The sequence below is a fragment of the Ascaphus truei genome, chromosome 6, assembly GCF_040206685.1.
Source record: "Ascaphus truei isolate aAscTru1 chromosome 6, aAscTru1.hap1, whole genome shotgun sequence".
In the NCBI taxonomy this organism is placed as follows: Eukaryota; Metazoa; Chordata; class Amphibia; order Anura; family Ascaphidae; genus Ascaphus; species Ascaphus truei.
In genome coordinates this window covers 66,446,863-66,560,956 of record NC_134488.1, presented here as the reverse complement: position 1 = coordinate 66,560,956, position 114,094 = coordinate 66,446,863, and the positions used below count along the sequence as shown (strand labels likewise).

The 114,094-nt window shown below is 46.1% G+C and overlaps 6 protein-coding genes across 12 annotated transcripts; 5 read left to right on the top strand and 1 right to left on the bottom strand.

The window, feature by feature from the left end:
- The first annotated feature begins 8,019 nt into the window (after nt 1-8,019).
- TMEM39B (transmembrane protein 39B) lies at nt 8,020-14,667 on the top strand. 2 transcript variants are annotated; one of them, XM_075604672.1, is made up of 9 exons: nt 8,020-8,177; nt 8,948-9,141; nt 9,793-10,012; nt 10,333-10,416; nt 10,505-10,659; nt 10,953-11,298; nt 12,508-12,695; nt 13,776-13,896; nt 14,334-14,667. In XM_075604672.1, exons 2-9 carry the CDS (start codon nt 9,014-9,016, stop codon nt 14,568-14,570), a joined length of 1,479 nt encoding a protein of 492 aa, XP_075460787.1. In that variant the 5' UTR covers nt 8,020-8,177; nt 8,948-9,013; the 3' UTR covers nt 14,571-14,667. The 2 variants fall into 2 exon arrangements, with proteins under 2 accessions (XP_075460787.1, XP_075460788.1); XM_075604673.1 differs by having other exon boundaries at nt 8,027-8,177; nt 8,972-9,141.
- Nucleotides 14,668-16,396: 1,729 nt separating this feature from the next.
- On the top strand, nt 16,397-26,693 carry KPNA6 (karyopherin subunit alpha 6). Of its 3 annotated transcripts, XM_075604671.1 has the most exons (15): nt 16,414-16,525; nt 17,477-17,533; nt 18,225-18,358; nt 18,875-18,967; nt 19,203-19,305; nt 19,740-19,834; nt 20,061-20,192; nt 20,505-20,593; nt 20,843-20,942; nt 21,226-21,389; nt 21,990-22,068; nt 23,727-23,852; nt 24,698-24,829; nt 24,931-25,105; nt 25,375-26,693. In XM_075604671.1, exons 3-15 carry the CDS (start codon nt 18,230-18,232, stop codon nt 25,560-25,562), a joined length of 1,605 nt encoding a protein of 534 aa, XP_075460786.1. In that variant the 5' UTR covers nt 16,414-16,525; nt 17,477-17,533; nt 18,225-18,229; the 3' UTR covers nt 25,563-26,693. The 3 variants fall into 3 exon arrangements, with proteins under 3 accessions (XP_075460785.1, XP_075460784.1, XP_075460786.1); XM_075604670.1 differs by lacking the exon at nt 17,477-17,533 and having other exon boundaries at nt 16,397-16,525; nt 19,206-19,305; XM_075604669.1 differs by lacking the exon at nt 17,477-17,533 and having other exon boundaries at nt 16,397-16,525.
- Nucleotides 26,694-43,610: 16,917 nt separating this feature from the next.
- Nucleotides 43,611-54,943, top strand: TXLNA (taxilin alpha). Of its 2 annotated transcripts, none has more exons than XM_075604667.1 (11): nt 43,611-43,735; nt 44,360-44,481; nt 45,894-46,190; nt 47,157-47,248; nt 47,367-47,537; nt 47,943-48,137; nt 48,513-48,632; nt 49,230-49,304; nt 49,669-49,761; nt 50,103-50,198; nt 50,887-54,943. In XM_075604667.1, the coding sequence occupies exons 2-11, from the start codon at nt 44,382-44,384 to the stop codon at nt 51,196-51,198; spliced, it is 1,551 nt and encodes a 516-aa protein (XP_075460782.1). In that variant the 5' UTR covers nt 43,611-43,735; nt 44,360-44,381; the 3' UTR covers nt 51,199-54,943. The 2 variants fall into 2 exon arrangements, with proteins under 2 accessions (XP_075460782.1, XP_075460783.1); XM_075604668.1 differs by lacking the exon at nt 43,611-43,735 and adding an exon at nt 43,778-43,798.
- Nucleotides 54,944-59,577: 4,634 nt separating this feature from the next.
- On the top strand, nt 59,578-78,498 carry CCDC28B (coiled-coil domain containing 28B). 3 transcript variants are annotated; one of them, XM_075604665.1, is made up of 6 exons: nt 59,578-59,966; nt 67,705-67,886; nt 71,492-71,655; nt 73,017-73,162; nt 75,530-75,552; nt 78,013-78,498. In XM_075604665.1, exons 2-6 carry the CDS (start codon nt 67,705-67,707, stop codon nt 78,101-78,103), a joined length of 606 nt encoding a protein of 201 aa, XP_075460780.1. In that variant the 5' UTR covers nt 59,578-59,966; the 3' UTR covers nt 78,104-78,498. The 3 variants fall into 3 exon arrangements, 2 of the variants coding, with proteins under 2 accessions (XP_075460780.1, XP_075460779.1); XM_075604664.1 differs by lacking the exon at nt 59,578-59,966 and adding an exon at nt 63,512-63,623; XR_012802198.1 differs by lacking the exons at nt 59,578-59,966; nt 78,013-78,498 and adding an exon at nt 63,493-63,623 and having other exon boundaries at nt 71,492-71,677.
- A 1-nt stretch (nt 78,499) lies between these two features.
- DCDC2B (doublecortin domain containing 2B) lies at nt 78,500-101,369 on the top strand. The gene is given in 16 exon segments (XM_075604662.1): nt 78,500-81,498; nt 83,776-83,919; nt 84,113-85,031; nt 85,306-85,427; nt 85,778-88,578; nt 88,580-88,624; nt 88,935-88,992; nt 92,322-92,398; nt 92,949-93,080; nt 94,087-94,233; nt 94,506-94,545; nt 94,975-95,043; nt 95,389-95,524; nt 95,896-95,999; nt 96,258-96,320; nt 98,422-101,369. Coding segments are annotated over 12 exon segments (1,152 nt in total). The 5' UTR covers nt 78,500-81,498; nt 83,776-83,919; nt 84,113-85,031; nt 85,306-85,427; nt 85,778-88,345; the 3' UTR covers nt 98,470-101,369.
- Nucleotides 99,888-101,404, bottom strand: LOC142497191 (ribosomal oxygenase 1-like). The gene has a single exon (XM_075604663.1). It carries the CDS (start codon nt 101,371-101,373, stop codon nt 100,405-100,407), a length of 969 nt encoding a protein of 322 aa, XP_075460778.1. The 5' UTR covers nt 101,374-101,404; the 3' UTR covers nt 99,888-100,404.
- Between the last annotated feature and the right edge of the window lie 12,690 nt (nt 101,405-114,094).

The window sequence follows — 114,094 nt, the reverse complement described above, 5'->3', positions numbered from 1 at the left end:
GGTTGTATTTACCGAATTTTTAGACCTGCTAAGGAACAGTTGATTGTTATTATGTCCTGATATGTAAAATCATGGAATTCAAAGAGGGTGTACTTTCTTTTTCACATGACTACTACTTCCTGGTAAAACGTTTTATAAATAAATAAATGTGACGTTACTTCTGCGATGACACGACGCGTTTAGCAGCCAGGTGGGTCGATCAGGGGTTAATTGGGGATGTGAGGCAATTGGAGCTGTGTAGCAATCTGAGGAGTGATGTGGGGCGTGAGGCAATCAGGCGGTGATTTTGTCATATAGGATTACCTCAGGCTTGTCTCTGCTAGGCGCCCCCGCAGCATGACACATGCTCTGACTGCATATCATACATGCAGTCTCTGCTCTGCAGTGTTCCTGTGCCACTGCTCAACATGTCTGTGACATGAGTGATCCGTGTGGTCCGTGGGTCACATGATGACGGTTCATGGGCCGTGTGTTTGACAGCTCTGAGTTAAACCGTTTTAATAAATAGGGTGAGAGGATAGCACCAAATATTTAGAAATATAAGTTAGAGAACAGGTCAGGGTACGGGGCCTATTTGAGAGATTTCATGCCTAATGTTAATTCTTCCTTAGTGATTAGCTGATTTACTTCCGCCAGAGATTTGCTTGTTAGTTTAGGGAGTTTAAAGAGAGAAATCTGACTTTGGTTTGTCCAAAGATTTATGGAGAGGTGTTTTATTGCCTTTATATAGTTCTGTGCAATATTTCTGAAAGTCATTCCCGATCAATTTAGGGTTCTGGAAAACTTGCCCTGATTGGAGCCTTATTGTAGTTATATTGCTCTCGCTGATTGTGAAATACAAACCTCCTGGCCAGCATAGTATCAGGCTTATTGCCTTTCTTGTTACATTTGGGATTTAGCCAACTCATGGCTTTTTCAGTGTGTTCATTAAGACATAGCTGCAATTCTCCTTTGAGCTTTTGCAGTTCTTCCAAGAGAGATTTATCATGTGATTGCTTATGAAGATTTTCAATTTCAATTTTGTAAAGTCTATATTTTTTTTTTTTGTGAGGCTATCTTGATCAATGTGCTTCTGAGCACTGCCTTATGGGCCACCAAAGGAGTGCCGGGCGACATGTTAGGTGTGTTGTTGGTCAGCATATATGAAAGAAGTCATCCTTCATGGATTGCAGAACCTCTGGGACAATCAGAAGGGAGTCATTCCTTCTCCCAAATCTGGGAGCATCTGGAGTTGTGAACCCCAGTGTCACAGTGGACTCCTGGAGCGGGTAGGACCTCGGTGGCCAGAACAGAAGGGGAGGCAAGGATTGTTGGGGTCACAGGCTGAGGTCAGAGGCAGGCGGCAAGTAGCGTGGTCGAGGTCACAGGCAGGGTTTGGTGCAGGCAGCAAGCAGGATCGTCGTGGTCACAGGCAGGGTTCAGCAACAGGAAGGCAGGAGCAGGGCAGGGGAGCAGGAACTGAGACTAGGGAACAGGGACTGAGACCAGGGAGCAGGGAACAAACAGGGACAAGCCAGATTACCAGCAAGGGCCTTTAATAATGTACAGGACTCCAACACGGAACAGGAAAAGAAGCATGGGCATAGGCATAAGGAGTCTGACAACAAAACAAAGGCAAGGGAGGAACAGGAAACAGGAACTATAAGGACAGAGGACAGGAGCAACAAGAAGAGACAGACAGGTGAACCCCAGAGCAGACAGAAACCAGCAGCACATCCGGTGGACAGAGACAGGAACTACGGCTAGGAGCTGGATGTCTAGGACAGCGGTGCGCAAACTGTGGGGCGCAAGATTATGTAGGGGGGGCGCGGGCTGCTTGCAGGGAAACCTGGGGGCGGGCAGAGCTGTGCATGGGCGTCCAGAAGCTGCGTGCTGCTGCTTCTATGTGTCTTGCAGAGGGGGCGGGGCTTCTCTCTGCACACAGACAGCCCCTCCTTCTCTTCCTGTCTGCTTCCCGCACCATGGGGGGTTGGGGGATCGGAGCATGTCGCCCCCCCAGGAGAAAGTGTGTGTGTGTGGGGGGATTGAGTTTGTGTGTGTGGGGGGATTGAGTTTGTGTGTGTGTGTGGGGGGTGATTGTGTGTGTGTGGGGGGGGATTGTGTGTGTGTGTGTGTGGGGGGTGGATTGAGTGTGTGTGGGGATTGAGTGTGTGTGGTGGGGGATTGAGTGTGTGTGTGTGTGTGTGTGTGTGTGTGTGTGTGTGTGTGTGTGTGTGTGTGTGTGTGTGTGTGTGTGTATTGAGTGTGTGAGTGTGTGGGGATTGAGTGTGTGGTGTGTGTGTGGGGGGGGGGAGGGGATTGTGTGTGTGGGTGGGGGGATTGCGTGTGTGTGTGTGGTGATTTGAGTGTGTGGGGATTGAGTTTGTGTGTGTGGGGGGGAGGCGTTGTGTGTGTGTGGGGGGGGAAAGGATTGTGTGTGTGTGTGGGGGGGGGAAAGGATTGTGTGTGTGTGTGGGGGGGGGGGTTGTGTGTGTGGGGAGTGTGTGGGGGGGGGATTGAGTGTGTGTGTGGGGGGGGAAGGATTGTGTGTGGGGGGGGGTTGTGTGTGTGTGTGTGTGTGTGTGGGGGGGGGATTGAGTGTGTGTGTGTGGTGATTGATTGAGTGTATGTGGTGAGTGTGTGTGTGTGTGGTGATTGATTGAGTGTATGTGGTGAGTGTGTATGTGGTGATTGATTGAGAGAGTGTGTGTTGTAATGCAGTAGTGCGCAAACTGGGGGGGCAATGAGGCGCAAGATTATTTAGGGGGCGCAGGCGGCGTGTGCCGAAAACTGGGTGCACGGGCCGGAAGACGCTGTGCGCGAGGGGCGGCCAAGAAGATGTGCACGGGCGGGCAGCCGAAGATGTGTGCGGGTGGCTGAACAGGATAGTGCAGGTGGTGGCAACGTGATGGTGTGTGAGCGCACGCGCAGGGGCTTCGGAGGTACGGGGAGGAGCACGCCCGAGCACGGTGAAGTCAAACGCCCCTCCTTCGGTGTCTGCCCTGCAATAGCGCTGTGTTCCTGCTCTCCTCCGCTGGCAACCTGCTTCGCTGCGATCCTCTGCAAGTGAGAGGGTAGGCTGCACCTATATCACTATATCAATCATACTATGAATGTACAGAAATAATGTAAAAAACCTGTGAAAACACAACATTGAAAACGGGAATAAATAAATAATACTGTAGGTAGGAGTTTGGATGACAATGGGGATAGCAAGACAAAAAGCATGGAGGGGAAGGAAGAAAAAAAAGGGGGGGAGAGGGAAGGGAGGTAGCAAAGAGGTGGATGTATGCCCCCCCAAAGTATTGCCTTTGTGCACGTACGCTCTCCCAAGCTTGGCGCTTGGGGAGACAAACAAAATTGACTTTGATGTGAGCTCAGCAGCAGTCAATACACACACAGACACACACACACTCAGACACACACACAAATAGCCCCGATCCATGCTTGCAAAATTAGGCCTTGCCCCCGCTGCCTGCTACAGCGTCCGCTGTGGCGGACGCTGCGCTCACGAGAGCCCTCCCCGCAATGGCGCCGGGCCCGCTGCGAGGGGGGGCCGCAGCGCTCGCGCGAGAGCTACTCCTGCTCTCAATAGAATTGAGAGCAGGACTCGCGTCGAGCGATTAGGCACGCCCCCTGGCGGTTCAGCCAATGAGGGCGAACATGCCGGGTGACGTCATGGCCGCGCCCCCGTCACTCCTCCGCCACGCCCCCCGGTCTCTGCTCCTGCAGTGAGCTGCAGACCGGGGAATCGCCGGAACGCGCAGCCAAAAGCGCGGGCGCGCATTAGAGCGCCGTGACCGGGGCCTTAGCCTTATGCAGGACACCCTGTGCTCATGCTTGAAGAGTTGATGTCACCGCTCTCAGCGGCAGCGTGGACGCAGCCTAATTTTGCAAGCACGAGCTGTTGAAATATGTAAGTATTTAAACATATTTGGATTTATATTGTATACCGTTTAATAAAGGTTTTTTTTTTTTTCATGTGATTTTGATTACATCAGGCAGGGGGGACCCCGAGAAATTTTATGGATGAAAAGGGGGGCTCGGCATAAAAAGTTTTCTCACCCCTGGTCTAGGAGACCCTGACACCAAGTAATTGTAGCTCAATTTGAGTGGTCTGACCAAGTTAAGTCATGAATTATAGCTGTGGACACCAATGGAAAATTGGAAGCTTCATTGAAAACATAGACCTGAGGGGGACCGGAGAAAAATGTATAATCTCAGTGGGAGGAGTGCAGATTACACTATATATTTGAACCAGATAAAATTATTTCAATAATGTATGTATGTCTTTATTTATATAGCGCCATTAATGTACATAGCGCTTCACAGCAGTAATACACGTGACAATCATATAAATAACAAATAATACAAATAACAGATCATGGGAATAAGTGCTTCAGTCATAAGAGTAACATTTCGGAAGAGGAGTCCCTACTCCAAAGAGCTTACAATCTAATTGGTAAAAGGAACATACAGAGATACAGTAGTAGGAGGGCATACTGGTAATTGCGTCTGCAGGGGGCAAAGCTTTATGTATCATGTGTATATTATTATTATTAGCCACTGTGCTACTCATATGCTTCTTTAAGAAAGTGTGTCTTAAGGTGGGTCTTAAAGGTGGTAGTCGGGTATATAGGGGAAGGGCATTCCAGAGGTGTGGGGCAGGCAGTGAGAAAGGTTTAAGGCGGGAGAGGGCTTTAGATACAAAGGGGGTAGATAGAAGGCATCCTTGAGCAGAGCACAAGAGTCGGGATGGTGCATAGCGAGAAATTAGGGCTCAGATGTGTGGGGGTTTGGGGGGTGAGAGAAGAGTATAAAGCTTTAAAAGTGAGGAGAATTGAGTGTGAGATGCAGGATTTAATAGGAAGCCAGGAGAGTGATTTCAGCAGGGGAGACGCTGAGACAGATTTAGGAATAAGTCAAGTGATTCTGGCAGCAGCGTTTAGGATAGATTGTAGGGGAGACAGGAAGGCCGGACAGCAGGAGGTTACAGTAGTCGAGACGGGAGAGAATGAGGGCCTGAGTCAGAGTTTTTGCATTCGAGCAACAGAGGAAAGGGCGTATCTTTGTAATATTGCGGAGGAAAAAACGACAGGTTTTTGATACATTTTGAATATGAGAGGAGAATGTGAGAAAGGAGTCGAGTGTGACCCCTAGGCAGCGTGCTTGGGCTACTGGGTGAATTATAGTACTACCAACAGTAATGTGGAAGGAGGTAGTAGGGTCAGGTTTGGGAGGAAGTATGAGCATAATCTCAAGACTTTTTGTATCTTTATTATCTGAGGTAGTATGTTGTGAGGCAGGCGGAGATTTGGACTTATCCATTGCATTGTTTAACATAAGATTAAAATCTCCTACAATGATAAGTAGTTCTAGAGGCATTAGGGGCATAGATATACCTAATGTGACATAGGATCCTAATAGTTTGCTCACCAGGATACAGTATCTGCCATCTTTATCAGATCTCAATAATTCTTTATCAAAGATCATATTGTTAGATAATGTATACAACAAAAGACAGGGGAGCCCAATGCTACATCCAATTGACAAAACATATATGGTAATAAGTATAAAGTTAAATACTTCAATAATAATATTTTTTTGGTTATTAAGTTAAACCCTCTGTGAGGACCGAAATGTCGGTATGTGTGCCACGTACTTCAATACAGCTTTTTTTAACTACTACCTTTGTGTGCTGTCTCGTTTTTCCTGCACGGCTCTCCAGTGAAAACATATACACACATACATATAAACATACACACATACATATACATACATAGGTGTGTGTGGTGGGTGTTGGGGTTTGAGCTTGCTGGGAATGTGTGTGTTAGGTCAGTGGTTCCCAAACTTTTTCGGTTCAAGGCAAGTCATTGAGTGAGCCACCTGTGCTGAAGCAGGGATATCCTTAAAACCTGACATGTTGGTGGCCCTTGAGGACCGAAGTTGTCAATTTAGGAAATAAAACTGCCTTAGTGGATCCATAACTGAAGGGTTTGATGCCCTGCATTGGGATACAGTAGGAATATAACCATTGGGGTAATTGGAAGGGACAATTTATGTGGAAACCATACACAGACCAGTAGGGGGATACCACATTCTAGTATCGAGGTTCGCTGTCTGGAAACGCAGCCTCGACCGGCTCAATGCCACTATTAATGAGCCACTGTAAGGAAAGCAGAAATGTACAAGAACACTTCTATAAAACACCTTCAGAGACTTAAAATACTGGGCAGTAATTAATGTAAAAGAAATACAGGACAGTGGAAACTTTCAGTATCATTATGGACATGTAGTAATATAGTTTACTAGCTATATATATATATATTTACCGCATTGAAGTCTATATCATAGATAACTGTTAAAAACAAAATTAAATCTTCACTATTACGTGAGGTGCAGCACCGTATGTGTATAAAACTTATTAAAGTATAAAAAGAGGACAGGAGATATGAGGACGGGAGCAACAGCATATATTTTACTTCTGCATACAAGGGAACATACCCACATATAGTTAATGCAGGCTGGGCTCGAGTGTATGTCGTTTTGTTCTTTGTTGGCAAAGTAATAATGAGGCCATCATTGGTCAAACAGATAAACAGAAGCAGCTGATAAATTCAGTATTCCCGGAGAAAAGCAAAACACTTCCTTTTCACAAGATTCAAATAAGTAAAACATTGACATTGACACCGACTAAATATTTCTATGGAGAACTCCTACCTCACACCTCTAAGACATCAGACCTTGCTATCCTCCTCTCCCTCTAAGGGCTGTTATATTTGTATAGAAGCACTGACTAACCTCAGCCATCGATAACTGCCATGCGCACGCACGGCGTAGCACGTGGCCACACTATATAACAGCCCTTGTATTCTGTATACTATACTGTAACTATCCCGCATGGATAGCCTTTTTGTTGGTCCAGAATGTCAATATTTCTGATACTTGAGGTGACATCTCTGCAGAAGTCAGCATTGGGTGCCTGAGGCTGCATCCATAGAGGGTACAGCCGTGCGGAGGCTGAGGTAAAGCGGGTTCTTTCCCTGGCCTCAGTACGCGCGCCGTCCGGGGGCGAACCGCTCACGTGACCGCCCTCTCGCGTGAGAAATCAGTTTTGACTGATTTCACGCACATCGCGCGCCCCCTCCCACTTCCGCGCGCACGCTGTATAGACGCAATCACTGCCTTTAGGCAGTCTGATCGCTCAGCGTGCGGACGCGCGGTCTGCCCCTGTATGGACGCAGCCTTGTGACCGGAGCGACGACCATTTAGCAAAATATCTGGTTATTGGCCTGTCGACGCATGAACTGCCTGGATATTTGTCTGGGTGTTGTCCCATGGACTAAAGACACACACACTGTGTGTGTATATATTGAACCTTCCACTGTGCCTGTGCTCACGTAGGGATGTGAAACTTGGACACAAAATGCGGAGATAATTCAGACGTTTAAGACAACTCAAAGAAGTGTGGAGAGATGTATCCTGGGTATTACCAAGTGCAACCCAAGTAATTTGTGAATTTGGCTGCAGCAAATTGTAGACGCAATGCGGGGGCGTGGCGGATGCGTCACGATGCTGGTTCGCCCTCATTGGCTGAACCCGCTGACGTCACTCGACAGCCGCATGAAAATACTAAATTTGTTGTATTTTCAAAACGTTGCCGCGTCAACGCGCCTCTTTGCCGGCAGGCACTGGGGTAACTTGCATAGCCCACTATAGAAAGAGTGCTTGCCGGGCGCGCGCATGCACGCAGCGACACGGCACCATAATCTCAGCCTAAGAGAGATTCAAGGACCAAGACTATGACCAAAGGTAAGATCGGAGGATGAAATCAGAACATTTGTGGGTGCAACATGGACAAGAGAGGCTTGTACCCTCAGTGCCTGGAAGATCATTAAGGAGGCCTTCATCCAGCAGTGGTTCATGATGATGATGGTGATGATGATTGATGATGATGATGATGATAGCTAGCCAATCCCCTCTGTCCTTGGCCCCGCCTCTCCATCTGGCAAGACACATGGTCTGCCTGCGCATGCTCAGTGGCTTATAGCCTTCCCCGTGTCATGCCCTGCCTCCATGTCGTCGTGCATGCGTCTGACCTAATCACGCCCAGCGCAAACCCCGCCCCTTCAACCGGGCCCTCTCTGCGCGCCCCCGTACCTCCCTGACACAGTGCGCGCTCCCGCAGGACAGCAGTGGTAAGTGACCGGCAGCGCGGGGCCGCGCCCGGGGGATACGGGGAGGGAGGCGGAGGCTGGGGAAATTGGAGCCTGTTACCTCCAGGGGGAGGGGCAATGACTGTCTGTTATCCCGGGGGAGGGGCAATTACTGCCTGTTACCCAGTAAGGAGTTAACATCAGTCTATATATCACTGATCTATAACCCCCTCCTGGGTGTCTTCTTGCTTTATACCACTCCTGGGGGTGAAATATCCCAAGGATGACCCACCTCTTGGGTCATTGCCTTATACCACTCCTGGGGGTGATATGTTCCAAGGGTGCCACATTGCATTATACCACTCCTGAGAGTGATATATCCTAAGGATGCCATCTTCTGGGTGCTTTGCTTTGCTTTACCACTACTGAGGGTGATAAAATCCTTGGATTCTCCTTCCTGGTGTCTGGGTGTATTAAACTACTCTTGGTGGTGATATATGCTGAGGATGCTCCTCCTGTGTGCTTTATTGCTTTATACCACTCTTGGTGATATATCCTGAAGGTGGCCCTCTCCTGTGTGCTTTATTATATTGTACCATTCCTGGGGGTGTTATATCCTGAGGGTCACCCCCATTAGATGCCTTATATCACTCTTGGGGGTGTTAAACTGAGGCTGACCCTTCCTGGGTGCCTTAATGCCTCTGCCCCTCTGGGCTATATAACTGGGGCAGCTGTAAATATGTCTGTGTTTCCTGTAATAGAGCGTGTTGTGTTTGCATGTGTGTCATACTCTGTCTTGCTTTATACTGCAGCATGCCGGTCTCCCACACATGCAGGAGCAGTGACCTCACTGGCTGGGACAGGAGTTGAGCCCAGACATGGCCGGCGGACGGAGGGGCCCTAACAGGACGTCCTACTGCCGGACCCCCCTTTGTGACCCGGGAGCAGCGGGGGGCCCTATGCATGGGGGGGCCTCATCTGTCAGTGGAATGAGATCTCGTGCCAGGTACAGCTAGCTACTCACTGAAACCTGCACTCAACCCTGAGCTGCCCTTGGGCCTGCAGTGCCTGATTGCATTTATACCACTCCACGTAATGTAACCTGAAGTGGTAACCTATATACTCTCATTTGTAACCCTACCTTGAGTGCCTTATTGCAGGTACTACTGCTAAGAGCGCTGATATAACATATATATCATTCCTTACAGAGTGCCTTATTACATTTCTAGCGCTTCTGTGTGTGGGTAACTCTTTCCTCCTTGGGATAAAGGAGTATCTTAGTGGTTAATGGCGGATTTGAAGCGAGTAATTCCGGGTTGAATCCCAGTTTCAGCTTCTTGTCTCAGAGTTCTATAAGAAAGCAATGTTATTACGTGTATTAAGTGTCAAATGCGGAGCTGAGGCTTCACTTTACTGCCCCTGCACAACACAACAACTGACCTGTCGTTTCAAAACAAGGGTAAATGTCAGACTGGTGGTGCTTTGCAGGTCTGTGTGGAAGGAGGGATACGTTTGAGTTTGATTTACTGGGCAGAAGAGCTTACAATCTCATTAACTTTCTCATTCTTTCCATTCTCTTCCTCAACCCCTCGCTCTCTTTCATTTCATCCACCTCTCTCCCGCCCTCCTTCTCGCCCCCACTCTCTTCCTTTCCCAGGAGTAGCTCTGGCACAGGCCTGTCCAGTCCCCCGCTGGCTGCACAGAACGTGCTCCCCCTGCGACACTGTAAGATCCCGGAGCTCCCCGTGGAGAGAAACCTCTTGTTTGAGCTGCAGCTATTTTTCTGTCACCTCATTGCCCTGTTCGTGCACTACATCAACATCTACAAGACCGTCTGGTGGTATCCACCCTCGCACCCCCCCTCACACACCTCCCTGGTGAGTGCCAAGCACACTGGGAACTTGGGAAAGGTGCTAAGGTGCCGTCCAGCTTCACAACAATGGTTTTAGCCTGTGATGTTTTAACGTTTGCGTTTCAATCCCATGTAACTTCTTGGCACTGTACAGTAGCACAAATATCACAAGACTTACAGAACATGCAGTCGTTCCAAAGTGGAAGTGATTAGGGTTATGTCTGTTTTTAACCCATTTGGGCCTGTATAAGAGATGCATTGCAAGCTGCTCTAGTGGTTTAATAGCCTGAGACCAGGACAGCACTTCTTTTAATCCCTGTCCTGCTGCCCTCTCCTTCCTTGCAGAACTTCCACCTAATTGACTTCAACGTGTTGACTCTCACCACCATTGTGCTGGCGAGGAGGCTGATCGGAGCCATTGTGAAGGAGGTGAGCACGACACATTGGGGGGGGAGGGGGGGAAGAGAAGGGTGGTAGAACAAAGCTCACTATCTGTGCCCCCCTAATCTGCCCGCAGGCCTCACAAGGCGGGAAGCCCTCGCTGCCACACTCGCTTCTCCTCGTGGTCACGCGTTTCGCGGTGCTGACGGGCACGGGCTGGAGTCTGTGTCGCTCCATTATCCACCTGTTCAGGACACACTCCTTCCTGAACCTGCTGTTCCTGTGCTACCCGTGAGTGTGTGAGAGCACGGACAGGCATGCTGCCAGCAACGTGCACACAATTACACTGCATATACACTACACACACTACATGTACACACACATTGCAAGCACACTGCATGTACTTACACACAATACATGCAACATATGTACAATGTGCAGCTACATCCAATATGCAATAACCCATCTGTCTCTGCGGGATCTGTGTATATGGGATTGTCTGTGTCACCCTAGAGACAGTAACTCTGTAGAGTCGGTGTGTACGGGACAGTCTGTCACCCAGTAACCCCCTGTGTCCTCCCCAGGTTCGGTATGTACATCCCCTTCCTGCAGCTGAGCTGTGACTTCCGCAAGTCTGGTCTCTTCTCCCCCATGTCCGGCCTGGGCCCCCGCGAAGGGGGAGAGCTGGGCTCCTCGGAGCGGGGAGGCCGGGACTACCTTACGGTCCTGCAGGAGACGTGGAAGCAACACACACGGCACATGTACAGCGTGGAGCCCCTGCCCACACACGCCTGCTGTCTGTCCCCAGACCTCATCCGCAGCGAGGTGCATTACCTGAAGCTGAACTTCAACTGGAGGGTTCGGGAGGTGCTGCTCAGCGCCATGCTCTCTGCCTACTATGTGGCCTTCGTACCCGTGTGGTTTGTGAAGGTACCAGCTGCCAACAACATGGGGAGGACACATTACCTCCTCCATCGTTTGTAACTCATTGTAAAGGGATTCAACCAATGTCCCCCATCTCCCCCCGGCGGGGCTCATTATGGTTCAAAGGGGGGCTGAGTGATAGCAGAGATATTTGCATTGTGAGAATTACAGAAGGTGGAAAAAGGAGATTATAGAGTGATAAAAAGAGAGCGATAGATGGCAGTTTACCTGCACCAATAACCCAGTTAATATGCACAGTTATGTGGAATCCATAATTGGGATGTTTTGGGGGACCCTGCCCCACTCTTTGGTCATCTTACTTTTTGCAGTGATTACAGAATTGGGGTGCTAAAAGGAAAAAAGTTGTTGGGGCGGGGGAGGCCTTTTCTTGAAAATATTGGATTAAACATACAGGACTCTGACCATGAGAGATGAATAATACATTCAGCAGGAGCACAGCTGGGGCGTTGCAATATCAAAGCAACTGGCATCCTGAGTCACAACTCTACATTACGACCTGCAAGTCCTAAGCACTGTTAACCATTTGCTGTCCGTTAGTTCATCAGCAGTTGGCTTTTTAGTTTATCTGTTGGCTAAGAAGTGAATACGCTGTCACTTCGGCCTTGCAGATCACTGTACACACCTTGTAATCTTCATCTTGTGTATCCAGTTATCAGATGTGTGCGTGGTTCCTGCAGGTTTGGTTCTACACATAAGTCTGCGAGGCTCTGTCCACATATAGTGTACAGCTGCATAAACCCTTTGTCACCGACTGTTTCTCATCTCTGCATTCTCTTTAACTTGCTGCTTCAAACCAGATGAAAATCATTAACATAAGAAAAACAGGAAGTTCAGCAACAGCTAAAGATTTACAGGGTTATTAAATAAAGTCTCCCGCCTGCAAAACTAAGGAATCCTACACCTTTATATGGGGAGTTTATTCTTCAATGGATGTGCTTCTGATATTGCCCCAGTTTTGTAGCCAGGAAATTTGGATATATAGAAGTTTATGTCCATGCTTCTGTCACGCGTGTAACTGCCTGTGAACAGTGTTTCAGTGCTTCTATCGCCTGTCACTTGTCCTGTGACCTGTATGTGTCATTGCTCCAACCTCGTGTGTGTCTCTCGCTGCTTCTGTATGAGTCACTGATCCTGTCACCTGTGTCTCCCTGCCCCTGTGCTCTGTGTCACTATCTCTCTTTTCCCCCTGCACAGAGCACACAATATTATGATAAGCGCTGGTCCTGTGAGCTCTTCCTGCAGGTCTCCCTCAGCACATCAGTCATCCTCACTCAGCACCTGCTGCCCGCGCGATACTGCGACCTCATGCACAAAGCAGCCGCTCACCTGGGCTGTTGGCAGAAAGTGGACCCCGCACTGTGCTCCAACGTGCTGCAGCATTCGTAAGGGAATCTCATTGTGTCGCACCCTCACACAGACACATGCGTGCACACACAGAAGCATGTAGGAAGGCGGTCACGCACATACACACGTACAGACGCACACAGTCACATGATTCGGTGCTGAGAGATCGCTCTAATATCCAAGGTAGCAGCCTGAGGCCCAGCGCAAAGGAGGACTTTTTCTATAATACAGCACCCTGAGTTATTCAAACCTGAGGGACATAGATTCAAATCTCTGGAGGATCAGCTCAGTGAGACAACACAGATTATTGAGGAATGTCCGCACATCTCTGCCATAAAATCCTGTGTTATGGCTCCTTATCCTTAAAGAGAAGGATTACCTCATTTACTGAATATTTAAGCTGGTGCCAATATGTTGCATAGTGAACGAGCTGAATCAGTAATGTAGTAACTGACAGTGAAGTCAGTGAACCTGGTACAAGTCTGTCACCTCTTCTTGTGACCCCAGACCAGTCACTTTCCCTCTCAGTGGCCCAGGCTCATGGTGCCTGCAAAATGTTATATACAGGGCTACGAACGGTTTCAGCACCCTATAAGAAAACACCATGATTATATTATGATTACTGCTGTAGCAGTGATGGGCTCAGTAAGAATAAATACAGTTTGCTCCCCTTTACTTGTCTTTTTATAAGCTCTGTCCCCCAGATTAACTGTGTGTAGCTTTGTTCACAGAATAAGGTAAAACACAGGCACTTTCCGATACGCACACACCCGCTTACTGCCAAAGTCAGGTACACACACGCGCACTGCCAAAGTCCGGTACACGCACTGCCAAAGTCCGGTACGTGCACACGCATGCCCTGTCAAAGTCTGGTACGCACACACACACTGCCAAAGTCTGGTACGCACACACACACACTGCCAAAGTCTGGTACGCACACACACACTGCCAAAGTCTGGTACGCACACACACACACTGCCAAAGTCTGGTACACACACACGCTGCCAAAGTCTGGTATGCACACACACAAACAGCCAAAGTCTGGAACGTGCACACACAGATACACATGCAGGTGTGTCCATGAACCCTTGCAATACGTGGCTATGTTTTTTTGGCAGGTGGATGGAGGAGTGCATGTGGCCACAGGGGGTGCTGGTCAAGCACAACAAGAATGTCTACAAAGCAATTGGTCACTACAATGTGGCCGTCCCCTCTGACGTGTCTCACTTCCGCTTCCATGTAAGTCTGACTGGGAACAGGGAACTACAAAACCAGCTTCATATGTGGAGGGGGGAGAAGTAAAGCAGAACTACAGCTTCTTGTGCAGGGAGTGTGTATGTTTGGGGAGAGAGGGGGGGAAAGCCAGAGCTCTGCAGCTCCATGTGCTAAGTGTTGGAGATAATGAGTTAAACGCAGGGTTTAGACTCTCTGCAGCTCCCTGGCTGGGAGTGGGAAAGAACAGAGGTGAAGTTATTAATGTTTCCTCTGTTTATTCTCACGCCCACCCCAGAGAACTGCAGAGATGCAGCACCAAAGCAATGTTTCACAGTGCTGAGCACCCAGTGTTTTCAATATGTTTTTGTTATTATTATGTATATTTATCATATCCATGTATTAATGATGATCATCTATTGTTAAGTAACCCACCTGGTCTGATTTTTCTCTGGTGTCTCCAGTTTTTCTTCAGTAACCCGCTGCGGGTCCTGAACTTTTTAATGGCGCTGGAGGGAGCTCTGATCTTTTACCAGCTCTACTCCCTCCTGTTCTCGGAGAAGTGGCATCACACCATCTCCTTGGCTCTCATCCTCTTCAGCAATTACTATGCCTTCTTCAAGCTGCTACGTGACCGCATCGTGCTGGGCAAAGCATATTCCTACACGGGCAGTTCGGAGCCAGAACAGAAGTTGAACTGATGCCCCCGTACCCTCCCTGCTCCAGAACTGTGTATTTTTGTTACAATTGCTTTGTTTTTGTGTAATTAAAAGGAAGAGCATATTTTTGTACTCTTGACATTTTGTATGTGTGTTTATTACATGCTGGGGGGGGGGGGGGGGGGTACAGGCTATGTGGGATGATCCTCCGATCTCCCAGGACAGGTTCAGCCAGGCCTGGTATTATAGTGACCTCACAGCTCTGTTTATCTGGGTCAGACTGAGCCAAATGTGGCATTTTATATTGTGACTCTACAGCTATGTTTATCTCTGAGATATAGATGTAGACGTATCTGTACCATGTTAGCCGAGCTTAATAATCAAAAATGAATAGACTATACCGTTCTGTGGCTAACGAAATGCTTTTATTTGTGCGAGCTTTCGAGATACCCTGATCTCTTGTTCCGGCGGTGTTACATTGGATAAAGCAAGAGAGGTTTTTACTCAAAAACAGTGCATCTTGGAATGTTATCCGTGACTGAAACCTATCCCTCCCCCCTGTGCAGTATGCGATTTACATCTTAAGTCATACATTGTATACTGCACATGGGGGAGGGATAGGCCTCAGTCACAGATACATTCCAGGATGCACTGTTTTTAAGTTAAACCCTTTTTTTGCTTTATCCAATGTAACACTGCCAGAAGAAGAGATCAGTGTATCTCGAAAGCTCGCACAAATAAAAGCATTTAGTTAGCCACAGAACGGTATTGTCTCGTAAACAAAATGATCACACGTAGTGGGTTAAACGTATCAGCAGAGGGGTAGTTGCTGCTCGGTAAAAGTAATTGATAAGTCAGTGAAGATCACAAAAAGTGATCAAAAATACCGGCACAGCACTAGAAGAACCAAACAATACAGGTTTATTTAGTCCAACATGTAGACAGACGTGTGTACATGTTGGACTAAATAAACCTTTATTGTTTTGATCTTCTAGTGCTGTTGCGGTATTTTTTATATATTTTTTAATTCATGTTCTGTTTCCGGGGCCAGGCTGATTGAGCTGCCTGAGCTGAAGCAGGGAAATCCATAAAAGCTGGCCTGAATGTGGCCCTTGAGGACTGAGTTTGAGGCACCTGATCTAGAGGATATATCACAGGAAGGGGTTAATAGAGCGATGCTCTGCAGTTTATAACAGGAAGGGTTACTAGAGTGATGATCTGCAGTATATAACAGGAATAATTAGGGGTTAATAGAGCGATGAACTGCAGTATATAACAGGAAGGTGTTAATAGAGCGATGTTCTGCAGTATATAACAGGAAGGAGTTAATAGAGCGATGCTCTGCAGTCTATAACAGGAAGGGGTTAATAGAGTGATGCTCTGCAGTATATAACAGGATGGGGTTAATAGAGCGGTGATCTGCAGTATATAACAGGAAGGGGTTAATAGAGTGATGTTCTGCAGTATATAACAGGAAGGGGGTAATAGAGTGATCTTCTGCAGTATATAACAGGAAGGGGTTAATAGTGATGCCCTGCAGTATATAACAGAAAGGTGTTATTATAGCGACGTGTTGCAGTTTTTAGCAGGAAGGCATTATTAGTGCATTGCTCTGCCGTATATAGCAGAAAGTGTTAATAGAGCAATTCTGTGCCGTATAGAGCGGGAAGGTGTAAATATAGTGATGATCTGCAGTATATAGTACTGCTGAGGTTAGTGGAGCAATGTTCTCCAGTATATAGCAGTGAAGTTGGTAATTGAGTGATGCTCTATAGTTCTCCCCCTTATGTGGTCCTGGCCCTTTAACCTTTTGACGCGCCCGCACAGCCCCCGGTGACGCGCACGCACAGCTCCCGGTGACGCGTACGCACAGCTCCCGGTGACGCGCACGCTTGTTCCGCGCCTTCCTAATAGTTTGTCCCCCGGCGGCCTCCGTCTGTCAGACATATTGTCCCAGAGGAGCCGGGAGAGACCCTGACACACCGGGGACAGCATGGGTGAGAGAGGGGACAGCTAATATATCCCAGGTGGTAGGAAAGAATACACAACCAGAGGCAGCACGGGCAACAGAGAGGCAGATCCAATCCCCACGGGTGGGAGACAGTGACCCCGCCCTAGTTACCCCTCTATAGGGAGGTGTGTGTGTGTGTGTGTGTGTGTGTGTGTGTGTGTGTGTGTGTGTGTGTGTGTGTGTGTGTGTGTGTGTCATGAGGGGTAGATATATATCTATATCGATATAGACCTGTCTAAGACATGCAAATGGGCACACAGTAATATTTATTTATATATATATATATATATATTTTTTTTTTATATATGGGTTTTTTTCAGGCAAAAGGTCACACGGTGTGCTCATTTGCATGTCATTTCCCATAATACCTTGCTGCAGAGGAAGCACTGTATGCTAGGTGATAATGGTGAAAGGCAGGGTTGCAGACCTGTTTTAAGATATGTGAATGTGCCCACACGTAATCTTTTTATATGCTATACGGTGCAGGTTTCTTGTTGCCCTTTTCACCCTCCATAACTTAAAATGTGATTGTGTGTGTCTATATATATATATATATATATATATATATATATATATTACTTTGTTTTGGGTTGCAGCGCTCAACGCTTAACATGGAGTCTGGGGTGGACGTGCTTCCACAAAATCCTAACACACCTGCGCATATTAGACTGTAACCTCTGTGGGACAGGTGCTTCACTTGTTATATGTGCACCTCTCAACCCTGTAACGCCTGATATGTCGTCAATTGCAGCTCTATATAGAAATAGATAGCCCTGGACGGGCTGTGTTTTTCTTGTGTTCGTCATATGCAACTTTTTATACGATTTCTACAGCGATTCTAACTTGTCTTTAGTTGTTGTCTTTAAACCTCCTTTATGGATCCTTGGTGAGAGCCTCCCTCTGTGGGACATGAACACTAACCCTATTTTTTTTGTAGGATAAGTGTGTATCTGCATCAAAGTACAACTTGATGCCATATTTAACTTGCATCGGGGTGAGCTGCTCTCCTTATACATATTATAACGTAAATCTGTTTACAGCTACTGGTTCAAAGAGGGAAGGATTATAAAAACATTTATATAATATTATTATTATTATTATTATTATTAATAATCAGACCATCCATTAGATAATGTTTTAGATCTTTCAAAATGACTACACCACAATAAAATAATGACCTTTTATTTCCTGTAGCTTTTTTTCTCCCAGTGGACCTCAGTGCGCTTCACAATGACAATTTAGCACACGGGATCCAGCGTTGTACATAGACATTTGCAGCTGCCCCATACAGTTTATGTATTGGTGTCTGACGGAGATCGCGCCTTGCACTGTGACTTTTTAACCTGGGCTCCCCTGCCACTCCTTCAGTGTGAACATTGTGCCAGTATTTATACCATTATGTACCCTACATATTTGTATTGCCTTTGCATAGAAGTGCGTCTCAGTGTGAAAAGTTGCTTTTACAGTAGCTGACTGAGCAACTGCAAAGGAATTAGCAGTAGCAGAGGGTCAGTGGCCCATCATAGGCTGGGTTTGATCCCGGGTGCTCGAGGTTATAAGCTTGGCTATAGAGTATATTTGGTGCTGTGCTGAATTATGTTACTTTCACACTTTGAGTGGGTTAGGAGGTCTTTCCTGCTCCCTGCACATAATAGAAGGTTGTTAACAGGCTGTGTGTGTTGCAGACACCATGGCGAGCCCGGGGAAGGACAACAGCCGCATGAAGAGCTACAAGAACAAAGCTCTGAACCCGGAGGAGATGCGCAGGAGGCGCGAGGAGGAGGGGATTCAGCTTCGCAAGCAGAAGCGGGAGCAGCAGGTATATACCAGTGATGTCTTTGCAATTTAGTGATGTCATGATGAAGCTAACACGGGGAGAGTAAAGTCTGAGCTGCGGCAGAGATATACATGGAGGAGAATACATGGAGGGAGCCTGGCACAGCCAGAGCTAGCTGGGGTTGAGATACAGTTTGTCCCTTACACCGCAGAGTCATATGGAGGGATATATGGCCATCAGGTCATACAAACATAGTACCCTGTGTACTGGACTGTTATTGGAATACATATCCTTCACAAATTCTAGCCTACATATCCTATCTGTCTATATGTGTCTGTAACGAGCCTGTGTATATATGTATATAGTGTGTGTGTGTGTGTGTGTGTGTGTGTATATAACTAGTCTGTCATGTATAACTGGTCTCTCTAGTTTATAAATGGTCTCCTCTATTGTGTGTGTGTGTTTGATCTATCTCTTCAGTTTTTGTGTAATGTCCCTACTCTCTCTAGTAGGTGTGTAATGTATGTGTAACCAGTCCCTGATGTCTCCCCCATGCAGCTATTTAAACGCAGAAATGTGGAGTTGGGCCCTGAAGATTCTCTGTTTGATGGGCCCCTCATGGACTCTTACGTCAGCTCCACGACTGTTGGGGTACGTCCTGCACTGAGGAGGCTGATCAGAATTGGGGTAGTAGACTGGGGGGAGGGAAGGGCTTTATCATTAAAGAAAGGGTTGACACAGAGCTCAGGCTCTGTATTGTTTGACGCAGATATACTCACTGCATGTGTCTCGCTCTCTGGACTTTCTCACTTCTCTCTTTCTGTGCTTCACCTGCTCTCCCTCTTCCCTGCCTTTTCCTACTCTGTGCTCTGCCTGGTCACCTCAGCAGGACAGTGTCATTACCCGGGAGATGGTTGGCATGCTGCTCTCTGATGACCCTGACCTGCAGTTGGCCACAACACAAAAGTTCCGCAAGCTGCTGTCTAAAGGTGAGAAAGAGGGGGGGGGGGGCATCCTGCCTGTGTCAGGATGGCGGAGTTGGGGCTGCCTGTGTCAGGTGCAGCCAACTGTGGGCCTTTAACACCTACCTCACCCACTCCAGAAATGTAACTTGGGGCAGAGCTGAACAGATCGCTCCTGGTGCAGACTCCTCGCTCACAGGCTGTGGGAGCAGTGTCTCCCTCTCCCCATGTGCCTGTGTTAATATTTTATATTTATATTCACTACGGGGACCTCTAAGAATGAGAATCTGATAAGTCATAGCTCTGACTAGCATCATTGTTCACAGTCCACGGACTCCCCCTCCTACTATTTTGTTTGAGCAAAAAATGACAAAAGCTGGCACTTGGTGTTGAGCCATTTTCCCCACTTCAAAGGCAGATAACTACCAGGGAACTACATAACTCGCCTCTTCGTGTTTCAGAACCAAACCCCCCTATAGACGAGGTGATAAACTCTCCAGGAGTGGTGGAAAGATTCGTGGAGTTCCTGAAAAAGAGCGAAAACTACACGCTACAGGTGGGGAGCAGGATTTTGGAGGGCTCGGGGGGAAGGTAAATGGGTGGCAGCGCTGGGTGGTTCCTGGGTTTGTGCGTAAGTGAAGGATCAGGATTTCGGTGGGTGGAGCATGTGACGTGGATGATGAGTGCGATGAAGGTGCGGGGAGTGCAGGATTCTGGAGGAGGTGTCGGGTGGGTGGCAGTGTGTGAACCAGTGAGTGACTCCCCTCCCTCTCTGCCGGCAGTTCGAAGCAGCCTGGGCCCTCACAAACATTGCGTCCGGGACCTCGCAGCAAACCAAGTTCGTGATTGAGGCCGGAGCAGTGCCAATCTTCATCCAACTGCTAAACTCAGACTATGAGGATGTGCAGGAGCAGGTCTGACTGTCCCCATGTCCACCAGCCCTCATCCTCTGTGCACCCCATCCTCCGTGACCCCCTTCCCCCCCAAGATGCTCTGGTCATTTCTATTCCTTTGCCCTCCATGGTCCTGTGTATCTATTGACATCTGCTCCCTGTCCTTATGTGCCCTTTTCTCTCCCTCTCTCTCGACTCAGTATGTCTTCTTACCCCTTTGTGACCCCACACTGCACCCTTTTGTGGGTACCCCCATCATTCTGTTGTCCCCCAGTGTATGGACCACCCCTTGGTTGTGACCTCGCTGTCCTTTCCTCTCTCGGTTTGTGCCAGGCTGTCTGGGCCCTGGGGAACATCGCAGGTGACAGCTCCGTGTGCAGAGACTATGTGCTGAACTGTGACATCCTCCCCCCTCTGCTCACGTGAGTGTGTGTGTGTGTGTGTGTGAGAGGGAGCACGGGAAAGGGAGAGACAGGGGAGGTTTCAGGTCTTCAGAGAAGGAAAGGGATACTAGGCAAGAAGGCATTTAGGGGTTGGGTTCGTATTGGGGACATGCAATAGGACACCACAGCGAACTACTACACTGCCAGTGCAATAAGGCACTCAGGAGTAGGATATGTGTCATCTGGTGGTTACAGGGGTTCTCCACTTAATGTACCCATCTCTCGCAGGCTCCTAACCAAATCCACCCGTCTCACCATGACCAGGAACGCAGTCTGGGCCCTGTCCAACCTGTGCCGAGGAAAGAGCCCCCCTCCTGACTTTGAAAAGGTCTGCCGCACCATCTCTTCCTTTCTGTCTTTCTCCCCTCTCTCTTTTTATTTATCTTTACATTTTCCCACCTACACACTTGCGATCTTGTCTAATTTCCCCCACTGTCTCTCAGCATGCCAATACTGTCTTCATCCACTATCCCGCGCTGTCCTCTATCTCCTGCTGTATCCATATTCCCTCTCGCCAAGTGTCTGTCTGCCCGTCGTCCTCTTTCTCACTCTGTGTGCTGTCTAAGTGCCTGCCCGTGTGCTCTCTCACTCTGCGCTCTCTCACTCTCCAGGTGTCTCAGTGCCTGCCTGTGCTGTCTCGCCTGCTGTTCAGCAGTGACTCAGACCTGCTAGCCGACGCATGCTGGGCGCTCTCTTATCTCTCAGACGGCCCCAATGAGAAGATCCAGGCGGTCATAGACTCAGGAGTTTGCCGCAGATTGGTGGAGCTCTTGATGTAAGTGCAGGAGAGGGGGGTACTGACCACATTACGCAGTTAGCAGTGACAAGCTTATTCCCGGTACTATTGCTTCCAGCACTCCACATCAGGATTACAGTACATGAAAGCACTTACCCACTCATCTTTCTCTGCCTTTTGAATGTTACACACACAACTTTTTTTTTAAATTAAACCCGTTCACTGCCATAGGGGTCTCTTAACAAATGTAGTCCAAGCTCAGACCCCACAGTTAGGAGAGATCTGCCCATTCCTGTCAGCAGTGTTATAAAGCACCAACCCTTCAAACCCGCACATACATTATTTTACATTGCAATAGTCATGTGGAAAAGAGAGCGCTCTCCTCCCACACTGCTCCCCAGCTTGGAAAATCGAGCAGATCGAAGATTCACCCTCTCCCCCCCCCCCCCCCCGTATGTAACGGATTGGACGCTCATTTTTAAGTCTCACAGAGGGAAAGTGTTTATAAAATAAAGGGCTGGGTCTGTGTTGGGGGGGCAGGAAGAAGACGTTGGGAAAGGGTGTTATTTTAATCCCAGACACCTTCCTCGCACCCTCCCTGTCCTTCCGTGCAGCTAATAATCCATCTCAATCGTTCAGGCACAACGACTACAAAGTAGCTTCTCCAGCCCTGAGGGCCGTCGGGAATATCGTAACGGGAGATGATATCCAGACACAGGTGAGAAGTGTGACGCGACATGCAATGAGGCTTCTCTCTAAGCTGTTAGTGTATGGCTCATAAGACACTGGTTGGCATAAGGTAATGTCCACCTCCTCAGGCCACGTGTTATAAGACTCCTGTGTAAGCTGTTTCAGAGCCACTGCCAGGGCAATAAAGCGCTTGGTCATGCGTTCTCAAGGTGATAACATCCAGAATGAGCTATATCGTGATAACCGTCTGTTTCCGGAGTGTTTGTTGTATTGTGGAATAGTAACCGCCTGACTTATTCCCGGTTTAGATTGCACTGACCATAGAAGCAGCACTTTTACATAATTCAAGACGTGTGAAGGCTGCACTGGGGTTTTATTTTGCTCTCCTTGGGTTCAATATAAAGATCAGTAACACAGCTTTTATTCATCCGCTGTTACCATGTTGCAGTACGAGTGCACAGACCATTGTAGGGATAAGAGCACCATTCATAGGGTTTCTATCTCTGCTCCAGGAAGCTAGCTGTCTAAGATGCTGTGTAGTAGATAGAGGTGGTTGTGATCGTCACTGTTGACCAGACTTTTAACGGGGATTGCTAAATTACGCAGGTTTATTCTGTCCGGAGCCGGGGAGCAACATGTACAACCCCAAAGCAATAACTTGCCACAACTCAGGTTAAACGGGGACTCCTAAGGGCTGGGTGCTACCGGAGCCAGCTTACATAGTATGCCGCCTTGATCCATCCAGAGTATCCCAATAAACAGTAGTCGACAAATCACCAAAAAATCTAGTTGCCGAACAAAAAAAATCTACTCGCCACCTAGTACCACACGTGTGCTGCTTGGGCCAATAGGAGCTCGCCACGATGTTAAATCCACTTGCCCGGGGCGTGCAAATGTATAGATTTGTCGAACACTGCAAATAACTGGTATGACCGCCTCTCGGTCCACAGTTAGTTATACCAGTCGGTCTCTTGACACAGAGACCAGCCCAGAACAACTGTGGAACCCTGATCGGCATCGACTTGTATAGAGTCCCGGCATCCATATGGAAACCAGAGTGCCGATCAATCAGCGGAGTCCTCTCCTCTGCTGAACCAATCAGTATCCGGGGACTCGACTAGATGGACCGATCAGGGCTGTGGGCGGTGACGGTGCTGAAGGACAGCCCCTGGGGGCGGGACTTCAGGAGCATGGGAAATTGGAACTGACCAATGGGAATCGGGCCTGGGTCGTACCCGTTCCCAATTACAGCTCCATATTTCCCACATGGGTAGACGCCTGGCTGCCGGGGAGAGAACAATTCTCTGCTTTGCAGTATGTATGTCCCCAGTAGGAGGGCTCACCCTACCCCCACTTTACCATTGTCCAGAGATACTGCACCTGGCCCAACACAAAGGCTAGCCCCTGACTCGCTGTGTGCTAGCCACTCAACCATTGTTGGTGGGCCAAGCATACAATGAGTCACATGGAAATTACACAGTACTCACCAATGCATAATAAATTACTATACACAGATTATCTAACTGGGGATAATGTTGTTATGGGGTTGGCAGCCATTTTGACTCTGTAACATAGGTCTCCATCTTGACGGGTAGGAGTAACGGGACGGGCTTAACCTTTTTAATATACTGTGCCCTGCTGCCCCTACCGTCGGTGATTAAATCTGACTTTCATCCTCCCTCACAGGTGATCCTGAACTGCTCAGCTCTTCCCTGCCTCCTGCATCTTCTGAGCAGCCCGAAGGAATCTATCCGCAAGGAAGCCTGCTGGACCATCTCTAACATCACAGCTGGTAACAGAAGCCAGATACAGGTAGTCTGACCCAGTGTGTCTGACGCTCGGTGGTGACACTGGCACCAATCTGTGTTTCTTTTTCCCCTCTGTCTCTGCTCTCAAGTTTCTCACTTCATCTCTCTCTCATTTTTGTTTTTCATTCCCTTTGCTTCTCATGGATTTCTCACTCGCTTGTGTTTACCAATCCCTCTCTTTTTATCGTCTTATGGTATTCTGGAGGCCAGGGTCATGTGTAAGATGATTAGCCCAGATAGATTCAACTCGGCCCTCTTTTCAAAGCACAACAAGTTCTGTTTCTTTTCTTTACTTTATTTGGGGAAAGCAGCATAAAGACAGGCACTTGTGAAGAGATGTTGGTGTTTAGATAATGTCTCTCTGTGGGTGCTTTGTAGTTAAGGACAGGTGAAAAGGGTAATCCTGCCACTAGAGCAGTTACAGCAGGGTACTCACTCAGCCGGTGGTGAAGGTGGAAAAGGAAGTCCCAATGTATGCTGGGTAGCAAGATAGCCTGGGGACAGACCATCTGTGGGCAGAGCAGAGGGGGAGAAAGCAGACTAGCTCATTTGAGAGAGAGGCTGGGGCTGCTATAGCAACTCACTGAAATATCTAAGGGAGCCACAACATGTAGCAATAATGTTGCATTTCTGATACAGCAAGCTGCTGGGACAGGGGAAATAACGCTGTGTCTATCACACGGGCACTGTGTGTGTGCACAGGGCAAACACATGCAACTGGGAATGAGAAACTGACGGGCAGAACTGCAAGAAAGGGGGGGGGGTGAAACAGAAATGTAGTTCTTGTTCCATGACATATGGGTTTCTTCCTTTTCTCTCGTGTGTTCCTCACCTCCCTCTCTCACACAGACTGTCGCTGATGCCAATATCTTCCCTGTCCTGATCGAGATCCTACAAAAAGCAGAGTTCCGTACTCGAAAAGAAGCGGCGTGGGCCATAACAAACGCCACGTCCGGGGGCACCCAGGAGCAGATCAGGTACCTCGCGGGGGCCTGTGACACACAGATACATGCATACATATAAAAATGAATATACATAGGATCCCAGCGGGTGTACTAAAGATGTCTGCCTGCCTTAGGTACCTTGTGAACCTGGGCTGCATTAAACCCCTGTGTGACCTTCTCACTGTCATGGACTCCAAAATCGTGCAAGTGGCTCTGAACGGGCTGGAGAACATCCTGCGGCTGGGGGAGCAGGAGGCCAAGCAAGGGGGCAATGGCATTAACCCATACTGCGGGCTGATCGAAGAGGCGTATGGTGAGTCGGGGGAGCGGGCAGAGCTAGGGGAGCACATAGTAATACAGGGTCTTCTTTCACTTTACCTTCCCCCCTCCAGTGTTTCTTTAAGGGTTTCATGTGTTTCATATCCACTCCAATATTTTAATTATAGAGGGTCTCGCTTTCTCTTCCCTCCCCCCCTTCAGTATTTTGATACTGGAGCATCTACTCTGTCCCCTTCTTACCTCTCTCCTATCCAGTATTTCTTAATAGAGGGTGTTACCCCTCTCTCCTCTCCTCCCACCCAGGTCTGGATAAAATAGAGTTCCTGCAGAGCCACGACAACCAGGAGATTTACCAGAAGGCCTTTGAGCTGATCGAGCATTACTTTGGGGTCGAGGAGGACGATGCCCAGCTGGCCCCGCAAGTGGACGAATCCCAACAGCAGTACATCTTCCAGCAGGCCGAGGCTCCTATGGAGGGATTCCAGCTGTAAGGCGTTGAGCGCAGGACACTTGCAGGCCCCGTCTTCCCCTCTGGATCTGCAGGGTGAGGGGGGGGAGGGATCAGGGAAAGCAGCGCCCCGTCCGGGGTCACATTACATATTTGTTTTTCGGGACGGTTTCTCTCCCCCCTCTTACACTGTCGCTTTGTTCCTGCATAAACTGCACGAGTGGTGAAAGCAATAGTTCTAGCGGGCACTCTGTGTCTGCGTTCCCACGGGATGTGTATAAACGCCACGCACTGACCTCCTTTTGGCGCTGGAATTACTTGGCTTTGCGCAAGTTGTCTTTTTTGGGGGGCTTTGGAGGGGGAGGTGGGGTTTAAAGAAAAAAAGACCTTCAGGAATTTGAAACGCGTTACAAATAAGTGCTTCGAGCGGCTGTTTTCCCCCTCCCCCCACAGAAGTGCTTACCGGCGCAAAAGAAAATGTACATCCTTGGTTTTCTGGTTTTTTTTTTTGTTTGTTTTGAAAAAAAAGAATTAGGTATTTAAAAAAACAAAAAAACAGCAGTGCGGGCCCCTGTGCTGGGGGTGGCGAGAGTTCACAGGCAGACAGATTCCTTTACCCACTCGGTATAATGGCTGAGAGCTGCTGGTATTTATTAAAAGTTGTGGATTCCTGCTGTGTCCTGCCTGACTTTGAATGTCATTACAGCAGATCAGGAGTTAGGTTGCCGTTGGGGTGTGGGGGAGGGTATAATAAAACCAGGATGGGGGCCTAGTGGCAGCACCAGCTCCTGAGTGCCTTATTACTCTAACCCCTTCACATTGCTGCCAACTCTGGAGAGGTTAAACCACTTTAGTGCCATGGGTGCAGTGTCTGTTGATAGTATGCAGGGCAGGTCTCTGTCATTTAAGGGTGTTAAAAGAAACTGATTAAAGGGTTGGTGAAGCCTCCTCTGATGCTTTAGTTAACAGCAATGTGTTGCTCACCTGGACTAGGCAGAGCTTGCAAAGGAGACTCTCTTTTTGTGAGGGTTGCACACCCTGTTTTGTTCCACTGCTGCAGTATCACTAACACCGGGACCCTGTCCTCTCTAACGCGTCGTCGCTGTGCCCTCAGCTGGTGTGAAATGCAGAAAACGATATATCTACTTGAATTAAACAGATATTTAGCTGGGTTTTTTCCTCTTTCCCGTGACTTTGATGTTATGTAGGTTTGTGACCAAGAGGTTTAGTGTGTGTGTGTGTGTGTGTGTGTGTGTGTGTGTGTGTGTGTGTGTGTGTGTGTGTGTGTGTGTGTCATATTGGTTCCCAGTTGAACCCGCCGCACAAGACCCTGTGACGGCAGAGGCCGTTCATATTGAAGGATCGGATAATCTGAAAATGTGTGTTCTGTTCTCTGAGGATACTATGGCTCTGCATATATTTCTAGCTGGTACTACTGGTACACAGCAGCTTCATGATGGGTGATCACCATCCTACTGTTGCCTAATCCAGAATAATACCCAATAGATAAGTAGGGCAGGTGTGGTCCAGAGGGAATCGGGCTCGTTGGGATCAGTGACTCCAATTCTTCTGATTAGGCATGTGGCCATAAGCTAAGGTGATGCTTTTACCGCGCCACAGCAGCAACGCTTTGATTGCACAGAAATTATCTCTCTTTTTTTTTTTTTAACACGTACAGGAAGCGGGCATGGTGACAACACGGCCTTATCCACCGGCACCCAAGGAAGTAGGTTACCGTCCCTGATAATGCTGCACTAACAACTTATTGTGCTTCTGCCCATCGTAGCCAATGAGGACACCCACTAGCACTCAGGCCTCTGTCTAAAGAAGTGCTGGGGCCTCACCTGCTACCAGGACTGCACAGACTCTCGCAAGAGCTGTGACTGACTACAAAAATGTACTACGGGTTCTGGGGACAGTGGGGCCTCCCCTCAAGCACAGGGTTTCCAGAAAGTACCCAAAAAACTAAAAAAAGGGCAGTGGGTAGCCCTACACAAAGCATGTCCGCTAGCAATCGGTACAGTCACAGGAGCTATTAAAGCGTTCAATATAGAAAGGTTTGGTACACAAAAGTATACAGGCATACCCCAGTTTAAGGACACTCACTTTAAGTACACTCGCGAGTAAGGACATATCGCCCAATAGGCAAACGGCAGCTCGCGCATGTGCCTGTGAGCACATTCTGAACAGCAATACCAGCTCCCTACCTGTACCGAAGCTGTGCGCAAGCGGGGAAACTATAGAGCCTGTTACACATGTGTTATTTACATCAGTTATGCGCGTATATGACGATAGCCGTACAGCACATGCATCGATAAGTGGGGAAAAAAGGTAGTGCTTCACTTTAAGTACATTTTCACTTTACATACATGCTCCGGTCCCATTGTGTACGTTAATGCGGGGTATGCCTGTAGTCATACAGCCAAGTAACAAAGAAAGTGAAAGGTACAGAGGAAATGGCTGCATGAATATGGGCTTGTGTGGAGCAGAGGGTGAAGGCTCATTGGGTCTTTGTAAGAAAGTCCTTGAAATGGTGAGAGGCCGGGATCCAATTTGCACAGTGGAAGTCTAGTGATTTGATCTCTCCAAGGCTGAGACTTGTATTAACGCCAAGTGAAGCCAACCAAGGGCCGAAGTGGGAACGCTGTCTCAGGCTGGGGCCACGGTGCCGCAGACCGTGCGGAGGCGTCCGCACGCTGAGCGATCAGATTGCCTAACGGCAGTGACCGCAGCATGCAGGAGGGGGCGCGCAAGAAACTGAGTTGAAACTGATTTCTTGGTGCGACTGGCCGGTCACGTGACCGGTTTGCCCAATGAGGGCGAACCAGGTCCCTGACGCCCCACGGATCTCCCCTGGCCACAAAACGCACCCGCTTCACACGGGTGACGTCACGGCTGCGCACACCGCGAAGGCTCCATGACCCCAGCCTCAGAGAGTGACGCCAGTCTTGTGGCTGCAGAGGGGCTGGCTGGAAATGGACAGTCTCAAAGCCCCCCTGGTGTATTACACAATGGCGAGTGTCTATTAAATACAGGGTACTAAGGTAGGTGTAAAAGGGGACAAGGCTGGCAGTGGGAATCACAGCGGGTATAGCTGAAACTTTAATTTGGGCGCTCGGCTGCTCCAACCGCTGGACATTCTGTGCAGAGGTTTTAACCTTTAGTTTAGGAGGGGTAACATTGTGCAGTATAGGGAGAAACGGCGGCTTTAGAGTTGGTAATGCAACACGTTTAGAGATTAAAGTTTAGACATTTAGAGAGTAAAGTCCCAAGCTGTTGCATGTTCTTGTAGATTACAAAAAGATCATTTTAAAGCAGCAATGCCACCATTTGGGGCAAAAACACTTTTTTTAAAGAGAATTTTGCATTGCTATTCCTAGATCTGGGGACCTGCCCCAGTTCCTGAGAGATGTGATGGTAAAATGAAACTAAAATCAAAGAGGGGTGCTGGTGTCATCCAATAGGAAGGCTCGATGTCATGCGCTGATGAAACACTGGCACATACAAAGGTAAATATTGCGGGAACCAGGAAAGTAATGTTCATATAGGAGATAGATGATATAATTTTTATATATATATATATATATACTTTTTTTAATTATTATAAATGTACTTTTGTACAGCAAAGAAAAAGAGCGCAAACCCAAACCACCCATTTAAATGTGATTTAATTAATACAAATTGATATCACCGTAAAGGGAGATGCAGCTGGCTGAAGGGTGTTTCTCAACACTCTTAGACGTCAGAGAAACACTTCAAAGCGCAAACTCCCCTCAGGCATGTAATTTAAAAAAGAACATAGTTCAAATGTGTAATACACAGAATTCAGTTGTGATAAATCTAGTGAGTGCCCACTCACGTGGTGGAGGTGATTTTCAAGCGTTTTCAGAATCTGACGGATATAGCAGGGACTCTCCTGGACCATAAACAGAAGAGGTGTGTGTGTATAGTGTAACAGTTTAATTAAAAAAAACACATGAGCAAAGAGCCCATTAAACTCACATGCTCCAAAAAGAACACGTATAATAGATCCCTTATGTTTATGGTCCAGGAGAGTTCCTGCTATATCCATCAGATTCTGAAAACTCTTGAAAATCAATGAATTGTATGTATATTTGTTTGCATTTGTGCTGCATCACTCCCTGTATTATCTTGTGTGTACATGAAATAATTTTTTCTAGTGGCATAATCCGTAGTACTATATTATCTTGAAGTCAGTGAGTGCTGGGACTTGTGTTTGTGGCTTGAAAATCACCTCCACCACGTGAGTAGGCACTCGCTAGATTTAGCACAACTGAATTCTATGTATTACACATTTGCAAAAAAAATAAACACAATCTCAGCAAGCTCAAAACCACAGGGCTTCTGAGCTTGCTGGGATTGTGTATTTATTCATTTTTATTTTCAACTGGTATCAGTTGTTTGGAGGTTAGTGACCCCTCCCCCCAGGGTTTAAACTCGCCCCTCCCCCCAGGGTTTAAGCTCGCCCCTCCCCCCAGGGTTTAAGCTCACCCCTCCTCCCCAGGGTTTAAGCTCGCCCCATTCCATTTTTTAAGTAGCAGGTTATTTCATGTTCCTGTGCAGGACAGACCCACTGCGGCCATTCTCCCTCCAGCAGAGGTAACTGAGAATTTTCACAGTGTTAGGACTTGCTTACTGGATATGCCTTGACGGGGCTTGCAGGCTTATAACGCTTTGGCCAAAGGGTTTAACTAAATGACCCTTTCCAGAATATTGAAGTATTTTTGTCACATTGGATTTAGCATTGGGCATTTCTGTCTTTGGTTGTATTGCACATTTGCACTATGTTCTCTTTCTTTTTTTAATTACATGCCTGAGGGGAGTTTGTGCTTTTGGAGTGTTTCTGTGAAATCTACTTTTGTGAATAATAACAGTAAAGAACCTTACCATATGCTCTGGCTGAACTTCATTCTGCTTAAAATAATCTAGTTAGTTACAGATGCTGTTTAAGGCTAAATCTTTGGGTCTGCCTATAGGATCTCTGTTTATCCCAATTCAGGGCAATTCACATTTCTTCCCAGGTGATCAGAAAGCTCATTTTTATCGGTAAGCAAAAAAGGTCTTCAACATAACCGTAAACCTTTTTTTTATCAGTTACAATTCATGGACAGTGTTATATTTATATTTTTTATGGGCATGTTCTTTCACGTAAATTGGAGTTAATGCCAAAATGGGTGCGATAATATGTACCGGCCCTTTATTATAGTGCACCTTGGAGCCAAATGGAAAAATACAACTTTAAAAAAAATATATATACGCACGCACGCACGCACGCACGCACGCACACACACACACACACACAAACATATACCATAATACTGAGTTAAGTTATGGTGAGTAAAAAAAGTGACAAAAACCCTCCACAGGAAAGCAAATATGCAAATACAACTGTATGCTCATCCGCATGTCTTAGGCAGGTCTGCAACCCCGCCTTTCCCCATTATCACCCAGCATACAGCACTTCCACTGCAGCAAGGGATTCTGGGAAATGACATGCAAATGAGCACACAGTGTCACTTTTTGCCTCTAAAACCATTTTTAACATGGTATAGCCTATCCCATAGCCTCTTTGCATACCCAGTTAAAATCAACCCCACACTGATGAGACCCATTAAGGTCGAAACAGCTGTCTGTGGGTGGTTTTCTGGGTATGCACCTTAACCCTGGCTGTGCACCTTAACCCTGGCTGTGCTCAAAGCTGTGACCATGCAGCAAGCTTAAGCCTATAGGGAACCATGTTAAAAATGGTTTTAGAGGCAAAAAGTGACACTGCGCTCATTTGCATGTCATTTCCCAGAATCCCTTGCTGCAGTGGAAGTGCTGTATGCTGGGTGATAATGGGGAAAGGCGGGGTTGCAGACCTGCCTAAGACATGCAGATGAGCATACAGTTGTATTTGTATATATATGTGTATATATATATATATATATATATATATATCAACTAAATATTCCTGTATATTCATTTGCATGTCTTAGACAGGTCTGCAACCCTGTCTTTCACCATAATCACCCAGCAAACAGCACTTCCACTGCAGCAAGGGATTCTGGGAAATGACATGCAAATGAGCACACAGTGCCACTTTTTATCTCATGCTCACATTACATGAGCAACCCTTAGGCTAAGGCCCCGGTCACGGTGCTTTTGGCTGCGCGTTCTGGCGATTCCCCGGTCTGCAGCTCACTGCAGGAGCAGAGACCGGGGGGGGGGGAGTGACGGGGGCGCGGCCATGACGTCACCCGGCAGGTTCGCCCTCATTGGCTGAACCGCCGGGGGGCGTGCCTAGCCGCTCGACGCGAGTTCCTGCTCTCAATTCTATTGAGAGCAGGAGTAGCTCTCGCGCGAGCACTGCGGCCCCCCCTCGCAGCGGGCCCGGCGCCATTGCGGGGAGGGCTCTCGTGAGCGCAGCGTCCGCCACAGCGGACGCTGTAGCAGGCAGCGGGGGCAAGGCCTTAGTCAATGCATGCTGCTTTAAACACAGCTTTTAAGCAAGGACTTGGGAGATGCAAAGTCAGTTAACCCACTCACAGACATGTTTCAACCTTGATGGGTATCATCAGTGTGAGGTTGGCTTGCTGACATTTGCTCAAATGAGATAAGAGTAGGTAATCACCACGACTATTAAGGTTATGGTGGGTAAAAAAAGTGACTAAAACCCTCCACAGTAAAGCATAAAGCAACTGTAAATATTCCTGTATATTCATTTGCATGTCTTAGACAGGTCTGCAGTGGAAGTGCTGTGTGCTGGGTGATAATGGTGAAAGACAGGGTTGCAGACCTGTCTAAGACATGCAAATGAATATACAGGAATATTTACAGTTGCTTTATGCTTTACTGTGGAGGGTTTTAGTAACTTTTTTTTACCCACCATAACCTTAATAGTCGTGATATAGATATAGATAATTTTTTTTTTTTTTTTTTTTTTTAAGGAATGGGAAAGAAATGAGTTAGCGCCTACTGTGTTCCTAAACTAATAATGATATGTCTAATTACATAATGCTGTGTATTAATGCTGATCAATAAGGAAATTGTGTGTGCAGCCGAACATATATTAATATTAAAACAACCTAATAACTCAATATTAAAAACCATTAAATAAATTCAATGAAAAAAAAATATAAGCCAGAATACTAAAGTATATTTGGCGAGATGTTTGTTACCTCGCTCAAGCCCCCAGATGGTGGTCGCGTGCTGCCTGGGAGTAAGTAGAATATACCAAAAAAAAGTGTACAGAGTACACAAAAGATCCCAAATAATAGCGCACCGCAGACCAGAGTGGTATTAAATCATGGTCCAGATTGTGCGACTAAACAAACATTTAAAATAACTTTATTACAAATAAATGGATAAAACCGTGAATATTCCTGAATCTCTAAAATTAGAGCGAAACAAGCCTCTAGCCGTAGAGTGTATGGGACCAAAAGGACCTAGGTGAAAAGCATCAACGTATATGTAATTGTATGGTACTTATCTGGTAAATCCAGAACTAGAACACTATCCTCTTGTAGAAATCGTGGGGGGTGAGATATTAATATATCAATTTATTAGCCCCGAGTGTGTACGAGGAAATGTTCCACCAAACGTGGATCTGATAGCATACTCCCTATAGATATCTGATAAACTAATAGATGACTGCTAGGTCTATACGGTAAGTAGGTATTGAAGTACACCTTAAATAATTACATGTACAGAACTGATGATATTCATGAATAGAAGGTGTGTGAATATAGGTACTGCCTATATCATGTACCTGTAATGATGTGCTGCAGTAGTGACCTTGTAGAGGTGCTGTACCTTTTGGATTACCTACATAATGGGTACAGATACATAAGACAAAAACTGTATCGAACTACTATAGCAAATGAGGTAGTATGAGTTCACTCCACTTCTCACAGGTACCATAGATAAATACCCACCCCGGAAGAAGTCGTGTTAGGCGATGAAACGTACGTCGGGTTATAGCCGACATGGTGCTATTTATATTTGTTACTATGCCTCTACCTGAGGGACCTTTGAACTAACCTGATCTACATGTCAGAACTTTTGCTGCTATATACTAATCTACTTTAGAAGTGTGTTTCCTACTTGTATACCTGTCTGATCGGTATACTAATTGATCTCACTGCCATTAGCTGCCACTACTTACTCTGTTCAGTATCCGGGAGTGTGGAGAGCCGTGGGGAGATGTATCTGACGACAGTGACCGATCGATACACAGAGTGACCACGTGACTCGGCGTAAGCCCTACCGGCATTCTAAGGGCACCAGCTTAAACAGCTATACCCTATAGTAATCCCCTTTCTTTGTAAATGATCGTAGTGCACAGCATATCGTTATAACACCACACTACTGCACTTACCTACCTCGCTGGTCACCCGATGCTGGGGCTGACTTGGGGGGGTATGCCCGGCACCTGACGCCGATCAGCGGTCACGTGAGCTTACGTGGTACTTTGGGGATATCCATTGAGCACTGTAACAACAAGAGTATATACAACAGCAACTCACCCTTGCCCTGCACTACTTGTAGCACACTGTCGTTTAGCAGATATCACTGTTTACCAGCATTGCGCATACAGTGTTCCTCAAGCTGCTACATTAAACACCATTTGGAACGTTAAGCTTCACAGACATCTACAGGGTTCCGGCTACAATCGGTATAAACAGCAGCACTCTATATTCGCTCTGCTGTGCCCTCAGCACACTACCATCTGGTATCTACTACCATATAAACAGTGTTCCCCAAACCACCTTACTATTCACCACACTGAGTGCACAGTCGCATATATGTCCTAAGAGTCAACAGTAATAAAGAGCAACAATCCTGCTCTGCATCAACAGATAGGTATTGGCTATGTCATCACCCTTAGAAGGTTTTACTAATGTACGCTAGATATTCACACATTTTGTTTGAGGAGGTACCCGGGCGCTATCTCTATGTAGTTTATCTGATGTGCAGAAGTATAAAAAGAGTGGTGTAATACTGCCTGTAAATGGTTTTCGAGTGGTATCCTCTCGTGACTCGGAACCCCAGCAGGATCTATCCAGGACCCTTATAGGTAATGAATACAAAAAGGATGGGGGAGCACAATGGTTGGAAACAGGCAGTGTTAGAGAACTGGTGATTGCTTTTTAAGGTGAAGCGGTTATATCTTGAGCGGATGTGTTAGCTCAGGTGTCTAATCTCTAATTGGAAGGATAGGCACACATGGGTGTACGTGTGTTGGTGTGAAGGTGAAATAAAATAAAGATATATAAAACTTACACGGCCTTGTGTAAGCCCTGTCACATCAAGGTTTCTTTGGGAGTCCCGTGTGCTTCTGATGAGGCTTTTCTTCTTGCGATGCGGGTTCTTCTTCTTGATGTAGCGGCCACTTACTTCGTTGATTCACAGTGCCACTCCAGGGGGATTTCCTCATAAACCAGTCCTGACGCCATCTCCCATACCACCGCGGAAGACTCAGGGATTCTATAAGCCAGCAGGTGCACCACACTACACTTCATGTAACAGGGGTCAGTGTCCACTTTAAGCCTCCACAACTGCTCCAGTCTTCTAATCCATCACCCTGTATGGCCTCCCTCTACTTCCCAATGTCTCTTATCTTTTCCCTCTCAAAGAAAAGATAAGAGACATTGGGAAGTAGAGGGAGGCCATACAGGGTGATGGATTAGAAGACTGGAGCAGTTGTGGAGGCTTAAAGTGGACACTGACCCCTGTTACATGAAGTGTAGTGTGGTGCACCTGCTGGCTTATAGAATCCCTGAGTCTTCCGCGGTGGTATGGGAGATGGCGTCAGGACTGGTTTATGAGGAAATCCCCCTGGAGTGGCACTGTGAATCAACGAAGTAAGTGGCCGCTACATCAAGAAGAAGAACCCGCATCGCAAGAAGAAAAGCCTCATCAGAAGCACACGGGACTCCCAAAGAAACCTTGATGTGACAGGGCTTACACAAGGCCGTGTAAGTTTTATATATCTTTATTTTATTTCACCTTCACACCAACACACGTACACCCATGTGTGCCTATCCTTCCAATTAGAGATTAGACACCTGAGCTAACACATCCGCTCAAGATATAACCGCTTCACCTTAAAAAGCAATCACCAGTTCTCTAACACTGCCTGTTTCCAACCATTGTGCTCCCCCATCCTTTTTGTATTCATTCACACATTTTGGCAATCTATAAGTGACACATGCGATCTATACTGCTGCTTAGCAGAGTCAACCTACACACTAAATACAAGTCTCACAGTGTTCTCAAAGTCTACTTACCACATTAATGGTGAGAATCTCTCCCTAAACTGAATACCCACACGGATGCAGCAACTTACCAAAATTTATTTTATTATACCACAGGCATCCACAAGACCAGCTGGGTATTTATCTATGGTACCTGTGAGAAGTGGAGTGAACTCATACTACCTCATTTGCTATAGTAGCTCGATACAGTTTTTGTCTTATGTATCTGTACCCACTATGTAGGTGATCCAAAAGGTACAGCACCTCTACAAGGTCACTACTGCAGCACATCATTACAGGTACATGATATAGGCAGTACCTATATTCATGAATATCATCAGTTCTGTACATCTGATCATTTAAGGTGTACTTCAATACCTACTTACCGTATAGACCTAGCAGTCATCTATTAGCATACTCCCTATAGATATCTGATAAACTATCAGATCCACGTTTGGTGGAACATTTCCTCTTACACACTCGGGGCTAATAAATTGATATATTAATATCTCACCCCCCACGATTTCTACAAGAGGATAGTGTTCTAGTTCTGGATTTACCAGATAAGTACCATACAATTACATATACGTTGATGCTTTTCACCTAGGTCCTTTTGGTCCCATACACTCTACGGATAGAGGCTTGTTTCGCTCTAATTTGAGATTCAGGAATATTCACGGTTTTATCCATTTATTTGTAATAAAGTTATGTTAAATGTTTGTTTAGTCGCACATTCTGGACCATGATTTAATACCACTCTGGTCTGCGGTGCGCTATTATTTGGGATCTTTTGTGTACTCTGTACACTCTTTTTTTGGTATAGAATACTAAAGTATATAGAATATATATAAAAAAAAAAAAAACAGTCCCAGGACACTGTCCTTCAGAGTCTTTGCAGCCTGATTTATAGGGATCACCAAATCCCTCAAGGGTATCTAGGAAAAAAGAAAACAGGTGCGCTCCTTGTGTATTAAAGTTTCACAATTTATGTAGGACTGTAACAATATAAAAAGTGCACTCACTAACAAAACTAGAACTTCAGCGTTGGAGATAAATCTCAAAGCCCAACACTTGCAGCACGGATCCAGCGGAGCTTCTGTAGTAGATTGGATGCCTCTCTCACTGTGCAAACAGGATGTGGAACCTCAACACACTCTCTGTGAACCGGATGTGATGGTTGCGCGCCGTCTGCCCTTCACTCTGGCTCCTCCGGCTACAGGCACTTCTCCAATATTCCCTGCTCCCTCGTGGTGTGGATCCACTGCTTGGGAAGCCCTCTGATTTAAAGGCTATATGTTCTAGTCTCTCTGTGTATGTGCAATAAAATCAAGAGTTGCCAATCCAAACACACCCTACGCGTTTCATCTGGGGCTACTCTCATTGGTCAACACATAGCTATTTAGAGATTGAGTAAACAATTGCACATAGATCTAGACTTAATTACTAATTGCAAGCAGGTAAGGATACTAAATATAATCTAATATAACTACCCTGCTAAAAGTTTGCAATGAAATCCAGTGTGGAATGGAACGGGGTCAACTCACTAGTGCAATATTCCTAGATTTTGCAAAGGCTTTTGATACTGTTGATCATGCTATCCTGCTTAATAAACTCCAGAGCTCTGGAATAGGGAAACATGCTTTAAACTGGTTTCAGTCCTACCTAACAGGTAGATCCCAACATGTGTCCATCTCTGGCTCTAACTCTAACCCCCTGGATATCACCTGTGGCGTCCCGCAAGGCTCTGTTCTGGGGCCCCTACTCTTCTCAGTGTTCATTAATGATCTTCCCACAGCTTGTCAGGAAGCCTCAACACACATGTATGCAGATGACACAATCCTATATGCACACAGCCATAGCCTCTCTGACCTTCAACACATACTTCAGTCTGACTTTTTGAGACTCGAAAACTGGATTTCCCACAATAAACTGTTTATAGACACTGACAAGACTGTAACAATTTTATTTGGGACCAAGACTAAATTTTTAAAGCTTCCAGCAACTTAGCTCCAGATTAGAACCAACACTAACACCACCCTAACTCCTGTTACTATTTTTAAATACCTGGGTATGTGGTTTGACACCCACTTAACATTCGGGATGCACATTGATACCCTGACAACCAAGACCTATGCAAAACTAGGGGTACTTTATAGGAACAATCCTCCCTAAGTCTCCTGGTCAGAAAACGTATCACACAGCAGATGCTAATGCCAATTATTGACTATGGAGACATAGTATATGGCTCGGCACCTCAAACCCACCTTAGCAAACTTGACACCCTCTACAATTCAATTTGTTGTTTTGTTCTCCAATGCAACTATAACACACATCACTGCGAAATGCTCAAAGAACTAGATTGGTCATCACTCGAGTCTAGGCGCAAAGTTCACCTTTCCTGTCTTGCCTTCAAATTCTTTATGGGCAAGCTACCCAGCTACCTGAACAAGCTCCTCACACCTACCACATGCAGCACCTATCACCTGAGATCAGACTCCAAAAGACTGTTCATGGTCCCAAGGCTCAACAAAGTATCCGGCCGTTCCTCCTTCTCTTACCGTGCACCCCAAAACTGGAACAACCTACCAGAGACTCTTACATCCACCACCAGTTTAAGTTCTTTCAAATCTAAGGCTGTCACACATCTTAATCTGGTCTGTAACTGTTTCATACGCCCATAATATATATTATCTTTAACTGTGAATGCAATGTCTTGTATATAATGTATACCCTGTACATTTATGTAACTGTATTTGTAACCATGTATTATTTGTCCTAACTCTGTGCCCAGGACACACTTGTAAATGAGAGGTAACTCTCAATGTATCACTTCCTGGTAAAATATTTTATAAATACATAAATAAATAATTGAACCCCTTGCATTACTGGAGAATGATATCTCTGATAGACAAGACCATATTAATGGAATCTTAATATAACTCGCATTCAAAGACCATTCTAATGATGATTTAGCAAGCACAAGTTTAATGAATAGGACAAAAAGAAACAATAAAGAGAATACTTAATTGATATATTGAATACTAGAATTGTTTGTGTGTCTGTGTATATATCTATATATATATATATATCTATATATCTATATACAATTGCTAAATAGATATTCCTAAATGAATATAATTTTATTTAAATGGAACTTAAAGTTTCCATTTTCATACACTTGGAAAAAGATGTTATTACAAAGACTATAAGAAGATGATGACAAAAGAGACTGATGGTGGCCATGACTTGCCAAAATACAACATACTTATAGTAATGATTATTATACGTGAAATGCAACTAACTATATACTAATCATATTAGTGTTAATGGATTATGTTATTTATTCTAATTATTAATTGTGTTCTAATTTTTTTTTTAAAATGTGATCTTATCTAATTTTTAACAATAAATGTAACTCCTAAATATAACAATACATTGTATTTAAAAATGTGATAATATATTAAATAATGACGGGCATCACTCTAAAGGGAACGAAGTGAACCTCATTCAAACCAGACCTCCAGAACGAACCCTCATGTAGAACCCAGATGTAGATGTCTAAATCACAGTACTGATATCAATACAGTCGTTAAGACCACTGGGATGCAATGGTCCCTAGAATATATACCCAATAGGTCTCTCTGATGCAAAGCTTTTTAAACCTATCACCCCCCATAAGGGAGGGTGAAATGGACTTGATTCCCATGATAGATAAAGTGCAAGGGTCTTTGTTATGTACAGTGCTGTAATGGTGTGACAGACTCTGCAAATGGAACCCATGTAGCACATTCCTCCGATGTTCGAGGAACCTTGTGCTCAATGCTCTTGATGTGCGGCCAATATATTGTAGCCGCACCGGTACGATATGAGATACACAACATACGTGCTCAAACAATCAATATTGATCATTAACCTCATATGTTGTGCCATTTGCAAACAATGTGAATGTTTGTCTTATTAATATGCCTGCACGTGATACACCAACTCCTTCCACAAGAAAAATTGCCCTTGAATTTTTTGTTGTCACCAGACTAATATTTTGTGGAGTTTTCAATTTGCTAGGGGCTAGAATGCTTTTTTAACATCTAGCTTTCCTAAAGACAATTGGAGCTCGTATAGGTAACATAGAACCTGTAATCGGATCATTCTGAATGATGCTTTAATGTCTATTGGAATTTTTTTTAATTTGATGGGCAAATTGATTAAATTGTGTAATAAATTTCGGAGTCGACTGTGCAATTGGTTACTCAATCTATAAATAGCTATGTGTTGACCAATGAGAGTATCCCCTGACAAAGTCATCATTGTCGAAGCGCGTAGGGTGTGCTTGGAGTGGCAAGTGCAGCAACTCTTGATTTTATTGCACATACAGGCAGAGATTAGAACGTATAGCCTTTACATGAGAGGGCAGCCCAAGCAGTGGATCCACACCACGAGGTGTTACGAGTGAGCTGGGACTATTGGCGGAGAAGTGCATGTAGCCGGAGGAGCTAGAGTGAAGGACGGACGGCGCGCAACCATCACATCCAGTTCACGGAGAGAGTGCTGAGGTTTCACATCCTGTTTGCACAGTGATAGAGGCATCCAATCTACTACAGAAGCTCCGCTGGATCCGTGCTGCAAGTGTTGGGGTTTGAGATTAATCTCATAAACGCTGAAGTTCTAGTTTTGTTTGTGAGTGCGCTTTTTATATTGTTACAGTCCTACATAAATTGTGAAACTTTAATACAGTAGGAGTGCGCCTGTTTTCTTTTTGTTTTTTCATATAATATATATATATATTTTCTTTCATACCTACAACGATGGCACTATAAACAATATAGTGAAAACTTAGTGAATAAGTGCTAGAACTAAACAACATACAATAATACCAAAATATTAAAAGTGAAAGTTCCAATGTCTCTGAAGTTCAAAGGCTGCCTAACCAGTCTACCTGGCTTCTCAAAAACAAGAAAGTACTTTTGAAGCAATTGACCTATATGGCACCAAAGATGACAATAATAGATGAGTTCTAGTCAAACCAAACCCTTAGGTAGATCCAGATGAACGCCGCCAACTTCTAGTGTTCAGAATTATCTTGATGCAGTCTCACTTGATCATATCACCAGACTGCCAATCAGAGAATGTCTGTTATATCAACTGTCATTATGATATAGAGTCCCAGGATGTTTTGAGCGAAGGTTCAATATAACAATTTTGTAAGTAGAACAGTTTCCATCAAGTGGACTTTCAAATGAACTTTAAATACACTCATTGAAAATGATTGGCAGGAGGTATAAAAAGCGGCCAGTACAGATCAGCTGCATCCCCTGATGAAGAGACACGTGGTCTTGAAACGCGTAGGGCTTTTTGACTCTCGGAGGACCCCGTAGCTGAACTCCCATCAGTGACGTCACCGTAGTAGCATCCGGGGAAGCAGCTGAGGAGCAATCCAAGAGGCGACAGCTGCATCACAGCCAATAGGGGCTGACACGGAGGCAGCTTCAGGATAAAATTGTGAGGAAAGCCTATATGTTACCAACAAAAGATCTCAAAAAGATCTTGAAGTTGAAAATATGAGAACGCGTGTATTTTGGATACAACACCCCTCTAAGTTGAATTCGACTTTTGATACTCATGCATTGTTTTTATGCTCAAAACATTGCCCCTGTGATAAAAAAGGCCACCCTTTTGTGGGTCTTATCTCCCACTCATCAATCTTTTGTGACATTTATGGTTGTGAGAGAGTGATTTTAAACCCAAATTAATCTGTGTATAAAATACCCTATAACTCTCTCCCTATAACCCCTAGAATAATGCTCCACTCGCCATTGCATTCGTATGATTTCCCCAAAGGCATAGATAGCAAAAGTGATATCGCAACTTTTAGTTTTGAGGGGGTAACAAATATCTGAGATATGCAACCCCGACACTCTGTCATATTTGGTATTGTTCCACACGCCTAATTTTGCCCGCCTCAAATCTATACATTTGATCCTTGTGAATTGCATCAGATTTTAATTAACATGCATATTAAACCTGTAAGGAAATGGAGAGGGCCCTTTTTGTCACCTTTTGTCTGCAAGCCAGAAAAGGTCTCACAAATTTGTATGATGCCTTTGAAGATACAAAGTCAGATCAGGTCAAATCTCTGGTACATCTTCACCAGTAGCACAACCAGGGGGGTGCAAGGGTGCATTTGCACACATCCCCCGCACCCACACAAGAATTGGTATTGCGCTTACAGACGTCCAGCGACTTCCCCACAGCAATTAAATTAATTGCTTAGGGAGAGAGTGAGGGGCCTTTGTACGAGAGCAGCCCTCCTCCGCGATATCGCGGCTTCATGGTGACGCATTGCCATGACAACACGATGCGACGTGATGCAGCGACGTGTTGCCTTGACAATGCGATCAGCAACGTCACGACATCTGTTCTCTCCCGAGCTCACTGTGGCTTAATGTGTAGAAACAGGCAGCTAAACTCATCTCCTTATCCAGCGTACAGAGTCTTCTTGAGTTTCTGAAAACTTTATTGGAGTACAAACAGAAAAGAAAAGGGGACTTGGGGGTAGCAGAATAAGGGTAAGGTAAAAAGACAAAACTATCCAAGGGGAGAACAGTTAGGGAATAACTACAAGCAATGGCTTCTGGCTTGAAAGGGAAGGATGCGTACCCAGACAAGCAGGAAATAAGGCTGGGAGAAACCAAGTGTGAGGGGTTCCCTGGATTATACCAAGTCAAAGGGGCCAGAAGAAGGGGTTGCTAGGCAACAGGCTGGGAAGCCAACTAGAAGTTACACAGTAACACAAACATACTAATCAGTAACTGCAGCAATAGGGCAAAGGAAAAACCCATACAGGGGACAGAACAACATTGATGGGAGGGGGGATGCGGGTAAAAACGGCACCCCCTAATCAGATGTTCTGTTTGCGCCCGTTCTGCACCCTGTCACCAGTCACTACAATTATAAACATATTGTTTATTCATTGTTTTATTGCCCATTCATGCAAAGACCATGTTGACCTGCCAACCCAGAGAACAGACAAACATGGAAGTGATGTCACAGAAACCATGCAGGAGATCAGATTGCTGTATTGTTAACACAACTGAGTTTTAAAAGTTAAAGGCATTAACGTGACAGTAGATCAGTTTAAACACGCTGCCTATCTGGAGGCTTCTTGAATGGTAACAACTTGCTAAGATCGGTGCTGCTGTCAACCTTGAGGAAAGGCGTCTCAAGACCCCAGAATATTTATTACACGTTTAGTAGTCTTATAATATATGACTTTGTTCGTTCAATATTTATTTACTTAGAATCACTTATTATAGTTAATGGCTGTATATGTTAATTAAATACACGCGTCTGTGTGGGGTCAATTGTGTTTGATTTCTTTTCTTTCATGAAGTCCTGAGCTCAAGTGACTCTGTACCTTTGATTGTAATGCAGTAATTAGAACTATACATATACTATATCTTTGTAAAAATGTTGCTTGAACTTTAAAAAATAAAGTTTACGAAAAAAAAAAGGACAGAGGTTATATTGTGTGCAGCAGGATGCACAGTTACAACATTATTGTATTTGACCAAGCCCAAGGTCAGATCACTTCCACATGACCTGCCACTTGCTAAGCAGTATTAAAGAACAGTCGTGGGCAGTACGCATGAAAAGCACGGTTTATGCTCGCAAGGCATGCCGGGAGTTGTAGTCTTTCCCTTCGCGTTCAGGAGCCCGCCCTTTTAAGGATCGGTTTCATTGCGGTTTCTAACACCAATCACAAGCTGTGCCGATCCCTGTGGCCAATCGCAGTACGGAAGAGGGACGAGCAGTTGGTCGCACCTCCTATGTCTGATTGGTTGGTTGGGATCAGTGGCCATATCTGATTGGCTGCGAAATTTCCGACTCCGGGCCTGGGTATTTGCCGTTGGCTTCCATAGTTAGAGCTTCCGGCACAGACTGAACAGGGGCAAGCAGCGGGGTGAGGAGAGGCCTGGGCCTCCGGGGGAGGGGCACCGAATATACGGGGGACGTGAGGGACTAAGTAACTGACACACAGCACAACTAATACACAACACATAACATACAGGTCCACAGCTATAAACAGCACACATAACACTGACTGACACACAGCACACATAACACACTGACTTATTGATCAATACACAACACTACTGATTTACTGACTGGCACACACCAATACACAACTGACACTGCTATACACAATGCAACCAACGTACTATCCGACACAGCACCACCAACACACAGCCCCACACAGCATTACACACAACTAACGCACTGGCCGACACAGCTATACAGTATACACAACTAATGCACTGGCTGACACACTACTATACACAATGCAACCAATGCACTATCCGACAAACTGCAATACACAATACTGTACAACCAATGCATTGTCCGATACACTGGTATTCACAACGCTACCAACTCACTGGCTGACCCTATTGTACCCAGTGCAACTGGCGCACTGCTATACCCAGCGCACAGACTGGCGCACTGCGGTACACTGCTTTACAACCACTTGCACACTCAGGTGTACACACTTGCTTATATTGTCCTGACAGCTGTGTTCTCCTTTCAGTTCCTGTATTCCAGAAGCAAACATGAAAGATCAGGATTCAGAGAGCTCAAAGGCCCTGCCTCTCCCCCAACAGCCACTGGGCACCACTGACACGTGCCACCCTGTGACTGCTGTGAAGGAAGGTGAGTGTCATCCACAGATGGCGTTCTGACACCAGATGGGGGCAGTCAACATACGGTGGGCTTACCAAAATCACAGTGTGCGTGTGTGTGTGCGCGCGCGCACATGTATTTGTTGTAAAGCGCCAACATACTGTATTGATCACTGCGTTACAGAGGGATGTTAAATGACAAACAGAAAAACATACCAAAGAAGTACAAATAAGTGAAAACAGATACAAAGAAGTAGTGAGGGCTCTGCCCCATAGCGCTTAAAAAGTAGAGGGAATGAGGGGTCGATATTGAAACAAAACGCATTGTTGGATGGAGTTTGGTCCAGCCGCACAGCTGATCCCAATAGAGGGGCGGGGGGTGGTTGGCATGTTGGAGGTGTGCCAAATAGGTGTTTTTAAAAGGTGAGGTTTTAAATGTCTGAAAGCTGTGGCAGAGTCTGGTGGTGCGTGGTAGGAAATTCCAACCACGAAGGCATGCAGGTGGGAGTAAGAGATGGTAATAAGGTAGGAGGAGAGGCGAATGTTGAGGGATATATTTGGGAATGAGGGCTGAGCTGTATTGTTCATTACATTGTAGGTCAGAGTTAGGGTTTTGCATTTTAATTCTAGAGAATACGGGAAGCTAGTGTTGGTATTTGCGTTGTGGAGCGGTGAGTGAGGTAGATTAATTTGTCAGCAGCATTGTGGATGTATTGGAGCTGGGACAGGCGAATGAGGGGAATGCCAACTGGGAAAAGGTTGTAATAGTCAAGGCGGGACAAGACTAAGTGAGTGAATTAGGATTTTGGTTGTTTTATGAATGAGAAAGGGGCATATCCTAGCAATATTTAGGTGGTAAAGGTGGCGGGACGTGGTGAGGGCTTGAATGTGAGGAATGAAGGAGAGATCAGAGTCAAAGATGCCCCGTATATAGCAGGTTTGATGTGTTGATAAGATTGTGGTATTATTGACAGTGAGGGAGACTTTGGGTGTAGGGGTGACAGTGCAAGGGGGAAAGAGTATTAGATCTGCTTTGGACATATTAAGCTTCAGGTAATGGTGGGACATCCAGGAGGAGATTGAAGAGAAGACAGTTGATGACACAGGCAAGAGAGGGAGCGGAGAGGTACATTTGAGTGTCATCGGCATAGAGATGTTTTTCTATTTTTGAAGAAATATTGATGTAAATAAAAAATCCTGTGGCAAGTTAGGGGTGCCACCTCTCCAGTTTTTCAGGGGAAAAAGAAAATATTTGCATGAAGAATATTCAGCTCCTAAATTTTATGTATTTTTAAATGAAAAGAGAGACATGCAGAGTTTATAGAATGGGGATTTACAAGCAACGTGGTTTTTTTTTTTTTCTCTTCAGAGCTTGGCACATCTGTGTATCTCAGTACTGATCACTGCATCTTTGTGATCAGCTGGTCTCTGTCTTCTTTACAGAGGAGGGAGCTGCGGGCCCTCATGCCGCCGTGTGTGATGTGTCTGAGGAGCTGAGCAGGCAGCTGGAGGACATCCTGAGTACATACTGCGTGGATGCTGGGCAGGAGGGGGCGACCGATCCCGATGAGACAGACAGGGGCCCCATCGAGTCGCCGACAAACGGAGTCTCCGAGCCCACCGGGCCAGAGATCAACGGGGAGAAGGAGGAGCTGAGGGTGGCAGAGGAGAGCAGAGTCGGCAACGACACGGACAAAGATCACAAGCGCTCGCAGGACAGGAAGAAAGCAAAGGGGCTCGGTGAGTACTACTGACCGTCGCACACACCAAGTGGGGCCGGCAATGAGTGTGCGCAATGTGAGTGTGCGCAATGTGAGTGTGCACACATCCTCATGATGCCGCAGTCTGTGCTTCAATAATAAAGATTCAATATTTTTCTTAGATCTTTGTACAGAGAAATTTGCAGACACAATGAGTGCCTTTCCCTGAAGAGCTTACAATCTAATTGTTGGTGCATGAAGCACAGGGAGTTAGTGACTTGCCCACGGTCACAAATGCGCTGGCACTGGGATTCAAACCACTGTCACCCACTGCAGTGACATTACCATTGAGCTGCTCCTTCAGATCAAAAAGCTGTGTGTGTGTGTGTGTGTGTGTGTGTGTGTGTATACATACGTACACGTTGAGGCTACATTTTAAAAGGGTGTCGCCTGCCTTTAAAAGTGAAAGTATTTACATATCTGAAATGAAGCCTGTACATAAGTTTCGTTTCTCCTGTCACTTCAAGGTATGTATGTATGTATGTATGTATGTATGTATGTATCATTTAGCGCTGCCCTTGAGACTCCCTCACTCTCCTGCCAGTCAAAGCCAATGACTAACTCTGCAGTGCCTTGTGGTGGGAGAGGAGCTTGATTTTTGACACAGGGCAGTGTCCCAATCAAGATGGGAAAACTTGATTAAGTTAGAAGCGCGGGTGTTGTCGAAGTGTCTCGGGTACCTGATATTCCCGGAAGATACGTACATTTCAGATGTATTACAGGGGTAATTTAGTACAAAACCGAGAAAAAGGCATCAGTAATAGAAGTAAATATTTGGTGGAAACAGCCTCTGTTGCAAAGAACTTACAATTGAAATGGTGTGTTTGGGAGTCGTACACACAGTGGGGATTGAACTGCATGTCCACACTGGTGGTACAGGACTTAAAAGGATGTCGCAGATGTGTTTTCTTTGAGATGTTGAATTGTCTTCTCTTCCATGTCCCAGGGAAGGAAATCACGCTGCTGATGCAGACTTTGAACACACTCAGCACACCGGAGGAGAAACTGACAGCATTGTGCAAGAAATACGCAGAGCTGGTGAGGGGGAGAGCAGAGATGGACGGGGGGAGGAGTTAACATAATACTTCGCCACAGGCGCTGTGACCATTGGTCGGTGATGCCTTTGTACGCCCTGACCTCTCGTATCTCCACACAGCTGGAAGAGCACAGGACGTCCCAGAAGCAGATGAGGATCCTACAGAAGAAGCAGACACTACTGATCCAGGAGAAGGACCAGCTCCGCAATGAGCACAGCAAGGCCATCCTGGCCCGCAGCAAACTGGAGAGTCTGTGCAGAGAGCTGCAGAGACACAACCGCACGCTGAAGGCAAGTATCAGCCCAACACTGCGGCACAGGCCTATGCACACGCACGGGCGCGCGCACAGTTGAACTGATTTCAAATCACAGTGTCGGCTCCTTGTGATCTTGGGCAAGTCCCTTTTTTATCTTTGTGTGCATCAGGCACCAAAATGAGATGGTAAGCTCTGCATGGCAGACTCGTTAATAAGTCTGCACAATTTTATATACAGCACTACGTACACTGTTGGCTTTATATACAAATGTGTGTATTTATATTATTAGGAGCAGAACTATATGTAGAGCACAGCAATGAGTGTGTTGGCACAGATCTTTGTAACTTAGTCTGCGAATGTAGTGGTTGCATGGGCCTTGGGTAGTGGCGTGTGCTGTTGCTGTGGGGTGATAACTGGGCATCTCCATTCCCCTGCGCAGGAGGAGGGCGTACAGAGGGCCCGCGAGGAGGAGGAGAAGCGCAAGGAGGTGACTTCCCACTTCCAGGTGACTCTAAACGACATCCAAGTGCAGATGGAGCAGCACAACGAGCGCAACGCAAAACTGAGGCAGGAGAACGTGGAGCTGGCCGACAGACTGAAGAAACTGATCGAGCAGTACGAGCTGAGGGAGGAGGTGAGGGGGAGGAATAGAAGCCAGGAGGAGATGGGGGTCTGAGGGGAAGAGCAGGGAGAGGACTGAAGATGGCAAGAGGGGAGGGAATTGGGTGGAGAGAGAGGGGCAGGTGCATCAGAGCTATCTAACAAATTTAAGAAACTGCTATAGCCGAACAAGTTGAGGGAAAGGCGAAGAGTATGGAGGTGGTGATGAATAGAGGGGTGGGGGAGCAGAGACGAGCACAGAGGAGAAGTGTAGAGGAGGTGAAATAATGGAGTTTGCATGCTGTAGATACATTGCTTTGCAGTGTGTTGCAGGGGAGGGGTTTAATCTGCACTTGCACGGGGGGGGGCGGTGTGACATTGTCGTGACTCGCATTTCTCCTTCCCTCAGCACATCGATAAGGTTTTCAAACACAAGGACCTGCAGCAGCAGTTGGTGGACGCAAAGCTCCAGCAAGCTCAGGAGATGCTAAAGGAGGTGGATGAGCGGCACCAGCGGGAGAAGGACTTTGTACGTCATACACATCACTGGGAGGAGCAGAGCTAATAACAATAGGAAATCCTATACAGCAGGATAACAGATAAGGAGACTGCTACCCATTCTCCTGCTGTGAAGCCTCACACCGCAATTTAACCCCAGGCTTCTTTTATGATCCCGGTGTCCACCCCAAGAAAACGTATTTTAATTTGCTGTATTAAGCCCCTCCACCCCCCCCCATCTCCTCCTCTGTGAGATGTCTCCCTGCACATCATTCATAGGAGCTGAACTTCGTTAAATGCGGAATTGTATTTTTATCACATAGTGTGTGTGTGTGTGTGTTCCATATCTGAACATCCTGTATATCTTGTATAGTATTGGGGTGGGTGAGCTTTGCGTGATGCAGCATTCTTACCGAGAAATCTCTCCGCCCTGATTTTGTAATATTGTATGTATAAGGGGAGAGGAAAGTCAATATAGAGGATTCTTGGGATACACAGAAATATAGTCCAGGACTTGCCAAGCTCCTGATAAGTGTAGCTTTGAGACTCCACCATAATGTTTTAGAATGACAGCCTGTAGTCGGTGTGTTACACAGCTTCACTGACCTCTCTCTCCTGCTCACTTCAGCTCCTGAAAGAAGCCGTGGAATCACAGCGCATGTGTGAGCTGATGAAACAGCAGGAAACTCACCTCAAGCAGCAGGTGATCCCGACGACACATTTATAGGACATATTTAACATTATTTATGTTTAGCTCACTCATACATTTTCCATTGCAACGCTACATTACCCAGTTATAAAACAGCCAGTGAAAAGCTGCACATATATAAATATTAGAACATAAACTGCTTAATGAAGGGAGAAGGCAAACGTGTGCTGTGCAGTAGAAGCAGAAGTTGGAAGGATCGGTAATGAATCTCCAGACACTTCAGCCTCTCCAAGGATCATAAGGGACATTGCTCATCTAGGATGGCTGCCTCTGGACTCCTGTGAACGACGAAGCCAGCTTTACAAGGAGCTCGAAATTGAAATGTCTGTCTCACTACACTTTCTATCGTTCCCTCCAGCTGGCCCTGTACACAGAGAAGTTTGAGGAGTTTCAGAACACACTGTCTAAAAGTAACGAGGTCTTCACCACCTTCAAACAAGAGATGGAGAAGGTGAGGAGCTCAGTATGCAAAGCTAACCAGACACTGGTGTCCTATCCATTACACCTCGTCATAGTATACGCCAGGGGTTCTCAAACGGTGCTCCCTCAAGAAATGAACCGTTCATAATTAGTTCCCCTGTTGGCTGTGTATTTTCTGTCACTATTAATATTTATTTAAATCTCTAACACACACACGTTTTTATGTAGTGATTGAACAGAGCTAAGTGTAAATCTGATTGTCCTAACTGAACTTGTCCGCGATCTGGAAATGCATTGCTGGGCCCTCTGGTACAAAGGAGTTACAATTCTCCTTGTGTGTGTGTGTGTTATCTATTTATTTTCTCCCTCCAGATGACAAAGAAGATCAAGAAGTTGGAGAAGGAGACAACCATGTACCGCTCGCGGTGGGAGAGCAGCAATAAAGCCCTGCTGGTGATGGCTGAGGAGGTGAGAGCCTATCCTGTACAGAGAGCAAGAGAGTGGGTCTCACACAGCACATGAAGCAGATCTTACACCTAACACACAGTTTAAATAATATCTATATCGTTCTGTACAGCCTCATATTTGCTCTGCCAGGACTGTCTAAACTGTAGATTAAGTCTGAGTCTGTCCCACCTTAGGGTGACAGAAACAATATCCTATAGGTCCCTCCTGTCTGTCACTTTCACCCTGCAGTGGGAGGGATATCTTGGATGGGACATCGGTCCCTTGCATGTGTATAACTGTCACAATGCTGTGGGAGGGACAGACTCTGGTGCATATGTCTTTTCTTTGCTGGCAGTTTCTCAACAAGGGGGGGGTCATGTCACCTCACCCAAGGTGCCTCAGAATAACCTTAAGGATGTCTTGGGGGAAAATGAACTGTGCACTTTTTAGCCAATTAACTCATGGGGGGGAGAGAGAGAAGTCTGTGAAACACTGACCTATGGCCTCCAGGTTCCTTCTCTTTGTCAGTGTGTCACTCAGCAGGGGGACAGAGCCATTTCAATCACCCTTTTATTATTTAAAAATCAAACATAGAAAGCAGTGGTACTATGCACTTTTCAATAGAACACAGTAATGATACTGCAAACCTGTACAATCTGCCTTTGAGCATAGGCCTTCAGGAGCTTAAACCACTGCCGCTTCCTTTCAGAAAACCCTGCGGGACAAGGAGCAGGATGCTTTGCAGGCCAAGATCCAGAGGCTGGAGAAGCTCTGTCGGGCTCTGCAGACTGAGCGCAATGACCTGAACAAGAAGGTGCAAGGTCTGAGTGAGCAGGGACCCCCAACCCCTGTGCCCTGCCCTGATGAGGAGGCACCTGACACCCCCCCAGAGCTGCACGTCCTGCAAGAAGAGTTTGCCAGCTGCACGCTGCACCCCGCTGTGAGCGGAGAACTGAGCAGCGAAGTGTGTGGGCAGCCAGCGCTTCAAGGCGCAGCTGCATCCCCAGCGGTAGCTGAATGAGGCTCCGTGTGGAGAAGCAGGCATGGGGGAACACATTCCTATATATATTTTTAATTTTTTTTTCCCCTCTCGCCTGTCAATGCCTTTTTATACACTGGCTTCCACTTTTATACCTGACACATGCTGTCACAAGGCTGAATACACACTCGGACCCCCACTCCTGGCTTGTTATTTGTGGGAAGACCTGTCTGTGCCCTTCCCCAGCCTGGATAGGAGAGAGGACGAGGGAGGGGACAGGATACTGGAATAATTAGAACCTCTGCAAGTACCACTCTACAAATAAGGCAGTGTGTGTTAACATCCTACCTGCCAGGGGAGCGAGCAACACATTGCAGAGTAATACACGTCTGTAACGGGCAGAGGGTTACAGAGAAATACACGTCTGTAACGGGCAGAGGGTTACAGAGAAATACACGTCTAACGGGCAGAGGGTTACAGAGAAATACACGTCTGTAACGGGCAGAGGGTTGCAGAGTAATACACATCTGTAATGGGCAGTGGGTTGCAGAGTAATATACGTCTAACAGGCACAGTGTTGCGTTGCAGAGTTTAAGTCACGTCTAATGCGCAGAACGCTGTTGCAGAGTTCTAAATGTCTAAAGGGCAGAACGTTGCGTTTCAGACTGCTGTGGGAGCGAAAAGGTTACGTTGGATTCATTTCCAGATCGTGATAGCTTTTTAATTCCATCACTGCATTTTGTTGCTAACAGTGAAGGGGTGAGGGGATCAGAAGTTTTGTGAATCAAGTTTTCCTGAGCTCCCATCTAAAGAAGAGATTGTGAGGTGTCACAACTGGGTCTTGTCTGTGTAATAGAGTGTATCACTACCCTCAATAGACTGAGGTTGAGAAGCACTGTAGCCCATCGTGACTCCAAAAATGTCACCCACCCCCACATTTTATCTTTCTCATAATTATGCTAATTCTGACATCTAGTTTGCTTCCTCTGCATGTAAACGTCTCTTCCAGACTCCCCCCCCCCTTCCCCCCCCCTTCCCCCCCCCCTGGCACACACTGCCTGCGCTGACCCCCTACTCTTCATGTTGCCCTTTAACTGCTCTCCCCCAGTTTGCTGGTGCTGCAAAACCGCGAGTCCCAGCTCCTGCTCGGTGATACGCTCTCTCCTTACACATGCACTTTACAGCAATATGAAGGATATCACAGGTCTGCTTATGACCTGATAGCAGTGACAGCACCAAAGTGTTCTACTCCCTCTCTCTGACAGGTATACATAATCTACTCATTTCCTCCCCACTCGCTAGTAATTAGATATTACACTGTTGCCCTCCAGGATGCTCGTGCAGTCTGCTCCAGTCTGTAACCCTAGTGAGGAACATGAGAAATATTTAACAACTTTACCTGCTAGATTAGAACCAGCATTGGAAAGCTATAGATCTATAATGTGCAGGGCAATGTGCTGCAGGCCTGTGTGGCCAGGCGGTGAAGGCCTAAAGTAAATGGTCTAAGTAATGACAGTGAAGGTGTGCGGGTGTTTGAACCTCTGCCACTGTCCTGTAAATGACTGTATGCAGTGAAAGTATCCTACTCTCAGGTCCTCATCTCTCCTTTTTATAGAACCATCCTGAATGACAGGACTGAGCTCCCTCCTTTACATTAACCTACTCCATACCCTGGAAATGCGCTTGCTGCTGTATAAGGCCGTGCTGAGTATCACTACACGCCTATCTGTAAAAGGCTTCTTGAGGTAGTATTACAGCTGCTTTTAACCTCTGAGGCCAAATGGTAGATACAGTGAAATTGATTATACAGTGCAACGTGTTACTGTTCAGGGGAGTGGATCTGTTTAAGGGATACCTGATACTATTATACAGCACAGTGTCTTAATGTTCTGGCGAGTGGAAGTGTACTGGCATTATACAGCAAAGCACCTGGGTATCTGCATTGTCCCACAGGGAAGCAGGTTCATTTTCAATGGGTAATGCTTTCCCCTTCATGTTCTGTCATCACTGACCAGTCAATATGCTGTCTGCCTCTGGTCATTCAGATGATTGAAGCCAAGGAACACAAGGGGGGGAAGGGGATACGTAGTGTGACACCTTTTTGATACGTTACAAGCTTCTGAACTGCACAGGGTTCTTCAGGTATGAATAGAGCTGTAATGTCCTAAGACAAACCTCTTCACAGCATAATAACCAGGGAACAAGGTCTCCCACTCATTTCCCGAGTGCATTGCTGTGCACCATGCAGGCTCCAGGCTTTGACATGTTGGTCATTTGGAGACATTTTAGACTCCCCCCTTCTAACTAAAATGTCTTCACTTTTATTCACGAAATAAGCAAAATGACAGTTTTATAAAGGGTTACATGACCTGCACCTTGCTTTTAATACTTGATGATTTTATTTAATTCTTTGCAAACGTTGCTGTTTTGCAAATTTTTTATTTAAAGGAGCAAGAGCGCCAAAAGTTTGGATGGCGATCTCCCGTTTTTACATTTTGCACATATCTAGTAATTTCCTGTCGGTTACGGGGTGACAGTGTTTTGCATGTTGTGTAATCGGCCGATCCCTTATCTGCCTTTTTATTAGCCTGATGTTTGCCCCCAGGGATCACACTTTTTTCCTGGGTGTTTTCAGTTACTCTGATTTTATTATACACATTCAATCAACGCAATGTTTCCTTTTGAAAATGAATATACTGCACTGTATAATAATACTACACATCTCTCATACCCAGCACTGTCTGTCTGGGTGATTTATAACTGAATGTTTCCCTTGCTCACAACATAGGTGATTATTTATTAAACGGCTATAGTGCTCATCAAGGTCACTATCGCGCGGCAATTCTCCTTGAAGTTAGAGAAGTTTGGCAGTGTGTAGTGAAACTCTGCATTGCTGTGTGCTGCTGTATGATCGTTTTCAGAATGTGCCTAACATGGAATGCTGCTATAACCTTCCAGCTGCCCGCAGCACACTGCTCTACGTGCTATATGTATTTCTCTATAACATGTCGCATTGTAATGTGCCCCTCAAGCCCTGAAGGGGTTTTAACGTCTCACTCAAAGTTCAGATTTGTTTAAAACATTTTTTTTTTTAATAGAAATCTTAAACATCACTGTCAAAACATTCCAGTAGTTTTTGGAGTTCCACAGAAATAATGTAAAATCACTTTTCCAGGGTGTGGGAATAAAGGACAATAAAGTTGCAACCCCCCCCCCCCCCCTCCTTAATCATCACTACAGTCTGAATCATTACAGAATTCCTACCCCATGTATGAACCATTCTGACTCCAACCAGCCCTTAGCAAAGGCAGAATGTGGTGTATACTGTGTGGGGAGCTCACCGTCACATCCAGAAGGAATAACTACACAATGCATTGCAGGCATAGGGATTGTTAAACGGAATTGGAACCTGTTTGCTGTGCAATGCATTTCAGTCCCACTGGCAGTACAAGTGACACTATGGGAAAACCTTGGTGTTAAATGATTTGTTCACTATATTACAAATCCAATAAATGTTAAGTGAGAGGAAGGCATGTGTATGACCAGCCATTTCCATGTGTGATGGATGTATGGCGGTGTCGACATCAGCTTGCTAAGACTGTACTCCAAAATGTACTTAATCGGGTACCAAAGAGACTGTCCCTGTTCTCAGACGGGCAACTGTAAGTGCTTCTCCTGTCCGAATGAGCCAGGAGGACTCTGTGTCTGTATAACGTTACTGAGAGAACATAGATTGATTTGTTTGGTTTAGCAACAAGAACGAATAAATCTTTCTGGGTCTTTTTTAGATGTGTTCTGTTTTTTTTCCAGCACGATCAAAAGCAGTGTGTGATGGTGTAATGGTTCATCTCTTGAATGTCGTGCGGATGTAATAAATCTTAGAAATGTTTGTGTGAATTAATTTAGCAAATTCGCCACTATCTCACTTTGTTTTTTTTTTTGCAGTTTTTTTGAACACAAACTTTTGTTGCATTTCAGAATTTAGCCAACTCATGTAACTTGCCGTGAAAAAAATCCCAATGCCAGGAAACACACAAACTTTGTGTTTTGGGCAAAATCTGCCATTTTTACTTTTTTTATTTTTAAAGTAGCCAATTTCCAAAGGTTGGCAGCTTTGCTAATGTTTAAAACCAGAGACAGAACATGAAACACAGACAGAGCTCAGTGCACATCCAGTGAAACCTATACACAGTACAGTGCCTAAATATATATGTATAGATATATATTAAATAAAATGGTCTTTTAGTTTAACATTTTGGCCAAAGTGTTGTAAGCCCCTGAGCCACTACACGGCTAGATATCTATACATATATATTTAGGCACTGTACCGTGGTATAGGTTTCACTGGATGTGCACTGAGCTCTGTCTGTGTTTCATGTTCTGTCTCTGATTTTAAATACCGGTATATATCGCCATGCTCAGTAGCACTCCTCTGTGACACCTATATGCTTATATATATGTTGTGGTTATTTTGGGGGTTCAATATGAGCTTGCAGGTGTCCTGTATGTTTTACAAATCTTGTTCAGCTGGTCTTAGCTGATTGGAAGGTGGCTCTTCCTATCTTGTTGAAGCTCACCCCCTCCCACATTTAAATGGTTAAAAGCTCACTCCATAGCATCTCCCACTCTCAGGGGAACTTGCCTGCTTGCAGTATGATTGTGACAAATCTAATATAGAGTGCTTTTCCTGGTAATGTACAGGTTAATAAAAGCTTCAATCAGACTTAGAACTATGCAACTAATTTTGACAGATTTATTATAAATCATTCTTCCTGGTAATGCACAGGTTATTAAGAATTTATATTAGTGTTAGGGACCCTTGAGATGTGGTCTGCTGTGTAGTGACTCAGGGGCTTACAACACTTTGACCAAAATGTTAAACTAAAAGACCATTTTATTTAATAAATATCTATACATATATATTTAGGATGAACAAATAGGTGATTGGTGCGCAGCTAATAATTAGTGAAACACAATAGGCAATATGCAGTGCACAGTGATATTATAATCAGAAAAATTCAACCTTGAATGTGGATAAGTCACATATGATGCGTCTGCAGCCCTTCTTGGGGGTGTCCCAGCACCCCTAGAGCTATGGAAGAGACAAAAAAACAAGGCGCACAACGCACATAGTGAAGTACAATAAAAATAAAAGTTTACTTGTAAAAATATATATATTCTGCGTACATCAATAGAGTAAAATATAGGCAGTTGGTAATTGGGTATACCACACCAGTACACAGCTCCAGACGGCACTCCTCACTCAATTGTAGGGTGCAGGGGATCTCTCCTCATCTGATGTCAAGCTGGTAGTTGTGGAAGCCGTCTCCCTCTCACTCAAGACGGGGCAGGTCTCAGTCTCTGCTGCCGGATAGTCCTGGAGCAACTGTCCTCATCAGCGTGTAGCAGCCTCCGCTCACATCCGCATCCAAGCACGTTAGTCACGTGTCGCTACTCCTCCATGGAGCGCCCGATCGTGACGTCACAGTCTGGTCGCACTATTCTACGAACCGCCTGCAAGGTCTCACTCAGTGCGGTGTAGCTAAGGATACACGCGGCTTCTTGGGAAGATGTAATAGGCACAAAGTCTTGACAGGGTGTCAGTGCTCGTTTTTATTACCCTCTTGTTGGTGTTAACACTCCGTAAGTGTTTCCCTGTTTCACGCAAGACTTTGTGCCTATTACATCTTCCCAAGAAGCCGCGTGTATCCTTAGCTACACCGCACTGAGTGAGACCTTGCAGGCGGTTCGTAGAATAGTGCGACCAGACTGTGACGTCACGATCGGGCGCTCCATGGAGGAGTAGCGACACGTGACTAACGTGCTTGGATGCGGATGTGAGCGGAGGCTGCTACACGCTGATGAGGACAGTTGCTCCAGGACTATCCGGCAGCAGAGACTGAGACCTGCCCCGTCTTGAGTGAGAGGGAGACGGCTTCCACAACTACCAGCTTGACATCAGATGAGGAGAGATCCCCTGCACCCTACAATTGAGTGAGGAGTGCCGTCTGGAGCTGTGTACTGGTGTGGTATACCCAATTACCAACTGCCTATATTTTACTCTATTGATGTACGCAGAATATATATATTTTTACAAGTAAACTTTTATTTTTATTGTACTTCACTATGTGCGTTGTGCGCCTTGTTTTTTTGTCTCTTCCATATATATTTAGGCACTGTACCGTGTATAGGTTTCACTGGATGTGCACTGAGCTCTGTCTGTGTTTCATGTTCTGTCTCTGGTTTTAAATATATATCGCCATGCTCAGTAGCACTCCTCTGTGACACCTATATGCTTATATATATGTTGTGGTTATTTTGGGGGTTCAATATGAGCTTGCAGGTGTCCTGTAAGCTTTGCTAATGTGACAGGAATGAAAGCGAAATAGCATCAGATTTCAAGTGTAGAGAGAAATAAAGATGCTGATTTAAGCAACAAGTGGGATGGTAAATGTGTATGGTTGTGGCTGTTACAATTTGTTCCCAGTACAAATGAGAAATGCAAATATACGGGTAGCATAGAAATATTGTAAATATAAAGAGAAATTAAGCTCTGCCCCTCAGTTTCCAATTGCATATATTTGTAAGAGCTATTCTTTCTGTTAAGTGTAATACTGTATCTGGAGAGAGAAGAGGTTTCAAATCTGCAATCTCCCCAGAGACTGTGTTTAGCTCCTATAATCATATCATCCTGGATGGCCCTCCACTGACTTAAACTTAACATGGCAAAAACAGAGCTCCTCATACTTCCTCCCAAACCTGACCCTACTACCGCCTTCCACATTACTGTTGGAAGTACTATCATTCACCCAGTAGCTCAAGCACGCTGCCTAGGGGTCACACTCGACTCCTCTCTCACATTCAAAACGTTTCTAAAACCTGTCGCTTTTTCCTCCGCAATATTACAAAGATATGCCCTTTCCTCTGTTGCTCGACTGCTAAAACTCTGACACAGGCCCTCATTTTCTCCCGGCTCGATTACTGTAACCTCCTGCTTTCCGGCCTTCCTGCCTCTCACTTGTCTCCCCTACAATCTATCCTAAACACTGCTGCCAGAATCGCTCTACTCTTTCCTAAATCTGTCTCAGCATCTCCCCTGCTGAAATCGCTCTCCTGGCTTCCTATCAAATACCGCATATCGCACTCAATTCTCCTCACTTTTAAAGCTTTACACTCTTTTGCCCCTCCTTACATCTCAGCCCTAATTTCTCGCTGTGCACCATCCCGACTTGCATTATGCTCAAGGATGTCTTCTCTCTACCCCCTTTGTATCTAAAGCCCTCTCCCACCTTAAACCCTTCTCACTGACTGCCCCACACCTCTAGAATGCCCTTACCCTCAATACCCGACTAGCACCCTCTCTATCCACCTTTAAGACCCACCTTAAAACACACTTGCTTAAAGAAGCATGAGTAACACCGTGGATAATACTACACAGATGATACATAAAGCTTGGCCCCCTGCAGACGCACTTACCAGAATGCCCTCCTACTGTCTCTGTACGTTCTTCCTACCTACCAACTAGAGTTTAAGCTCCTTGGAGCAGGGACTCCTTTTCCTAAATGTTACTTTTATGTCTGAAGCACTTATTCCCATGATCTGTTATTTATGATTGTCACGTGTATTACTGCTGGGAAGCGCTATGTACATTAATGGCGCTATATAAATAAAGACATACATAATGTTAGTATCCTGCTCCCTGAGCATGCCATTCTTACATTAAAAAAAAATCTGCTTTACTAGTGTTAAATATTATTTTGTTTATCTCTAGCTTCTGAGGTTACCATGGAAATCTTTAGACTAATGGGCTCTGGGGAGAGATTCATTTTAACTCCCTGGATACTTGGTATTTCAAACACTTCTATCTCCTAAACAGAGCACCCGTTTGAAAAACAAAACAAAACCCTGTGTTGGGCAATAAATGTGCCCGTGGGGAGGTTTTGAGAAATATCCTGTTTATGATAGGGAAGTAGAAGTACACAATATGCGTATTCATTATTTGTAAATTAAACTCACAGGATTTATTCTGCGAGCTGCGATATATTGCACTTCAATGGGACTTTCCGTGCAGTATACAGAATAAGATCCAAGTCTCTCAGCCAACATGCAAATTATACATTGGAACCATTTCATTTGGGATGTAGGAGTGAATTCTTTTGGAAGCTCATCGGCCTATGGGAGCTGAGATGTGCTAAAGCTTAGCACCCTTTTGTGGATTTGGGCCATAGACCACAACTGAATATAAACTGTATGTTGGCCCAGTGTAAGATTCTATATCCTTTTAGAGGTCAGTGTTGTAAGGCTGCTCCTCCCAACTCCTGATGTATAAAACCAGGATTGGCTGAGCATTTACCCCCACCTTCCTGGGGTGAGTGGTTAATTAGGGGCCCTGAGAAAGGAAAGGCTTGGAAGGGACCATAGCCCTTTAAATGAAAATACTGCACATGCAGATCCTGAAATAGATGGCGCATCAGCACCTAAACAGAGGGAGGGGGAGGACTGGATCTATCTGACAGGGGGAGGATCTATTTGATACAGAGAGTGAGGGATTAATCCATCTGAGAGATGGGGGGGTGAGATAGAGGAGAAAGGGATTGGGAGTATTGTGATAGATTGAAGTGCCAGATGCATCAGGGAGGAGGGGAGGGTTAGTTAAATTTGTTAGAGATAAAATATATGATAGGAAGGGGGTGCTAAACTCCGGGTCCATCCTGAAAAGGGAGGGGGCGGTGTGACACAGAGGAGGGAACAGTGTGACAGGAGGGGGACAGTCTGCTGCCCCCAACCAACCTCCTACAGCAGGGCGTCAGGTCAGTCAATTCAGGGACATCTTTGTCCCTGCGTATCTCTGTCTCCCTCCTTCCTCTCTCCATTCCTATTTAATAAGCTGTAATGCTGCTTCCCGGTGACGGAGACGTCCCATTCATTTATCCCACCATACGGACAATGGGGCTTTTGTCGGTTTCTCGCTCTGAATCTTTTTCTCTCCTCTGTCTTTGTATCTGTCTAAATCCAAAATATCTGCATCCATCTTTCTGTTATTTTGTCTCTCCCTCTCCATGTACAAGAACATCTTTCTCTCCCTGTGTATCTCTTCCCTGGGGCACATACAGGAGGGTATCCATATTTATTCAACCTAAACACCTACTTCTTTTCATAGCAAAACAATCTCCTTCCCTTTGTGTTCTTATAACAGCTGTGTAGGTTTAATAGCTGTGTTTGTTTGTGCTGGAAACTTGTAGGTTCATTGCAGGTTGTGATACATTTGATGGGCTGCTGCCAATACAAGAGTTGAAATGATAGGACAACATTTTTTAAACCTCACAGGTCTCTTACACGTGACAAAGTAACCTGGAAAGCTTTGTACACAATAATTTAATCTATAAAGAACTCCAATGTTGATTAATTAACCTGTAGTGGGCCGGAAGTCTAACTGCACCCAATGAAAAAGAGACCTTTTGAGGTTTAAAAAGCTGTGTACACATGAAGAAGAGACCTGTGAGGTTTCGAAAGCCCTGAACACGTGAAGACAAAATACTGAGAGGTTTGGAAAGCTTTGTATATATGAAGACCAGAGCTGTGAGGTTCGGAAGTCCAACGGCACCCGATTGCCACCAGACTTGTGGAACTTGCAGTCCTGTGATATGTCCGTGACTGCCTACCAATGACGAAAATGCAAGTGTGATGCTCTCCACTAACTACTGTTTCGATCGGGCTCCACATTCAGCCCGATTATCCCTTAGAAGAGGGGTGCGCAAACTGGGGGGCGCAAGACTTTCTGGGGGCGGGAGGGGAGCGGGGGCCGTACGGCACTTACAGAGGCCCCCTGCTCTTCCCCCAAGCATTTAAATTAAATGCACGAGGCCTCTGTAAGTTCCCTTACCTCCGATTGCTTCGGGCGACATGTCGCCATGGCAACGCGACATCACAACTCTGCGGCGTTATTTGATGCCGGAGATAAGGGGAGGGCAGGCAAAAATTTGCGCACCCCTGCCTTAGGAAACCAACATTTACCTGGCATGGGAAAAAAGGACCTCTGGGTGCCAGGATCTGTGATCTACCAGATAGCTACAGAAAGCCTACATTATGTGTGTCCTTACAAGGCAGCTTTGTCACCAAGTGTAAAAGGATTTTGCTGTTTTGAGATGAAGCACAGTGCCACTACTTTTTCATTACACTGACACACTGTCACACTCGCATCAGACACAGAGCCAAGTTATTTGTGCTGCTCATTACTGGCACAGAAGCAATCTGTCCTACTTACATTACAAAGACCACTGAGAGTATGAGAGATACAAGGGCTACTTGGTATCAGACAGGGAAGAGGGGCAACGCAGTAGTACAGGGGGTTTTCGTGTTGCCACTTTAATGATAAATAGAATCAGACCAGGCACTGATCAAAAAGAATAAGGTGTAATATATGCAAACAAACAAAAGGAAACAATGGGAGGTGAAAGTAACCAGTAGGTTCAAAACTGTCCAAAGTTCAGCAGGCAAACAACAAGTCAGGTTGTGCTCTCTAACAAAGATCCTGTATTAATCTTTAATCTTATTATATATTTGTGAAAGCACTGTATGCCTGTCTGCATCTTCCTGTGTCCCTAGGGGAAATCTCATTGGTCCCTTGGGCCGCCCGCCCCCACACCTCTCATTGGCCTGAGGCGGAGTGACGACACACACACACACACTCTGTTGCTTGGCCTCACTCTCCCCCGTCAGTTGGACCGCAGCTCACCTTCCACACCCCCCCCCCTCCTCTCCCGGTGTCCCTCACTCTCTCCCCCCTCCCCACCTCACCCAAATCCCCACGCTCCGCAACATCCCCAGCCGCACCATCACCCTCACTGTGCGCCGCTCCCGGAGAGGGGAAGCGCGGCCCTCCTGCTCAGCAGCAAACTCCAGGCTCCTCCCCTCTCGCTCACAACGAGGAAAAGCGCGGCGCAGCCCGGGCCTCCTGGACTCCCCCTCACGTGCGCCGGCTCCCGGAGAGGGGAAGCGCGGCCCTCCTGCTCAGCAGCAAACTCCAGGCTCCTCCCCCCTCGCTCACAACGAGGAATGGAGGGGAAGCGCGGCCCGGGCCTCCTGCACTCCCCCTCACGTGCGCCGGCTCCCGGACGGAGGGGAAGCGCGGCGCGGGCCTCACGTGCACTGGCTCCCAGACGGAGGGTAAGCGCGGCGCGGGCCTCCTGCCACTCTTGCCCCCCTGACAGCTTCCCGAACTCACCTCCTGCCCCAGCCAGATGCCACAAGGTCAAGGTAAGTCACCCACCGTCTCCCACCCACGCACTGTCTCACCCAGTCACCCACACACCCAGTCACCCACTTTCACCCAGTCACCCACTTTCACCCAGTCACCCACCCACTCACTCAGTCACCCACCCACCCACTCAGTCACCCAACTCACTCAGTCACCCACTCACTCAGTCACCCACCCACCCACCCACTCACTCAGTCACCCACCCACCCACCCACTCACTCAGTCACCCACCCACTCACTTAGTCACCCACCCACTCACTTAGTCACCCACCCACTCACTCAGTCACCCACCCACTCACTCAGTCACCCACACACCCAGTCACCCACACACCCACCCAGTCACTTTCACCCACTCACCCACTTTCACCCAGTCACCCACTCACTCAGTCACCCACCCACTCAGTCACCCACCTACTCACCCACTCAGTCACCCACCCATTCAGTCAGTCACCCAGTCACCCACCCATTCAGTCACCCACCCATTCAGTCAGTCACCCAGTCACCCACCCATTCAGTCAGTCACCCAGTCACCCGGGGGAAGCCCAACCCTGTCGTCCGCCCCCCCAAAATTACATCCCGGGCAACGCCGGGTCTCTCAGCTAGTATATAATAAATTATAGATTTGTAACGTGCACAACCTGACAACACTTTAATGATGTAATTTATGGTGCAGGAAGTTGCAGGTATCCTAAACATCAGTTTAATTTCACATAACTGGCTATACAGTATGTCAGGAAGATACTATGTGACTGAATAAGGCTACGCTTATAGTGACGGCAACGCGACGTCAGGCTACGGTCGCTGGAAAAATCAAATTCAATTGACTTCCAGCGATCGCGACCAAGCCGCTGCGCCGCGCTTTATATAAGAACGCGCGGCGGCGGCAATGCATTTGTTTTGACGCGACGTCACTGTCGCCGGCACCATAAGTGCAGCCTAATCCAGCAATAGAGAGATTCGTAGCAACGTGGTTACATCATGGCTACAGAAACTCAATCTGAAACGGAAACTTTATATTAAAATCACACTCTTTTTCAGCCACCCTCTTCTACTCTCATCAAATGGTCCCCGTCACAGGCAGAAATGGCATCACAGGAGGTGACAGTTGGACAGCAGAGAGACGCAGAACACTGGACATTGCGGCACACAGAGCGAAATCATGGAGCCAACAAACAAGGGCAGATTTCATGTAGTGATATTTTATTTAATAGTGAGGCCTTTTTTTGATAAATTAAACATACAAACTTATTACCTGACAAAAAAACATTCTGATTACAGGTTCTCTTAATTGAGGTGTAGCTGCATTTATATGCAGAGCAATATATATCTATACCATGCAGAGAAACATATATCTAAAACACATAGAACAATATATATCTGTAACCCCTCTATTTCCACAGTCTATATGTGCTGTGGCGGGGCCTGAGTCCTTCCTCCCTTAGTACAGGCATACCCCACTTTAAGTACACTCACTTTAAGTACACTCGCAAGTAAGTACATATCGCCCAATAGGCAAACGGCAGCTCACGCATGCGCCTGTCAGCACGTCCTGAACAGCAATACCGGCTCCCTACCTGTACCGAAGCTGTGCGCAAGCGGGGAGACTGTAGAGCCTGTTACACATGCGTTATTTACATCAGTTATGCACATATATGATGATTGCAGTACAGTACATGCATCGATAAGTGGAAAAAGGGAGTGCTTCACTTTAAGTACATTTTCGCTTTACATACATGCTCCGGTCCCATTGCGTACGTTAATGCGGGGTATGCCTGTACACCATAATTGGACCCCATGAATTAAACCAGTTGAGACGTGTATATATTTACTGGTGATTTATGACCTCTGGGCAATCCTTAGCCCGATACTCTTAAAGAAAAAGATATATATATATATATATATATATTTTGTGAGGTCTCCATCACAGCATAGGATCTTATGTCCCAGATTAAGACAGGAAACATAGTCTCTCTATGTATATGGGGTTTATGTACAGGGTTAAATAATACACTAACATGCCCACCGTCCCTTTAAGGCAAAACAAATCATAAAAAAAACTCCTACTCCTCTTAGGAGACTAACTATACATGCAGCTTCAGCCCTTATTAACTGGATGGACAGCTAAGCTAAGCTGGTTACCACCCCAAAACAGGTTCTATTATATCTAAACATAAACAGTCTCTGCATACAGCAATATAGTGTTTCTTTTATCTGTTACTCCAAGGTTATGGAGCAGACATCCCCGAGTCGCGTCCACAGTCTCGCGTCCTTCCTTCCTAGGAGAACTCAGCCCCACGAGAGCTCAGAGAATTTCTCCTCTGTAATTCTATTACTATGGACCGGATATTCCATGCTTCAGCATGGTCTTGCATCTGTCCTTCTTTCTGGGATTAACAACCCAGGCAGTCCCAGCAGGCTCCGCGACCGCCTTCCAGCGAGCCTAGGGGACTGTGTCAGCTTCACATAGCTGGGGAGAACTCTTCTCTGTGCCCCTTCTCTGGGAACAGCAGTCTCTCCCAGTGTGTAGTCACTTCCTGACTTTTAAAACTCCATGAGCAATCAGGAGTTCAGCCTGCCTAATTCATTTGCAGCTGCTGCTGGCTTCTCTAGGGAAATTAACTCTCTCTACGCTGGAACGTCCCATAGCTGCCCTATTCCAGCACCTAGAGAAAGTGATTTGTTTCACAATATATAAAACAATAAATTAGGACACTGCGCTATTGTCCCTTAATCTAGTCTCAATGTCCGATGTAGAAGCCCTTTGGGGTAATATTATTGCCAGCACTGCGTTGGAGCTCTTATCTCACATATTGTCGTGTAGTCACGTTGCAGGCCTATTAAGGTTTAATGAAGAAAACCCAACTGCGCCGCAGGTAAGTGGAACGCACTGCTCCTTAGCGAAAAAATGGGGTCCAAAAACTAACTTGCTGGTGAAAAACAGATTTATTTACCGACAACACAGAGCATGGCAGCCGAAAATGTGCAAGCTACTCTGACGCGTTTCACGCACAAGGCGCGTTATCAAAGATAAAGCAGTGCTTTCCCCTTACCTGCAGTGCAGTTGGATCCTCTTCATTTACTCGACTGGAGAAACACGCCCACAGAGTTCAGATGGGACAGGTACTGTGAGTAATGGTTTTTCTCTGCTGAAGCAGGAACTACCCTTTCAGGATACGGTTATTTGATTGTGGATGTCCTTACATATTCCTTGAAGAGGATACTATCCGGGCACAGGAGAATATATGGAGGGAGTAGGGGGTGTTTCTTCAATCTTGGTCCCAGCGGGAGATTACCCCCCAAAAAAACTTTCCCATCCGTTCCTTCCTCCCCCGTGGACTTTATTACCACTTTCTGAACTGTTATCACTTGGTTCCAGTGGAGGTAACCTATTAACATGTTGTTTTCTACCTAAAGGGAATTACATTTATTTTATATGTTAATCATTTATATATCTGCACCCGGATCCCACATTTGTGCCCTCATTACAACTGTTATATATGTGAATTAAGTACCTTAGGAAATATTTTCTCTTTATTCCGGTTCCAACTTTGTAGCACTGGTCACAAACGTTTGGTTCCACTATATCAATCTGTTAAGGGTTAAACATTTGTAAGGTGCGTGGGTAATTTGTAAAGGATACTCAAGTTGCAGGAAAAAGGCCTCCCGGCTGTCACATCTTAACAGCCCAGCAAGTATCTGGATCTCTCTTCTTTTTGGACTCTTCTCCTCATACACACAGGTCTCTTTGTGTGTAGGAGATGTGTTTCTGCTGCTGTCTCTCTCTCTCTTTCCTTGGCTAGCAGTCTCCTACAAGCCTCCTCTTTCATCATCTGAGTGTCAGGCTGTCTCTCTTAAGCACCTCTCACTGTCACCTGGGTTGTCTCCCTATGTGATGTGCCTCTCAGACTACGTCTGTGTCTCTGTCTCAGAATGGCAGTTGGACTCCCTCTTAGTGTTGGACCGGGTCCTCAATTATAAAAAAAAAACGGGTAACGGGTACCCGGCCAAAATTAAAGGTTCTACCCGGTTGGGTACCTGGTTTGGCACTTACCTGCAGGGTGGCGGCGACATCTAGGACCAGCAGCAGCAGTCCTGTGGCGGTGGCAGCATCGGAGGTGTCTTCAACCGGCTGTCCAATAGGAACGCTCCGTCTCCTGCTCCGGTCACGTGGTTCCCCGGCGGCTCACACAGACACTGCTTACCTGCTCTGGTGCTGTGGAAGTGATTCCTGCAGCTCCCCCGCCGGCTGAAGACACCTCCGATGCTGCCACCGCCACAGGACTCCTGCTGCTGCTGGTCCTAGGTGTCTTCGGAAAGGTAAGTATTAAGATTATTTCCAGCTGCCCTGACATTACCCGGCGCCAAGTCCACTTCTCAGTTGCCATGTCCGGGTAATGTCCGGGTAGCTGGAAATGTGCCGGGTACCGGGTAATTCCAGGTACTCGGTACACTACTACTCCCTCTGTGTCTGTCAAACTGACAGTTTGTTTCAACATTCTATCTGGTTTTCTCCTTATCCAATCCCATATCTCCTGTCCTGTTACCAGGCAAATCAGGGACAGTGTCTCTTATTATTTATTGCACCATGTGATAGGTGGAGCAGATGAATTCTGTATTGTTCACAGTATACATATATTTGTAGCAGGGGCAACATATATATATATATATATATATATATATATATATATATATATATATATATACACTTACAAATTATTGTACTTCAACATTTTGTAGCATTTTTAAAAGCTATAACATATACAGTAGTTTTATCACTTAAGTTGTACATTGAGTTTATATGTGAAAATGCACATTGGTGCATGAGCAGCAGCAGTGAAATTAGCCAGAGCAGACAGTCCAGGTGCCTTTTGGGGGCTGGATTTTGCACACAGGCTACTAGTTTAAGAGTTGGACACCAGGATTTGGTGAGGGTAGCTGCGGAGAGGTGGTGAGATTGCTGTGGGACGTTCTTCACAGTGCGTTCACCAGCACCTCTGCCTCCCCTTACCGCAATTTAGCCCCCGTCCTGATGGTGAGTCCGTTTTCACACGGGTAATTCATAACTCTCTAAGAATTTATTTGGCTTGAACAGTGACATGATTAGATTTTACAGTTACAAGTATATAGTTTTCCGCATATTCTGGAACATCGGTCTTTGGAGGATTATTCCTGTTTTTCTACATACTAGTTTAAGAGCTCTGATATAGAGCATTGCAGCACATGTCTCCCTCAGCCCCCCCCCCCACACTACTGACCTCTTTGCCACACCCTCTTATTGCCCCCCCCAACAGATGCCCATAGTGGGTGGGAGGATGGATGACAAGAGGAAGAAGAGGAGCCCCAAGGTGTGTTTGACCCAGACCCTCCCTCCCGGGCCACTGCGCAAGGTACCTGCACCCCCCATCAAGAGTGCAACCTTCAGCCTGGGGCTCCCGCACCCCCCTTCTCCAAAACAGAGGGCCAAGCTCAAGAGGTAACTACCCCCACTCACGCAGACACACACACATACAGGCACACACACATCTGTGTATAAATAAGGTTTGCCTGTGTGTATAATGTGTTAGTGTATACAGTGTTTCTCCCTCTGTGTGCGCATATATTTAATATCTCTGTGTGTGTGTGTGTGTGTATGTATATGTATATATATATATATATATATATATATATATATATATATACACAGTGTTCGACAAACCTATACATTTGCTCGCCCCGGGCGAGTGGATTTAACATCGTGGCGAGCTCCTATTGGCCCAAGCAGCACACGTTTGGTACTAGGTGGCGAGTAGATGTTTTTGTGTGGCGAGTAGATTTTTTTGGTGATTTGTCGACCACTGTGTATATATATATGTGTGTGTGTGTGTGTGTGTGTGTGTGTGTGTCCCTGCGGTATATGGATCAATGGGCCCATGATTTTTTTTATTTTTATAATATTTATAAAGTTATGTTCGGGTGGTACCTGACGCCTCAGAGGTTGAGGCAGATTTATTCAGAGACCACAAATCACTGCTGGGGGGGTTGCGGCGGTGTCGGAGATATGGCTCACATCTGGTGGTTTTGCCCCAAAATACAGAGATTCTGGGGAATTTGGTGCAGGGGACTATTGGGATAAGAATCCCCCTAGACCCAATTATAATGGACCTGGGTAAGCCGCTAGATAATTTAAACTAAAACAAATCTAAATTATTGTTACATATCCTGACCGCAGCAAGACGTGCAATCGCAGGGGCCTGGAAAAAACCCCAACCCCCCTCCAGGAGAGAGATTATCTCGAGAGTAAATGAGGGGCAATCTATGGAAAGACTAACAGCTTATGTGAGACATAACTCAAGAAAATTCCAAAAAGTCTGGGAGCCCTGGTACTCTAGTGGGAACAGGTGAATTTTTCAGTCACTGCGGATTGGGGGCTGTATTCTCTCTCTGAGTTGGTAATTCTGTGTAATTTGTTGTGTTGTGATTGTCTGGCGACGTTGTTGGACTCCTTGGTTTTTTTTATATCGGTGTTAAATTACCTAACACCCTCCCTTTTTCTCTATTTTTGTATCCCTTCCCTTATGTTTTTCAAAAAACTTTAAAAAAAAGTGTGTGTATGTACTGTATAAATATTGTCACTGTGAGCACGTGATCTGCATATGGGACAAAGGTTAATACACAGCTGTATATAATACATAGCTGACCCACTTCACCTTCCGCAAATGTTCCTCAAGTAACTAATATCTCCTCTCAATCTGTCCCAATATACAATCTGTCACGAACAGCACACTTGTGAGCACATGATTTAGATATGAAACCAAGGTTAATACACATGGCCGAGTATTTACACTTTACTTGGTTGCCATAATACTTGCTGACACCACTCAAGAAATATCCAAATAAAATGTGTATCTGCCAGGGTCTCCGGTCCCTGTTTATTAAAGAAAAAAGTATGCACGTAACATACAAAAATCTGTTGTAGCAAAATGTGTCCGAAAATGTACTTCACTCTATACAGAGGGTGCAACCAGTTCATTCAGACCCCAAAGAATCACTTATTAAAGTTTTTTGTTTTAAAAGATATAAAAATACAGAGCTCAGGTTACAGAAAAAGATTATTACCAGAACATACAGTTATAATAAATGCAGACCAGTTTCTTAAAATAAAAGGATAAAACATAAACAGAAATCCCTATACAGGACGTTACCATATGTCATAGGTCCTTTCCCACAGAGGTCACTGGAGTCACGTGTTTTGAATTCAGATTTTCATATTACCTTGGTGAGACTTATGTACTATTTATTCTTCATTGGAACAACATAAGCCCACCCCTATCGTAAATCGGCTTCGGCTAACAGTTTTATGACTTAAGAGAAAAAAAACTATTTTCTTTGGAATTTAAAAGTCTGACTAAATATATAAAATACCTCATATCTTAATTTCTCTAATACATACAGTAGACAGGCGCGAGTCACATCAATAGATTCAGGCGAGTTTGCTGAATGTAACAATACTAATTCAAATTAAATTTTAGCAACAAACGGATATCTGTCCCTTGTCACCTCCGAAACATCAAGTGTTTGGCCTCATTGCATCTGTCTCCTTACAACAATTACAAATATCTAAACGTTATTCTTCAGAATAGATGTCAGATGATATCCTATATTTAATATAGCCCTCCAGCTAAGTGGTGACCTGTTTGTAACCTCTCTCTGTGATGCACACGGGATATTTCATGAATGTTAAGGATTTCTTTGAGGCTGACAGCCCATGATTTGGCTATTGTCTACAGCTTTCTAAACTACAGATTTCACTTTTAGTGGGCCATGAGTGATAGCCAACCAATGCTGGGAACTGTTCCACGTACCATTGTGTAGCTGCATTAGGGAATAACCTTGCCTACTGTGAGCCTCACACAGAACTCCCCCTCCCCCCCTGAGACTTCTCCAAAAATCTTGGGCTCATCCTACCTCTCGACCAGGCCATAGGACCAAATGTGTGCCACTGTCCATCCTACTCCTGCCACAGGTAGGATAGACACTACACTTGATCTTAGCCAAAAGGCAGAGAAGCGATGCAAAGCCAGTCAAACCACTCACAGACAGCTATTTCGACCTTGTGGGTCTCATCAGTGTGAGGTTGGTTGTACTGTCTTTGCAATTTTCAAGGCTGGGTAGTGTTTACCATACACATTTTAAGTTATGGTGGGTGAAAAAGGCGACAAGAAACCTCCAGCGTATAGCATACATATACATATGCAGTGCACAATAAAGAAGGACGCTGCGCTATTGTCCCTTTTTATATTAGTCCCAGTTTCCAATGTGGAAGCCACTTAGGCCAATATTATTGCCAGCATTGCTTGGAGCTCTTATCACCAAATGGTGTGTAGTCACATTGCAAGTCTCTTACTGGTGAAACATTTGTGAGGTGTGTGTAATACACAAAGGAGGAAAGCAGGAAAGGGTCTTCTGGCTGTCTGTTATCCGGTTGCTCTTTAACAGCCCGGCACGTTTCTGGATCTCTCTGATCTCTCTGCTCTTCTCCTCCCTCTTTCTCTATGTAGGAGATGTGTTTCTGCTGCTGTCTCTCACTTTCTCTATGCTTGGCTAGCAGTCTCTCACAAGCCTCCTCTTTCACTTCTGTGTCAGGCTCTCTCTTAAGCCCCTCTCACTGTAACCTGGGCAGCCTCTCTTTGTGCCTATCAGACTGTCACTCCCTATCTGTGGCTCTCAGACTGACTGTTGGTCTCCAGATTGTATCAGTTTTTCTTCTTATCCAAACCCATATCTCCTGTCACGTGATGCCACACAGATCAGGGACAGTGTCTCTTATTCCGTATCACACCATGAGATAAGTGGAGCAGGTTAATTCTGTATTGTCCACAGTATAGATATATTTGTAGCAGGGGCTACATTTATATATCATATTTATCTATAATATCTGTGTGTACTTATAATATCTGTGTGTGTGTGTGTATATATATATATATATCTCTGCATATACTCGGACACAGGCTGAGCCAGCCTGCTGCTGCACCCGAGTTGGCTGCACCATGTGTGGGATATCAGACCCTCTCTTATTATCACCCCATGCTTCCCCTGCAGGGTGAGTAAGGAACGTGCACAGCCCCCCACTCCCTGTGAGGGCTTGAGCCCAGGGCCCGCCCTGCAGCACTCCTTCCTGACGGACGTATCCCACGTTTGTGAGATGGAGGGGGGACTTCTGAGTCTGCTCAACGACTTCCACTCTGGAAAACTGCAGGCGTTTGGTAACAGGAGTAGGGGGCGAGGGTAGGGGGCCAGATGGTGTGAGGAACTGTGTGTGGGGGGGGGTTGGAGCTGTCTGTGTGGGGGGTGGAGGGAGAGGAGCTGTGTGGGAGCGAGGAACTGTGTGTGAGGACCTGTATGTGTGTCTGGGGGGGAGGTGGGGGGGTCAGGAGCTGTGTGTGTTTGGGTTGGTGAGAAGCTGTGTGTCTGTGTCTGTGTGAGGAGCCGTGTGTGTGTATGTGGGGGGAGAATGAGGACCTGTGTGTGGACCTGTGTGTGTGTGTGTGTGTATGTGGGGGTGAATGAGGACCTGTGTGTGTGTGTGTGGAGCTGTGTGTGTGTATGTGGGGGGAGAATGAGGATGTGTGTGTGTGTATGTGGGGGGAGAATGAGGACGTGTGTGTGTGGAGGGGGTGGGTAGAATGAGGACCTGTGTGGAAGGGGGGGGAGAATGAGGACCTGTGTGGGTGGGGGGAGAATGAGGACCTGTGTGTGTGTATGGGGGGGGGGGGGGATGAGGACCTGTGTGTGTGTGGAGCCGTGTGTGTGGGGGGGAGAATGAGGACCTGTGTGTTTGTGAGCTGTGTGTGGGTGGGGGGGGGGGGGGGGAGAATGAGGACGTGTGTGTGGGGGAGGAGCAGAGTGTGTGTGATTTCCTCACAGGCCGTGTCACTTAGTGTCCCCTCTCCTCACAGGCCGTGTCACTGAGTGTAAACCCCTCTCCTCACAGGCCATGTCACTTAGTGTCCCCTCTCCTCACAGGCCGTGTCACTGAGTGTCCCCTCTCCTCACAGGCCGTGTCACTGAGTGTCCCCTCTCCTCACAGGCCGTGTCACTGAGTGTCCCCTCTCCTCACAGGCCGTGTCACTGAGTGTGCCCTCTCCTCACAGGCCGTGTCACTGAGTGTCCCCTCTCCTCACAGGCCGTGTCACTGAGTGTCCCCTCTCCTCACAGGCCGTGTCACTGAGTGTGCCCTCTCCTCACAGGCCGTGTCACTGAGTGTCCCCTCTCCTCACAGGCCGTGTCACTGAGTGTCCCCTCTCCTCACAGGCCGTGTCACTGAGTGTCCCCTCTCCTCACAGGCCGTGTCACTGAGTGTCCCCTCTCCTCACAGGCCGTGTCACTGTGTCCCCTCTCCTCACAGGCCGTGTCACTGAGTGTCCCCTCTCCTCACAGGCCGTGTCACTGAGTGTCCCCTCTCCTCACAGGCCGTGTCACTGAGTGTCCCCTCTCCTCACAGGCCGTGTCACTGTGTCCCCTCTCCTCACAGGCCGTGTCACTGTGTCCCCTCTCCTCACAGGCCATGTCACTGAGTGTCCCCTCTCCTCACAGCCGTGTCACTGAGTGTCCCCTCTCCTCACAGGGCAGGCTTGCTCCTTTGACCAGCTGGAACGGGTGCGAGAGATGCAGGAGCAGTTGGCGCGGCTACACTTCAGTCTTGACGTGTGCGCAGAAGAGCTGAAGGATGAGACCCACGCAGAACGCAACCTGGAGCAGCTGCTGAGCAACGTGAGGGACATGTATATGTAAATATATAATAAACACACAACCTGTATACAACCTGAGCGACACAGGTACATATGTGTTTATATATAGCTATATATACAGTGGCGAGAGAAAGTTTGTGGACCCTATGGGATTTTCACATATTTCAAACCTAAAATGTTATTAGACCTTAATCTAAGTCCTAATAATGGATAAAGATAACCTGATCAAACAAATGACACAAAAACATGATACATTTTAAAAATGTATTTATCCACAAATGGTTCAATATTCAATATCCACGTGTGATAAAGTATGTGAACCTCTAGGCCAGGTCCCCAGTGGCCGCTGCGATGCGCGTGCCACACACCACAGTACAGCAGCCTATGGGGCAGGCCCCACTGGCTGTGTGTGTGGGCGCGCAAAGTCCAGTGACATGTACGCTGGCAGGGCCGCAACACGATGCAATCAGGTGGTCGGCGCGGACCAATGGAAGGGCAGATATTCCCTGTCATGGCTTCGTCCCGTCATGTCCCCGCCCCCAGCGCTCTCCTAGACCGCCGATCGTGGCTGTAATCTGTGCACACGCCGCCATGCCGCCAGGCGCCCGTGCAGCAGTGAGGACGTGGGCCGTAGCCTTATTCAGTACCTGGTGGCGCCCCCTTGAGCAGCAATGACTTCAACTAAGCAGTTCCTGTAGCTGCTGGGTAAGTCACGAACATCGGTTTTGAGGAATTTTGGCCCCTTCCTATTTACAGAACTGCTTCAACTCAGTGACATTTGAGGGCTGCCTTGCACGGACAGCTCGCTTCAGGTCCTGCCACAACATTTCGATGGGCTTTAGGTCCGAACTTTGACTAGGCCATTCTAAAACGCGGATTTTCTTTTTGTGCAGCCATTCTTTTGTAGATATGCTTGTATATTTAGGATCATTGTCATGCTGCATGACGCACTTTCGTTTCAGCCTCAGCTCACAGACGGATGGCCTGACATTCTCCTCTAGAACAGGGGAGCGCAAACTTTTTGTGCTGCGCCCCCCTGTCTCTCTGCCCCCGGCTCTCGCGCCCCCCTGCCTTCCTTCAGCCGCGTCAGATGACGCTGCGTGGGCGTGTGACGTCAGGTCACATGGTGCTGCGGCGTCTATTGACGCCGCGTTGCCATGGCGACGCAACACAGACGGCTGAATCCCGGTAAGTAAACAGTTGCAGGGGCCTCACGCGATCCCCCGGCATTTAATTTAAATGCCTGGGGGAAGAGCGCGGGGCCTCTGCAACAGCCCGCGCCCCCCCAGCACAATCTCCCGCCCCCCCTGGGGGTCGCGCCCCCCACTTTGCGCACCGCTGCTCTAGAATCTTCTGATACACTGCATGGTTGTGTCAATGATTGCAAGCCGCGTGCTCTTTGGCGAACTTCAGATGGGCAGCAATGTTCTTTTTAGAGAGCAGTGGTTTCCTCCTGGCTATCCTTCTATGAACACCATTCTTGTTCAGTCTTTTTCTGATAGTTGAGTCATGCACACTCACATTAGCTAAAGTTGAGAGTGGCCTGCAGGTCCTTGGCTGTTACTCTGGGGTGTTTTTTGACTTCCTGGATGATTTGCCGGTTTGTTCTTGGAGAGATTTTGGTAGGATGATCGCTCCTCGGTAGAGTGACTGTGGTCTTGAACTTTCTCCATTTGTAGACTGTCTGACAATGGATTGATGGAGCTCCAAATACTTAGACATGGTTCTGTAACCCTTTACAGACTGATGAGCACCAATAACGGTTTTCTGAGGTCCTCAGCAATTTATTTTGATCGTGGCATGACGTGTTTCCAAACACCTGTATGGCGTAGATCACACTCACAAAATTTCTGATCTTTATATAGGGTGGGGCCTCCCAGACTCGCACCTGAAGATCTAACTAATTATTTAAACACCTGATTCTAATTATCCACCTTTAATTTTGCTGATAAAACCAGGATTTCACTTACTTTTGGAAATACCCTGACTCTTAATTACTAATTGTTTGTCTAATTCATACATCATTTTGTTTCCAAACACATGGAATTGATTAATATAAACCCTATTGGATATTTTAAAAAATACTGGTTTTGATTGAAGAAGGTTATCATGGAAAAACAATGGAATTTCCGTAATTATCATTGGGGTTCACAAACTTGTTCTTGCCACTGTATATGCCACTGTGTGTGTATGAGATATATATATATATCTATATATATATTATATATATATATATATATATATAAAACACATACTGTATACCTACTTGGAGCACAGGGACATCATGGAAACATATGTATAACACACATGAATACAGAGACAAACACATTGTGTATGTATTGACTGCATGATGTCTGTCTCACAGTTTTTGACATATATTTTCTTTCAGCTGGAAGATCTGAGCAATTCAATGTATCCTTTCAGGAGGCACCCTTAGCTGTATACAGGTATACCCAGCTTTGTGCTATAGTGTATCTATAGAAATACACAACTCTGTGCTATAGTGTGTCTCTACATATACGTGCGTGTGTGTGTGTTATGGTGGGTAAAAAAGGCAACAAAAAACCTCCACCGTTAGCATGTAGCCAATAAAGAATATCACTTGTGAGCACGTTCATATGTCTTAGCCAGGTCTGCAACCCTGCCTTTCAACCATTATCACCTAGCATACAGTGCTCTCACTGCAGCAAGGAAATCTGGGAAATGACATGCAAATGAGCACACAATGTGTCACCATTTGCCTGGAATATCCATACACATGGAGCCCATTTAAGCAAATGCATCGCCGTTCACACAGCTTTTAATCCCAGCATGGGACTAGCAAAGCAAGTCAAACCACTCACAGACATGTTTCAACCTTGATGGGTATCAGCAGTGTGAGGTTGGGTTATACTTGCTTTGCAATATTTCTAGGCTGGGAAGGTTTACCATTACATTTTAATGCTAACGGTGGAAGTTTTTTGTTGCCTTTTTCACCCACCATAACTTGAAATGTATATGGTAAACCTGGCCGCCCTTACTCTTAAAGAAAACATTCTATACTTAACACACTACATATACATACATATGCAATGCACATTAAATAAGGACTGTGCGCTATTGTCCATTTTATTAGTCCCAGTGTCCAACGTGGAAGCCACTTAGACCAATATTATTGCAAGCACTGTATTAGAGATATTATCTCAAAATGGCATGTAGTTGCGTGGCAGGCCTGTTAAGGGTGAAACATTTGTGTGGTGTGTGTGTGTGTGTGTGTGTGTGTGTGTGTAATACACAAAGGATCCTCGAAAGTTGCAGGAATGGGCCTCCCGGCTGTCTGTTATCCTGTTGCACTTTAAAAGCCTGGCAACTATCTGGATCTCTCTTGCTGTGCGCTCTTCTCCTCTCTCTTTCTCTGTGTGTAGAGAAAGTGTTTCTGCTTATGTGTCTCCCTTTCTCTCTCCTTGGCTAGCAGTTTCCCACAAGCCTCCTCTTTCATCGCTGTGAGTGTCAGACTGTCTCTCTCTTAAGACCCTTTCACTGTCACCTGAGCTGTCTCTCTTTGTGCATCTCAGACTGTCACTCCCTATATCTGTCTCAGAGTGACTGTTTATCTCAAGATTTTTATCTGTTTTTCTTCATATCTAATCCCATGTCTTCTGTCATGTGTTGCCAGGCAGATCAGGAACAATGTCTCTTATTTCTTAGGCTGCGGTCACGCTGCAGCGACGCGCGCTTGGCGCGATCGAATAGATGTTAATTGGTGCACATGTCCACACCGCGTGCACGTATGCTTTCCAAAGTTCTGCGCTTGGGGAGACAGGAAAAATTGATATGTAAGCGCGCTGAAGGGTCACATGACCCTTCAACAACGAATAACATAGCACCAGTCACCATATACATACACACACACACACACACACACACACTGTCAGACAATAGGGCAAACATAGACACCATGTCATGTGAGATACATATGGGGGAAAAAACATTTATGGGAACAGAGTGATTTGCTACTATTATAAAAAGACCTCTCCCGCGGCCGGCACTGACATGCCCCCTCCCTTATGTGCCATGCCTCCCCGCTTGCGCTCGCAATTTGCTGCAGGACAGGCTAGCGCTCATGCTCAGAGAGTTGTGATGTCACGGCTCTCAAGCATGAGCGCGCCTCATTGCACCGTGTCCGCAGCCTTATTGCCCCATATACACACAGTTCTGTGCTATAGTGTGTCTATACATATACACAGCTCTGTACTACAGTATAGTCTGTGTCTGGTGATATAAAAAGCTCTGTGCTAAAGTGTCTATACATATACACAGCTCCGTGCTATAGTGTGACTATAGGTATACACAGCTCTGCTATAGTGTGCCTATAGATATAAACAGCTCTGATATCGTGTGCCTATAGATATACACAGCTATGTGCTATAGTGTGCCTATAGATATACACAGCTCTGTGCTATAGTGTGTCTGTTGATATAACTAACTCTTGCTATAGTGCAGGGGTGCACAAACTGGGGGGGCGTGAGATTATCTGGGGGGGCGCGGCGGTTACAGAGGCCCCGTGCTCTTCCCGAAGGCATTTAAATGAAATGCCGGGGAGCACGCGCGAGGCCTCTGTAACTTCCCTTACCTGATCTCCGGCAGCTTCCAGCGATGTGTCGTCAAGGTAACGCTGCATCATTTGGTCACATGATGTCAACGCGACATCACATGACGTCGTGACGGCAGAAGACGCTGGACACCAGGTAAGGGGGGGGGGGGGGAGAGCAGGCAGGGGGCGTAGTCTGAAAAGATTGTGTACCCCTGCTGTAGTGCATCTACACATATACACAGCTCTGCAGGATAATTAACTCTTTTCTTTAGTAGTAGTATCTTTAACACAAACTTTAGACAAAAACTGCACCTGGCAGAAAACCAAGAGACGCCTCCCTCCCCGAGCGAGGATGTGACCGAGACTCATCTGCAGGAACCCCTGGAGTAAAATAGGACTGGGACACACAGCACCAGGACAGCTGCTGCACAGAAGGAGGAGTTCGGCAGAGGGTGCAGGAAACACACCATACAGTACAAAGGACTGGTTTATTAGGAGCTGTCTCCCCCAACACTTTCACTGCTCTGCACAACACTGCAGCTTGGGGCTTAGTGATCAGTACAGCACTGTAAATACGGTGCAAGGTGGAGAAGGAAACACTAGAATAAGAGACACTGTACTGTGCAAGGGGTGGGGGGCAGACACGTGAGAGCCAGAGAATAGTGAGTGCATGAAGCAGCCTGCAATGCACGTGTGGTGTAGAGTATTAGGATTCAGAAATACGTCATTACAAAGTTGTAGGACAGGGTGGCCTACTCCAGTCCTCAAAGGCCACAACAAGTCAGGTTTTAAGGATCTCCCTGCTTCAGCACAGGTGGCTCACCTGTGCTGACGTTGGGAGATCCTTAAAACCTGACCTGTTGGTAGCCTATGAGGACTGGAGTTGGCCACTCCTGTTGTAGGAGATCTAGTGGGGTCTGATGGATATAGGCAGAGTAAGAATTTTAACAAGCTGGAGTTAGCAACTGTTCTCTGCTGCAAGATGGGACTAGAGTGCCGCTACTCATCAGGATTTAGCTCTGCACCGTAGTGAGTGTGTCTGAGTTACGCGTCTAACAGTATCTGTGACGGTTTTATTTTTAATAAAACTCTAAGCATGTGAGAAGCATTTTATCGTATATTATTTACTCTTGAAAACTCACACATCTGAAGGTCCATGAACATAACTCTGTGCATAATTATTATATCGTATCAGCAAGGTGTAATTGTGTGTGTCTGGGAGTGTAAGTGTATATACTGATGTGTAATTTGTGTCTGGGAGTGCGCATGTGTCCTGGTGTGTGTATACTGATGTGTAGCTTGTGTCTGGGAGTGCGCATGTGTCCTGGTGTGTATATACTGATGTGTAGCGTGTGTCTGGGAGTGCGTATGTGTCCTGGTGTGTATATACTGATGTGTAGCGTGTGTCTGGGAGTGCGCATGTGTCCTGGTGTGTATATACTGATGTGTAGCGTGTGTCTGGGAGTGCGCATGTGTCCTGGTGTGTGTGTGTATACTGATGTGTAGCGTGTGTCTGGGAGTGCGCATGTGTCCTGGTGTGTGTATACTGATGTGTAGCGTGTGTCTGGGAGTGCGCATGTGTCCTGGTGTGTGTATACTGATGTGTAGCATGTGTCTGGGAGTGCGCATGTGTCCTGGTGTGTGTATACTGATGTGTAGCATGTGTCTGGGAGTGCACATGTGTACTGGTGTGTGTATATTGATGTGTAGCGAGTGTCTGGGAGTGCGCAAATCTCACTGATTTCAGTAACTGGAGGTTTACATCTCTTACATGTGTGTGTGTGTCTGTGTGTGTATGAACAAAGAAAAAACAGCACTAAATCCATGATTGGAAATAGTATACTGTACCGTGTCAACATATAAAAATGTTGTGGTGAAATCATTTAAATATTAGCCCTGATAGAAAATAGTGACATATTGTTAATAAAAGAAAGAAAAAAGTGACCCAAAGAGTGGAGTCCCAGCAGCTTCTTATTGTACATAACCAGATCTAGAGTATTTATGCAAGGAAAAAGCATAGAAGCACATACTCCATAGAAGAAATGTAAGATAGACATATATTTAGTGCTAAATTAATCTCTCCATATAACAAGTGAATGCGCTCATGTAATAAACTAAACACTTACAGTTGACAACAATTAATTTTGTCAAGTGTAAGTGTTTTGTTTCCTCTGATCACATTCATTTGTTATATTGAGAGATTAACACGTGTGTGTGTGTGTTTGTGTGTGTATGTGTTATTCCACTAAAGGTGAACTGACCAGGTGCAACAATCTACAACAACAAAAAAGGTACAAATAGGAGAGAAGACACACTAGGCCTTGTAGTAAAATAAAAAAGAATTTAGAAAAAGAAATAAATCAATATTTCCGCTGTGACTGGAGCCTTTTTAAAGATTTTTTTTCTTCTAAATAAACTCTTATTTTACTACAAGACCTGATGTCCCAGGTCGGTACACAGAGGTACAGGTTCGTGGGACCCCTGCTGCGGACATTGAGTTTCAATCACTCTGGCTGACGGTGGTTGATCCAGCCGGTTGCCGGTACCGGGTTCTATTTCAATGCATGTTATTATCTTTTTTTCTTGTGAGCATTGTCTCCCCTTCTTTTTATTAAATTGTGTGTTTTGGTAATGCACTAGGGTGTGTGTGCTCTTTTTCTTCTTGTTTTTTTAGATCTATTTTCATTGGAAGTGATACTTCCCACAAGAGCTGCCCCCCTCTCTGCTCATAGTTTTTTCTCCTGGGTGAGAACTGTTTTCCAGATTTGGTATTTGCCTACTATTCTATAATGTGGACATTAGAGCTATAACTGGTAGTTATTCACATGCACTTTTATGTATATATTTATATTATTCACTGATTGCACCTTATCACTACAATATTGTTTTTGAGCGCTGGTTCATTTTATATATATAAAAAACAAATATAAAAAAATAATTATATATATATATATATATATAATCTCTATATCTATCACTCAACCCTCTCCTCGGTGAAGGCCTCCCTAATGATCTTCTAGGTACTGCTGTCACAAGCCTCTCTTGTGCACTGTGCTCCTACATATTTTCGGATTTCACAGTTAAGTACCATCTCGGTCCAATCATGATCATTTCTCCTTGCGATGTGTCCGGCCCACTGACACACACGTTGGAGACACAAGAGAAAAATAGGAATCCAAACACAAGTGGATTATTATCACATTATGAACCTGGAATTAGTTGTCGGGAGTGTGTGTACTCTGAGTCTTATTCATTAGTGAGTGGTGTCAGCTTACTGAGATATAAACACACGAATATGTGCAGACTCCCCATGAACTCATGACTTTCCTACAGTAGCATAATGATCTTCTAATGTAATAGAAATAGTGACTTGATTTATATGATATCCTCTGCATAGGGGATGGACAGATACCTCTGGAGCACGTATATGAGTGAATACTGGTAATTAAAGTGTCTTGGTTAATTTTCCTGTCTATATATAAATATAAAATATGTTTTTATATGATCTATACAATTTATACATCAACAAATGTCTATTCTGTATGTATTTATAAGTACACCCATGTAGAAGGTAGTGTAAATAGTGTTCACACAATGTGACGTTCACGCAATGTGGGCAGCAGGGGGCGCAGGTGACGTGTGGCGGTGCGCTTTGTGATGGTGAATGCAAGGTTTGGCTGTTTATGGTGACGTCACAAAAAAGCGCCGTGGTCGGGTTGCTAGGAGACGGCGGTTGGAAGATGGATGGTGATCATACAGCTGAGTTTAGTGTGAAATTGCTGCAGGTGAGAGGGACAGCCTGGTTGGTATATGTGACATGAAGGAGACAACCTGGTGTATGTGACATGAAGGGGACAGTCTGGTATTTGTGACATGAAGGGGACAGCCTGGTATATGTGACATGAAGGGGACAGGCTGGTGTATGTGACATGCAGGGGACTGCCTGGTGTATGTGACATGAAGGGGACAGCCTGGTATATGTGACATGAAGGAGACAGCCTGGTGTATGTGACATGAAGGCGACAGGCTGGTGTATGTGACATGCAGGGGACTGCCTGGTGTATGTGACATGAAGGGGACAGCCTGGTATATGTGACATGAAGGAGACAGCCTGGTGTATGTGACATGAAGGGGACAGCCGGGTGTATGTGACATGAAGGGGACAGCCTGGTATATGTGACATGAAGGGGACAGCCTGGTGTATGTGACATGAAGGGGACAGTCTGGTCTATGTGACATACTGTAAGAGAGACAGTCTGGTATATGTGACATGAAGGAGACAACCTGGTGTATGTGACATGAAGGGGACAGCCTGGTGTATGTGACATGAAGGGGACAGTCTGGTCTATGTGACATACTGTAAGAGGGACAGCCTGGTGTATGTGACATGAAGGGGACAGCCTGGTATGTGTGACATGAAGGGGACAGTCTGGTATATGTGACATGAAGGTGACAGCCTGGTGTATGTGACATGAAGGTGACAGCCTGGTGTATGTGACATGAAGGGGACAGCCTGGTGTATGTGACATGAAGGTGACAGCCTGGTGTATGTGACATGAAGGGGACAGCCTGGTGTATGTGACATGAAGGGGACAGCCTGGTGTATGTGACATGAAGGGGACAGCCTGGTGTATGTGACATGAAGGGGACAGCCTGGTGTATGTGACATGAAGGGGACAGCCTGGTGTATGTGACATGAAGGGGACAGCCTGGTGTATGTGACATACTGTAAGTGAGACAGCCTGGTGTATGTGACATGAAGGGGACCGCCTGGTATATGTGACATGAAGGAGGCCGCCTGGTATATGTGACATGAATGGGGCAGCCTGGTGTATGTGACATGAAGGGGACAGCCTGGTGTATGTGACATGAAGGGGACAGCCTGGTGTATGTGACATACTGTAAGTGAGACAGCCTGGTGTATGTGACATGAAGGGGACAGCCTGGTGTATGTGACATACTTTAAGTGAGACAGCCTGGTGTATGTGACATGAAGGGGACAGCCTGGTGTATGTGACATGAAGGGGACAGCCTGGTGTGACATGAAGGGGACAGCCCGGTGTATGTGACATACTGTAAGTGAGACAGCCTGGTGTATGCGACATGAAGGTCTCTATGCCGATCATAATGTCAATTGTCTTCTTAATAAATTTGTACTTTTTTAAAAAAAAATGTGTTTTTCATTTTGTTGTGATTTGCTTATTTGAAGAAGAAAAAAAGAGGAGGGCACTCTTTGTGGAGTGGACTGTATACCCGTGCAGTACCAAATTATTTCATTACAATTTTCTAAGTGTGCAGAGTTTGACCTTAGTTTGTAAATTATAAGATAAAGCCTGTTGTATATAATGAGACAGCTCGACATATATAACACGAGGGAGACATGATATGAGACTGTTCATTCAAATCCCCTTATTGCTCTCCTCCCCCCCACCTTATCACTCTCCCCGCCCATCTTATCACTCTCCTCCCCCCCTCCTTATCGCTCTCCTCCCCCCCTCCTTATCGCTCTCCTCCCCCCTTCCTTATCGCTCTCCTCCCCCCCTCCTTATCGCTCTCCTCCCCCCCCTCCTTATCGCTCTCCTCCCCCCCCTCCTTATCGCTCTCCTCCCCCCCCTCCTTATTGCTCTCCTCCCCCCCCTCCTTATCGCTCTCCTCCCCCCCTCCTTATCGCTCTCCTCCCCCCCTTCCTTATCGCTCTCCTCCCCACCTCCTTATCGCTCTCCTCCCCCCCTCCTTATCGCTCTCCTCCCCCCCTCCTTATTGCTCTCCTCCCCCCCCTCATCGCTCTCCTCCCCCCCCCCTCCTTATCGCTCTCCTCCCCCCCCATCTTATCGCTTTCCTCCCCCCCCCTCCTTATCGCTCTCCTCCCCCCCCCTCCTTATCGCTCTCCTCCCCCCCTCCTTATCGCTCTCCTCCCCCCCCTCATCGCTCTCCTTCCCCCTCTCCTTCCCCTCTCTTTCCGTCCCGCCTCTTCCCCACTCTCTTTCCCCCCTCCCTCTCCTTTCCCCCCTCCCTCTCCTTTCCCTCTCCTCCCACTGTTTGGCTTTCCTTCCTTATTTCAGGCCCTTGTGCGTGGGTTCCTGGTCCGCAGGAGGCTGCAGAGTGTACGGGGGGAGTACGAGGCTGCGGTGCGAGACATAGAGGGAGAGGAGAGTACTCTGCTCTGGGGGAGACGGCCCATCTGTAGACCCCAGTTCATCCAAGCGGTTAGTATTGCCCCCCTCTCCCTCCATGCAGCCCTGAGGCAAGGTCTGATCTCAGATCTAGCCTCCCTCGCCTCACCAGTCCATTTAACGCTCAGAGGGTTAAACAATAAGGTGCAGGTCCTCTGCCAGTGCTGGGTTAGATGTCAGTTTGTGCTGTGAGGAGGGTTACCCTGCTCTATTCTTGTGCCCGCAGGTTGGTGCCAAAGAGAAGCTGCCTTATGGAGCAGTTCAGTGTGTTTGCCCGGGCTCCGGGCAGGCGGGATATGCGGGAGATCCCACAGGATATGGGGCAGAACTCGTGGATCTGGACAGCAATGCAGCAGCAAGTGAACGTGTATCACCTGAGAGACCACACACATCTGCTCTGGAAACTGCAGAGACAGGGGGAGGTGCAGCGCGGACTGACGCAAAGAAAGGGGGAGGCGCAGCGCAGACTGACGCAAAGAAAGGGGGAGGCGCAGCGCAGACTGACGCAAAGAAAGGGGGAGGCGCAGCGCGGACTGACGCTGAGAGAGTGGGAGGCGCAGCCCAGACTGATGCTGAGAGAGGGGGAGGCGCAGCGCAGACTGACGCTGGGAGAGGGGCAGCTAGGACTGCCGCTGAGAGAGTGGGAGGCGCAGTGCAGACTGACGCTGAGAGAGGGGGAGGCGCAGTGCAGACTGACGCTGAGAGAGGGGGAGGCGCAGTGCAGACTGACGCTGAGAGAGGGGGAGTCGCAGTGCGGGCTGATGCTGAGAGAGGGGGAGGCGCAGCGCGGACTGACGCCGAGAGAGGGGGAGGCGCAGCGCGGACTGACGCCGAGAGAGGGGGAGGCGCAGCGCTGACTGACGCTGGGGGAGGGGCAGCTCGGACTGCCGCTGAGAGAATGGAAGACGCAGTGCAGACTGACGCTGAGAGAGGGGGAGGCGCAGTGCAGACTGACGCTGAGAGAGGGCGAAGCACCTTCCGGACTGACGCTGAGAGAGGGGGAGGATCAACATGGACTGATCCTGAGAGAGGGGGAGGCGCAGTGCGGACTGACAATGCAGAGACCACAGACCGAGGCAGAGAGAGCCTGGACTGGAGCAGAGACAGCTCGATCTGGAGCAGCACAGTGCTTGAAGCAGACACAGGTGAGGAGGGGGTGCTGTGAGCTATATCTGGGGTCAGTGTTACTCTGCCCTGGTCTCCTCCTCCTGTATTTGAAGGAAATGTGTCTTCCCAGTCTCCCTGTTCAGAACTAAACTGCACAAACCCCTGTCGTGATGCGTCCTCACTGCACAGCACAGGTGTTATCTGTGTGATGTTGCTGCAGTGCTGTGAGCCATCATTATCTTGCTCAAAGTGTATGCTTTCCATTTGCAGCCTCTGTGCACTGACCTGTCCTTCTGCCCCATCTCCTCCCAGGTCTGCCGTTCCGACTTGAGCCGGAGGATCTTTCGGGCAAGATGAGTGAGCTGCAGCAGCACCGAAACCACCTTGCCATGGAGATGCTGTGGGTGCAGCAGGCGATCGCCAGCCGCAAGAACGTGAGTCCTGTCAGCTCCTGGGCATCCTCTCTCATGTACCACTCCCCACCCCTGTAACATCAGGGGCATAATCTCCTGGTCCCCCCACTACTGGAACTTGCAGCAGTCACTCCATGTATATTTTCATTTTGCAGTGTAAATCTATACTTTGTTTTTTTTAACCCCTCGCTGTAGAGCAAGGCCTTTCTGCAGCCAATTGTTTAAAAGATGTTGTGACCCTGCAAGGAAGCACGGTACAAACATAGAATTTGACAGCAGATGAGAACCTCTTGGCCCAGCTAGTGCAGATTTTCTTATTCCCTTCCCACCCAGAACATGCCGGTGTGTAACATGCTTTGTTTGCTTTGCAGTATCTGCTGGTCAGACAGAAGCTGGGGACTCCGGACAGATAAGGAGCTTCCTCACACTCCGTGTCACTGACAGCGGAACCCACTCCCACCCACAGACACTAGTGAGGTTCTCACCACCGCCTCACTGCGCAGAATTCACTGAGCGCCTGCATACCTTTCACTCCGACTTTGAACACGATGTAGTCTGTGGAGACATTGACACAATGCAGTCTAAGGTGCATTATTAGCTAAACCATGTTCAACCCATATTAATTACTTAAGGGGTTAAACCACAACTTTCTTTAACGGGCAAGATGGGGTGGACTTAAAACTGCTTTTTAAACCATCTCTTATCCAGATGATTTCCATATTGTGTGCGGTGTCTGAATCCGATCTACCATAAACGGGCATTACATGTTAAGGGGGGAGCAAGTGATGTCTTCCATATGATAATAAACACACAGCAATGCATAATGATGGGGAGTATCTCTATACACTGATAAAGGACATGCTGCACAGTATAATGGTGATGAGTTTCTCTATATACTGCTAATGAACACAGTGCACTGTATAAAAAAAACCGTAATAGTTTGGAGTGCTTCAACAGCAAAACACTTGGTGCTCCAGACAAACGCCACCTGGGAATAAATCCCGGTAACTCAACAGAAAAGGGAAAAATAATATCCTCAGCATTCGTGCGGTAACAAAACAACTTGACTTTATTCTTCAAAAATGTGGAAGATAAAATAATAATAGCTCAAAGCGTTTCTCCCTACGTTTCTCCCTATGCTGCTGCTTAAATACATGTAAATATGTCATAATATGTATTGCTTTTCTTGGTGTTTTCTATTCTGGAAAATAAGAAGCTGAGGATATAATTTTTTCCCTTTATTTTAATTTTTTTTATACTGCCCTGCATAATGATGCTGAGTATCTCTATACACTGCTAATGAACATGCTGCACTGTATAATTATACTAAAGATCTTTGAGCTGTGTAACATTGATTTTGTGTGTTTGTGAACTCTTCGGTGTTAGAGGTGCAGTGAGGGGACAAGGTGCGCTGTTTTTATATAGAACCTGAAATAAACAGTCTTGTTAATTCCTGTTTTTCAATCGGGGCTACATAAAATAGTGCTTCAGGGCTACATAAAATATGAGCAGGGCTCTCTGGTAAAGTATTTTATTGCTGAGATACAGATGCAGCGGCCGTTATTCGAACACTTCACGCGGTGTATACCTCGGAATACCCATGTCATGGCGCGGGATTTCTTCCAACCGTACCGCCTTAAGACGCGAGTGCAGAAAATGGCATTTTAGTGTTCTGGTTTTTAAACACCTGAAATTGACACAGTAGCACAGTACTGTACACATTACAATTCATTCATTTCATTGCACACAAAGAAACAGAATCCATGAAATTCAAACAAAGCAACCGTGATAAACACGTGTGCCTGGGGGCGATTGGCCGCGTTAATGCCGCGTGGAATACAGCAGTGCACACGAAAACGGCGCCGTGATTTGTTCGAATAACGGCCGCTGCAGCTGTATATTACGTGTGAGATCCTTGTGTTGTCCAGCCAATCTGTTTTCCAACACTTGTTGGTACTCTTTACACTGTGTACTGTATTCTACTGGATGTCACTGTACCCTCTAAATTCCTGTGCCAATCTCTGTCAATGAATGTGTCACGGGGAGAGTAAACCTGCACTTTATTGTGTGACAAAGAATAAACATAATACACGTTGATAATGGCATGTTGCTCTGATTTGGTCCCCAACCCCCTCAGCTGTTGTGCTGTCTGCAAGTTAACCCCTTTCCTGCCTGTCGGTGCCGGCAGCCATGCATTGCTCTGCATACTAGTACATTATATTGCGCCGTGATGTGCTGCAGGCTTCTTTGGCAATGGAGGTATATAAAAACAAAAAAAAAAAACAATGGGCCACATTGACATTTAACCCCTTGAGTGTTGGGGGGCAGGCTTGGTTTTAGTCACTACTTGGAATTCCTGACCTAGGGAGCTCACAATCGAATCAGTTAAATACAGTGGGATGCATTGCAAACTGCCAGGCACTGAGAGGATCACAGCAGACAATCTATATGCAGGCCTCCTTACAGACGAGCTATGCAGTGCGGATGTTAACGTGTGTGTGTGTGTGTGTGTTTGTGTGTGTCAGCGTGGGTGCACGCGTGTCGGCCTTAAGGTGAGCTGGCTCATGATATCAAACAGAAGGCGTGTCTCCTGTAACTGAGCACTGCTTGTGTCCTCCCCACAGAGCTGCTACAGACGATTGTCACCTAGCAACGGTAAAGAGTCACCGCAGCTCTGTGTGTTAGCACAGGAGTGCAGTAGTGTTTTGTGTGTGTGTGTGTTATATAGAGGTGCAGCAGTACTTTGTGTATATTATATAGGGGTCCAGCAGTGCGGTGTGTGCTGTATAGGGGTGCAGAAGTGTGTGTGTTGTATTTGGGTGCAGAGGTGCGGTGTGTGTTATATAGGGGTGCAGCAGTGTGGTGTGTGTTTAGGGGTCCAGCATTGGGAGTAGTGACCTTCTATCCTGCACTCGAGGTGGTGAATCCCACACTCAATCATGAGCGCCGTAACGGGGGTGCAGCTGCCCCCCCAGGCCAAGAATGTGCTGGTGTTCAGGAACGGGGACCCCTTCCACCTGGGCCGCAGGATGGTGGTGAATGAGAAGCAGTTTGTGACGTTCGAGGCCTTCCTGAATGAGGTGACCAGCTCTATCCAGGCCAGCGCGGCCGTGCGCAGCATCTACACCCCACGCTGCGGGCATCGGGTCACCCAGCTCAGCGACCTAAACAACAGGGAAGTATGTGGCTGCAGGAGCAGAGAGGTTCAAGAGGCTCGAGTGAGTATATATACTGTGCGCATGTGGATATATCGATGTGTGTGTGTGTATATATAATGTTTGTTTGGGTGTTTATATATGAAATATAAGAGTCGTCTATTTGTTAATGTTTATTGTTATTGTATCTATACCAACCATTTTTGGCACTTGTTAAATGCTCAATAATAATAATAACAATATTACAGCTATTTCACAGGTAGCTAGCAGCCGCCTGTGTGAATACTGTGTGGGCCCTGCACACTCTTGCACTGCGTCCTTCACGTATAACCACCCTACAATCTGGCTGAGGGTGTTCATTGTATTTTCACAGCTACCTGCACACCGGGGTGAAGCCTCCCGCTGCGCCTAAAAACAGGGACACACAGCAGGTGAGTTCAGGAATGTCAGCTGTTCCCCTTCTAACGGGGGGCTGTCATAGTCGGGGCTCCTCTCCTCATAATCGCTCCTTACTTCTCCTTTCCTAATTCACAGGAGATTCTGGTCATAAGTATAATAGGCAAATTACTTGGCCTGTAGAACAGGACTTTTGTTTGATAGTGTTACAGTTCACAGTGTCTTGCTGGCCACTCTGGCAAAGAAGGGGTTAAAGAGAACTTTACAGGTACAATCCCTGACACTGTTTTTAAAAGAAATGTTCCTTGTCAATCTCGCTGTCAACCGCTTTTTATGCTCTGCTCAGCGAGTGACTTTTTCAGCGCGTCATATAAGGCTGCTTGTCATTTTTAATATATATAATATTTATAGAATTTTTTTTTTATTTCTGGCAACTTTCAAAAAGTATTAAAAATAGGCTTTTCTTAATGTCTATCTTCTGAAGTTACCATGGTGATCTTTACACCACTCCGGGGAGAGCGCCATTGTAACCTCCCGGACACATAATATTTCAAATGTTTTATTTCTCCTGAACGAAGCATCAGATTTTAAAATCCTCTATGGAAAGGGCAAGAAAACATTTTTAAAAATAAGTACAATGTAAACAAGTTCACCACTGATCTAGCACTACTACTACTGCCAGGCCTCCACTGTTATTTATATTTGCTCTAACCTCACTTCTTTTCAAATTACAACTTTCTACAGTCCTCATTATGCCTAACTCCATTCATATATCTCCATCTCTCCTTCCTTCTCCACTTCTCAGTTCACATGAGCTTCTTTCCTATCTGTGCCCCTTAACTCCACTCCGCAATACACCCTGCACTAGATCACACCCCTACCTATCCCCCTCACGCATTCTCTTTCCATGCTTCTCCTCCTTGATTCTGGGGTTATCAACCAAACTTGGTCCCTGTCTTATTTCTATATGCTCTTGTCCTCGCCTACAACATACAACTTCTACTCCACGTAATGTAAACCCCTCTAACCTCATACCCATCCCCTGTCAAACTCCCTCCCCTCTCCCTTTCTCATGTGCCCTTTGGAATGCTCACTCTCTTTCTAGCAAGTTCCTCTTTGTGCAAGATTTATTTTCCTCTCACTCTCTGCTCCTCTTTGTTATAACTGAGACTTGGCTCACTCAGTCTCCACTCTGCACTGGAAGATGGTGGCCTTTCTTTACCCCACACTCCACACCCTGATGTGGCTCCTCCTCTCATCAAGCTGCCGTTACTGAACCCTTCCTATTCCTCCCTCTCTTTCTTTTCCTTATTTTGAGGCTCACACTGTCCAGTTTTTTTCTCCTCTCCCTCTCCAGGGGCTGATCATTTATTGGCCACCTACCTCTACTCACTCCCCTTCTGTCTTTCTCTCTGACTTTGAATCCTGGCTCTACTTATTTCTCTCCTCTGACTTCTCTTCTCTTTGGGGACTTCAACTGCCATATTCATGATTCCTCTCTCCCTTGGGCCTCCCGCTTTCTCTCTCTCTAACCTCTTCTTGTAGCCCTGACCAATGGACTGCAGCCAGCACCCACAGGGATGGCCACTACCTGGACCTGGTTTTCATCAAAAACGTTTCTCGTGATTTTGCTCCTCCTCTCTCTGTGGACGTACCCGATGAGTCTATCCTGGAATCTCTTTTCTTTTCTCTCTACACGCTCTCTCCAGGTGATCTTATCACATCTCTTGGGTTCAAATATCACCTGTATCCTTATGACAAATTTACCTTTCAACCCCTGACCTTACACCTGCTGTACAGTCTATGAATGTCTCTTCGCTATATCATCCTGGATAGCCCTCCGCCTACTCAAACTTAACATGTCAAAGACGGAGCTGCTAATACTTCCTCCCAAGCCTGGCCCTACTGCCCCCTCCTACATTACTGTTGACAATACTATCATACACCCAGTATCAGAAGCACGCTGCCTCTGTGTCACTTTTTACTCCTCCCTCACATTCTCTCAGATTTACAATGTAGCTAGAACCTATTGTTTTTCCTCTGTAACGTGGCATGGATACGCCCTTTCTGCTGTTGCTCTACTGCTTAAATTCTTAACGCAGGTCACATTCTCTCCAGTCTCGACTATTGTAACCTTCTGTCCAGCCTACCTGTCTCCCCTACAATCTATCCTAAATGCTGTTGCTAGAATCACTTTATTCTCTCCTAAATCTGTCTCAGTGTCTCTCCTGCTGAAATCCCTCTTCTGGCTTTCTATTAAATCCTGTATCACTTAAAAAATTCTCCTCTCTTTTAAGGCTATATGCTCTTCTGCTTCTTACATCTCAGTCCTAATTTGCCACTACACACCTGCCCGACACTTGTGTTCTGCTCAAGGATGTCTTCTCTCTACCCATTTTGTATCTAAGGCCCTTTCTCACTCACTGCCCCACATCTCTGGAATGCCCTTCCCCTCAATATCTGACTCGCACCCTCTCCACCTTTTAAGACCTTTCTTAAAACACACCTCTGTAACTAAGCATATGGGTAGCTCTGCTGGCTGATACTATACATCTCATATGCACTGACCATGGCCTCTATTTGCAGATGCACTTACCAGAACATCCTCATATCTCTTAAGTTCTCCCCACTTACCACTTAGATTGTAAGCTCTTCAGGGCAGGGACTCATTTTCCTCTTGTTTTATGTTTAAAGCGCTTATACCCATTGTTATAATATTATGTCTCCTGTATTACTGCTGTATAAGGCTATGTACATGGATGACACTATATAAATACAGATATATGTATAGATACATACAATAAAAATCACGATGGAGAATCAGTCTTAACACTGCTGTGCAAGTTACAGATATGCGTTGCATTGCTACAGAATGAGGTTGTTGTGTCTGTACTACAGTCTCATCTGAGTCCCCATCCTCTCCCATTTTCCTTATTATTATTTTTTAATGATCAGGCTCCAATGTATTCTGCGTTGCAGTAAAATACAGGTATGAATACAATAGTATATAGAAGGAATATTACATAAATAGTGCAGCATTACCATGAGCTGGCACATTGGTCTGAGGAGTTTATAAGGGAAGAGGAGAGTGTTTAGCACATGATGTGCAGTGGGAGAGGTCTCTGGCTGTGCGAGTCTGGCATTGGTCAGGCTGTTCTCATGGTATCAGATAATAGATGTTCTGTGTATATGTAGGTGGAAGGAAGAGTGAGGATATCAGTGGGATAATTGATGGTCTTTCTCGATTGGAAAAAGGTGACAGGGAGTGGGGGGGGGGACCCTCCGAGGTCATCGGAATGACCCGTATAAATTGGGCACGAGACACTGAGGACGATGACGCATTTCCACTCGGTTGGTTTTCCAGTACAGGCAGCCGGACTCCCGCATGCTGAATGTCTCTGCTCACTGGAGGAGGAAAATCCACCTGCCCTGCATCATCCAGTGAGTGCTGCCCCCTCCTGGAAGGGGATGGGGTGGGAATGTATAACAGCCTTTCTGGCAGCCAAGGTGTTAATTTTTTGGGGGGGGGGGGGGGGGGCATGGTTTTCTTGTCCTTCGTGACAGTGTTAGCCCTTCTCCCCTCCTCCTCCCGCTCTGTGACAGCTCTGGCAGTGACAATAATTCCTGCTTCTCCAGCCAAAATATTTAGCAATCGTGGAATCTGTGCAAGTGTTAAAATATTCTTATGGTAAAGCAAAAATATGGCTTGAAGTGAAAAATAATGTGTAACAAATGTCAACTAAGAGAGGAGTCAGGGGAGTGTCACACTGCAGGGAGCAGAACAGATATTTGTTTATACTTCAGAGGTAATCATTCAGCCACCTCCAGGCTGGAATCCCATATGCACAGCAGGGGAGAGGGTAACAATGATATTGTTATTTCCCAATTACAAGAGGGTAACCGAGACACAGAAGGTACGGGGATGAGTCTTAGATCACCCAGGGTCTCTCTCTTTCTTACTTTACCCCCCCCCCTTTCTTCCTGTGTACAGTGTTTTCCGTAATGGGGATCTCCTGAGTCCCCCGTTCCGCCTGATCCTGCACCTGAGTGTCCAGCAGGAGTGGGAGCTGGTCCTCGGCTTGCTGACCCAGAAGGCCAATCTGCGCTGTGGAGCCGTCAGGAAGTAAGTGCAAAAGGTAGAGTAGGATCTAGATGGGGTGCCTTCTCGTTGCTCTGCACTCTCTCCTCAGACTCTGCACTCTAGATGGGGTGCCTTCTCGTTGCTCTGCACTCTCTCTCCTCAGGCTCTGCACACTGGATGGGTGCCTCTCACTGCTCTGCGCTCTCTCTCCCCCCAGGCTCTGTACTCTGGATGGGGTGCCTCTCACTGCTCTGCGCTCTCTCTCCCCCCAGGCTCTGAACTCTCTCTCCCCCCAGGCTCTGTACTCTAGATGGGGTTCCTCTCACTGCTCTGTGCTCTCTCCCCCCAGGCTCTGCACTCTAGATGGGGTTCCTCTCTCACTGCTCTGCGCTCTCTCCCCCCAGGCTCTGAACTCTAGATGGGGTTCCTCTCACTGGTCTGCGCTCTCTCCCCCCAGGCTCTGCACTCTAGATGGGTGCCTCTCTCACTGCTCTGTGCTCTCTCCCCCCAGGCTCCGCAGTCTGGATGGGTGCCTCTCTCACTGCTCTGTGCTCTCTCCCCCCAGGCTCCGCAGTCTGGATGGGTGCCTCTCTCACTGCTCTCCGCTCTCTCCCCCCAGGCTCCGCAGTCTGGATGGGTGTCTCTCTCACTGCTCTCCGCTCTCTCCCCCAGGCTCCGCAGTCTGGATGGGTGCCTCTCTCACTGCTCTCCGCTCTCTCCCCCCAGGCTCCGCAGTCTGGATGGGTGCCTCTCTCACTGCTCTCCGCTCTCTCCCCCCAGGCTCCGCAGTCTGGATGGGTGCCTCTCTCACTGCTCTGTGCTCTCTCCCCCAGGCTCTGCACTCTGGACGGGTGCCTCTCTCACTGCTCTGTGCTCTCTCCCCCAGGCTCTGCACTCTGGACGGGGTGCCTCTCTCACTGCTCTGTGCTCTCTCCCCCAGGCTCTGCACTCTGGACGGGGTGCCTCTCTCACTGCTCTCCGCTCTCTCCCCCCAGGCTCCGCAGTCTGGATGGGTGCCTCTCTCACTGCTCTGTGCTCTCTCCCCCAGGCTCTGCACTCTGGACGGGGTGCCTCTCTCCTGCGGAGAGGAGCTGGTGTCTGGTGAATATTATGTTGCTGTTGGGTCAGAGAGATACAAAAAGCTTCCATACGTGGAGCTTCTGGCACCAAAACCTTCACCTCACACAGATGGACGGTATGGGGGCTGAGTTATCTGTCACTGACGGGCGCAAATATATTATTGGATTACTTGTTTCTATATGTCACACTGCTATCACCTGTCTATCTCTACTAGATACCTGCCTTCCTTCCTAGCACACAACTATTTCCCTGATACATGCCGCGCTCTCTCTTTCTCCCTTACACGCACAGCTGTCTCTGTCATCCTAAAGACGCACAGCTCTCTCTCATCCTAAAGACGCACAGCTATCTCAGCCCCCTCATCAATACAGTATGTGTCTGTTGCAGGAGCCCCCCTGGAATGAGACGCAGGATTCACAAGGCCGGGGTCAGTACGCAGTGACAGACTATGTAAGGTCTGCGCCCTGTTTTGGGGACATGGTACACTGGGTCATCAACTGTTTTTTTTTTTAATCTACTTTTTATTCATGTTTAAGACAGAAAACAGTAAATACAGTAAACTATTACTGAGACAGATATAAGCACCAGCATAACCCAACACCCCGCCCGTATATATTTATATCTCATCAGATAATACATGTAAATGTGAAATTACACGTCCTTTTTATTATGTCTATACAGGATGTCAGGGGACACACACCTTGTATAGGGGAATCTTCTCTCTGTATTTAGGGTCATGTGTCGGGGTGAGTCTCCCCTCTCTATATTTAGGGTTATGTTTAGAGGTGTCAGGATTTGTCTTCCATTTCTGTATTTAAGGTAATATTTTGTGACCATGCCCCCTCTTTCTTCTCAGGTTGGAAAGCTGTACAGTGTGTCCCAGGATGGAGTCAGTGACTCTGCTCTCATAGACTCTCCACAGCAGGTGAGTGCAGCCTCCCTGGGTAATTAGTCGCAGGTTATACGCTGGAAGAGCTTGTGGCACATACATGTTTTATAGTCATTGCTGACCCACAACAGGAAGCTGAGACTCCAAGGATTTTTATATGTGAATGCGGGTTTATAGGGTATTGTAGGGCAGTGCAGAGAAGGTGTAGGCTCTGTGAGTTTACAGAGGTATAATAGGGCACTACAGTCACTGCACAGTCTGTGGGTTTATATGGCTATAATAGTGCAATGAATGTTCAGTCTATGTAGGTTGTTTGAGGCTAGAACTGTTCAGTGAATGCCCAGTCCCTGCAATATTTTGCTCACATTCCCTTGGTTTCAGGGGGACAGCCGCAAGGTACGCTCCACTGGAGCAGAGGAAAACTCGCCTGGAGCCAAAGAGGAGTCCCTCTTCTACGCAAAACCTGTGAGGGCGCATCCAAACCGCAAGCCGGAAGCCATCCCGCAGGAGGCCGCTGGTGAGAAACCCCACTGCTAACCCCACAACATTACAGACACGCCATGGTGACAACTTAGAGGATTTATATGGCAATGCAGAAAAACCCATGGCAGGCTTTAAAGTATTTAAAGGAATTTGGTCAGCTGGGGCCCCATGGGCACCATACACAAACCCACCACTCCCTAACACACACTTATTTCCAAGTGCATCCTCTTATGTTTACCCTTTTTGCTGTCACAGGGGCTGGCATTGCATTGCTTGGAATGTTGTAGACATGTTGCAGGAACCTCTGGCTTTGAACGAGCTTACAGGTTTCCTGTCTGATATTAACACTGGGAGGATACTTCACACTGCTTGTTGTCTGACACATCTGCTGCCTTCTCTTTGCAGGAGAAGGGGGAGTTTTTAAGGCAAGAGAGACTCGGCCAGAGATGCAGGGAGCCCAAGAGGTGAGGGAGGACCCACAGACACGTGTGGAGGTGCCGGTGGACCAGGTACTATCTAGGTTACTTCTCCTCACATACCGCTCTTTCCATCTCCCCCTGTCCTGTTGTCGCTCTCTTTCCTGTCTGTCTTGTTCTTTTTCGCTCTTTTTTCCCCCCCCTCTGTGCCATGGTCTATTTATACTGGGCTGCGCCTGTATTCTTGGTATGTGCTCTGTGACTCTGTCCTCCACCCCTCACCGTGTGTTTGTATGTGATACGTGGCCGTGGTATATGTTGGAGCAATGCTGTGCTCTGCTTCTGTCACAGAGAGCTGCAGAGATTGTGCCAGAAGAGGATCTTCCCCAAAACAGGCGGATTTATAATATGGAGGTACAACTACACACGTCTTACATACACACACAACATAGATGTACATGTATGCTGGCACATGTGATGCACACACAACGTGGAAGTACGTGCAATACACACAACACGCTACTGAGGTTTATGATATAAATACATGCATACACACACACACGGCTATCTAAGTGTCCAATAGGGCAATACATAATTTTTTCACTGTATACTTTGTCTAATGCTGGTAACGTGACCACCTGTGAAACAGGGACCCCTTTTGCACAATTGTAGATATCTTATGTAGATTAACACACTGTAAATAGCACAATGTAGACAATCAACTGATGTTACTTCAATTGTTGTCACTGTATTATGTCAACAAGTACAAGATACACTGCGGTAGGTTCATGTTCCTTTCTAATGATAAATAGGAGTTTATTCTTTAGCTCGTAAATGTGTTAAACTGTTGTTATCTAATCTGAAAACACTAAGATTACTATAAAGTTTGAGTTCAAAGTGTGTGTTCAAAATGTGCTCTGTCTGATTGCATAATCGATAACGCGTTGATCCAGCTGCTCCCACTCCTGAATGGTACGTTGTTTTACTAATTCGTTTTTTTCAGTCCTCCTAGCGACCATCCTTTATCAGGAAACATTTTATATAAGTGTTTGGGACTATAATTCTTGCAGTACACTTTATAACGGGCGTATCTTCTTCACTAAACACCATTGTGTAACTATGCACTTGATGAGGACATCACACCGTCACCAATTCCAAAGAATATTTATTATATTATGAAATAATTCTTAAATGTAATAATCGACTGTGACAGACCTATAATTGCTCACATTCTCATGAAAATTGAGTGTTTTTTTTCTGCAAGATATAATGAAAAATAAAAGGGGTCCCTGTTTTTCTGAACAGTGTATATATACATTAGTATGACCATATCTTCCCAGTGAAACCGGGACAAATGTCACGCATGCACAAACGGCCCAGAGCTGACTGTGCAAATGGCCCACAACATATCTTGTGATTGGCTGGATAAATGTGCATTGGATTTGGTGCACTTATTGTCAGGAGGTATGCAATGCTGCGTGCTAAATTTGGTGCAAATCCATAGAGGTGTTGAGGCACTAAGGCCCCACCTACAGCCCCTTATCCCCCCCCCCCCCCCCCCACTGCGCCAGGACCTCCCTTTCCTGCCAGAGCCCTACAGGGGTTGTGTGTATGTATGTATGTATGTATGTGTGTGTGTGTGTGTGTGTGTGTGTGTGTGTGTGTGTGTATATATTTATTTCTATAGCGCCATCCATGTACATAGCACTCTACAGCAGTAATGCACATGACATAATAGAAATAAGTGCTTCATACATAAAAGTCTGCAAGGGGTCATGGTAAATGCATATGAGATGTGTAGTATCAGCCAACTGAGCTACCCATATGCTTCGATAAAGAGAGGCGAGTTTTAAGATGGGCCTTAAAGGTGGATAGAGAGGGTGTGAGTCGGATATTGAGGGGAGGGGCATTCCAGAGGTGTGGAGCAGTGAGTGTGAGGTTTTTGGTGGAAGAGGGCTTTAGATACAAAGGGGGTAGACAGGAGATATAAAAATTATTATTATTTTTTTAAATATATACACACGGACCGGAAGTTGGGTGAAGTGTGTGTGGTGTGTGTGTGTGTGTGTGTGTGTGTGTGTGTGTGTGTGTGTGTGTGTGTGTGTGTGTGTGTGTGTGTGTGTGTGTGTGTATGTATATATATATATATATATATATATATACACACATACATTATAAAAAAAAATTGGGAGGGTTTTGTTTGTCTTCAGAAATGTCATTCAGAGCAAAAGCTGGGTGGAGTTATGTATCCCGGACAGGGCCCATAACTCTGAATTTCCCAGGTTTTGGTCAGTTGATTTCTCATCCATAACGTTCCTGTAACTACATTTTGACACTGAGTATAGATACACACAGCACAGAGATGTGTGATGTGGGACACCGATACTTACGTACCCATACGTATGTACGAGAGTTTGTTCTGAGGTCATTCCTCACGTGTTACTGTCTATGATAGTACGAGGGTCTCATGTGAACTGTGCAGGTGACTCCTCACGTTACTCTCTCTCCCCTCCAGGACTTGACCTCACAGGATCGGGGGAAGCCTCGGCAATCCCAGAACTAACACGTGAAGGCTGCACCAGAAGGGAGTCGCGAGATCCTACAGCGATACTGAGTGTACGTCCGGACTCCGCCTCCTTCAGCTGGAGAACCACTGTATGCACTGCAGGAATGGGGTGGCCAACTGGTCATATAATTTAGCAGAGAAGTAATGTTCTATCTTTTATATATTTACTATTGCACTGTTATATACATGACCAAGGACACCGGTCTTTTGGCCACTACACTGACCTATGAAGCCGTTACACAGCAAGGGTTTTCAATCTTTTAAGAACGACTGAACCCTATAAAAATGTATCATGAGTTGACGAAGCCCCAGCCACTTATCCTATGTACATAAAAAACACTAGTGTTGTGGAGCTTATATATATATATTTTATAAACTCACAGCTTTCTATATTATATACAAATTAATAAACACAGAGTGCTACTGAGCGTGGTCAAATGTATATAACAAAAGACAGAAAAGCCCAATGCTACATCCAATGTGACAACAATACACAGTGAAATACTTATGTATTCTCTTGAATAATTGTCATTTAGTTAAACCATTTGGCCAAAGCGTTCTAAGCCTGCAGCCACATCATGGCATGACCAGTAAGCAGGTCCTAACACTACCTATGCAAATTCTCGTTTACCTCTGCTGGAGGGAGAATGGCCACAATGGAACTGTACTGCACAGGAACATGAAAACAATCTTGCTACTTAAAAAGTGGGATGGGGTGGGGTTAGCTTAAACCCTGGAAGTATATTATATACAATTTGTAACTCCAAGCATGCTCTATTATATCTAATTTGTAGCATTGCAGTATTACATAGTTACATAGTAGATAAGTTTGAAAAAAGACGTACGTCCATCAAGTTCATCCTATGCTAAAGTTAGACAACAGATACTTTATCCTATATCTATACTTACTTATTGATCCAGAGGAAGGCAAACAAAACACCCCAGTGTCATATCATCCCCTGGGGGGGAGGGGGGGGGTGAGGGTGGTGCTGAAAGGTTGATGAGCAGGGGGGAGAGGCTACCTGTTCAACTTGATCCTGGACCCAACTTCCGGTCGGTTCAAAATTCCAAGCCTTCCACCGCCCCCCTTGATGGCGACCCTGCCTACAGAGCACAGGTGTGAAACCACTGTCATTCAGAAGCCAATACAGTGTCTTCACTTTCAAAGCGGTCAGCAACGTTCTGTGGCACAAAGTATAACAGGAACCCAAAGTAGCGCTGTCCCCTCTGGTTGCGAAGGAGTTAGATCAGCAGTCTGTATTGATCCCGGTTTTTTTGCCATATTTTTGTTTATATTTAATTGAAAAGATCTCCTCTTGTCCTTTCAGGGGATGTTTTTCTTTTGTTGTATTAAAAAAAAAAAAAAAAAAAAAATACGGATTTATTTAAAAAACAAAACAAAAACACATGTAGAACATTGCTTGAATTGCTCACTTACAAGAGAATTAGGAGCCTGGTATAAGTAATAATGAGAAAGCTCTTTGATCACGAGTTTTGGGCACGGCTCCTTTTAAACATACACCAGCCATGTTAATATGTCTTCGTCACAGGTGTTCAAAAAGTCACTGTACTTATTCAACACGGTCCTGCTAGTTTTTCTGTGCCTTCAATGTCCTGTCCCAGAATCATGTGTTACCATATACACTTATTTTCAGTGTACAAAAGCCGGAAGGCCAGAAAAGATGATTAAATATTGGTGCGTTTGCCATGCTGTAAACTAATTTACCCAGAGAATCACACTAAACAGTCCACATAACTGTATGGTCTTTATAACATTCATTCTCTACGTGCTTACAGGCTGTTGTCATTAAGTGTCCCAGGGGGTCAATTTATGCCTAAGCAACAGTGCAGAGTAGAACTGCAGAAGGCTGGAGAACAGTTTTCTAGCCATTGTGCCTTCCACATTCACCAGATCCTTTGCGTCAACATTATTCATGAGCAGTATTTGTCCAAGTTTTTCTTGGTCATCAGCAGGCCCATCGCCAACATGACCGTGGCCACAGCAATCTTGTCATCCACAGTCTCACAGGGAAGGCTTCCCACAGTCACATATTTGGGGTAGGAATGGATGAGATATTCTACGGCGTCCACGTGCTCCTGCGCTATCTCCATGTACTTTGGCTCCTCCTTGTGGTATATCCTGGAGTTGTCCATTGTGTGATATAACAGGCAGACTTCTCCTTTGCTACATAATCTCACAATTCCACTCCGGAGAAGACTTATCCGGGTCGCTTTGTCCAGCAGGTCCACGTTGTCTCGGACCTGTCCGTCCTCCCACCTCACTGGTGCGCCGTGTACACTGTGAGCCTTCTCAGCCGGTGTAAGTGCAGGAGGTAAGCAGTCATGCAGGAACTCCTTAGCCTTTTGATCTACAGCACCATCCACTGGGGCGTACTCCGTCAATTTTGTCATCAATGAATGAACCTTTCGCAGAAATATGCCTCTACGTGGGTCATCCACGTCGGCATTCTGGACACCCATGTATTCCAGGTAATCCACTGGAAGCCCCTTCCGAAATTCCACATCTTCCTCAGCTGCGACCTGCAGCGCTGCCGGCAGGAGCTTGCCCAGTAGATCTACCCAGCAGTTCCGCTGATATGAGGACACTGTTATGTGAAGAGAATGCGCGTCGGGAAGGCAGTCTCCCTGATGAATAAAACCTCGGGGGAAATACAGAAGATCTCCAGCTTCAAGCACTGTCTCCAGGATGGGTTCCCCAAGATCGTCGTCACTGAAATTAACGCTCGAGAACTGGGGGAGCCGTTCAGAGTTTTGTCTTGGGCCGTAAACTCTCCAGTGCTTCTTCCCTTCCAGCTGAACCACAAAAGCGTCAATGTCATCATAATGCGGTGCAAATCCCTGAGTACCCGCGGGAGTCAGATACGTGTTTGCCCCAACCATGCTTCCAAAAAGCTCTTGCAGGGTGGATAAATTGTTAGATCTCTACAGATCAGGTCATCTAGGGCAAGCAAAATAAAACTTCTCCCGGGAGCACATATAACGCAACGGAATATGGGATTCTTTCAAATAGTATAGCATACGAGCTCGGAGGTGTAAGAATTCAAGGAGACTGATTGTTGAATTCTCACAACTAAATTTTAATGGTTCACAAGCAGGCTTTATACATAAGGCAGGGACAAAAATACAGTTGTCATCTGTTACAAATATGGGTACACGTCTAAATTTACATGTATCCTTCACATAATGCCTTTTCTGTAGAGCTTAAAACATTTAACTGCTGAGCAAGAGGAATATACAATGGTGACTTATAAGGCAGCCCTATCCTCTGTAGTCTTGTTTTAACAACATTTTGACAGGCACTAAACAGTTGGTCTAAAGCTATTTACAATAGCCTCCCGTGAAAATAGCAAGGCCAGCGTATTCTGTTTAACCTTATCAATTCGAGAGCTGACAGAAGACTGTTTTAACCTTACGTCCCTCCTTTTGTTCTGAAAGAACAAATCAATTGACCAATCCCATTTATTCTTCTGCAAACCACTCAGGAGAGGAAAAACTCCAAGGGAGAAACCTCCAAGAGACCATGTGCCTGCAGAAACCTATCTCTTTTAGGTATCTCGTTTGATAATCAGAGATGAACATATGGGTGGTTGACGAGCACCAAGACTATTGGTATTTCTCGCTCTCTTTGTGGGAGGCATATACATAATGGTCGAGCTAGAAGCAGAAACATCTTTCTTTGGCAAAAAATAGAGCTGATTACACTTTTAGCCATCTAGATTAATTCATACACACAGAGTAATAAACCTGCGATTATCCTAATTCCGTAAAGAATTTAATTCCCAATACACCTAGCCAATTTTCAAGGCCAAATGTAAAATCAAACTCTTTTGTTTCCTCTCTCATTCTAGATTAAATTTCTGCTAGAGTATCCATATCATGATGTATACTTTTTGATTGGGTGTCAATATAAGAATAGCATTCTTTACCCACTAATTTACAAACCCCTCCTTGTGCTGCCATCAGATAACCCAATGCCATACAATTTTACAAATTTTACTCTTCTTATCTATTGCTGAGCCTTAAAAATAGCGTCTTTTAGTATCGTGAAAAAACAGCATTTATATTGACTACTGAAAAATCCCCTTTTGCATATAAATCATACATTCCTAAAAGGGTATTAAACCTCCCACTACTCTCTTAACTGAGCTATTTTTAATAATTAATGCCTTTCAATTTCGTATTCTTTGCTTAGGTATGATGAACATTATTTAAATTCTATTTCTGATCATAAGTGGGGGTTGGTGTGGTTTAATATTTCCTAGGAGCGACTGCCCAACACATACATCTTACATACTACATTTACTCAGAATATCGGAACAGACAAAATGGTTGCCATAGGCAAAATGGTTGACTTGTGATCCTTTCCTTGTGGTTGACACACGCCCTTGGGTGACCTCCCCACCTTCCTCATATCCAATCTTCTCAGCCCCCTCTTATCCTTTAGAGACAGTCTTTTTAAAGAACAGTTAACCATATCATAGTCCTGCCGGACCAAAAAAATAGTCCCATAGTACATAACTTGATTCCTTTCTGGCCATTGTATTGGCCCAGTTGATTTCTTTTTTCGGTCTGCACCTGGACATGAGACACTCAGACAATTGCATTAGTTTCACACAATAGATGCTCATTAAAATCGTCTGTTTTAGAACATAATCATACAACATTAAATCTACAAGGTACCTAGGGTGACCATTGGTCTTCCCATGAGAGAAAATTATATCTGATTGTCACATTAGGCCAGGCCAAATACACCTTTATATTTAAGGGATCAATCACAAGGCTAAACAGGCAGAAAAATAAACGGTGGTTCATTCGGATAAGACCTAGAAAACACACAAGAAACAGAGAATATACTTTGGGGAACCTTATACTTATTAGGAAAATAACTTGGGGAGATTTGGGCTCGAAATCCAGTAGTCTGGGGGGCACAGGGAGGCCCTGGTGTAATTCACACTGCGTATCGTCAAATCATGCCTGCTTGCTGGGGAAAATTAAGTGACTACCAGCACTTTGGCCCCACAACTCCTGCAACCAAAATAATTATATTTCCACCCAAATATCCCCCTAAAACTGACACACAAGAAATTTCACAGTTCCGCTAAGGGAATATGACATAGAAAATAACAGGGTCAGTTCACTTTCAGGCACTCCATATCTGAGCTGGGGCATTGGAATGCTTATTCACATGCTAATTCACCAACCTGGGTTTAAATCACAGGACAAACACAATGCATTGCAGGCTTAGAACACATAAAACAAACGTGTAGACACAAGAGCTTGCACTCCACCATTTGCACCTATCATGTGGGGTTCTAAAACCTTCTCTTCTCTAAAACACCAGCTAAGAATACCTTTCTGGCAGACAAGACAGGCCAAAATAGCCCCTCCCTTTTCCCTCATGTGCCAGGAGACTCTCCTCTGCAGCTATTTCTCATAAGGGGCCACCCATACAAGGCAATCCACTTATAAGCTTGCACAGACAGCTGCAGGCCCATGCGGCAAAGGGAATACACAGAGAATGCATTAACTAGCCCACTGGGCTTACACAGTTAACCCTACATACACAGTTCCTAGTTTATACCCATGTGGGGGTATAAAAAGGAAAAATTAAAGGCAACATAGTAAGGTACAATATTATACCCAAGAGCCAAGAGCTGACACTCTCAGCCCTTGCCATATGGTTTCAGGGGCAGCCAGCAATAATAACAGCAATAACACCCTCCTTTTGTTCACTTGTATTACATGTGAACAATATCACATAAAGGATAACAGCATTTAAAGCATAACCTTAATGGAATTGCTTGATGTATAGCAAAACTAACCTAAAACCTTTGGGTATAACATTTTCATTAGAAATCTCAAAAGAACCCTACTGAATATAAATATAATCTGCTATAGTCTTCTGACAGAAACTTTTAGAACACAAAATAGCATCTGATTTGCTGAAAGAACAACCTGTAGCATAAAAACTTATAGACACAGATTTATAGGTGGGACACATTTGAGAGAAAAAGATGGTTAAAAATGATAAAATATTAAATATTTGATCAACTTTGCAGAAAAATAATTCCATAGAGAACCCTCTAGTATACGAGAGGGAGTGGCTCAGTGAGCAATGACACCGACTGGCACCGAGAGCTCGAAGCAGGGGAGCCTGGCCCAACTCCCGGCGTCGGCTCCCCGCGACCCCGGGCAAGTCACTCCATCTCCCCGTGCCTCAGGCACCAAAAACGCAAACCGCAAGCTCCACGGGGCAGGGACCTGCGCCTGCAAAAATGTCTCTGCAAAGCGCTGCGTACAACCAGCAGCACTATAGAAGAACATGCTATTATTATTATTAGTATACTGGCAGACCTGGCCAGGGGCCGTTTTCCTTGTACGTTGCTTTACTGCTATTTCGGGGTCTGCACACTTATACATGGCTCAGCACTAGAGTTTTTTGTTTGTGCTGATTACATTGGACTAGTGGTTACTTTATCCACCTGTTCACACTGCAATACACTAGTGATTCTATGCAGTTCATCAGTGATCCAGAACATTACATTTTGTTCATACTATAGGATCTGAGCGTTTAATATTTGTTTTAATCCCCATTATTTTACACGGATATTAAAGATTTAAGTTTTAACCACTTCGTTACCCACCCACCAGGTGTTTAGAGAGCTCTGCCAGGGGGATTGTGGGTCTCTCGCTTTCCGTCAGTATAGCTGGTGATGTCCAAGTTAACGCCGAACTGCACGTTATTTTCTCTGAGAATCTGATCAAACTCTGAAGTGGAGAATAAGCCACTGTAGTAATTGACATTGTGCCGTCTGATCAGTGCAGGTCTTTTTTCCCAAATATCCCTGAAGAAGTTACCCGGAGTGATGGGAGAAATCAGCCACTTGAAGAGGCTGGCAGCTCTGTCTTTGCTGTTCTGGATCTTCCCCAGGTTCTCAAGCACAGTCAGGAGGGGGGCGCCAACATGGCACTTGGCACTGCTCACCGAATCCATGGGGGATGAATAGAGAAGGGGTTCTGTACTCACTGTCTCCAGGGTGGAAAAGCATGTTTTTCTTTTTTTAATCCAATGCTCCGTTAAGATATTTTGAAATTAATTTATGTCTTGGAGGAAACCACAGACACTAGAGATTAAGAAAACAATTATTTGTAACACACATAGCTGCTTTAAATACATCTTTTAATTGCAGTCATTTGCAAGTTCATGGTGACTGCTGTGGCTACACGTTACTTACATGTAACACTGTCCATTGCAACATGGAGTCACTAATTGTTTCAATAACACATTAAATGTGAGCACACTGAATCCTTTCCAATGACTATTTGTTTACACATAGTTGTATTGTTTTTATTTGCTCTGAATATTCTGGACAGTGCAAAGTTCTAATTTACAGTCCCACAGCATGACCCACCTTCAAAAGTGCCCCGAGCATCCCATTTAACATATTTGCTGTCACTGGTCATCAGCGGATTGCATATACACTGGCGACACACTTTATTCGAGCTCGGCTAGTCCCACGAATTCGGGTATACTCTGGTGTATTGAGGTTTGTGACTGTTTTCTGCCCGAGTGCATTGCGTTATTTTCCAGGCAGGGATTGAAGCATTTTATTCCCGCTGGCTGCAATACTGCACAGTATATATATATATACTACATTACAATTCATGAATTTATGCCATCTGGTAGACACGCGAAGCATTGCAGCCTATTATATCCTAATCATTATCATTTAACAGATCAGCCGCCCGTCAGCCAGGCATGAACCATGGCTGGGAAGGCAAACGCAACGGGGCTTGTCTGAGGTGAGGAGCGGCGCATTCCAGGTATCTGCCAGGTACATACTGGGTATTTGCTCGAATAAAGTGTGTCGCAGCAGTATCTGCATGTATGGTGTTGTGTTGCATGCCACGCTGCCACTGTGAGGGTTCAAAACCGTGGTCAATGTGTGATGATATACACTGTCACGATCAGGGATCGTACAAGCACTAGACAGAACACACATGTTTAAGAAATCAAAGTTTGTTTAGCCGGAGCCAACAATAAAAAATACACACAGTACAACAGGTACAGCAATACTTATTCACAACGGGGATACAGGTAAAACTCCTAGGTGGTAGGCGCTGCCGAAACAAGCTTACCCTTGATAACCTCTGGAATCCGCACGGGACTCCACGTTAGCCCAGTTTCCGAGACTAAAACACAGGGTCTAGACACTGACTCGTGTTCTGACACCACATCTAGCAACAAGTCACCAACACAAACTCACTATGGACAGTGGCAGTGGCTATACTTTTCTGACACATGGAGCCACCGCAATGTCTGGGGGAAACAAAAGTCGAGAGAGGGGAAGAATTGTCTCTCATGGCGTGGTGCTGATTGTCCTGGCTTCTGCACATGGCCCAAGTATCTGACTGTCATTGAAATGGAACAGACAAGCACAGCCTGGAAGAGTAAGTGTATTGAACACAAATAATAAAACAATTTCTGCTCACTTACATGTGAGTATAGCTCGACAAGGCTTAGTGGAGCTCGGGTTCTGGCACTTCCGCGGTGCGCTGAATCTCCAGTGGGTTGGATCCTCTCGCTTCTCAAGCAGGGATATCCTGAAAATCTGACCTGTTGGTGGCCCTTGAGGACTGGAGTTGCTCCCCCTGCATTATATTGACAGGGTTAGGCAACCAGCAGCGCTTCCTAGGATTTTTGGAGGTCTGGGTGTCTTTCTTTGCACACTACTGTTGTTTTCATTTAAAACATAAACTTCTGCTCCTTTTCTTTAGAAATTGGTATCTACTAAAGGTGCAACCTCTAATAGCTGACCAGAAAAACAATATTTTGTAAAGAATTGAACAATTTGCTTAAAGCCAAGAATGTGACTGGTTTACAAATCTGATCCCAATCACTTTTCTCAGTGGCCTCTGAATGAGGATGTATTTTTCAATCAAGTGTTTCCTCTCTCTTCATCTGACCCTGCTCTTATCAAAGGACTAGTAAAGACAAGGAGGAGGGCTTTCCCTGTGCAAACTCCTGTCAGCACAAAGTCACCTTACACAAAAGGGAGTAGCCAGTACATATCAAACCCCTCCCAATATCTCAGCTCATCGTGTTACAAATTGATTGGAAACCATTATTTAAATATACTTGTACAGTAGCTGTCCGATTTTTTGTTTTTGTAGAAAACGTGTCAATCACCCAGATATAACCCCTTAGATGGGTCACTGCCACTGGTTCATTTTGGTCCTAAGAGGGACTGTTTCTGTATAATGCTGCACTTATAGTGACGGCGACAGCGACGCAATGTCACGTCAAAACAAATGCAATGCCGCCGTCGTGTGCGCTTATAGTAAGCGCAGCGTGACGGATTGGTCGCAATCAATGGAAGTCATCTCTATTTGATATTCCAGTGACCGTCGCGTCGCCGGCACTATAACCACAGCCTAAGGATGATGCACATTACCACTAATTTGGCATGGCCCTTCAACCACTGGCATAAACTGCTTAATTTGTACAAGTAAAGGAGCAGGATTCAGCGATATCTGTTTGCAAATGTATCTGTAACCCTTCTTGTCCGGCTCTAATGGAGTTTACATGGAGTTGAACTATATACATGGCAATGCTTCGTCTGTCATACCTGTTCAGGGTGCTGGGTCAGTGCAGGCTGGGCGTAGAATGCAGATAGAATAAGGATGGGCGCCAGAAACGTTTATAGTACAAACAAGAGCTTTATTCATAGCCATTTATAAGGCTCACAATACAAAGGACAGACTTAACTTCAGACATTAACTGGTGGCAAACAATATAGTTACTCTGTGCTTCTTTCCCTGGTAGCTCCTACTCCTACGCTGTAGAGGCCTCTTGCTTGTTTCCATTTAGTTAGATTGACAATTTCCTGCAATAACATCAATAATGCCCCATCTCAAGTGCGCCCATGCTGGGAATACACTCTGCTTGGTGGGATCAGTATCCCCTTACTGTGTATTACATACTTCGTCCATGCATATTGGATTGGGAGCTTGCTATGGACCTGGTGGTGCGGATCCAATTTATGCTCTGGAGCTACTACTCTGAGAACTCCTATTAAGCACATGCTCGCTCCTCTCCTTGCATGAGAACAATCTTGGGCCATTACAATGAGCGCTAACTATATAGGGCACGTTCCTTGACTGAAAAAAATAAATGGTGACAAGACATCTTTAATACACATAACTATACACGTAAACATATATGTAGCACTCACGGCGTGGCCTTTGGCAGAACACGAGGAGCCTGCTTCTAAAACATTGGGTGGAGCTATATATACCCCTCCATCTCCCTATGGTGACATCACTGGTCACAAGACATACAAGGGAATGATGATCCCTTCGGCACAGCCACCCTATATCACCTGATGTTGAGGAGCAATACCAGAGTGATCCCACCTGGTTAACACAGTAGGGCCATTAACCCCTTACATTACTTAGTAGTTCTCGGGGGTAGGGGGGAACAAATCTTACTAGAGTAAGAATAAATTTACTGTAGGTGTCTAAAACATGTGATTCCCAACGGGCACAGCGGGGCAGATGATGTCAGGAAGCGATGACTTCGGTCACACATTGAGGCAGGAAATGTCTCTTATCCCCAACTGGAACAATGTGGCCTTGCTGGTGACACGTGGTGAGGTGACACCTGTGCCTGTGTGCAATAACCCTTACTGACAGGGAGAAGCAATCCCACTTAGGATGTGACTCACTTCCCTGCTACTCCCTCCCACGCCTTTCACAATCTGCTTGGCTCACTGTCTTCCGCTAACTTCCAGCTGGCAGGTAACCCTGGGAGACTGAGCCAAGGTGCAGCCAAGCTCTGCAGGTCACACAGGGAAGGAAAGCCCAAGTCATGCTGGGACATGTAGTCCTGTGCGGTGGTGGTGCGGTGTGTAATCTAAAGCTGACAGCAGTGAAGGTGCTCACTTCTTAATAGGATGCAAGGGACAAATAGCACAGACCAATAGTCCGTCCCATTGTAATGTGACACAAACAGAAGGGACCTTGGCCCATGGAGTCTGTCCCTCCCACTGCAGAGAGACACACAAATATTAACTGCTTGCCTTCTGTTAATGTATTTTTGTGTGAAGGTGCCAAAATACACTGTGGCAATAGGGGCAATGTGGTTCTTCTAATAATTGTAAAGCTCAGCCATTGTCCCATCGTCTGGATGGATATACAGGGAAGCCCTGTATATTCATCCTATCGTTTCTTATGTGGCAAAGTATGTATGTGTAAAATGATTGTAGCGTTTATTATTGCTGAATTATTGGTGTTGGTGTATAACTGTGTTCTGAATGCCCCGGGCATGCTAGACTGGTAATACACTTACTCAGCCTACGCGCACAGGGATCCAGGTGCAGAGAGTCTCACAAGGAGGTGGTGGACAACGGAGGGTGGGGATGGGCAGTCCTCTTATCTCTGAGCTGTTGGTCTGATAAGCAGGACCATTGTCTACCCAGACAGAGAGGTGCCTATCTCATCAAGAGATAGCGAGACGGCCTTGGCAACGGGGAGATAGGTGTTGTTCCCATTGGCTGATTCGTAATTCCCGCCCTCCATGCCTTGGCCTCTCCATCACACCCCCTGTCCCAATTGTCAAACACAGACAAGCCCTCGTCATGTGATTGGCCCACCATCTAGCATTTGTGTGGTGATTGGTCGCTGCCCTGTTCTCCATGTTTGACTATGGAGATGGGTCAGCCGTAAGAATTACAGCTAATTCCAGTACCGGTTTGGTTGCTGACCTTGTCGTACGGATCGACTAAGTACTGTTTTCTGAGGTTGTGCTGGAGCAACCCGAGAGTGAGGCTGTGCGCTCCTCTACAGCAGGAAATGTAAACTTGCTGCTCCAGGAATTGCAGACAGCTATACTTACGGACTTTAAGCTGGTACAAGAGTGGAAGCTGCACTGGGAAAGGTGTTTTGTTGTTGCCTGGCACCTAGACTGTTTAGGATTCCCGTTGGATGGACCAGATACTGAGTAAAGCTCTATTGTGATTTGTGTTGGGTCTGGTGGCACTCCCCAGAATAAAAATACTTTTGTTTGACTTCGGTGTCCTGTCTGGTGCTTGATCCCGTGAAAGAGTCCTAGTCTCCCGTGACATACACAATTTAACCTTTACTACTATAGGGTATTATAATAGTATTAAGTAGTGTGCTACCTAGAGCCCCAGTTTTATTTATATATCTATAATAATTAAATGATAAATAATAGAAAAACAACACAAATATCGGAGCAGGAGCATTCCTATTGGACAGCCGGGGAGGAGCTGGCTGTCCTATAGGAATGCTCCTGCTCCAGTCACATGGTTCCCCGTCCCCCACCGGCATCAGCTGTGTGCTGAATTCCTGCTGCTCCCGCCGGCTGAACACAGACTTCTGCTGCTGCCACCGCCACCAGGACGTCTGCTGCTGATCCCAGATGTCACTGCGGTCTTCGTCACTGGTCTTCCTCACCTTCCGTCGCCAGCTGCAGGTAAGTGTTGAAGTATTTTTAGCTACTGTGAAATTACCCGGTGCCAGTCCTAGCCCCTGCTGCCGGGTCCGGGTAATTTCAGGGTAGCTGAAAAAGCGCTGGGTACTGGGTAATTACCCGGTATTCGGGTACATTACTAGTGACAACCCCTCTAGCCCCACCCCTTTCCAACAGTGCTTACAATTTTTTATTTGTCCCAGTATCTGAAGAGGAGATCACAAAGACGCTCGTAACATTAAAATGAAACCGTCAATGTGGACCAACCTACTGCAATCAAAGTTCCTACAACTTAAGTGTCCCAGCCATTGCCATACCACTTGCCTCCCTAATAAACTCTATTTTGTCTTCAGACCATATCCCACCGACCTGGAAAACTGCTAGTTGTCCTAGTCTACAAAAACATTGTCCCCAACTATAGACCAATCTCTATTCTCCCAATACTATCCAAAGTCATGGGGAAATGTGTCCACTCCTAATTAAGCGATTGCTATACCAGGACAAATTTCCTTAGCCATCTCGAATCCCGGCTTTCTCCCAAACCACTTCACGGTAACAACCCAATCTTAACAGTTTGCAATGAGATTCAGTGTGAAATGGAACTGGGTCAACTAACTGGTGCAATATTCCTAGATTTTGCAAAGTCTTTTGACACTGACCATGTTATCTTGTTGAACAAGATTCGGTGCGCTGGAATAGGGGAGCACACTTTAAACTGGTTTCACTCCTATCTATTGGTTAGCTCCCAATATGTATCTATCTCAGGCTCTAACTCCTTGGATATCACCAGGGTTGCCACCTTCTACTGAAGGCAAACCCGGAGACATTTTTACATTTAGCGCTTACCTTCGTCTCCCGGCATCCTCCTGGCACCTTCCCCTGCAACCTGTCAATATGGCCGTGCAGCGTCACATGGCGACACGTTTCCATGACAACGGGATGCTACGTGATGTCACGACATCACGTGGTGTACCCATTGACATGGCAACGCGGCGCCATTTGACGCCACGCGGCCGTATTGATAGGAGTTGAAGGGGAAGATGCCGGGAGACGCCACCACCAAACGCCGCCACCCGGAGGTTTACTAGGTAAACCCGTAGTCCGGAGATATGTGGCCAAAACCCGTAGTCTCCGGGTCAAACCCGGAGTGGTGGCAACCCTGGATATCACCTGTAGGGTCCCGCAAGGCTCTGTTCTGGGGCCCCTACGCTTTTCAGTCTTCATTAATGATCTGCATACAGCTTGTAAATCCTCCTTATTGCACATGTATGCAGATGACACACAATCTTATATGCACACAGCCCTAGCCTCTCTGACCTTGAACATGTACTTCAATCTGATTTTTCAAGACTTGAACACTGGATTTCCCAAAACAAACTCTTTTTAAACACTGATAAAACTGTAACCATGGTATTTGGGTCTAAGGCTAAATTTCTAAAGCTTCCAATGACGGGGCTTCAGATCATAACCAACTGTAACACCATTCTTCCCCGGTCACTAGTTTTAAATATCTGGTCATATTGCTTGACTCCCATTTAACTTTAGGGTTGCAGATTGATAACCTGACATCCAAAACCTATGCTAAACTATGTGTTCTTTATAGGAACAAATCCTCCCTAAGCCAGCTGGTTTGAAAGCGCATCGCACAACAGATGCTAATGCCAATTATAGACTATAGGGACATAGTATATGTACAGCAGTCCAAACTCACCTTGGCAAACTACGCCCTCTACATCTTAATATGCAGCTTTGTCCTACAATGTAACTACAACACACATCACTGCAAAATTCTCCAACAACTACATTGGCTATCACTTAAGTCCAGGCACAAAGTTAAATGTTCCTGTCTTGCTTTCAAATACTTTCTGTACTAGCTACCAACCTTTCTAAACAAGCTCCTCACCCCTACCACACGCAGCTCTTATCACCTGAGATCTGACTCCAAAAGACTGTTCACGGTCCCAAGGTTCAACAGGAATCCAGTCGCTCCTCCTTCTGTTACTGTGTACCTCATGACTGGAACAACCTACCGTAGGCACTCAAAGCTCCCACCAGTCTAATTCTTTCAAGGCTTCAGCTGTCTTACATTTCAATCTTGTCTGTTAAATACACCCATAACATATATTGTACCCAGATGTCCATTAAATGTCTGTAAATAAAACGTGTAAATATGTATTGTCGTTATATGAAAATAAAAGTAAATGCAGCGCACCAGTTGATTGTAAATATAAATAATCACATTTAACGAATAATGCTGTCATTGGAGTGAACCGTGAATAAATGTGTAAAATACACTAAAAAAGGGTGTGTGTTAAGCACGCGCATTTTAAGTGAAACTTCTTTGTCTTTTGTCACTGTTTTGTTACAGAAATTGTATTTTTGATGGTGATATTTTCAATGAAAAATCAAAACACAATTTCAGTGACAAAACGCAAAGAAGTGTGACTTAGAAGACGCGTGCTTGGCACACACCCTGTTTTAGCTATTTGCACTTCTATATTTATATTAACTGTGAATTACTTGTGTGTGTGTCTGTGTGTCGTCCTATGCTGCTGCTGTGGAGTCCTATGCGCATGCCCCCGTGCGCGCCATGCGCGCCGCACAGAAGGCTTCTGCGCATGAGCGTTGGAGGCGGCTGTGCCGAGCGCCGGAGGTGCATGCGCGCAATGCACGGGAGGTCTTTGCGCATGCGCGCCGAGCTGCCAGCACTGATGTCATCGACGGCCTCTTCTGCCAGAAGTGACGTTAGTTCCGGGACTGCACTTCCGTCACCAACAAGGCAATTTACTCCAAGGGAAATTTTCATATGGTAGGTGCGGCATGGAAGTTTCACTTCAAAAATTACATTCAACAGATTGTTAAACGCAAAGTGAATTAAAACATGACCTTTATATAAGGCGTGGAAAGTGATCGAGTCTGCTGCTATCCTCAAAAGATGGCTTTACAATTGTGCAGCAGACAAAAGCGTGAATAATGTAAGTGAAAATAAAAGTATATTTTTTCCTATTGCCGTTATATGTCTGAATCCAGGATAAACTTGGAACCGAGAGGTAACTATCACTGCATTATTTCCTTGTAAAACATTTTATAAATAAATAAAGTCCCTGT

Excerpts from the sequence above, each read along its gene's own strand:
- TMEM39B (XM_075604672.1), top strand. The coding sequence starts at position 9,014 with ATGGCCGGCGGACGGAGGGGCCCTAACAGGACGTCCTACTGCCGGACC. Across the intron at positions 9,142-9,792 it reads GGAATGAGATCTCGTGCCAG|GAGTAGCTCTGGCACAGGCC; the intron begins GTACAGCTAGCT and ends TTCCTTTCCCAG. Across the intron at positions 10,417-10,504 it reads TCGGAGCCATTGTGAAGGAG|GCCTCACAAGGCGGGAAGCC; the intron begins GTGAGCACGACA and ends ATCTGCCCGCAG.
- TXLNA (XM_075604667.1), top strand. The coding sequence starts at position 44,382 with ATGAAAGATCAGGATTCAGAGAGCTCAAAGGCCCTGCCTCTCCCCCAA. Across the intron at positions 48,633-49,229 it reads ACCAGCGGGAGAAGGACTTT|CTCCTGAAAGAAGCCGTGGA; the intron begins GTACGTCATACA and ends TGCTCACTTCAG. Across the intron at positions 50,199-50,886 it reads TGCTGGTGATGGCTGAGGAG|AAAACCCTGCGGGACAAGGA; the intron begins GTGAGAGCCTAT and ends GCTTCCTTTCAG.
- CCDC28B (XM_075604664.1), top strand. The coding sequence starts at position 63,573 with ATGGAGCCAACAAACAAGGGCAGATTTCATGTAGTGATATTTTATTTA. Across the intron at positions 63,624-67,704 it reads TAGTGATATTTTATTTAATA|ATGCCCATAGTGGGTGGGAG; the intron begins GTGAGGCCTTTT and ends CCCCCCCAACAG. Across the intron at positions 67,887-71,491 it reads CAGAGGGCCAAGCTCAAGAG|GGTGAGTAAGGAACGTGCAC; the intron begins GTAACTACCCCC and ends CTTCCCCTGCAG.
- LOC142497191 (XM_075604663.1), bottom strand. The coding sequence starts at position 101,373 with ATGGTTGGGGCAAACACGTATCTGACTCCCGCGGGTACTCAGGGATTT.
- KPNA6 (XM_075604669.1), top strand. Across the intron at positions 19,306-19,739 it reads CCGCAAGCTGCTGTCTAAAG|AACCAAACCCCCCTATAGAC; the intron begins GTGAGAAAGAGG and ends TTCGTGTTTCAG. Across the intron at positions 20,943-21,225 it reads CCCCTCCTGACTTTGAAAAG|GTGTCTCAGTGCCTGCCTGT; the intron begins GTCTGCCGCACC and ends CTCACTCTCCAG.